We start from the raw sequence: 126,873 nt of genomic DNA on the forward strand, positions 1-126,873 counted from the left end.
GAGCTGGGAGCAGCTCTGTCAGTGTCACCCCCATGTGGCCTCTCATCATGCTGATGCTGTGGGATCGGACTACAAGTACCAGCATGAGCTGACATATCTATCTATCTATCTATCTATCTATCTATCTATCTATCTATCTATCTATCTTTAGGGCGTGTGTTGATTAAGAAATAGACAGTAAAAAGCTAGACAATGTCTAGATAGACACCAGATGTTAGACAGTCAATAGGTCGACTGGGACAAAAGGTCGACACACTAAAGGTCGATATATAAGACGGTTGACAGGTACAAATGGTCGACAGTGTCAAAAGGTAGACAAAAAAATGGTCGACACATGATTTTTGTTTTGTTTTCTAGCCCTAATCTTAATCCTAACCTTCCCCCTTGGGAGCTCCGTCGTGCGCATGCGCGAGACCCGGCGAGCGACTAGAAATACGTCGCTCGGGGTCTCGCACCAAAGGGGGCGTGCTGTCGATGGTGACTGACAGCACGCCCCCTTTGGTGGGCATGCCGGGGGCGTGGCTGCCAGACGGAGGCATTCCCATGGGAACGCCTACCGTCTGAGTCCGGCCCCACTGACATCAGTAATGATGTCAGTGGGAGTGACTTTGGCTCTGATAGAGCCAAAATCACTCCTGGGCTTGCGGCAGCGAGACCCTACCGCAGGGTCTCGTCACAAGCCCGATGGTCGCGATACCATCATCATGGACGCTCGCATAAGCTGTGGGTGGTAACCCACAGCTATGCGAGCGTCCAAAAGGCCACTCCACATTTAAATAGGACGGCCCTGATTCAGAGCGAGCGTTCTGCTCAGAGCGTTCAGCTCTGAATCAGGCCCTATGTGTGGAGTTTGTACGTTCTCCCAATGCTTGTGTGGGTTTCCTCTGTGCATTTCATCTTCCTCTCACAACGCTGACAAAACAAAAAAAAAACGCTAATGTCTGTGTGTGTCCATCAGTGGCGTAAGTTCATCCCAGATGCCCGGAGGCAAGTTATAATTTAGTGCCCCCGCGTCACAGCCGCTGACACTGTAATGTAGCAGTTCGCATGCAGACAGGCTATAGATAGATGAAGGCAGCAGCTGATGGTCTGACATGGAGATCTCCACTAGTGTATGGCGGCTTCTCAGGTGCCAGGAAGGGGTGTCATGTATTGGCCGTGATGGTACACTCCGGGTACATAGTTACAGCCCTAAGTGGGGTGAATATGTTGTGGACAATGGAGGAGGTGCCCCTTCAGAGCTGGAGCCCGGCGGCAGGTGCCTCCATTGTCTCCCATAGTTCTGCCCCTGGTGTCCATGTGATAGGGAATGCAGGGACTGATTCACAGCTGAACGCTATTCTGATGTTCACTCAGTTGAGTGATTATCGGTGGTCTGCGCATGCATCACAGCCCAAAACAAGGGGCTTTCGGGGCCGTTTCCTGGGTGTATACTAGCCAGCGACTGCGATCGCACATGCAGAGAACAAACTCCATCCAGCATCTCAATTACCGAGGCCATTCTGAGTGACCATAGACTCACTCGAGTCGATGTTATGAGGATATGCGTCCAATGCTGCGTTTGTGTACGCAGTTGCGGCCAGATGCAAGGGCTCTGGTGGAGATGTTGCCCATAGCAACCAATCAGATTCTAGCTATTATCCTCTAGAAGGTGATAGTTAAATGTTAAGTAGAATCTGAATGGTTGCTATGGGCAACATCTCCATTTCTAAAAACTCTCACTTTAGTAAATATACCCTCGATCAGCGGTGGCCAACCTGTGGCTCTTCCGTTGTTCTGATGCGGCTCCCCTGCCGGCTCCTCTGACTGGCACTGACTGCCTCCTCTGATAGGCTCGCAGCTGTTCAGAAGAGGCTCCTCCTTTTTTGCAGCAGTCTGCTCTGTTCTGGAAGCATGTATGGGCGATGTGGTGATGTCATACCGCAAATAGGCGGCAGAGCTCAACTTGTGACTGAACCTGCAGCCACAAAGAGGACGCGGTCTCAGACACCGGAGCTTACCTACGTGGCACAGACATTTTGGGGGGGGCTGAAGTGGCCCGTGGAGTGGGAGGGAGTTTGGGGGAAGGTGGCTGGACTGGAGTGGCCCAGGAAGAGAGGGGGTGGCTGGAGTGGCACATGAGGGTCTGCTGGAGTGACATATAGGGGGCTGGAGTGACACATGAGAGGCTGCTGGAGTGACACATGTGGGGTTGCTGAAGTGACTGCTGTGGTGACACATGAGGGCTGCTGGAGTGACAATTGGGAGGCTGAAGTGACACATGAGGGGGACTGGAGTGACACATGGAGGGCTGGAGTGACACATGGAGGGGCCAAGGGGGGTTGGATTGTATTATGTGAATTTTTTTTTTTATGTATTTTTTTGTGGATGTGGCTTTTTCAGTGTATTGTTCTGGCTTTTTCTTTCCCTTTAATAGTTACCTCCACGGTGATTGTGTGCATGCGCTTTTACATGCTCCTACAAGTATCATACCAGGGCGTTTTTGCATGTGCGCCTTTGGCGTGCGCATCATCTCGGCTCTTTGACACACCTATAGATATTTTTTTCGCTCTTTGCCTGTGGGTGGTTGGCCACCCCTGCCCTAGATAGTAAGAACTGTACCTAAGAGGTAGGAAAAACACAAAACCAAAACATTTTACTGTGCAGTTGGCCGATGACATAGAAGCGAACTGTACTGTAATATCCTCTCACTGTTTACTCTTGCTAGATAGCCTGATAATTACTACCTTGTGCTATATAAATACACACCCACTCCATTCCTTTCCAGCACTTACCATACAAAACACTTTCACAAATCATACTGTACACACCATACTGATGATATAACTCACAATCGCAGTGTACATATATATAACAGAGTATATTTTACACACAATACAACTACAAACAATAGAACTTCAGTAACAGATAAACTCTATGCAGTGGCGTCACAAGGGGGGTGCGGGTCGCAGCAGATGTCACCCTCCAAGGGGGTGACACCAAAATCCGCACACTCATGCCCGCACCCCCACTACCACACTTCTGCCTGCACCCCCCCTTCAGTTCCGCCTCCAGCACACCTTACCCAGCCGCCGCAGGGAGGCTCCATTTGCCCAGCGCCCGGCTCCTTCCCCGCAGCGGCAGCCGGAGGCTGGAGCTCACTCCTGAGCTCCGGCTTCCGCAGTGAGCACTATGGGAGAGACGTCATGACGTAATGACGTCTCTCCCATAGATCTGAAGAGCAGTCGGACCGGATGGCAGCGGACGCAGGAGTGGGGCTTAAGGTAAGTATTGTGTTTGTATTTTTTTTGTGAAAGGGGCACTACCACTGGGGGCATACTACTGGAGGCACTGCTAATAGAGCATTACTGCTGGGGGCATACTACTGGAGGCACTACTGATAGAGCATTACTGCTGGGGGCATACTACTGGGGGCATACCACTGGGGGCATACTACTGGGGCCACTACAAATAGAGCATTACTGCTGGGGGCATACTAATGGAGCATTACTACTAATGGGGCACTACTAATGGGGCATTACTACTGGGGGCACTACTAATGGGGCATTACTACTGGGGGCACTACTAATGGGGGCATACTACTGGGGGCACTACTAATGAGGCATTACTACTAGGGGCACTACTACTAGGGGCACTACTAATGGGGCATTACTACTGGGGGCACTACTAATAGAGCATTAGTGCTGGGGGCATACTACTGGAGCACTACTAATGGGACATTACTACTGGGGGCCCTACTAATGGTGCATTACTACTGGGGGCACTACTAATGGGACATTACTACTGGGGGCACTACTAATGGGGCATTACTACTGGGGGCATACTACTGGGGGCACTACTAATGGGGCATTACTACTAGGGGCACTACTAATGGGGAATTACTACTAGGGGCACTACTAATGGGGCATTACTACTGGGGGCACTACTAATAGAGCATTACTGCTGGGGGCATACTACTGTAGCACTACTAATGGGACATTACTACTGGAGGCACTACTAATGGGAGAATTACTACTGGGGGTACTACTATAGGGTGCATTACTACTAGGGGCACTACTAATGGGGCCATTACTACTGGGGGCACTACTAATAGAGCATTACTGCTGGGGGCATACTACTGGAGCACTACTAATGGGACATTACTACTGGAGGCACTACTATAGGGTGCATTACCACTGGGGGCATTACTAATGGGGCCATTACTACTGTGGGCACTACTAATGGGAGAATTACTACTGGGGGCACTACTAATAGAACATTACTGCTGGGGGCATACTACTGGAGCACTACTAATGGGACATTACTACTGTGGGCACTACTATAGGGTGCATTACCACTGGGGGCACTACTAATGGGGCCATTAGTAATGGGGCAATACTAATGGAGCATTACTACTAGGGGCACTACTAATGGAGCATTACTACTAGGGGCACTACTAATGGGGCATTACTACTGGGGGCACTACTAATGGGGCATTACTACTGGGGGCACTACTAATGGGGGCATACTACTGGGGGCACTACTAATGGGGCATTACTACTAGGGGCACTACTAATGGGGCATTACTACTAGGGGCACTACTAATGGGGCACTACTAATAGAGCATTACTGCTGGGGGCATACTACTGGAGCACTACTAATGGGACATTACTACTGGAGGCACTACTATAGGGTGCATTACCACTGGGGGCACTACTAATGGGGCCATTACTACTGGGGCACTACTAATGGAGCATTACTACTAGGGGCACTACTAATGGGGCATTACAACTGGGGGCACTACTAATGGGGCATTACTACTGGGGGCACTACTAATGAGGGCATACTACTGGGGGCACTACTAATGGGGCATTTCTACTAGGGGCACTACTAATGGAGCATTACTACTAGGGTCACTACTACTGGGGGTACTACTAATGGGGCATTACTACTGGGGCACTAACTAATGGGGCATTACTACTGGGACACTACTAATGGAGCATTACTCCTGGGGCACTACTAATGGAGCATTACTACTAGGGGCACTACTAATACTAATGGAGCATTACTACTAGGGGCACTACTACTGGGGGCACTAATGGGGGCATACTACTGGGGCACTGCTAATAGAGCATTACTGCTGGGGGCATACTACTTGAGCACTACTAATGGGACATTACTACTGGAGGCACTACTATAAGGGCATTACCACTGGGGGCACTACTAATGGGGCCATTACTACTGGAGGCACTACTAATTGAGCATTACTACTAGTGGCACTACTAATGGGGCATTACTACTGGGGGCACTAATGGGGGCATACTACTGGGGCACTGCTAATAGAGCATTACTGCTGGGGGCATACTACTGGAGCACTACTAATGGGACATTATTACTGGAGGCACTACTATAGGGGCATTACCACTGGGGGCACTACTAATGGGGCCATTACTACTGGAGGCACTACTAATTGAGCATTACTACTAGGGGCACTACTAATGGGACATTACTACTGGAGGCACTACTATAGGGGCATTACCACTGGGGGCACTACTAATAGAGCATTACTGCTGGGGGCATACTACTGGAGCACTACTAATGGGACATTACTACCGGAGGCACTACTAATGGGACATTACTACTGGAGGCACTACTAGTGGGAGAATTACTACTGGAGGCACTACTAATGGGAGAATTACTACTGGGGGTACTACTAATGGAGCATTACTACTAGGGGCACTACTAATGGAGCATTACTACTAGGGGCACTACTACTGGGGGCACTAATGGGGGCATACTACTGGGGCACTGCTAATAGAGCATTACTGCTGGGGGCATACTACTTGAGCACTACTAATGGGACATTACTACTGGAGGCACTACTATAGGGGCATTACCACTGGGGGCACTACTAATGGGGCCATTACTACTGGAGGCACTACTAATTGAGCATTACTACTAGGGGCACTACTAATGGGGCATTACTACTGGGGGCACTAATGGGGGCATACTACTGGGGCACTGCTAATAGAGCATTACTGCTGGGGGCATACTACTGGAGCACTACTAATGGGACATTATTACTGGAGGCACTACTATAGGGGCATTACCACTGGGGGCACTACTAATGGGTCCATTACTACTGGAGGCACTACTAATTGAGCATTACTACTAGGGGCACTACTAATGGGACATTACTACTGGAGGCACTACTATAGGGGCATTACCACTGGGGGCACTACTAATAGAGCATTACTACTGGAGCACTACTAATGGGACATTACTACCGGAGGCACTACTAATGGGACATTACTACTGGAGGCACTACTAATGGGAGAATTACTACTGGAGGCACTACTAATGGGAGAATTACTACTGGGGGTACTACTATAGGGGCATTACCACTGGGGCCATTACTACTGGGGGCACTACTAATGGGAGAATTACTACTGGGGGTACTACTATAGGGAGCATTACCACTGAGGGCACTACTAATGGGGCCATTACTACTGGGGCACTACTAATGGGAGCATTACTGCTGGGGGTACTACTATAGGTACTACTAGGGGCACTACTAATGGGAGCATTACTGCTGGGGGTACTACTATAGGTACTACTAGGGGCACTACTAATGGGAGAATTACTACTGCGGGTACTACTATAGGGTGCATTACTACTAGGGGCACTACTAATGGGGCCATTACTATTGGGGGCACTACTAATAGAGCATTACTGCTGTGGGCACTACTATAGGGGCATTACCACTGAGGGCACTACTAATGGGGCCATTACTACTGGGGCACTACTAATGGGAGCATTACTACTGGGGGTACTACTATAGGGTGTATTACCACTGGGGGCACTACTAATGGGGGCATTACTACTGAGGGCATTACAACTGGGGGCATTACTACTGGGGTACTACTATACGGTGCACTACTACAGGGTGCATTTCTAATGGGGGGATTGCATAAGGGGCACTGCTACTGGGGGCATTGTGTAAGGGGCACCACTGCTGGGAGCATAGTGTAAGGGGCACTATTGCTGTGGGCATTGTATAAGGGCACTACTACTGTAGGCATTGTATAAGGGGCACTACTACTGTGGGCATTTTATAAGGGGAACTATTACTGTGGGCATTGTGTATAAGGGTCACTAATGTGGGCATTGTGTAAACGGAGCACTACTGTGTGTCATAACATGAATAAGGGACACTACTATATGGTGTAAAGTGAATCAGGGGCACTATGGACCTGATTCAGACCCGCTCACTAGATGTGTACGCTCGCACCCAGCGTAGGCAAATTTGGGTAGGCAGGCGATCGCACAGCAAGGCATAAGCACGCCCACTATGTCTTTATGTCTTGGCGTGCGATCGCTTTGTGTATGCTAATGCCCACCAGCCTGTCTTAAGACGCTCACTTGCGCACGTCATCTCCAGGAAGTGTATGCAACCATCTGTACATCGAGTACTATCGGATGTGAATGCAGCGCTTGAGGCTGACCATACCCTACCGCAAGCACTGCGAGCACTTCAGTGTAAAATCCAGCCAAGTGACGTGTACTATGACGCTATCTATAAAATATGCACGCCTCTGAAACGGTGTTAAGACGCCCAGGCACGTCTGCGTTCACACCTCCACTCCCCCGTTTCTAGCAGCCAGCCCGTCACCGCCCACAAACGCCTTCTCCTGTCACTCACTCTGCAGGGCTGTCTATGCGCAGCGAGCGAACAGTTCCCGATCTCTAGCAGCGGGTCGCCCATGCGCACTGCGATGCGTACACATGCAAACATCGGCCAGCTCGAGCGAATGCATCCTAGCGAGCGGGTCTGAATCAGGTCCTATGTGCGGCGTAATGTGAATTAGATTGTGCTACTGTGTGGCGTAATTTGAATTGGGGGTAGTATTGTGTGGCCATGCCCCTTTCCTTCGAGACCACGCCCCTTTTTGCGCAGCGCGCCTTAGGCACACACTGTCCTTTTTTTGAAAAATCGCTGAGGAAGGGGAGGGTGTTCCACCACGTCTCTAGGACCACTTTAAGCACTGCTACCAAGAATACCGGGTGTTACGTCATCACGACCGTCGGGTGCGCCCGGCATTCTGGGAGCAGCACAGTGTGACTGCTGGACTGGTAAGGGGGAAGAGTTTGCAGAGCTGCGCACCTTGGTCACAATTTTATTTTAATTGTTTTGGTGGTGGAAGGGGGGGGGGGTCACCAAGCTTTACAGCATCGGGTGACACCAAGCCTAGTGCCGCCTCTGACTGTATGTATAATGTCTCGCACTCTTATAGGGCCTGATTCTGAGGTGGGAGTAAAGCAAAAAAGAGCACGTAGATTTGCACCTGGGTAAAACCATTTTGCACTGCAGGTGGGGCAGATATAAGGCGGTATGTATTAAGCATTTCATTTTGGATGTGATACATCCCACCATTTACCACATGCACACTGGCGTTAAAAACACCGGTATGCACGTACAATTGCGATTACAATAGCAGTAGAATGAGAACCACTTTTCGTCAAACTTAATTTGACAGGTACAACGCCCACAACCACGCCCCCTGACACTCCCTGCTTTACGCCCCTTTTGATCGTGTTTGATATAAACTTTATATCAACTTTATATAAAATTTATATAAAGTTGATATCAAATACTATCAAAAGGGGCGTGTCAGGGGGCGTGGTTGTCGGCGTTGTACCTGTCAAATTAAGTTTAACAAAAAGTGGTTCTCTTTCTATTAATTGCAAAGAACAGCTCTGCCGGAAAGAGATGTCCTTTGCAAATAGAGTGACCCGGGAGCACTTCTGCACGTGAGGCCGTCGGCCTATTGGATCCATCTCTGGGAATGATGCGGTGAGAAGCACATAGGCTTCTATTAGGCAGCTTCATCTATAGATGGCGTATGGGAAATGTGGTCAAACCTCAGAAAACTGCAGTGTTCTGAGTTTTGACAGGATTTTAGTGGGATGCGGTCAACTTACCGCCGCACGGAATGCTGGCCGTCGGAATCCCAAAGCTGGAAGTCCGACCTGGTACTAAAGACAGGCGCCTAAATCCCGACAGCCAGCATCCCGAACGAAGGTAAGCAGGGACTGAGCCGCGGGGGGGGCGGAGGGTTAGTTTTAGGGCGCAGAAAGGGGGGGTTAGGCACAAGCGGGTGAAGGTTAGGGATATGGCACCACTAAGGGAGGGTTAGGGGGGGAGAGGGGAGGGTTAGGGTACTTTCCAGCCCCAGTCGGTATCTCCACTGTCCGGGCGTCGGTATTACATCCCCCGGGAACACATCCGGCGGAATTACATACTGATTCCCATTTTAGTGTTAGTACATCCTGCCCATAAAATGTGCAGATATTTAGATGAGAGAGAGGTGTGTCCAGACTCAAATCTAAATCGCAGTGTAATAATAAAGCTGCCCAGCAGCAATTAAGCCCCTGTGATTGTATACGCTGGCAGAGGTCTAGATGGCTACAGGAAGTTTAGCAGTTTGTGAGGTAGGGTCAGGTCAGCCATTACTGTGCGAATGGTTCTGATGTTACCCGATGTTTTCGCTGACTTACGGATGCATGTCATGGGCAGTGGCGGCTTTATACAGTGATGGGCGTCTTGGTATAGTGCTGCGGTTGCTATGTGATTGCATTCATTAGCATATTTTCGCAGCTAGCGGGGGCGTGCGAACGCAGACGTGCGTTCCGTGCTGAATCAGGCCCTAAGAGAGGAGGGGGCCCGTGGGCAGTCTATGTGCGGGCACCCCGTTCTCTAGCTGGTGGCGCAGATCAGTAGAGTCTGGCACGGGAACATGGCGCCCACACTATATTACCTGTGAATTTTCCACTACGCATGTGCGGTTCGCCAGGCAGTGCAGTGCTATATCGGATGCCGGCGGTCAGAATCCAGATGCCAACATACGGACAGGGTTAGAATACCGACACTTCACTTCACTTTCTAACCCTCCCCTTCTCCCTACCCTAACCCTTCCTCCCCGGTACCTGACCCTAACCTCATCCCTAGTGTCTAACAGTAACCCTTCCTCCCCGGTGCCTGACCCTAACCTCATCCCTAGTGTCTACCCCTAACCTCATCCCTAGTGTCTAACCCTAACCCTTCCTCCCCGGTGCCTGACCCTAACCTCATCCCTAGTGTCTAACCGTAACCCTTCCTCCCCGGTGCCTGACCCTAACCTCATCCCTAGTGTCTAACCCTAACCCTTCCTCCCCGGTGCCTGACCCTAACCTCATCCCTAGTGTCTAACCCTAACCCTTCCTCCCCGGTGCCTGACCCTAACCTCATCCCTAGTGTCTAACCCTAACCCTTCCTCCCCGGTGCCTGACCCTAACCTCATCCCTAGTGTCTAACCGTAACCCTTCCTCCTCGGTGCCTGACCCTAACCTCATCCCTAGTGTCTAACCCTAACCCTTCCTCCCCGGTGCCTGACCCTAACCTCATCCGTAGTGTCTAACCCTAACCCTTCCTCCCCGGTGCCTGACCCTAACCTCATCCCTAGTGTCTAACCCTAACCCTTCCTCCCCGGTGCCTGACCCTAACCTCATCCCTAGTGTCTAAGCATAACCCTTCCTCCCCACTGCCTGACCCTAACCTCATCCCTAGTGTCTAACCCTAACCCTTCCTCCCCGATGCCTGACCCTAACCTCCCCATAGTGTCTAAACCTAACCTCCCGCTCCAGCACCCCAAACCTAACCCTCTCCCCCTAGTGCCTAACCCTAACCCTCCCCCTAGTGCCTAACCCTAACCGCCTCCTAGTGCCAAACCCTAACCCTCCCCCTAGTGCCTAAACCTAACCCTCCCCCCTAGTGCCTAACCCTTCCCCTAGTGCCTAACCCTAACACTTCCCCCTAGTGCCTAACCATAACCCCCCCATTGTCTAACCCTAACACTTCCCCCTAGTGCCTAACCCTAACCCCCCCTAGTGCCTAACCCTAACCCCCCTTAGTTCCTAGTGCCTAACCCTCCCCCTAACCCTCCCCCTACCCTAACCCCCCCTAGTGCCTAACCCTCCCCCTACAGCCTAACTCTAACCCCCCCTAGTGTCTAACCCTAACCCTCCCCCTAGTGCCTAACCCTAACCCCCCCCAGTGCCTAACCCTCCCCTAGAGCCTAACCCTAACCCCCCTAGTGCCTAACCCTCCCCTTAGTGCCTAACCCCAACCCTCCCCCTAGTGCCTAAAGCTAACCCTTCCCCTAGTGCCTAACCCTAACCCCCCCTAGTGCCTAACCCTAACCCTTCCCCTAGTGCCTAACCCTAACCCCCCCCAGTGCCTAACCCTAACCCTCCCCTAGAGCCTAACCATAACCCCCCTAGTGCCTAACCCTCCCCCTAGTGCCTAATCCTAACCCCCCCTAGTGCCTAAAGCTAACCCTTCCCCTAGTGCCTAACCCTTACCCCCCCTAGTGCCTAACCCTAACCCTCCCCCTAGTGCCTAAAGCTAACCCTTCCCCTAGTGCCTAACCCTAACCCTCCCTAGTGCCTAACCCTAACCCTCGTGCCTAAAGCTAACCCTAACCCTCCCCCTAGTGCCTAAAGCTACCCCTTCCCCTAGCGCCTAACCCTAACCCCCCCTAGTGCCTAACCCTCCCCCTAGTGCCTAAAGCTAACCCTTCCCCTAGTGCCTAACCCTAACCCTCCCTAGTGCCTAACCCTAACCCTCGTGCCTAAAGCTAACCCTCCCCCTAGTGCCTAACCCTAACCCCCCCTAGTGCCTAACCCTAACCCTCCCCCTAGTGCCTAAAGCTAACCCTTACCCCCCCTAGTGCCTAACCCTAACCCTCCCCTAGAGCCTAACCCTAACCCCCCTAGTGCCTAACCCTCCCCCTAGTGCCTAACCCTAACCCTCCCCCTAGTGCCTAAAGCTAACCCTTCCCCTAGTGCCTAACCCTTACCCCCCCTAGTGCCTAACCCTAACCCCCCCTAGTGCCTAACCCTAACCCTCCCCCTAATGCCTAACCCTAACCCCCCCTAGTGCCTAACCCTAACCCTCCCCCTAGTGCCTAAAGCTAACCCTTCCCCTAGTGCCTAACCCTAACCCTCCCTAGTGCCTAACCCTCGTGCCTAAAGCTAACCCTCCCCCTAGTGCCTAACCCTAACCCTCCCCCTAGTGCCTAACCCTCCCTAGTGCCTAACCCTAACCCTCCCCCTAGTGCCTAACCCTCCCTAGTGCCTAACCCTAACCCTCCCCCTAGTGCCTAACCCTAACCCTCCCCCTAGTGCCTAACCCTCCCTAGTGCCTAACCCTAACCCTAGTGCCTAACCCTAACCCTCCCCCTAGTGCCTAACCCTAACCCTCCCTAGTGCCTAACCCTCGTGCCTAAAGCTAACCCTCCCCCTAGTGCCTAACCCTAACCCTCCCCCTAGTGCCTAACCCTAACCCTCGTGCCTAAAGCTAACCCTCCCCCTAGTGCCTAACCCTAACCCTAGTGCCTAGCCCTCCCTAGTGCCTAACCCTAACCCTCCCCCTAGTGCCTAACCCTCCCTAGTGCCTAACCCTCGTGCCTAAAGCTAACCCTCCCCCTAGTGCCTAACCCTAACCCTCCCCCTAGTGCCTAACCCTCCCTAGTGCCTAACCCTAACCCTCCCCCTAGTGCCTAACCCTCCCTAGTGCCTAACCCTAACCGTCCCCCTAGTGCTTAACCCTCCCTAGTGCCTAACCCTCCCCCTAGTGCCTAACCCTAACCCTCCCCCTAGTGCCTAACCCTCCCTAGTGCCTAACCCTAACCCTAGTGCCTAACCCTAACCCTCCCCCTAGTGCCTAACCCTCCGCCTAGTCCCATGTGCACCACACACCCTGGGGCTCATTATAGGTACACAAATGGACACATTACATGGATTACAGTGTGCGAGTTAAGCAATACATGGAAATAATAGATATAAAGCTAAAAATGAAAAGTGACTAACATGATACCCACTGAATAAATAGTTCCACACGTTGTTCATCCTGCTCATGAAAGTCCCGGGTAAGGCAGCCATCTTGGGCACACTACATAGATTACAGTGGGAAGGACGAGCAATTAGCAGAAGTGTAATATGCAGGGGGAAATTACAAAGCAATGAAAAAAAAAAGGGTAAAAGAACAGAGACGCGACCTTCTTGGGTGTCACCGCGGTAACTGAGGTGGGACTGCGGCCTGGGGTAATAGAGTAGAATAATAACAGTAGAATTATATTTTCCCATTAAAGAGTCTGTAAGACCCAGGGGTCTATTTACTAAGCAGTGAGACAAAGTGAAATGAGATAAGGTACCAGCCAATCAGCTCCTGTCATGTCACAGGCTGTGTTTGAAAAATGACAGTTGGGAGCTGATTGGCTGGTACCTTATCACTTTTCACTTTGTCACCTAACACTGCTTAGTAAATAGACCCCCCACTAGTCTTCTCACTTCTTTAACTTTGCAATTTGTTTTTATGTATAAAGAGCAGCTTTCAAATTAGTACATAATAGGAAAGTAATACATATACTATTAAATATAATATAGTAAATGTTTTCTTTTATACAAAAAAAAGTTATAAATTATTTAAAGCGATACTATCAATAATATGTAATAACGTTGGTGTGTGATATCCACTACAAAATATTTAGTTTGAATTCAGGGTCTGATTCAGAGCCGAACGCTATTTGCGCTCGCTCGTTCAGAAAAAGGGGGTGGCTATTTAAATTAACAGTTCGCTCTTTGCGGTCTGAACGAGCGAACAAAACATGCGGACGTTTTTTTGTAAAAAAAGCCCCCTGGCCGCTCGCATCATACGTCATGTCCGCTATTTATTAGATTAATCGAGTACATCGAACAGCGTATGAACTGCTCGCTATTCTTGTGGTTGGTTTTTCCTACCGCAATCTTGCGAGCAGTTCTGGCTAAAATATAACCAATTGACGTGGTCGATGACGCTGCTTTGTTAATTATGCACACCCTTAAAACGCCCGTTTTGACCTTTAAGCACGCCTGCGTTCTGATCTCCACTCCCCGTTTTCAAGCACCTTCCCCTGTTACCACCCACATACGCCTCCTCCTGTCACTCAAAATAGCAGGCACTCACTATATTGCGAGCACACGATTTCTGACCGCACTGACTGGTTCGCGCATGCGTACTAATACCCATACGCATGCGCAGATGTGCGAACATCGCTCGGAGCGAACGAGCTGCCGCTTACGAGCGGCTCTGAATGAGACCCTCAATGTGTGATAATTACCCTAAACATCATTGGGTCAGTCTTGTTAATTAGTATATATACATAATGAAGTTAAGAGATGACATTTTGAAAAGTTTGGAAATTCAATGTTATTAATTAACCCATTCATTAACGGAGCCAGGGGGCGGGAAATAATGTATCTTCATCTGTATCTTCTCTAAAGCAAATGTTTGTACATGGAAAGCTGGGTCTGTAACGCTGATTATCATAGAATAGCGGAGGTTGATAGTTATGGCTGGTTAATGTATCATACTATCTCACATTGTAGTGTATTACTGGTTAGTTGGGATAATACATCTAACTCAATTGTCACTGTCCTATCAATGTTGTCAGTCCTCTCCTGGCTGGTGTAGGAGCAGACACAATATAGGGGGAAGGGGGGGGGGGGAGGAGGTTTAAATTGTGTCCATTATAAAAACACAATTTGCGCAATCTGCATATTTACCGGTGTCTTATATTGTCTGTGACGGTGTATATTACATACCAAGCGCATTATACTAACATTTACAGCTCCCAAGTAGGTAATGTTCAGCGATAACGGGCCGATGGGCCGTGGAGAAATGTATGCGAGCGTAAATACACTCGTTTCAGGCGTATTGTTTGCACCAAGTAAATATATAATTGCACGCAAAGTAAAAGCACATCTGCAGCTGATTTGCGTTCCACTTCAGCATCAGGACCACAGTACGGATTCTGTGTAATAATATCGGTCTATACAGAGCATTCCCCGGTCTTATATTATGAGATCAATATTTACATACAGTGATCCGCCGGTATTAAGCTGTTCTATTCAGGAGCGGCTCTAAAATGGTTGCAGGGTCTGTGGTGCACATGGACCAGGGGGCCTTCACCGCACACCCATATATTATACTCACCTCTCCGGAGTCCCGTGTCGGCACTGCAGAAATCAATGGGAAAATGGCGTGGCGGGTATTTTCTCAGAAATTTGCGCATGCGTAGAGTAAAAGTTGCCGGGGAACATTGCGTGGGCACCGTGGCCCTGATTCAGAGCCGGTCGCTCTGACAGAGCGCTCGCTCTGAATCAGGGCCGGTCTTTTTTTTTTTTGAACGGCCTCCTGGCCGCTCGCAAAGCTGTGGGTGACCACCCACAGCTATAGCGAGCGGCCATGATGATGGTCGCGATGATCAAGACCATCGCGACCATCGGGCTTGCAACGAGACCCTTGTGGTAGGGTCTCGTTGCTGCAAGCGCCAGAGAGATTTCGGCTCTAACAGAGCCGGAATCTCTCCACTGACATCACTTGTGATGTCAGTGGGGCCGGCCCCAAACGGTAGGCGTACTCATGGGAACGCCTCCGTTTGGGCAGCCACCCCCCAGCCCGCCCACCAAAGGGGGCGTGCTGTCACTCAACATCGTCAGCACGCCCCCTTTGGTGAGAGACCCGAAGCGACGGATTGCCCGTCGCTATCCGGGTCTCGCGCATGCGCATGACGGAGCCGGCTCCGTCGTGCGCATGCGCTCTGGGCCACCATCGACCCGGATGCGAGCGATCAGCGCTTGTGACCGGGTCTGAATCAGGCACTGTGTTCCTAGAGACCTGCGTATGCAAAGTAGACTCTGGCACAATGCGGCAAACCCCCAATGATGTGTGGCCACACCCCCTTTCCCATGTGATGGCGTGCGCAAAGAATGCTGGGGCCAATTCTTGCCCCCAGTCTGTCCCTGCACATGGCATTCCATCAACTGCCATTTAAACTCTATGTAACATACTGTATAGCAACTCACAGTAAGCGTGGAGAAGGGACATGTGTATAGCAATGATATGGGGAAGTGAAGTTGGGCACAGTTCAGTAGGTGAATGTTATATGGTGCCACAAAGTTCTGCAGCATCACACAAAGCAGTCATACAGACAGCACCAAGCACATACATATTGGCATGAATATGTAGAATACATTGTGATATATTTTATGCTGAGTGCCGCAACTGTTTTTCTATTGCGTATCCACCTGTTTATCCACCAGCGTTTATCATGTGTACATTGTATGGTGTGCTGGATCCTTGAATATATATATGAAATACAAAAGGTGAGAATACAGGAGCCTTCTGGTGTATTATGAGGCGTAAATGTGGTAACTGAAAGTAATCAAAATATGCGTACGTACCGCAAGGAAATAGTTAATTAGGCGTGTAGTTTATGTCTTTGATTAGTCCAAGGAGCACCACCCTCTATTCATGGAACATCATCCTCAGGCACAGACATCCAAGCTTTGTCAGTAATGGAGAGAAGAGAGTACTCTCTTAGGCCCTGATCCAGACCCGCTCGCTGCCGCAGGCAGCTCGCAGGGTCTGTGGGCATTTTTTTTTTCTCCTGCCGCTCGCAAAGCTGTGGGAGACCTCCCACAGCTTGTGCGAGCGGCCTGGAGACCGTCGCGATTATCGCGACCATTGGCCTTGCGCCTAGATCCTATGGCAAGGTCTAGGCTGCCGCAAGGCCGAATGGACTTCCTGCACTAATAGAGCAGGAAGTCCACTACTGACATCAGTAGTGATGTCAGTAGGTCCTCCCACAAACGCCAGGCGTTCCTACAAAACGGGGCGAGCTGTCACTCACCATCGACAACCGCCCCGTCTTTTAGCGAGCCCCGTAGCGACTGAACTTCAGTTGCTCGGCAGGGCTCGCGCATGCGCACGCCGGACACGGCGCATGCGCAGTGGCCAAACATCGAGCCGCTTGCGAGCGCTGAATCAGGCCCTTAGTTTAGTATATTTTTTAAAATATTATTACATACACAAGACACACAAAAAGCAAATGGGTAATTACATTTAAAATATTTTAAAAAGGGCTTATCTGAATCACAAAGTGCTGGCTCAGGATATCGGAATCGCTATCAAACTCAACGCGTTTCGTCGCTCACACAGCAGAATATACTACACTACGAGATTGCGCTCTTCTCTCCCTTACTGACAAAGCTTGGATGTCTGTGCCTGAGGATGATGTCCGGTGAATAGAGGGGGAGCTCCTTGGACTAATCAAGGACATCAACTGCACCAGAAGGCGCCTGTATTCTCACCTTTTGTATTTCATAACTTTTGGGGACCATACAACGATGGTTCTAGTGGGGAATTGAGTGCTTCCACCCTGACGGCCTGATTCAGACCCACTCACAAGCGCTTGAGCGCTTGCGAGCGGGTCGATGCGCACGCGCAGCGGCCACACTGCGCGTGCGCAAGCCCCGGAGCGAGAGAGAAATTCTCTCGCTCCGTGGCTCACTACAAAAGGGGCGGATGTCGATGTTGATCGACAGCTCGCCCCGTTTTGTAGGCGTGGCGGGTGGCTTCACAAACGGAGGCGTTCCCATGCGAACGCCTGCCGTTTGTGGGCGGCCCCACTGACATCACCAGTGGCTCTATTAGAGCCAGAAGCTCTCTGGGGCTTGCGGCCACGAGACCCTACCACAAGGGTCTCGTCGCAAGCCCCGATGGTCGCGATGGTCTTGACCATTGCGACCATCATCCTGGCCGCTCGCAATAGCTGTACGTGGTCCCCCACAGCTATGCGAGCAATCAGGAGGCCGCACACAAAAAAAAAACGCCCTGATTCAGAGCGAGCTCTTTCAGAGCTCTTTCAGAGCGTCCGTCTCTGAATCAGGCCCTGAGTTCGGGAGGTGTATGAGGGAAACTATCTGCGGAGACTAAAAATACGACAGAACATACTGGGTTGGGGTGTAACGCACGATATGAGCACCTGTCTTATATATATATATTTACAGACTGTCTCTGCACATGAACGCGCATCAACCCAGGATTTTAGTCGGTGTAAATGGATCAACCCAGGTCCAGTGACCCGGGGATCCGACCCGGCTAGCTTGCAGGGTTGAGCACGGGTCGCACCCGCGTCACCCTGCAATGTAAACGGCGCGGCCCAGGTCACGATGACCCGGGTCGTGCCGCATGCCGCCTGATTGGCTGGCTTCAGTGGCGCTTGGAGATTACATCATCTCCAAGCGTTCACTGCCGGGCCGACCAGAGCGGAGCAGCGCATCCCACCCGCCCTTCCTGCCTCCGGACTGCTATGGGGTAAGGTAAGGGGGTCACGGAGGGGGAGGTAGGGGAAGAAGCGCCGATTAACTGCGCTAGAGAGCAGGGTCAGTGGTGACCCGGGTCCAGTGTGAACGGCACCGAGGTATAAAAGGGGGGCTGTGCCGGGTCTGATCAGGGTTGGAAACATGATCCAAATCCTGGGTCAGACCCGGGACTTTGGTGTAAGAGCGATATTACTATCAATTGTCATTTCTACTTTTATGCTGTAAAGCTGTTAAATACATGATATCACTGTAAACCTGCCATAACCAGGATTGTTGTGCTGGAACAAAGGAATAATAATCAGGGACAGACAGAAGTACGGTGTCACTAATCTTGTTCCCTCTTTGTCTTGTAAATCGTCTGTCTAAATAAATACTCTGAAAACATGCGGATTGAAGGTTATTGACGGACACAGCAGGAACATCTCAGCCTAGAATGTCTGGTAATAGAGGACAAAAGCACTAACAGTAACCAGATAACACAGCATTCCATGCCCAGTATGACTGATGTCATCTGCAGCACAATGAGAGACAGTCACACCTGGACAGTGCATTGCAGATTAGTGCATGGTCGCTTTTGTGCACTTCATGCAGTTTGTTATTAGTATTACGCCTGATTCAGAGTATACGCTATGCCGATGTTTTCACAGTTGAGCGGTTATCACCTATCGGCTTATATGCATCAAAGTACATCACCGAAGATGCAAGCAGCAATATTTCATTTGCAGAGTGATTGATAGTTAAGGGCAGCTTTGGGAGGTAATGGGGTGTGCCGCCAAAACCGCAGTCGTGTCGAGACCATTTACAGACCTCGTCGCTGCCTGCTCCTGCAATCCCGTATGCCAAAACTGCAGGAGTGCCTCAGGTTGGTGGTTCAGCACCAAATCAAATTATTTATGGTCAATGTAATGTAAATATGTGGACAAACAGAAGCGCAAACCTGTCCAACCATATAACTGAGCCTAAAGATGACAGGTCAGCACAATTTACTGCACTTTACTACATGTTTTTCTAAATTTCTCAATAACAAACCTGCCTTAGGGGTGCTGTGAAATCGATGTTAATACTCTAGGGCACCGAGATTCAAAAAGGTTTGGGAACCACTGGCGAATGCACAAAACATGGCTCTAGCGTCTCAGTTCAGACGGCCAGGGAGTCGCTCAGGAGGCCGATTATTATCTGCGCACGTGGCCGCCTATTAGTACGGAGTTGCTTGGATTTGCGATGGCGTCTGTGGACGTCTCCATACAAATCCTGGCATCTGTGACATTAGCATATTTTTTTGCATAGCCTGTGTGTACTCATACGCAGCGTAGGCGGCATTAGCCTGAAACTCTTAATTCGGTCTACTATCCTTTGTTTATATAGCACCACAAAGGTTCTGTGTGTAGTACACAGTACATGGAAAATACAGCAATGTACTTAGGTGCTCATTCAGACCCGCTCGCAAGTTGCGCTCGCAGGCAAAAAGGGGCCAGATATTTAAATTAAGTGCTCGCACTGCGTCACCTAAGGACGCCCACTATGTTTAGCGAGCTACGACAAAGTGCACTCGCAAGTGTCTAAAGACGCCCCCTTGCCACTCGCAACACACGTCATCTCCGGGAAATGTAGGATTAATCGGGACCTTCGAGAGCCATCGGAGCTGCTCGCAGCCCTTGGGGTTGCCTTAAGCCGACGCAAGCACAGCGATCAGTGCGGGCAGAAATACATGCAGGTGACGTGTACAATGAGGCTACATTGCTAATTATGCACGCCCTTTAAACGCCGTTTTGGCGGCCAGACACGCCTGCGTTCGCACATCCACTCCCCCGTTCACAAGCACCTTCCCCTGTTACCACCCACAAACGGCGCTATCTGTCACTCAAAGCAGCGACCTGATAGTGGCTTACGAGCAACCAAAATCAGATCGCAACGAATGGCTTGCGCACGCGCACTGCGAATTATATGCATGTGCTGATGGGCGAAAATCGCTCAGAGCGAGCGATCGCGCCTTAGGGAGCGGGTCTGAATAAGGTCATTAGTACATTGCTGATCAATCAGGACAGTTACAGATAAGTTACCAAGTTTACAAGTACACATAATTATAATTATTAGAACGCATACACACATATACTCTATGTACCCTACAGTCTGAAATGCTTCGTCATTATAATTACACACACAAGAGTAGATTATACAACTTTATTTTGCAACGCATGCAAATTACTGCAAATATATGGATATATACTGTATGTATAAGCTTATCACACTTTTAGGTCTCTCGGTTTTGTGGCAATAAATTGATTGCTGGTATCTGACACAAATCTGAACAATTCAGGAGAAATTGTGACTTATTCTGAAACGTCTATCGGTGCTGTCGGGATGCTGATAACCGGGATTGCTGTGAGATGCGCTGGGATGGGAGAGCGTGTTCTTTCTCGATCATTGGAGTCATTCTTGGGGCTTTTCGTGTTTGGTGGCTCCGTGACCATCGGTGTAGCGGATGTACTTCTGACGTGATCTAACCCTACAACACTCTCACAACCTCCCTTCTCTGTTTCTTCTCCCGTACATCCTGTTGTTCTCTGACCCCCCAAATCTGTCCCTAGTGTGCCTACTTCAGCTGGCACAGACCCCCGCCTCCCGTTCCTGGATTCCAATGCCAAAGGCCTTGTTCTCAAGGGCACAGTACAATGTTGACAGTCCATTCCCGAAACTGGTCTCACCGTGACCTTCATGATCTCAGAAGTTATTGAGGCCGAACTGTTACTCTGTAGAGAACTAAGTTGACTTTCAGGCGACGATAACGGCTTTGAGATGGATATATACCTCCATTTTCGGATTTCCCCCACACTATTCAGCCTGGGGCTGTGTGATCTTGGGGCTCTCGGGCTGCCTGGACAAAATGACCTCGAAGCATGGTGTGACCTTGAATGTGTCGATTGCTCCTGGTCTCCTGCTTTCTTAGGATTCATTCCATTTATGATCGGCCCAACATGACTTGGCTCATCCTTCATCTCACCGGTAGGAATAGATCTCGCAGTTGGTTTCGCTTCCTGCAAAGAAGTTTTCCCATAACTTTGACATTTTACTTGTTCCTTGTTTGAAACTTTACTATCTGTGGCAAAGTCCACCTTCTGCTTTGTTCCATCCGCTGATAAAAAGTGAATAATGACTTTCACATTGTCAGACAATAAACCGTCATTGGCTTTGCTCTTCATTAAATTTGAAGTTTGTAATACGGGACGAATAGGTTTTATCGCGTGCTTGCCGTAGTCCATGTTGTTGTGCGGCACTGAACTTGTTCCCGTCTGACCCCTTGTATTACCTGCTGACCTTTGGCACCCGGAGGAGCGGTGTGAATTTGTTGTGAGCTTCCTCTGCACGCTGGGTGATGAGTTAAAGACAATAAACCTATTGTGACAGTTGCCGTAAGTCACCGGTCGTGCGTCACCCAATCTCTGCAAAACACAACAATCATTTGTTATGTGTTTAAATAATCATTAAGAAGCTTTTTTTTATTTAAAGTAGCCTATTTGAATAATATATATAAAAATAAAATCATGTAATTAATTCAGAAGTTATTCCTTTACCCCCTCCCCAAATGTATTGAAGATGTAAATTGCAATATAATAATTTTCTATATAAATTTATATTTAATATTGACAGCGCTGTAATAGGGTTTTTCAGCACTCTGTGCCGGGCACGCCCCCTGGAGCGCATGACATCATATGGAGGGGGCGGGGCCAGCAGCGTCAGGATTTACAGCACTGACCAGAGCATCCTCAGGGTCCTCCAGGGGGATGTAACAGCTGCAGTGTGCACGTCTGGAGTCCTCAGGATGCTCCAGGTGGCACTGCAGCTAGATTGTGACAGGAGGGTGCAGCTCAAGGCACCCTGCTAGCCAGATGCAGGGACCAGCACGTCAGCGCACACTCCTAGTTACGTCCCTATATATTGAAGTATTTTATATTGTGCAATCATCTTACCATACAGTTATATCGGTGATAAATAAACATTGCCATTCGCCGTAGGCGATACTCAAGTAATACGCCTCCACGTCACATAGATTCTTGCGACAGGGTCTGATTTTGCTAAAGTTAATAATTTTTTTTTAAATTTTTGCATTGGGATTTAAAGCAGCAATTTTATATTGCATTCACCCCTTAGAAATCTTTAATTTTGAACACTTCTGATTTTAAAGGAGTTATAAAACAAAAAGTGTAAAAATCGTATTTGCTGTTTTTCGGATCTGCCGATAGTCTCCGACAGCTGTAAAAGTCCCACAATGCTCTGGTTTCCACTTGGCCTGCAGAGCATTTGTCAGTGACATCAAGACCCACTTGGATTGTCAGAGACAGTGTTAGGGGCAGCGTCGCGCTGTGTGACCTATAGACATCAGGGCCCCGGTGGAATCGCCTTGATGGCAGATATAAGGAAAAATAAACTTTATTTCTTATTTCATTTCCTTAAACTCCACCCAAAGCTAATAAAATAATTCTTATTTACATTGCCACTAAAGCACACAGTGAGCTCCTCATACCCAAGAGGCTTAACATGCACAGCACACCTCCTAGTGCAAACACTGCAATAAACAGTAATAGCAACTTCCTAGAGTCTATAGGAGTGCCAAGGCCAGCGTCTGCGTTGGAAGATGGACGCGGTGGCGTTACGATGTTGCTTCTACAGACGCAGCACTCGGAGGCTGCCAGGAGGCGTCTTTTCTCCTCACAGTCCTCCTGCAGCATTAGCGCATTTTCACATCGCTGCTGCGTCCATGGACGCATCGGTGATGTGAACTGGGTCCATCTTTGATTCCAGACCACAGTCTGAAACGCAGTACCACTTATTGCCAGTGGGTGGACACAGAACTGTCTCATTCAAACCTCATATACTGTATGTATTATTTAAGTTTGTCTCTATTCCGTCACGCAGTGCAATTCATATATTAGTATATAAATGGACAGGTGTTTCTGTGTCAGAGGGCCTAATTCAGAGATGGATGTATTTGCAGAGCCGCGCACAAGCCGCTGTGCAAATCCATCCATTTCTGATGCAAATGCAGAAAGAGGTACCAGACGCCTCCTTGCTACATTTGCAATCCCAGCGCTGCGATCGTCGTCACGGGCTGTGATCACCATCGCTCCTTTGGTCAGGCTGTGGGAACTGAAGCTCTCCGCAGCCTGGCCGGTGCCTGGTCACGCAAAAAAACAGGAATCTGCGACCGCCGATGCAGACCCTGGCCTCGCCCCCCCATCCCCTGAAAACGGAGGCGCCATGTCCCTATTTACTGGAACGACGACCAGGCATGCCCTCGCTCCGCCCCCCAAACGCAGCAGCATGTCAATCATGCTGCGGGTAGGGGTCCTGCACGGACGCAGACCCCAAACCACTGGAGATGTGCATTCTTCCTCGGATGAACATACATCTCTGGATCAGGCCCCCGGAAGCGTGCAGCTTAGCTATATATTGAAGATGTACATTGACACATCGCTTAGAAGGCTTCCAGTAATGCGCTTCCGCAACAAGGCGCAACATTGGTCATAATGAAGAGTGTAAGGTGAGAGCAATAGAAGCCAGATTTCAGCTGGCGCAATGTGTAAGTCTTATACTTTTGTTGGGATGCACTTCGCAGCTTTAATTCAAATAGTATTTTAGCAGAAACAAATGACAGGTTTTATGGAAGTGCTCGGAGCTTGGGCTTCTCACGCGACCTTCATACTTCTGCACACAGAGGGTCTGAGACGGACGGATCCCTGCGCACGGACTCCAGCATGTTTGCGTCACTCTGTCCTACTCTAAGTCGGACGGATCTCCTCTGCTGCATCTGTCGTTCCGTGAAATGCAATGTCAACATCGGGGGGATCCGATATAATCAGAGCAGCTCCCCAACCCATCTACTTAACTAAACAATACGTGTATGCTGCGAAAAAAATCCCATTTTAGTGACAAGTAAATGCACCATTCATTCATGTGTAAAAGCCTCAGGCGAGGGAACACAGTATTACCCCGGGACGCGACGCCTCTGTCTTCTGTCTAACGGTTATTATTCTAACGTCAGATTTTTTCATCTCGTCCTCGATGCTCAAAGACACCATGGCCACTTTCTGGATCTGTTCTCTGTTAGGAAATAGGAGAGAATTGCACAATCCACCCATCGCTCTGACACAGGAGGAATAGGGCTCTATGCTGCAGATATTAAATACATTGCAGTTTTATCATTTATTTCTTAGATAGGTTCAAACAAAGTGAATGTGAAATAGAAACATTTAAATCAGGGAATATTTGATCTATGATGGTTACAGATCTGCTGACATCCCCCAGCGCCGACTGACTGCTCTCGTTTCCAATTGGGCCACTGACCTGGGTGATCACCCTATAGGATCACTGACTGATCACAGAGGGGCCCTTTGGTGCAATCAGCCGATTTATCAGCCCGCACCAGATCTGCATGTATGAATGGAAATGATCCAATCAATTCTGGGCATAATAATACGACACATGCACTGAAATGATTTCTGCTTCCAACACATCAACCTCAAGAACTGACTGTTCACTTGCTGCCTAATATATCCTAGCCCGTGACAGGTGCCATTGTAACGAGATGATCCATGTTATTCGCTTCGCCTGTCGGTGCTTTTAATGTGATGGGTGATGGATGTAGCAGGCAGAAGTCTCCAACAGGGCAGTTATTAGGGACGTGCGAGCGCAGTGGCGGTTCTAGACACGGGCTAGTAGGACTGTCATCCAGAACGCAGCCCTGCCTGAACTTACAGCCGGCTCTGGCGGAAAACTCCGCCCCCCAACCTATCGCTGGCGTTATTGGGTAACTGCTATGGGGTAGAGAAGGGGCGTGGCAGTGCTATACGGCGCTGGGCACAGGGAAGCCTAGCGCCGGAACTGTGTGAGCGTTACAGTCACGAAGAGCTCAGGGCTCTGTGGGCAGCACCGTCTCTGCCCCGCGGCCCCTACATCAGGCTAGCAGGGTATCCGGACCGGCACCCAAAGCGTCCTTTGGATGTTCCAGGCATGCACCATGCAGCCTCTACAGTTGCCTGGGGCATCCTGAGGCAGCTCTGAGCAGCACTGTACTTCCCGGAGCTAGTGGCCCTGCCTCCTTGGCGTGACATCATGGTGTCATGTGATCAGGAGGCAGGGCTGGCGCAGGGCGCACTGCCACCATGTTATGGCACTGGTCTCTGGTAGCAGGATTTGGAGGGCAGAAGAATGCCGGAAATGGATTAATAAGTAACATATATCTTTTTATAGAATCATTTACTGCTCTCTATTCCAGGCAGATGATAGTGCGGAAATATTTATGATGCGGTTATTTTGCTTGGCAACAAACAACGAACGAACTACAGGGATGATGGCCTCCTCCTAACTGAACGAGTGCATCAAAATGTACAGGCACGCCCCCTGCTGGATCTGGCTGGGATTTATTTCATTGATGATGCTGATAATCATTATTCTGTTCGTTTGACACAAACCTCCCTTGTTTTCAGGGCCATGGTTTAGAGAGAAATGCCGGGAGGTAGTCACATACAACCATATTACCTGGAGGGATTTTTATCCTCTGTGATGCTGTTGTCACCGCCACATTTAGATTTATTGGACAACGTCGGAGTCCCACCAGCTCTTATATCATCCTGTCTTGGGGGTTGATGTGAATTGTCTGTTGAAGTCAAATGAAACTGATAATAAGAATGAATCAAAAAGTAAGATAAAGTTATTGACAAGTCCGAGGCTACATGCAAAATAAAAATATGAGATATGGTAAGAACTTACCCTTGTTATCTCTATTTCTACGAAGTCCATAGGGTTCCACAGGATACCTTGGGGTATAGGTGTAACGTCAGTCATCGGGCAAGAAAGAGTTAAGCTTTCAGCCTCCCAGGATGCACTAGGTCCCCCTCCTATACCCCGCCCCCGAGCCAAGGCATCTCAGTTAGTTACCAAGCCATAGGCCGGAGGAGGAGAAGGAAGAGAGAGAACAAAGATCTGGACACATACAAGAATCACATTCTCACCAGAGGGAGACGGAAAACCGGTGACCAGAGCAAAGCCCATCTGCAGCACAGGTGCAACAGGGCGGGAGTCCTGTGGAACCCTATGGACTTCGTAGAAATAGAGATAACAAGGGTAAGTTCTTACCATATCTCATATTTTCTACTTCAGGGTCCATAGGGTATCCACAGGATACCTTGGGGATGTCCCAAAGCAGTATCCTTTAAGGGTGGGGACGCTCCTGTGCAGAAAGGAGAATCCGCCGCCCGAAGGAAGCATCCTGAGAGGCGAAGGTGTCAAACCTGTAATACCTCACGAAGGTATGGACAGAGGACCACGCAGCAGCCTTGCAGATCTGGACTGCAGAGGCACCACGTCGAGCTGCCCACGAAGGACCCACAGACCTAGTGGAATGAGCCTTCACAGAAGCAGGAACCGGCAGGCCTTCATGAAGATAAGCTTCAGAAATAGCCATACGGATCCAGGCTGCCAAAGTTTGCTTTGAAGCAGGCCAACCCTTTTTACGGAAGCCATAGAGGACAAACAAAGCGTCCGACTTCCTAAACGAAGAAGTGCGGTCAACATAAGTCCTTAAGGCCCGCACAACATCCAAAGAGGCCTCACCCACGGAAAGACCCGGTGAGTTAAAGGCCGGAACAACGATTTCCTCGTTAACATGAAACTGGGAAACAACTTTGGGAAGAAACTCGGGCCGAGTGCGGAGCACTGCTCTGTTCCCATGAAAAACCAAGAAAGGGGGTCTACAAGAAAGAGCCCCTAACTCAGAAACACGTCTGGCCGAAGCAATAGCCAGAAGGAAAACAGTCTTAGCTGTTAGCCATTTAAGATCCACTGAGCCCAGTGGTTCAAACGGCGGTCCTTGGAGAGCCCTCAGGACCACAGCCAAATCCCAAGGCGCCACAGGTGGAACAAAGGGCGGCTGAATGTGGACAACACCTTGCATAAAGGTGCGCACATCCGGGATTGTAGCAATCCTACGGTGAAACCAGACAGACAGGGCCGAAACCTGTACCTTCAAAGAAGCAAGGCGAAGCCCATGATCTAGTCCCGCTTGTAGGAAGGCGAGAATCCGAGACAGACGAAACTCCCGCGGTGCATAACCTCTCGGTCGACACCACTGGAAGAACGTATGCCACACGCGATGGTATATCCTCGCGGAAGACGGTTTCCGAGCTCGCAACATGGTACGCACCACAGAGCTGGACAACCCCCGGGACCTCAGCATGGCCGTCTCAACAGCCACGCCGTCAAAGACAGCCGAGTCAGGTCCGGGTGAAGACAAGGACCCTGAGACAGAAGGTCCGGTCGTAGCGGCAACCGCAGAGGACTGACCACGGACAGACCCTGAAGGTCTGAGAACCAGTGCCGTCTGGGCCACGCGGGAGCTATCAACAGGAGCGTCCCTCCTTCCTGTTTGAATTTCCGGATTACCCGTGGAAGAAGGGAGACCGGAGGGAACAGGTATGCGAACCGGAACGTCCACCGGACGGACAGAGCATCCACCAGAGACGCCCCTTCGTCTCTTGTGCGAGACCCGTACACCGGCAACTTGTTGTTGTGCCGGGACGCCATGAGGTTGATCTCTGGAAGACCCCACCTGTCCACCAGCAGTTGAAAAACGTCCGGGTGCAGGGACCATTCCCCCGGATGAACGTCCTGGCGACTTAGAAAGTCCGCCTCCCAATTTAGCACTCCCGGGACGAAGACCGCTGATATGGCCGGAAGATTGCGCTCCGCCCAAACCAGGATCCGAGAGACCTCTACGAGAGCCGCCCGACTGCGGGTTCCTCCTTGCCTGTTTATGTAGGCCACGGTGGTAGCGTTGTCCGACTGGACCTGTACCGGGTGACCCTGGAGAAACCGATGTGCCTGCTGGAGAGCATTGAAGACCGCACGGATTTCCAAGATATTTATGGGAAGCTCCGCTTCTGTCGGCGTCCACCTGCCCTGGAACAAGTGTGGACCCAAAACCGCTCCCCAGCCCCGAAGACTGGCGTCCGTTGTCAACAGGACCCAATTTGGAACCCAGAACGGACGTCCCTTGTTGAGGTGGGTCGTCTGTAACCGCCAAGCAAGGGACAGGCGAACTTCCGGGGTGAGCACAATCGTCTGGGACTTCAGAGACTGAGGCAGCCCTTTCCACTTGGACATGATCAGGTGCTGCAGAGGTCTGGAGTGAAACTGGGCGTATTCCACCATGTCGAACACCGACACCATGGAGCCCAGTAACCTCATCGCCGAGTGTAGGGACACCCGGCGGCTGTGCAGATAACTGCGCACCCTTGACTGTAAAGCAGAGATCTTGTCCTCCGTCACGAAGATCCTTTGCTGTCCCGAGTCCAATAAGGCTCCAAGATGCAGAATCCTCCGAGACGGGATTAGAGTGGACGTCTGCCAGTTGATTAGCCAGCCGTGCCGTTGCAGCAGTGCAATGGTCAGGTCCAAGTGGCGTAACAGGAGCTCTGGAGATCCTGCCACCAATAACAGGTCGTCCAAGTACGGCAACATGCGGACTCCCTGCAGCCGCAGAGAAGCCGCCATGACCACCATCACCTTGGTGAAAACCCGTGGTGCTGTCGCCAGGCCAAAAGGTAACGCCCATAACTGGAAGTGGTCGCTTCGGATTACAAACCTGAGGAACTGTTGATGGCGCAAAAGAATAGGGACATGCAGGTAAGCGTCCTGTATGTCCAATGACACCATGTAGTCCCCAGGTTCCAGCGCCAGAATGATGGACTGTAGGGTCTCCATCCGAAACTTCGGTACCCGCAAAGACCTGTTGAGTGCTTTGAGGTTGAGAATCGGACGATACGACCCATTGGGTTTCTGTACCAAAAAAAGATTTGAATAGAAACCCTGGCCCCTCTGGGAGAATGGAACAGGCACTATAACTCCAGCCTGGAGCATAGTGTGCAATACCTTCCGCAGCTCCGTAGCCTTGTTCCGGTCTGATGGTAGACCCGTGGTGAAGAATCGAGCCGGGGGTCTGTGCCGGAAGGAGAGGGCGTACCCGTGGGAGACCACCTCCAGAACCCAAGTGTCTGTCGTAGTGGTCGACCAACACTGGGCGAACTGCAGCAGGCGGCCTCCCACCCTGGGATCCCCCAAAGGGAGGCCCGGACCGTCAGGCCGCAGGCTTGTCATCTGGCTTGGGGGCCGGACGTCTGGTACTCCATGTCTGCTTCCGGGGCTTGACCGATTTAATAGGGCCAGCCTGTCGAGGAAACGACTGTGGTTTGGGCCTGCCCTGGGCCCTAGATGACCGAAAGGACGATGGTCCAGAACCAGAAGGAGCAGCGGCCGACGGGAGACAAGCCGATTTGGCTGCCGCCAGCGTGGCCACAATCTTATCCAGATCCGGACCGAAGAGAACTTCTCCAGTAAACGGCAACGCCTCCAGACCCTTTTTGGAATCTGCGTCCGCCTTCCAGGATCGACGGTGGTGCGACGAGCAGCTACCGCTGCTGAAGAAATCCTAGACACCAGAGTACTAATGTCTGGGGCCGCCTCGTTGATGTAGGTGGCCGAATCACGGAGATTGCCAATCAACTCTGCCTGTTCGGCCGGACAGTCGGAATCAAAAGAAGCCTCTAATGAATCCGCCAAGCGCTCAATCGCTCTGGCAACCCAGCAAATGGCCATAGCCGGCTGTGCTGCCCCCCCCGCAAGGGAATAAGCGGACTTCAGGCAGATCTCCACCTTGCGGTCCGTAGCATCCTTAAGGGAGGACATGGATGGCATCGGCAATGTGGCACTACGGACAAGACGGGTCACATGAGAATCCACCTGTGGAGGGGATTCCCACTTTGCAAAATAATTATCCGCGAACGGATAAGCCACCGCCAGACGTCTCTGCGGCTGGTATCTTTTGCCAGGCTGTTTCCACGCCTCCTCTAAATGGTCCACCAACTGACCCGAAAGAGGAAAGACTGTGGCATCGCCCTTCACATCTTTGAAAAAGGCATACTTAGACTTAGCCGCTGGGGGAACTTCGTCCTCAATCACCAAGGCTGTGCGGACCGCCCGAATAAGTCCAAGAATATATACTTTGGACTTAGCATCAGCGTCCTTAGCATGGAGAGGTTCCTGATCGTAAGAATCCAGAATCTCCCCATCATCAGACGTCCCCTCGTCATCCTCATAAGGAGCCGACAGAGACGCCACCGGCCGTTTATGCGGCCGCATCACAGACTCCCCTTGCAACACATCCGACAAGTGCTGTACAGAACTCGTCAGGGAGTTAACGCACGCTGGCTCCTGAGAAACCGGGAGCGGGGAAATAGGGAGACTGTGGGGTACCACCAATTGTCGTGGGAAACCCTGCATGGGTGACGACACCACTGACTGCTGGGACAAACCCATCGGTGTTAACGCGGGCTGCGGAGCTAACTGGCCCACTAAGGCTGTAAGCGCTTGAGATAAACAAGCCCAGGGCGGCTCCTGTACCGATGCAGTAACCGTAAGAGGCCGCGCCATAGAAAAACACTGCCGGCAGAGGCCCTCCGCGCTACCCTCCCCCTCCACTAACGGTACTTTACACGTAGTACACTGTAGCCGGAGGGGAAAATCACTTTCAGACATGATGGCACCACGTATGTGACCCCTCTCACCAATTATATATTTAAGAGGCGAGAGACCACCCTGCAGCACCGCACCGCAAGGGCTTAGCAGAAAAAACAGGGACAGTATAAAGCTGACAGTTTAGAAAAAAAGTTACAGGCAGCAGCGCTAGCACAGTCACATACAATGCAGAGAAATAACAATTCCTGCACTAACAGCGCTGATCACTCAACTACACAGACACAAGGCCTGGTAGGACACAGCGCTGCATACACAGACCTGACCACAGCGGAGGAGAGGTATGCGGGGGGACCCAGACCATGATGCTTCCAATGCAGGCTTCCAGCAGCGTTCACCATGCTTCAGAAAAGATGGCCACCGAGGAGCAGAGAGAAGGCTGGCCTGGGGGAGGAGCGCTGACACAGGGCCAGTCAGCACAGTGCAGAGAGGGCTGTGTGCAGCGGGGGAGGCGCCGGCTGTGAGACAGGGAAGGCGCGCTCCCCTGGCATGCATTTAACCCCTGGGACGCCGCAGCGCTACCGCTCTGCTGCGGTCCGCTGTCCCAGGGGGTAGTGGAAGCGCAGGTTGGTCGCCTGGCTCCACGCTGCAGCCAGTCCCCAGGGAGCCCCCTGCCTGGGGACTTAGGACCGTGTGATCAGCGGGGACCCCCCGCGGGACCCCGCTGCTTACCTCTGTCCCCCTTGAATCCGGCCATGGTCCGGAACATCTGGGGTCACCGCTATCTGTGACCCCAGATGTCCACCAGCATCCCCGGATCAGTACCGGCGTTCTGGTACCGGCGGGGTGTAGGGAAGACAACATGGACGTCAGGACTGACTGTCCATGCTGTTCATCCAGATGTGCAGCCACAGCTGCATGAAGAAAAAGCTTCAGGGGCTCTTCTAAGCCCCCCTCTAGCAGGTGCCTCCGACTACGGCCGGGCACCAAACGAAACTGAGATGCCTTGGCTCGGGGGCGGGGTATAGGAGGGGGACCTAGTGCATCCTGGGAGGCTGAAAGCTTAACTCTTTGGTGCCCGATGACTGACGTCACACCTATACCCCAAGGTATCCTGTGGATACCCTATGGACCCTGAAGTAGAAAAGTTATTTTTTTCTCGCTGTAATACCCATTTGTCATATAAACATTGCAACATAAATGCATGAAAACACACCACATAAATATAATATGCACATAGAATTATACATTGTTACTTTATTAGAGGGTCAGTGTCTGGGTCTCTAATGGCTGTCCAAGCCCTTGTGGGGGTGTGGTCTCCCCCGTGTGATAACTGGCCACACCCCTGAAGCATGTGCCTCTACCACTGTATTGCTGTCTCATGAGTGTTTGCAGGGGGCAGACAATGCTTGCAGCTTGTCGTTGCTTGAATGCTGCAGCCTGAAAACTACATGGAGGTTCCATATGCAAACGCTCGTCACCAGGCTGCCTGTCCCAGCTTCTTGCTCCTCTTAAGGGAGCCTCAGTTGTAAAGAGGAAGTCAGGTGCAGAACAGCAAAGCGCCCAGAAGCAATGTAATGTCATTCATATGCGCATAGACCGAACTGTCACGCTGGGAGGTGGGTCTTTGAAAGCTGAGGCCTGAGGCTGCGGGAGGAAACTAAGGCGAGGGGCCTGGATGTACGATCTCCGCATCCATGGGTCTTGGTCGTTGGCGAGACCTAGTCAAAGGTGCGGAAGCTAACCCACAAGGTGGTGTTCGCCAGTGATCCCTCCAATCGGGATGTGAGCTTGAGCTGCACCCCGTGAGAAGGTCGCGGTCCTTTGACTAGGTGACCAAAGCCCGCGGGAAAAGGAGAGACGAACACTCGTGGCCCAATGGGTCGGTGCCAGTAAGAGGCACGTAGGGACTGGGGTGGAACCCCGATTTCGGGATACTGTACTTGAGGTACAAGAGAGTGTGCACTGCGGACACACTCTACCACGTTGCCGGTCAGAAGGAGTGCACCATGGTGTAATACTGTAAAACGTAGGTAGGAACCACGGGGTCCAGTAACAAGGAGGGTAGTGGTATTGGGATCGGCCAGAGATGATAACACTGGAGAGGTGGATACATTTAAGTATACTCAGGCTGTGATGGTAAAGCACTGGTGAAATAGATAGTATACTGCACACAGGCGAGGGTAGTAACGCACTGGTGAAATGGAGGTATACTGCACACAGGCGAGGTGGTAACGCACTGATGAGATGAATGATATAGCTGCACACAGGCTGAGATGGTAAGCACTGGTGAGATGGATGATATAGCTGCACACAGGCTGAGGTGGTAAAGCACTGATGAGATGAATGATATAGCTGCACACAGGCTGAGATGGTAAAGCACTGGTGAGATGGACGATATAGCTGCACACAGGCTGAGGTGGTAAAGCACTGGTGAGATGGACGATATAGCTGCACACAGGCTGAGGTGGTAAAGCACTGGTGAGAAGGATGATATAGCTGCACACAGGCTGAGGTGGTAAAGCACTGATGAGATGAATGATATAGCTGCACACAGGCTGAGGTGGTAAAGCATTGATGAGATGAATGATATAACTGCACACAGGCTGAGGTGGTAAAGCACTGATGAGATGGATGATATAGCTGCACACACGCTGAGATGGTAAAGCACTGGTGAGATGGATGATATAGCTGCACACAGGCTGAGGTGGTAAAGCACTGATGAGATGAATGATATAGCTGCACACAGGCTGAGGTGGTAAAGCACTGATGAGATGGATGATATAGCTGCACACAGGCTGAGGTGGTAAAGCACTGGTGAGATGGATGATATAGCTGCACACAGGCTGAGGTGGTAAAGCACTGGTGAGATGGACGATATAGCTGCACACAGGCTGAGGTGGTAAAGCACTGGTGAGATGGACGATATAGCTGCACACAGGCTGAGATGGTAAAGCACTGGTGAGATGGATGATATAACTGCACACAGGCTGAGGTGGTAAAGCACTGATGAGATGAATGATATAGCTGCACACAGGCTGAGGTGGTAAAGCACTGATGAGATGAATGATATAGCTGCACACAGGCTGAGATGGTAAAGCACTGATGAGATGAATGATATAGCTGTACACAGGCTGAGATGGTAAAGCACTGATGAGATGAATGGTATAGCTGCACACAGGCTGAGGTGGTAAAGCACTGATGAGATGAATGATATAGCTGCACACAGGCTGAGGTGGTAAAGCACTGATGAGATGGACGATATAGCTGCACACAGACTGAGGTGGTAAAGCACTGGTGAGATGGATGATATAGCTGCACACAGACTGAGGTGGTAAAGCACTGGTGAGATGGACGATATAGCTGCACACAGGCTAAGGTGGTAAAGCACTGATGAGATGGACGATATAGCTGCACACAGGCTGAGGTGGTAAAGCACTGGTGAGATGAATGATATAGCTGCACACAGGCTGAGGTGGTAACGTACTGGTGAGATGAATGATATAGCTGCACACAGGCTGAGATGGTAAAGCACTGATGAGATGAATGATATAGCTGCACACAGGCTGAGATGGTAAAGCACTGATGAGATGAATGATATAGCTGCACACAGGCTGAGGTGGTAAAGCACTGGTGAGATGAATGCTATAGCTGTACACAGGCTGAGGTGGTAAAGCACTGATGAGATGAACGATATAGCTGCACACAGGCTGAGATGGTAAAGCACTGGTGAGATGAACGATATAGCTGCACACAGGCTGAGATGGTAAAGCACTGGTGAGATGAATGATATAGCTGCACACAGGCTGAGATGGTAAAGCACTGATGAGATGAATGATATAGCTGCACACAGGCTGAGATGGTAAAGCACTGATGAGATGAATGATATAGCTGCACACAGGCTGAGATGGTAAAGCACTGATGAGATGAATGATATAGCTGCACACAGGCTGAGGTGGTAAAGCACTGGTGAGATGAATGCTATAGCTGTACACAGGCTGAGGTGGTAAAGCACTGATGAGATGAACGATATAGCTGCACACAGGCTGAGATGGTAAAGCACTGGTGAGATGAACGATATAGCTGCACACAGGCTGAGATGGTAAAGCACTGGTGAGATGGATGATATAGCTGCACACAGGCTGAGGTGGTAAAGCACTGGTGAGATGAATGATATAGCTGCACACAGGCTGAGGTGGTAAAGCACTGGTGAGATGAATGATATAGCTGTACACAGGCTGAGGTGTGGGATCCAATATTACCACTCTGTGAAGTTTTCATCCAAATCCATCCAATGGAAGGTTCAGAACAGGCTCCTCGAGTCAAACTTCTGCCCAGCGTACACCAAGAGGGTGACGTTTTCATCCAAATTATGAGATGTCGTCCAAATCCATCCAGTGGAAGTCCCAGAACAGGCTCCCTGGGACAAAGTTCTGCCTGGTGCACTATGCCATAAGGTCGAACAGGGACCCCCACCACTCCATTAGGCATCCCAGACCAACTGCCACCCCTCTGTGATTCATCCAGTGTTAGGTTAAAAATAGGCTCCCAGGGTCAAAGTTCTGAACAGGGTACACCAATGAGAGATCCGACCGGGAACCATCCTTTATGCTAGATGACAACGCAGTAGATTAAGGAAGGTGTGGAACTTTGAGTCTATCCCCCCCTTCCACAGAAGTGTAACAATTAAAGAAGGACTATTAGTCATTAATCATTATAAGGCAGAATTAGTCATTTGTCATCATTATTATTATTCACCAGTTGATCAAAGTTATTAATCAGCATTATTATATGTCACTCGTCAGTATAAGACATTAGTCAGTATTATTATAAGTCACTAGTCAGCCAGACAATAATAGTCATTAGTCAGTATTAGTCATTAGACAGTGTTATTGACTAGTCAATATTAGTCATAAGACAGTATAAGTCATTAGTCAGTATTAGTCATTAGACAGTTAGTATTAGTCAGTAGTCCGTATTAGGGCGGGATGTACTAAGGGCAAAAAATCCAATTTTCGAGGGTCTTACTGCATTTCTCATATGTACTAAGCACCAGAATGCGCTTCTTCCCGGTGGGTAACTCCATCTTTAGATATTATCGCCGGTATGAGAATGGGCAGTATGTACGGAATTGCGGATGCGATGCTTAGTACATCCCACTCTAAGTCATTAGCAGTGCTTTTCTTAAGCAGGAACAAGCAGGAACTCAGTTACTGAACCTCTCATTAACTATGGCGTAATGTCCTGGGCCAATTATAAAATTGTTTTCTATAGGTCCACTCCACTCCAGTAGCTCCACCCACAGTTCCTGGACCTATTTTTCCAGAAAAATAGTCATTAGATGATATCAGTATTAGTCACTAGTCAGTATTAGTCTTTTAGACAGTATTAGTATTAGTCACTAGTCAGTATTAGTATTAGTCACTTGTCAGTATTAGTCATCAGATGCTATTAGTATTAGTCACTAGTCAGTATTAGTCATTAGATGATAGTATTAGTCACTAGTCAGTATTAGTCTTTTACACAGTATTAGTCACTAGTCAGTATTAGTCATCAGATGCTATTAGTATTAGTCACTAGTCAGTATTAGTCATTAGATAACATAAGTTTTAGTCATTAGTCAGTATTAGTCATTAGATGATAGTATTAGTCACTAGTCTGTATTAGTTATTTAGACAGTATTAGTATTAGTCACTAGTCAGTATTAGTCATTAGATAACATAAGTTTTAGTCATTAGTCAGTATTAGTCATTAGATGATAGTATTAGTCACTAGTCAGTATTAGTCATTAGATGATAGTATTAGTCACTAGTCAGTATTAGCCATCAGATGCTATTAGTATTAGTCACTAGTCAGTATTAGACTTTTACACAGTATTAGTCACTAGTCAGTATTAGTCATCAGATGCTATTAGTATTAGTCACTAGTCAGTATTAGTCATTAGATGATAGTATTAGTCATTAGATGATAGTATTAGTCACTAGTCAGTATTAGTCATCACATGCTATTAGTATTAGTCACTAGTCAGTATTAGTCATTAGATAACATAAGTTTTAGTCACTAGTCAGTATTAGTCATTAGATGATAGTATTAGTCACTAGTCTGTATTAGTTATTTAGACAGTATTAGTATTAGTCACTAGTCAGTATTAGTCATTAGATGGTAATAGTATTAGTCAGTATTAGTCATTAGATAGTATTAGTCACTAGTCAGTATTAGTCATTAGATGATAGTATTAGTCACTAGTCAGTATTAGCCATCAGATGCTATTAGTATTAGTCACTAGTCAGTATTAGTCATTAGATAACATACGTATTAGTCACTAGTCAGGATTAGTCATTAGATGATAGTATTAGTCACTAGTCGGTATTAGTTATTTAGACAGTATTAGTATTAGTCACTAGTCAGTATTAGTCATTAGATGGTAATAGTATTTGTCCGTATTAGTCATTAGATGATATTATGAAGGAAAAGATGCATAAAACTTTAGCGCTCTCTACAAAGCAGCCTGGGTCTAATCACCCAGGGTAACCCAAATATCCCAGAAATATAGTGTAGACAAAAAAGAAGATGACCAAAACCTAGGCGCTAAGTAACTTTCTATGAGAAGGTGAAAAAGAAACAAAAAGGTAATACTTCCCTTCAATGGTGAGATGTTCAGTGCCTCAAAATATTTTCATCATAAAAAGAGACAAAACATACACAACACAGCATCACACAGCCTTGATAAAGAGCCCATCATGAAACGCGTTGGGTAACCCTGCATGCCACCTGATTGGAACCATTTGGAGGATCTTTGACTGAGTTCACCTGAAGGAAACCGGCCCAGTTAGACACACAGGGTAAGTTCCGAAATTACCCTCTGTGCAAATCTATGCTGAAAATCATCTGCAATCTGGTACGGGTGCCTATCAGGCCATTACTTTTTGTTATAATTGAACTCTCCAGCATTTGCTCTATATTTATGCATCTATGCACTTTATTACTATCTACTTGGTTTGCATTACCATTGAACTCTGAACTGCATATTAGACTCTAATTCATAGATCTTCTGCACTTTATCTTGTGAACATATTCATATTACTATGCACTTTATCTTGTGAACATATTCATATTACTATGCACTTTATCTTGTGAACATATTTATATTACTATGCACTTTATCTTGTGAACATATTCATATTACTATGCACTTTATCTTGTGAACATATTCATATTACTATGCACTTTATCTTGTGAACATATTCATATTACTATGCACTTTATCTTGTGAACATATTCATATTACTATGCACTTTATCTTGTGAACATATTCATATTACTATGCACTTTATCTTGTGAACATATTCATATTACTATGCACTTTATCTTGTGAACATTGCTAAGCTTGTAATAATATTGAATTGTCGACTCCATACCAGAGCCCAATTTCATGTGCCTCATGCACCTTATGTGCTGAACATTATATATATATATTTTCCAATTGTGCAATAGAATGTTTGTGCTTTTATCTGACCTATTTTAAATTCTGCATGAATAAAACATATTTTAGATAAACATTTTTTTTTAGTAAACTATCATCTTTGCCGAACACGATCTCTCAAACAGAATTATACTATATTGTGTATGTTTTGTCTCTTTTTATGATAAAAATATTTTGAGACCCTGAACATCTCACCACTGAAGGGAAGTATTAGCTTTTTGTTTCTTTTTCACCTTCTCATAGAAAGTTACTTAGCGCCTAGGTTTTGGTCACCAACTTCTTTTTTTTCTACATTAGATGATATTAATATTAGTCACTAGTCAGTATTAGTCTTTAGATGATATTAGTATTAGTCACTAGTCAGTATAAGTCTTTTAGACAGTATTAGTCACTAGTCGGTATTAGTCATAAGATTGTATTAGTATTAGTCACTAGTCAGTATTAGTCATTTAGACAGTATTAGTCACTAGTCAGTATTAGTCATTAGATGATATTAGTATTAGTCACTAGTCTGTATTAGTCATTTAGACAGTATTAATATTAGTCACTAGTCAGTATTAGTCGTTAGATGATATTATTATTAGTCACTAGTCAGTATAAGTCTTTTGGACAGTATTAGTCACTAGTCGGTATTAGTCATTAGATTATATTAGTATTAGTCACTAGTCAGTATTAGTCATTAGATGATATTCGTATTAGTCACTAGTCAGTATTAGTCAATTAGACAGTATTAATATTAGTCACTAGTCGGTATTAGCCATTAGATGGTAATAGTATTAGTCATTTGATATTAGTATTAGTCATTTGATATTAGTATTAGTCACTAGTCATTATTAGTCATTAGCTGATATTAGTATTAGTCATTTGATGAGATTAGTATTAGTCACTAGTCAGTATTAGTCATTAGCTGATATTAGGTTTAGTCATTTGATGAGATTAGTATTAGTCACTAGTCATTATTAGTCATTAGCTGATATTAGTATTAGTCATTTGATGAGATTAGTATTAGTCACTAGTCAGTATTAGTCATTAGATTATATTAGTATTAGTCACTAGTCAGTATTAGTCTTTTAGACAGTATTAGTCACTAGTCCGTATTAGTCATTATATTATTTTAGTATTAGTCATTTGATATTAGTATTAGTCACTAGTCATTATTAGTCATTAGCTGATATTAGTATTAGTCATTTGATGAGATTAGTATTAGTCACTAGTCAGTATTAGTCATTAGATGATATTAGTATTAGTCACTAGTCAGTATTAGCCTTTTAGACAGTATTAGTCACTAGTCAGTATTCGTCATTAGATGATATTAGTATTAGTCATTTGATGATATTAGTATTAGTTAGTATTCGTCACAATATACTATTAGCATTAGTCCCTAATCAGCATTAGTTGGTGGTCAGTATTAGTATTATCCATTAGTCAGCATTAATGAATGAATTTTAAACTGACCAATGCTCAGGGAATCGTGCTGCGGTTCTCTAGGAGATAGGAATGAGCTCCGTCTATGGCTGTATGGAATGCTCAGGATGCTACAGATGGGACCGCTACTTTGCTCCTGACATAGGGTATCAATGTTTGGAATACATTCCACCTACAGAAATAAGACATCAAGGTCAATGAAAGCTATTGAGCAAGGTTAAGAGGGATTTCACATATAGATAATTGACATACCTTTGGTTTCCACTGTAAATATTTACTAATCAGATTGCTTTGTCTAGCTATCTCCTGCCCGCTGCACCCAGCTGGCCAGCCCAGCTCACACCCAGGTTTACGCTGACTCTCCACGCTGAGGAGACACCTCTGCAAACCTAGAAGTGAATGCCTGAAAAGTGCAAGCATCATATCACTCCAGCGTGGAACACCCCTAAAAACGCCCCACTCTCTGCTCCTTTTGTCTTATTTCAATAATCTTGCCAAGTGTTGACCATCAACAGCTCCGCCATTGATAGTCAATGGGATTAAGCCACCAGGCAGAAGCCATCAATGGTGAGTCATCGATGGTTTGGGTTTGCACGTGTGCTCCGAAGCCCATGCATGCACAAAATGCAGCTGTGATTCACCATCGGGCTCGGCCATTGATATTATACCATCAGAGGCGGGCCATCAATGGCAAAACCACTCACCATCGGCATCAGACCATTGATGGTTGCTAAACCATCAATGGTTGATGGCCAACCCTAATCTTGCTTAGCTAAATGAAATCTAATTTTTGCACTGCGCCACAAAATTGGGCACTATGGTGCACCTATTCCGTACTTAGCAAGGATCCATCCTCCCTCTACCCAAGTTCTCTAATTTCTCGTGCCACCATCTTGCGCCATAAACGTATGCGCCTTTAAGGAGAACTCACACAAGGTGGACATCGGGTTAATTATACAATACACCTCAGTCGTTTCCCACTACATAAATTACCCAAAAGTCTTCAATTGTTGAATTATACACAGGGCCTCATTCAGAGATGGGCGCTAATGCGATCGCAGCTACGATTTCATACGCAACGCAGCAGCGAAAATATGCTAATGGTTCCAAAGATCACCTCAGCATAAGGACGTCAGCGGCTGCCTTCTTGCCTACGTGCGACAACGCTTACCTGCGTAAATATCGGTAACATCGCCGCCGCATCGGCAGCCATCTTGGCCTTGGGAGCTCTTCAGACTCGTATGCACTCTCAGTGGCTAATTTATGCACGTCCAGGTAACGGCGTTTAAACGGACAGACACGCCTGCGTTTCTCAGACCACTCCCCGTCAACACCCCCAAACGCTGACAACTTGTCACTCACTCTGCAATGGATTCCTATGTGCGTCCGCGAACACAGCGCGATCGATGCGCACACGCAGTGTGGCTTATATGCTTACGCAATAGCAAACAATTGCTCGATCTGCGTGAGAATCTACACTGCTTAGATGATAGAAAACTTTGATGAAACACACAGAAGGAAACTAAAAACCCATCAAATCATTTTGTTAGTAGAGGTCGCTGGAGGACACGTTTAAACCCATTCATTCAAGTTTTCCGAAAGTGGATAACTCTTTATCAACTAATCGCAACACCTGGGGCCTGATTCACTACGGATCGCTATTGCGATCGCAGTTGCGATTACGCACACAGACCCACTGCGAAAATATGCTAATGTCTGCGATCGCTATGCCGTCCTAGCACAACATAAGGATTCTCATTTCCCCTTAATCACATCCATAATCATCCTGTGCAAGTCTGCAAAACCATCGGTACCATCGAGTAACATCGGAGCCTCACGCACAATTACACCAGGTCAGACCTTACTCAGAAATTGCTAACCTTCCTGTATACAGTGAGAGCTCAAGCTACGTATGGCATCGCAACGGCTAATTTATGCACGCCCCTGTAACGGCGTTCAAACGCAATGGCATGCCTGTGTTTCGCCGCCCCTGTCACCACCTACAAACGCTCACTTTCTGCAAATCATTCTTTGATGGGTTTGCGTGATGTCTGCAATCGCATTGCAATGGAAGTGGTACCCTCGCGCTCGCACACTGCGATGCATACGCATGCACGGTACACAACAATCGGCCGTCTGCATGCGGAATCGCACTTGCGATCCTTGCTGAATCAGGCCCTTGGTTCTATAGAATTGTGCTGCGCTGCTAAAAAAATAACAATGAGGTTTTATTACAGTAAACAGAGGTTGCAACAAAAAAAAACCCGACAGGTAATCAGAAATGAGAAATGCTGGACAGGAACCTATTGCTTTGTTATTCAGTGTATTTTCCATCATATCAGAAATACAATCTTTAAAATCCTGGAAAATGATAACAATAATTTATTTTAAAAAGTATATATATTTATATATGTCATCAGTAACAGACATCACATTGCTGCTAGCAGGACATTTTACTTAAAGGAATGTAAGGCCCCCATATTGGGCCAATTCCCCTATCCCCAGATGCCGGGTCGGGGCATCTGTGGAATCCAACATGTTGAATTTCACTGACTTGCCAATTCTGACCAAAATATGATCATGATCAGCAAATCGGGGATTTTTAACATGAATAAATTCATCGATTCTCAGACGGATTGACTTACATTCATGAGGACTGACTAACATTCATTAGGCCTGACTAATAGTCATAAGGACTGACTTACATTTATGAGGACTGACTAATATTCATGAGGACTGACTAATATTCATTAGGCCTGACTAAGTCATAAGGACTGACTTACATTCATGAGGACTGACTAATATTCATTAGGCCTGACTAAGTCATAAGAACTGACTTACATTCATGAGGACTGACTAATATTCATTAGGCCTGACTAATATTCATAAGAACTGACTTACATTCATGAAGCCTGACTAATATTCATTAGGCCTGACTAATATTCATAAGAACTGACTTACATTCATGAGGACTGACTAATATTCATTAGGCCTGACTAATAGTCATAATAAGGACTGACTTACATTCATGAGGCCTGACTAATATTCATAACAACTGACTTACATTCATGAGGACTGACTAATATTCATTAGGCCTGACTAATAGTCATAAGGACTGACTTACATTCATGAGGACTGACTAATAGTCATAAGGACTGACTTACATTCATGAGGACTGACTAATATTTATTAAGCCTGACTTACATTCATGAGGACTGACTAACAGTCATAAGGACTGACTTACATTCATTAGGCCTGACTAATATTCATGAAAACTGACTTACATTCATGAGGACTGACTAATATTCATAAGGATTGACTTACATTCATGAGGACTGACTAATATTCATGAGGCCTGACTTACATTCATGAGGACTGACTAATATTCATTAGGCCTGACTAATATTCATAAGGACTGACTAATATTCATGAGGACTGACTTACATTCATAAGGATTGACTAATATTCATAAGGACTGACTTACATTCATGAGGACTGACTAATATTCATTAGGTCTGACTAATAGTCATAAGGATTGACTTACATTCATGAGGACTGACTAATATTCATTAGGCCTAACTAATATTCATAAGGACTGACTAATATTCATTAGGCCTGACTAATATTCATGAGGACTGACTAATATTCATGAGGACTGACTTACATTCATGAGGATTGACTATATTGATTAGCCCTGACTAATATTCATAAGGACTGACTAATATTCATTAGGCCTGACTAATATTCATAAGGACTGATTTACATTAATGAGGACTGACTAATATTGATTAGGCCTGACTAATATTCATAAGGACTGACTAAAATTTACTAGGCCTGACTAATATTCATAAGGACTGACTAATATTCATTAGGCCTGTCTAATATTCATGAGGACTGACTAATATTCATAAGGACTGACTTACATTCATGAGGACTGACTAATATTAATTAGGCCTGACTAATATTCATTAGGTCTGACTAATATTCATAAGGGCTGACTAATATTCACGAGGACTGACTAATATTCATTAGGCCTGACTAATATTCATGAGGACTGACTAATATTCATTAGGCCCGACTAATATTTATGAGCACTGACTAATATTCATGAGCACTGACTTACATTCATGAGGTACTGGCTATTTTTCTAGGCTTACTTGATCACCCCTACTATGCGGGTCTGATTCACAGTTGCACGCAATTCAGCTGCTGCATTGAGTGATTGGAAATAAATGTGAATATTAATGTGTATTTAGGGCTGGCTGCATCTATGAGGCCGCTTGGGTCAGTAATCATCATCACTATCGGCTCTATACCTTTTGCAAGAGATCCATCTGAAAAAGCCAGATCTATGCTCGGCCTCACCACTGGTTCCAGCACCTGGTGTACAGCGCTGTAAGGTCAGCCGCAAACAATGGGCAAGTACAGTCCTTGTGTTGCAGGTCTTAAATAAAGAAAGACAGAGGAACGCTGGCCGGAATCCTCACCTCACTACTCCAAGGCCTCCGCTGCCGCGCAGAAACACTTCTCAGCTTCGTACGTTTCATAGATTCTCTCCCTGTGGCAGGGACAGAGGAAGTCATTGTGTCAGACACACAATACACACTGACCAGAGTTATATACCAGTCTCATCATCAAAAGTTCTATGTATGTGTATATATGTGCGAGTATATGTTATATGTGTGTGTGCCAGGTCGCTCGACCTGATTTATTTCAACTGAGTCCTATCACACTGCGCAGTAACCCGGGTTCCTGCACGTTCAAATGAGAAAGGGGTATAAAAGGAGACTATGGGCCATATTCAATTCCAGGCGAAAAGTCCTGTACTTTTGGCGAGCAGCACTTTTCGACCACTTCGCTAGTTTTCAATGCGGAAAAGTATGGCGCGCGTACCCGCTTTTCCCCGTATTCAATTAGGAATCGGCCAAAACAGGAGCCGGCGAAACTGTAACATGCGAAAAGTGCTGTCAGAATTGGGGAAATCAGCCTAACACCCCCCAAAAGATGCACTGACATTGGGGATCACTATAGATACCCCAGAATAGCCCTGCTGAAGGTATTTGGGGTACTTAAATGTTCTCAATAGCTGCTATTTAGCGTCTTTGCATAAGTGGTGAAGAAGAGCATTTAGCAGTGTTTTTTGGTGACAATAACCAGTCCCAGCAAATTTGGGGTACCTGAAAATGGGTGCAAGTATATTTAAAGTTTCTAAAGTGAACTTTTAAAAAACTTAAAAAATCCACCTGCCGCAAGCACCTGCAAACTAAAAAACACCTGGAGCATACTTGGGGACCCCCCTGGAGTCTATTTTGCTAGTTTTTCCATTTGTCCCCCAACTTTGGACTTTTTCGCCCCACAATAAAAGTACTTTTTTGGGGCGATCGAAAGTATTTTTTAAACTTTTTTTGACGCACTTTACCTTTGGGGGACTGTCTCAAGGGTGCAGGGTTTTTTTCTGAAGTTTGCACCCCAAAACCCCAATTCTGCACTTTTTTTTTCAACTCCTATTCATAGGCGAATCTTTTTCGCCAATTCCAAAGCATTGGCTTCCCGCACCGGCGAAAAGTTTTTGGAATTAAATACGGGGATAAGTTTCCGCTGGCGAGATTAAGTCATCCGCGATACTTTTCCGTGGATTCTGACTTATCGCAGCTAATTGAATACGGCCCTTAGGCTTCTGGGGAAAGTGAGGAAGACTCTGGATATAATGATATGCATCGCTAAAGGCCGCCCAGTGGTGCTGTAGCACGATGTAAAGTTTTAATAGTAAGTTACTTGGGGGAGATGTATGATGCGCCCGGCCTTGAGAGTTATATGTATGGAACCGCTTCGCTGCCGGATCGCTGTGAAGTGGGTCCTGCTGTCGGCCATATGTTTTCATGTTGCTGGTTTCAAAGTTGGAGAGTGCTAAATCACCTGTCTGGTGATCTGCGCCCTCCCATGGTCGGCTTTCCTTTCCAGCGTTTGTGTTATTACCGAGCATGCGCCTCCTGTCTTTATCCCAGCGGCCCCCTGTGCTTGTGGTCTACTCTGCAGCCATACACAATAGACAGCTGTTCACTACTGTCGAAGCCGGATGATTGGCTAAGACAGAATCTGTTAAAATCAACATCTGCAAGACGCCATTTTAGCTACAACTAAAAAAAATCCTTACATTAAATATTCAGTGATGACAAGACAGGTTTTGTAGAGTTGTCTGTAATAAATAATTAAGAATACACAAAGACACTAATATACTCAGACAGAGTGAATTTGGAAACAATTGTTAGGCATTTAAGCTATCATTAGCCATTGTAGGCATGGTATCTGATGGGGTTAGGCTAAATAAACCATTGTATTTAAGTCTGAGCTTAAACAAATTAGCCTTACCTGTGTGATCTCATCAAGCCTCGTTTCATCACATGTGTAAACACATTGCCTGTCATTGTAGTAGTCCAGACAAGTAATACCAAAATATGTCAAGTAAAGCATAGAGAAATATATATATATATATATATATATATATAAATTCATGATAAATACATGCATGCACATAGACAAGCGCATGTGTATTCACAATGCGTGCAAATATACACACAATTACATTAAAAGGTTCCGCAGTATTTTAGGTTAATATTCAGGGTTTTATTTATATCAGCAATGTTGTGAAGTGCATGTTATATGATATCTATGGTTTAGTACATAAGCAGACCATGTTTGGTGCCATTCTGATTCGCTGTTTATTTGCAGATCTCCGGTTCTATCGGTGGGGGGATTGCTACATGCATCTGCGATTTATGAAATATAGAGAGATAGCCATTGAAATGCTGTAATGAAATAGCTAGATTAGATTTGTTTACAGGACACAAAGAGCCGTTGGGAGGCTGAACTACTCAAGTACAAACAGACCAATGAACTATCGTAACAGAAGATTCAAGAAGAAGAACCAATGAAATTATGCCAGCTCATGTCCATTGTATTGCTTATCTCTATTCGGGTATATAGTCAGGCTCTCTGAAACCAGCTAGGCTTTCATCTTCTTTTCTTGACGGAGGTTTCATCTTTGATGCCGGGATCTGGATCCAGAGCGCCTGCGTAGGTATCGTCTGTACCTATATTGAATGTAACCTTTGCACGTATTGTCTAGATCAGGGGTAGCCAACCTCGGTCCTCGTGAGCTACCAACAGTTCACGTTTTCCAGACCACCTAGCAGGTGCACAGGTGTATTCATTACTAACTAACACATTTGAAAGATCCACAGGTGGAGCTAATTATATCACTTGTGATTCTATGAGGAGACCTACAAAACATGCACCGTTGGTAGCTCTTGAGGACCAGGGTTGGCTACCACTGGTCTAGATCATGTGTGTTTAAGTACCTTTTTCTTTTATGCTGAATAATAACTTTTTGTGCGTTGGAACCAAAACCAAAGTCTGAAAGTGTTTATTGCGACTATTCATAACGCTATTTAGCGTCATCTAAGGTTTAGAGGTTATAGGCAGGATTCTATAGAGGTTTAAATAGGATTCCATACTATACAGCAAACTTTATTAACCAAACAAACAAAGATGGCTGCCAGACGGGGAAATGAACAGAAGACTACAGCTACACCACTCAGAAATCATTAATGGTAAGAATCGGACCCCTGACTGTTCTAACATTCACTGTCCACATCTCCCCTATGATACAAACAGAGGTGCCGATACTGACAGGGGTGCAATGTGTAGCTGTCATTTAAAGATGTTAACTCCATTAATACATGAGGACAACCGGTAACTGCGGCACTTCATGTGTGCAGTTACCGTTTTCTCCTAACCTACACCTAACAACACTTCATACATCTCCCCCACGGTCACATTGGAAAAACAGCCATCTTGTGGTCACTTTAAGAACTTCCCACAACGCCTCATCTGGATGGCTGGATCACTGACAAACTTCCATCAGTGCGGCTGCCGCCAACATGGGATGTATGAGGTCTTAATTTTATTCCCGAAATATGTGGTTGATCAGCCACTGTGTATGTTTGTGCATATGTATATATGTGTATGTGGGACTGCGTGTTTGTGTTTATGCTCGTGTGTGTATGTATATATGTGTGTATTCACTACAGGAGGTTACATTAAAATGTAATCATTATACATGTTCCAAATAAGTCACCCAGTTGGATGTATATATGTTTGAGAGTGCTGAACTTTTCTGAATGTATATATACTGTATGTATTTTAATAAAATGGAGTAGTATATTGAGAGTGATACCACCACCATGATTGAACACACTAGATCACATGGCTGCACATTATTTCCCAACCACAGAACACCTCATGCCTGATCTACTTCCTACTTTTATCTGAACCTCACCACAAAGCCACAGCTGTATCACTCCACAAGTGTAGACAATAACATATCTCACAGAGACCCTGCTCAGAGAAAAGCAGCTCATCACTGCCTCACTGGCAGACATACACATCACTACCTCAATGACAGCAGCACATCACTGTCTCACTGAATCACTGCCATACTGACAGACATACACATCACTGCCTCACTGACATACACATCACTGCCTCACTGGCACACATATACATCACTGCCTCTCTGACATACACATCACTGCCTCACTGACATATACACATCACTGCCTCACTGGCACATACATACATCACTGCCTCATTGACATACGCCTCACTGGCACACATACACATCACTGCCTCACTGACATATACACATCACTGCCTCACTGACATATAAACATCACTGCCTCACTGACAGACATATACATCACTGCCTCACTGACATATACACATCACTGCCTCACTGACATATACACATCACTGACTCACTGACAGACATATACATCACAGCCTCACTGACATACACAAGTCTGCCTCACTGACAGACATACACATCACTGTCTCACTGACAGACATATACATCACTGCCTCACTGACAGTAATACACATCACTGTCTCACTGACAGACATACACATCACTGCCTCACTGATATATACACATCACTGCCATACTGTCAGACAAACACCGCACTGACAGACATACACATCACTACCTCACTGACAGCAGCACATAACTGCCTCACTGATATATACACATCACTGCCATACTGACAGACATACACCTCACTGACAGACATACACATCACTACCTCACTGATATATACACATCACTGCCATACTGTCAGACAAACACCGCACTGACAGACATACACATCACTACCTCACTGACAGCAGCACATAACTGCCTCACTGACATATACACATCACTGCCATACTGACAGACATACACATTACTGCCTCACTGACAGACATGCACATCACTGCCTCACTGACATATACACATCCCTGCCATAATGACAGACATACACATCACTGCCTCACTGACAGACATAGACATCACTACCTCACTGACAGCAGCACATGCCTGCCTCACTGATATATACACATCACTGCCTTACTGATATATACACATCAATGCTAAACTGTCAGACATTCAGCTCACTGACAAACATACACACCACTGACAGGAGCAGATAACTGCCTCACTGACTTATACACATCACTGCCTCACTGATATATACACATTACTGCCTCACTGACATATACACATCACTGTCATACTGACGGACATACAAATCACTGCCTCACTGACAGACATACACATCAGTGTCTCACTGACAGACATACACATCAGTGTCTCACTGACAGACATACACATCACTGTCTCACTGACAGACATATACATCACTGCCTCACTGACAGTAATACACATCACTGCCTCACTAACAGACATACACATCACTGACTCACTGACAGACATACACATCAGTGTCTCACTGACAGTAATACACATCACTGCCTCACTGGCAGACATACACATCACTACCTCAATGACAGCAGCACATCACTGTCTCACTGAATCACTGCCATACTGACAGACATACACATCACTGCCTCACTGACATACACATCACTGCCTCACTGGCACACATATACATCACTGCCTCTCTGACATACACATCGCTGCCTCACTGACATATACACATCACTGCCTCACTGGCACATACATACATCACTGCCTCATTGACATACGCCTCACTGGCACACATACACATCACTGCCTCACTGACATATACACATCACTGCCTCACTGACATATAAACATCACTGCCTCACTGACAGACATATACATCACTGCCTCACTGACATATACACATCACTGCCTCACTGACATATACACATCACTGACTCACTGACAGACATATGCATCACAGCCTCACTGACATACACAAGTCTGCCTCACTGACAGACATACACATCACTGTCTCACTGACAGACATATACATCACTGCCTCACTGACAGTAATACACATCACTGTCTCACTGACAGACATACACATCACTGCCTCACTGATATATACACATCACTGCCATACTGTCAGACAAACACCGCACTGACAGACATACACATCACTACCTCACTGACAGCAGCACATAACTGCCTCACTGATATATACACATCACTGCCATACTGACAGACATACACCTCACTGACAGACATACACATCACTACCTCACTGATATATACACATCACTGCCATACTGTCAGACAAACACCGCACTGACAGACATACACATCACTACCTCACTGACAGCAGCACATAACTACCTCACTGACATATACACATCACTGCCATACTGACAGACATACACATTACTGCCTCACTGACAGACATGCACATCACTGCCTCACTGACATATACACATCCCTGCCATAATGACAGACATACACATCACTGCCTCACTGACAGACATAGACATCACTACCTCACTGACAGCAGCACATGCCTGCCTCACTGATATATACACATCACTGCCTTACTGATATATACACATCAATGCTAAACTGTCAGACATTCAGCTCACTGACAAACATACACACCACTGACAGGAGCAGATAACTGCCTCACTGACTTATACACATCACTGCCTCACTGATATATACACATTACTGCCTCACTGACATATACACATCACTGTCATACTGACGGACATACAAATCACTGCCTCACTGACAGACATACACATCAGTGTCTCACTGACAGACATACACATCAGTGTCTCACTGACAGACATACACATCACTGTCTCACTGACAGACATATACATCACTGCCTCACTGACAGTAATACACATCACTGCCTCACTAACAGACATACACATCACTGACTCACTGACAGACATACACATCAGTGTCTAACTGACAGTAATACACATCACTGCCTCACTGACAGACATACACATCACTGCCATACTGGCACATATATACATCACTGCCTCACTGACATACACATCACTGCCTCACTGGCACACATACACATCACTGCCTCACTGACATACACATCACTGCCTCACTGACATATACACATCACTGCCTCACTGACATATACACATCACTGCCTCACTGACATATACACATCACTGCCTCACTGACATATACACATCACTGCCTCACTGACATACGCCTCACTGGCACACATACACATCACTGCCTCACTGACATATACACATCACTGCCTCACTGACATATACACATCACTGCCTCACTGACAGACATATACATCACAGCCTCACTGACATACACAAGTCTGCCTCACTGACAGACATACACATCACTGTCTCACTGACAGACATATACATCACTGCCTCACTGACAGTAATACACATCACTGTCTCACTGACAGACATACACATCACTGCCTCACTGATATATACACATCACTGCCATACTGTCAGACAAACACCGCACTGACAGACATACACATCACTACCTCACTGACAGCAGCACATAACTGCCTCACTGATATATACACATCACTGCCATACCGACAGACATACACCTCACTGACAGACATACACATCACTACCTCACTGATATATACACATCACTGCCATACTGTCAGACAAACACCGCACTGACAGACATACACATCACTACCTCACTGACAGCAGCACATAACTGCCTCACTGACATATACACATCACTGCCATACTGACAGACATACACATTACTGCCTCACTGACAGACATGCACATCACTGCCTCACTGACATATACACATCCCTGCCATAATGACAGACATACACATCACTACCTCACTGACAGCAGCACATAACTGCCTCACTGACATATACACATCACTGCCTCACTGACAGACATAGACATCACTACCTCACTGACAGCAGCACATGCCTGCCTCACTGATATATACACATCACTGCCTCACTGATATATACACATCAATGCTAAACTGTCAGACATTCAGCTCACTGACAAACATACACACCACTGACAGGAGCAGATAACTGCCTCACTGACTTATACACATCACTGCCTCACTGATATATACACATTGCTGCCTCACTGACATATACACATCACTGTCATACTGACGGACATACAAATCACTGCCTCACTGACAGACATACACATCAGTGTCTCACTGACAGACATACACATCAGTGTCTCACTGACAGACATACACATCACTGTCTCACTGACAGACATATACATCACTGCCTCACTGACAGTAATACACATCACTGCCTCACTGACAGACATACACATCAGTGTCTCACTGACAGTAATACACATCACTGCCTCACTGACAGACATACACATCACTGCCATACTGGCACATATATACATCACTGCCTCACTGGCACACATACACATCACTGCCTCACTGACATACACATCACTGCATCACTGACATATACACATCACTGCCTCACTGACATATACACATCACTGCCTCACTGACATATACACATCACTGCCTCACTGACATATACACATCACTGCCTCACTGACATATACACATCACTGCCTCACTGACAGACATATACATCACAGCCTCACTGACATACACAAGTCTGCCTCACTGACAGACATACACATCACTGTCTCACTGACAGACATATACATCACTGCCTCACTGACAGTAATACACATCACTGCCTCACTGACAGACATACACATCACTGCCTCACTGACAGAAATACACATCACTGTCTCACTGACAGACATATACATCACTGCCTCACTGACAGTAATACACATCACTGTCTCACTGACAGACATACACATCACTGCCTCACTGATATATACACATCACTGCCATACTGTCAGACAAACACCGCACTGACAGACATACACATCACTACCTCACTGACAGCAGCACATAACTGCCTCACTGATATATACACATCACTGCCATACTGACAGACATACACCTCACTGACAGACATACACATCACTACCTCACTGATATATACACATCACTGCCATACTGTCAGACAAACACCGCACTGACAGACATACACATCACTACCTCACTGACAGCAGCACATAACTGCCTCACTGACATATACACATCACTGCCATACTGACAGACATACACATTACTGCCTCACTGACAGACATGCACATCACTGCCTCACTGACATATACACATCCCTGCCATAATGACAGACATACACATCACTGCCTCACTGACAGACATAGACATCACTACCTCACTGACAGCAGCACATGCCTGCCTCACTGATATATACACATCACTGCCTCACTGATATATACACATCAATGCTAAACTGTCAGACATTCAGCTCACTGACAAACATACACACCACTGACAGGAGCAGATAACTGCCTCACTGACTTATACACATCACTGCCTCACTGATATATACACATTACTGCCTCACTGACATATACACATCACTGTCATACTGACGGACATACAAATCACTGCCTCACTGACAGACATACACATCAGTGTCTCACTGACAGACATACACATCAGTGTCTCACTGACAGACATACACATCACTGTCTCACTGACAGACATATACATCACTGCCTCACTGACAGTAATACACATCACTGCCTCACTAACAGACATACACATCACTGACTCACTGACAGACATACACATCAGTGTCTCACTGACAGACATACACATCACTGCCATACTGGCACATATATACATCACTGCCTCACTGACATACACATCACTGCCTCACTGGCACACATACACATCACTGCCTCACTGACATACACATCACTGCCTCACTGACATATACACATCACTGCCTCACTGACATATACACATCACTGCCTCACTGACATATACACATCACTGCCTCACTGACATATACACATCACTGCCTCACTGACAGACATATACATCACAGCCTCACTGACATACACAAGTCTGCCTCACTGACAGACATACACATCACTGTCTCACTGACAGACATATACATCACTGCCTCACTGACAGTAATACACATCACTGTCTCACTGACATACACATCACTGCCTCACTGATATATACACATCACTGCCATACTGTCAGACATACATATCACTACCTCACTCACAGCAGCACATAACTGCCTCACTGATATATACACATCACTGCCATACTGACAGACATACACCTCACTGACAGACATACACATCACTACCTCACTGACAGCAGTACATAACTGCCTCACTGACATATACACATCACTGCCATACTGACAGACATACACATTACTGCCTCACTGACAGACATGCACATCACTGCCTCACTGACATATACACATCCCTGCCATAATGACAGACATACACATCACTGCCTCACTGACAGACATAGACATCACTACCTCACTGACAGCAGCACATGCCTGCCTCACTGATATATACACATCACTGCCTCACTGATATATACACATCAATGCTAAACTGTCAGACATTCAGCTCACTGACAAACATACACACCACTGACAGGAGCAGATAACTGCCTCACTGACATATACACATCACTGCCATACTGACATATACACATTACTGCCTCACTGACATATACACATCACTGCCATACTGACGGACATACAAATCACTGCCTCACTGACAGACATACACATCAGTGTCTCACTGACAGACATACACATCAGTGTCTCACTGACAGACATACACATCACTGTCTCACTGACAGACATACACATCACTGTCTCACTGACAGACATATACATCACTGCCTCACTGACAGTAATACACATCACTGCCTCACTGACAGACATACACATCAGTGTCTCACTGACAGACATACACATCAGTGTCTCACTGACAGACATACACATCACTGCCTCACTGACAGACATACACATCACTGCCTCACTGACAGAAATACACATCACTGTCTCACTGACAGACATATACATCACTGCCTCACTGACAGTAATACACATCACTGCCTCACTGACAGACATACACATCACTGCCTCACTGACAGAAATACACATCACTGTCTCACTGACAGACATATACATCACTGCCTCACTGACAGACATACACATCACTGCCTCACTGACATACATACACATCACTGCCTCACTGACATACATACACATCACTGCCTTACTGACAGACATACACATCACTGTCTCACTGACATACACATCACTGCCTCACTGACAGAAATACACATCACTGTCTCACTGACAGACATACACATCACTGCCTTACTGACATACACATCACTGCCTCACTGACATACACATCACTGCCTCACTGACATACACATCACTGTCTCACTGACAGACATACACATCACTGCCTTACTGACATACACATCACTGCCTCACTGACAGACACATCACTGCCTCACTGACAGACACATCACTGCCTCACTGACAGGCATACACATCACTGCCTCACTGACATACACATCACTGCCTCACTGACATATACACATCTCTGCCTCACTGACAGACATATACATCACTACCTTACTGACATACACAAGTCTGCCTCACTGACAAACACATCACTGCCTCACTGACATATACACATCACTGCCTCACTGACATATACACATAAATGCCTCACTGACATATACACATCACTGCCTCACTGAAATATACACATCACTGCCTCACTGACATATACACAGCACTGCCTCACTGACATATACACATCACTGCCTCACTGACAGACACATCACTGCCTCACTGACATATACACATCACTGCCTCACTGACATATACACATCACTGCCTCACTGACATATACACATCACTGCCTCACTGACAGACATACACATCACTACATCACTGACAGACATACACATCACTACCTCACTGACAGACATACACATCACTGCCTCACTGACATATACACATCACTGACTCACTGACATATACACATCACTGCCTCACTGAAATATACACATCACTGCCTCACTGACATATACACATCACTGACTCACTGACATATACGCATCACTGACTCACTGACATATACGCATTACTGACTCACTGACATACACACATCACTGCCTCACTGATATATATGCATCACTCACTGACAGACATACACATCACTACCTCACTGACAGACATACACATCACTGCCTCACTGACATATACACATCACTGCCTCACTGACATATACACATCACTGACATATACGCATCACTGACTCACTGATATATACGCATCACTGACTCACTGACATACACACATCACTGCCTCACTGACATACACACATCACTGCCTCACTGACATATACACATCACTAACTCACTGACAGACATACACATCACTGCCTCACTGACATACACACATCCCTGCTTCACTGAAATACACATCACTGACTCACTGATAGACATACACATCACTGCCTCACTGACATATACACTGCACTGCCTCACTGACATATACACATCAGTGCCTCACTGACATAAACACATCACTGCCTCACTGACATATACACATCACTGACTCACTGACATATACACATCACTGACTCACTGACATATACACATCACTGACTCACTGACATATACACATCACTGACTCACTGACATATACACATCACTGACTCACTGACAGACATACACATCACTGACACACTGACATATACACTGCACTGCCTCACTGACATATACACATCACTGACTCACTGACAGACATACACATCACTGCCTCACTGACATATACACATCACTGACAGACATACACATCACTGCCTCACTGACATATACACATCACTGACTCACTGACAGACATACACATCACTGCCTCACTGACATATACACATCACTGCCTCACTGACATATACACATCACTGACAGACATACACATCACTGCCTCACTGACATATACACATCACTGACTCACTGACAGACATACACATCACTGCCTCACTGACATATACACATCACTGACTCACTGACAGACATACACATCACTGCCTCACTGACATATACACATCACTGACTCACTGACAGACATACACATCACTGCCTCACTGACATATACACATCACTGTCTCACTGACATACATATCACTGCCTCACTGATATACACATATTTTAACCTCTTTTTGAACACTTATTAACTACTCACACACATCTATACTTTACACTGCACTGTCACTCTTTTTCCATTTTCGTGTGATGCCCTGGGGTGTCCTGGGCTGGACGTTATTTTGGGGTGCTCTGCGCCCCGGACGTGAACCCCTTAGTGTTAGGGACTGCTAGTGACAGAGAAGCTGTGACGTGGCCTAGCAGCTTCCCATGTATTTGCAAATACATGCAACTAATATCTCTGAAGTTCTATTACTATATAATGTTCATATATTGTTGCAAGTATAATTCAGTGTGCTGAGGAACAATAGGGGGTTTAACCCCCTCCCTTTTCTACTTGATTGTAGGAAATTGTCTTACATACTGTCATTATTTCATGTGACATAGGAGGTACAGTATATCTATAAAATAACGTGACTGTGATTCCACCTAGTAAACAAAGCAGTCAGAACCGGTACTAACTGCATACGTAGTAACCTTGAGCTTGTCTGAACCTGCATGAGAAGCAGCGACACTCTATGACGTTCAGTTGATTGTGAGTCGCCATTTAATTTAGTTGTGTTTTCTGTAGAGTGCCGAAAAAATGCTAAGTGTAAAAGTTGAACGTGTCAATTTGAAAGTTTTAGTAAAATTCCACAAAACACCAACAGAATGTTTTCAAATGCTTACTACGGCCTATGGGAATGACCGCCTGTCTCGTGCGCGTGTGTTTAGAGTGTCACAAAAGATTCAGCGACAAAAGACAGTCAATGCGCTGGAAAACACCGTCATCACCAAGAATGAAAAAGCTCCTCAAAGCGACTCAAAATTCAAAGCAATGCTCATTGTTTTTTTTCGACATCAAGGGTGTAATTTGCAAGAATGGGTTCCGGAAGGCACAACAGTAACCAGCATTATTATAAGGAAGTTTTGAAAAAGTTGAGAGAGTCAGAAAGAAACAGACGCAACTGTGTCAAAATGGTTTCATTCTTCACCAGGACAATGCGCCTGCGCACTAAGCACTTTCTGTGACGCAGTTTTTGACCGACAATCATATTACTACACTTGAACATCCTCCATACTCGCCCGATATAGCACCTTGCGACTTTTATCTTTTCCCAAAAGTTAAATCAGTGCTTAAAGGGACACATTTTGAATCAGTTGATGCTGTAAAGAAGAAACCGGCAGATATGTTGAAACAACTAAAAGAAATGGATTTGCTCCAATGCCTCCGACCAGTGCAAAACAAGACTACAGCCATGTATTATTGCAAATGGGGAGTATATTGAAGGGGACAAACATTACATTTGTAATACCAATAAATAAAGATGAGTTATTTAATCAGTCTCGTTATTTAATAGACAAACCTCGGATCTGTAGCTTTTAATGTTTTCACTAAACTGCTGGAACTACTCCTATAAACGTTCTGTCCAGCAATGTAGAGGTACGTTGCCCTTAGGTGGCCCATAATGTGTGACCTGCTGACCGATAACTGGCAAACTGGATCCTTTTTTGGGTGGAAGCAGCCACCGGCTAACCCAGCAACATACCCCTAGTTTGCAATCTCTAATTCCTGATGTTCATTTAAATAGTTCATCCAACAGCATCCTTGGTACCTAGTACGCCCCATCTATCATGAGCAGACTTTCTAATCTCCAACTACCATCTATTTCCTGTGCTCCTCATATAAATGGGCGCTATCGTACAACAGCAGGCGCAGAACGTAATATAAAGGCATCAGCGCTATGGAGCCATCATATTGTAGCCTTGGAAATTACTTTCTATGCCCTGAGCTGTGGCCCTGATTCAGAGCCGGACGCTCTGATAGAGCGCTCGCTCTGAATCAGGGCTGGTCTCCTGGCCGTTCGCATAGCTGTGGGTGACCACCCACAGCTATAGCGAGCGGCCAGGAAGATGGTCGCGATGGTCAAGACCATCGCGACCATCGGGCTTGCGACGAGACCCTTGTGGTAGGGTCTCGTTGCCGCAAGCCCCAGAGAGATTTCGGCTCTAACAGAGCCGGAATCTCTCCACTGACATCACTTGTGATGTCAGTGGGGCCGGCCCCAAACGGTAGGCGTTCACATGGGAACGCCTCCGTTTGGGCAGCCACCCCCCCGGGCCGCCCACCAAAGGGGGCGTGCTGTCACTCAACATCGACAGCACGCCCCCTTTGGAGTGAGACCCGTAGCAATGGTTTGCCCGGCGCTAGCCGGGTCTCGCGCATGCGCACGACGGAGCCGGCTTCATCATGCGCATGCGCTCTGGGCCACCATCGACACGGTTGCGGGCGCTCAGCGCTTGCGACCGGGTCTGAATCAGGCCCTGTGTTCTGACCAGCAGCCCAAGTGTCCATAATAATTTTTACTTCATATTGTTCAAGCTGTACGAGCATGAAGATTATGGATGATAAAAGCACCGCTGCCCCAGGAATTGGTTTCCCCCGCCCCGTGCGCGTTTGACCTTCCTTTGAAAAACAAATTATTATAAGATACAAAACGTACCGGAAACCACAAGATTTCAAAATGTATATTTCTTAGTTATCACGTTACCGAGCGACCCAAGACTGAACAGAGGATGCGTGACTGATACCGTATCTATAGAGCGCACAGACTATGCTCTTATCTCAGCCTGAGAAAGGAAGTATCATCTTATGCCAGGAAATCTGCCCTATAACTAAACTGCACAAATAATTAATCCCCTAAAAGCTGCTCCTCGTGTTAATTTACACCTGCGTGCTGATCCGCCTCCCACCGTGCGTGGCAGAGATTTTGGTTTGCAGCATTATAGATCTATAACCTGAACCAAGTGGCACTGAAAGGGTTAACGGTCATATTCATAGATGGGACAAGGAGAAGATATTAGTTCTGTGCCTATCGTTATCAATAGACATATTAGAATATTTGCACTAATATCTTACTCAAGACATTAATAAAATGTAATCTTACTTAAATAGCGCATTAATAACGCTAGCGATGAGTTCCATCATTCCAGCATATGTTCCGGTTTCCACGATGGATCTCATTACTTCTAGACTGTGGCGACATCGGGGGTTGCCCATCCACTAGGCGATTATACCTAGCGATGGAGCGATAATGATGGTCGTTATCGCTCCATCGCTTGGTAATCGCCTGCAAATTGGGCAGTAAAAGGTTAAAAACGACCAGCGATGCGCGCGTCCGCTGGTCGTTTTTAACATCAATCATCGCTTGAATATGACGGTCGACCTGATGACCGCCGTCAGGTTGCCATGTTCGGGGATGACTGATCTGCATACACTGAACGTCTGAACGTTCAGTGTATGCAGGTCACCCCGAGGGAGATGACGGCGTCATAATCGTGCCGTCGTCCCCGCGCATCGTTAAATGGATGGGAAGCTTAAGGGGCCCATTTATCAATAATCATAGACTAAATGCGATCGGTGCGCCATACTCCGGCCGCCATATCTAAAAGGAGCCCATTCCTGCAATGTACTCGGAGTGAAGTGACTGCATCAGTGGTCTCTTCCTTATCGGGACTCCTACGTGGTCTATTGACCACGGATGTGTGGTGGCCATTGCCCCTGCGAAGCGTAGCCCATAGGCCAAACTCCGGAATGCATTGCAGCCCTAATAGAAACCTATGGGGGTTGCGGCAGCTGTCGGAAATGGTGGGACCGCGGCATATAACGGAGATATCTGCCGCAATCCATCTATACTACATCTGGGGGATAGTTAATATTTGTGGGTATCCATCAAAAACGGGTGTTTTCGGGGAATATGGCGCAAATATTTAATGATAAATGGGCCGCATAATGTTTCGTTCGCTGGACGCACTCTTCTCGCTAGCTCGTGTAATAATGTGTGCGCAATTACTGCCAGTATGTAGATGTATGTACTGTAATACATTGTATATATTCTTACATGATGCCAAGCAGGGTGGCCTATGCTGCTACTGCAATGTTCCTTTGTTCCGTAGCGGTTGCATCCGTACGCATTCCGAGACCATCCCGCTATGTTGTATCCCATCAGGACAGAGAGGTGGGGACCAGGTTGCATGTGGCGACCATGATGAGCTAAGAGCTGCGCAGTCACTATGAGACCAGGAGGGATTAAAGCGGGGAAGTGGCACTCCAGATGGGTCACATGCTGGGCGTAACGTGGTCAGTGCCGCCACGGGGTAACGCCTCTGGTTGGACTACATGTGGGGCTACAGAAAAGCTCTGTGAACTTTGTGCACCTGCCAAAACAAGACATTAAGGGGAAGATTTATCAAAGCTTGGAGAGAGATAAAGTACCAACCAATCAGCTCCCAATTGTCACATTAAAGGTTTGAAAAATGTCAATTAAAATGTGATTGGTACTTTATCTCTCTTCACTTTCTCTCTAACTGGATAAATCTCCCCCTAAGTTTAGTTCCTACCATATGAGAGGGAAGAGCACAGCAGCCGTCCCCGGGACAAAGATGCCAGTTTTAGGAGTGTGTAGTCAGAGCCGTAGAGAGCCCGGCCGGGCCCTGGTAAAGGAGGGGGCATGGCCTAATCGCAGGATAAGTGGCGCTAAGCAGGGGGGGGCGCAATCAGTGTGATCGCCCCCCCCCACAGCCATAGGACACTGCTTCGGCTGCTGCAGCAGCCGCGAGCAGTCTCGCACTGCAGCCCAGCACAAGCTGTGTGCTGAGCTGCTGTGGGGGTGGGGGGGCGACGCCGGACAAACTGTACCCGCCCCCCCCCCTCTCTGCGCCCATTTGTGTAGTTTGCAGCGTAGTGAACTCCTGGTACTGTCGGATTTATGTCACGGTTTTGTGCTTTTATAGAATACATAGGTGCCCCTTTCTCCCACTAGCTGCCTGGGAGATTTATGTAACCTACGTTGAAGTACCAGGATGCCAGGAGCAATGCAAGGTCTGACCTACGGGCTGATGGGTCGGCTGGCAAGGGCTCGAGAACTAAACATTCCTCCAGTAGCCACAAACATTTACTCAGTAAGAAATATAAATAACATTTGTTGGAGCTATACTGAGAGTATATCCAAAGCTCTGCCTCCAGCAGCCTCAGGGTTTATTGAGCCTCTCGCTTGGCTTTTGTCAGGTGTAAATTACAGATGGTAGAAATAGGGATTTACCTTCCCCGTCAGAATCCGGAACAGGGCAGAGGAGGGCGGCAGTGGACGGCCGTATACCTGACTGGGCACTGGCATCGCTGCTTGGTTTTCTGAAAGAATTATTGAAGGCAAAGGTAAATGGAAGACATATGGCAGTACCCATACCAGGCTAAGGGCAGACCTATCTCTAACCTCCCCCCCCCCAGAGGTAATGCTTGGCCACCATCCACCCTGGCATACACATGGGCACAATCAGCTGTGTAGTCAACACTGCATTAGGCTCTGTTTGATCTAATGATATCACAGAGGCTCCATCACTGCTGACGTGGTATAGTAATGTGTGTGTGTGTGTGGGGTGGGGGGGCTCAACACCTTCCATTAATACTATTAACTTCTCTGTCTCCTAACGAAATAAAAAATGAGTGTATGATAAATATGTTTCTGACCTTTGTGAGAAGGAGAATCCAGTCACATGTATAAAGTGTATGTATAGAATTCTGGGCTCTCGCACCCCCTCTCTCCCCTGTATAACAAGGCATACAGCCAGGATTGCTGTAAGTTTTAAACTTTTTTTACTTTGTTTAAACAAAGTTGCTACTCTCTGCAAAACAGTTACACTTTAGGGGGCCTATTTATCAAGAGGCTCCTTTCCCCAGCGAGAGGGCTACAATGATATTGTCACTTATCGTGGTTATTAAAAAAAAACCCTGTATCGCCACAATGTATCAAAACAATGTAGCTGAGGCAGCCGGAGGATACATTTGCTCTAATAGAGAGGCCTTGCCACTGTGACATGTGAATGCATCATAGCGATGTACAGTATGTAATGATTAGCGCGGCCAGTCCTGATCGTCACTACAAAACTGGCTGGCCAGGGCCGGATTAAGTGCCACATGGCCCCCGGAAGCTGAAAATGATCAAGGGCTTATTGTGAGAAGTGGAGGAGGTGTTAATGGTGCTGTGTGGGTGTGGCCAGTGCTGTGTGGGTGTAGCCAGTGCTGTCTGGGTGTGGCCAGTGCCGTGTGGGCGTGGCCACCTCCCCACACACTATCAGCCCCATTGTCTCCCTAAATACATTAAAGTAGAAAAAATGTAAACATTTTGTGAGGAAAATTGAAATACAAATGTAATATTAATGATTTATGGCCCTTCATTCACCCCCAAATTATCCCAGCCCCGTGAGGGAAAGTGCAGTGAAATATACATGTACTTTCCAATACCGTTAGACATAATATGAATTGGGGGCACTGCTGTCTGGCATAATATGGTCGTAGTAAGTGAGGCGACAGAGTTGGGGGTATTAGTCGGGATATGGGAGGAGCTTGAGGGGCGGATGATGATGGCACTGTGGATTGATGGCATGAAAATAGTGCTTGAAACGGCCGTCGTTGAAGAATATAAGTTACTGTTAATAAATAAATACAATTATACACTACATATTTGCAGACTGTTTCCCTGTCACCAAGTTAACCCCTTCACGACTATCACTAACGTCTCCTACCCTTGGCACTGGCCTGCACCCGCTAACAGCGAGAGACACTTTGCTATGCCTCAATAGGGTGAATGGAATCTACAAACCGAACATGATGTGAGACGTGTTACCACAGGGCCGCAACTAGGTGGGGGCTAGAGGTGCACGTGCACCGGGTGCCGCAATGCAGGGGGTGAAAAAGGGCTGACTCACGTTGGCTTGGGGGCTGCAAATTCAGAAAACAGCCATCCAAAAATGGCCACCGCCAAGGAGGAGACAGATGCTAGAGGTCCTTACTGAACCTCTAGTGTCTGTCTCCTCCTTGGCGACGGCCATTTTTGGATGGCCATTTTCAGCAGATTCCATGCGGACTAGCCGTCCGCATGGACTCTGCTGGAAACGGCCATCCAAAAATGGCCACCGCCAAGGAGGAGACAGACACTAGAGGTCCTACTGGACCTCTAGTGTCTGTTAGGCCAGTGCAAGTGCCGGGAGAAGATGCTGAAAGCTGCATCTTAGTCCCGTCAAACCCCCTGGCAACGAGCATAAACCCCATGGCAACAAGCATAAACCCCATAGCAACGAGCATAAACGTCATAGTAACGAGCATGAAACCCCCTGGCAATGAGTATAAAACCCCCTGGCAGAGAGCATGAAACTCCCCGGCAACGAGCATGGGACCCCCTGGCAACGAGCATAAAACCCCTAATAATGAGCAGGTAATTTTAAAGTAATTAGAAGCCTTACTGTGGGGTATAAAATGGTGTCGGGCAAATATGTAATTGCCACTTTGGTAATAGGCATTACAGTGTGTGGAACAATGTGTAATAGGCATTACGGTGTGTGGAATAATCTAAGTCACTATACCAGGGTCGTCTGACTAGTACACTGCCTTATGGAGGAGCAAGGACAAAATCCAGGTACAGGAAGGGAGGGGGTGCAAAATTGCTGTCTTGCACCGGGTGACAGATATCCTAGTTTCGGCCCTGGTTACCATGACATCTCTATAACGTGTGTAATATGTGTATTATCTGCCTCCTACGGTGATTATAATATCACTGATACACATCCTGCAGGAAGACGCTTCACCTTGAGGACAAATGCGAATTCCTCTGCCTTTCAAAAAGTTTTCCGCCGCTGCCCTGACGAGTCTCCGGTTCAAAATCGAAGGAGAGGGGGACGCTCAGGGCCGGGATCCTCTGCATGTAGCTCAGGTGACATTTCTAGAACAAAACAAACATTCACGCGTCAGACCTGCCCTGTGGTTGGATTCTTTGGTCGGGCGGAACAATAGCGACTCGTACAACAGCTTGTGTGTAATGCACAAAGTCAATAAGGGCTCGTGGACCCACTCCAGGTGTGTTTATAGAAATGTTTTATTACAGACTTATCAAACATGACAAGGTTTAGTGGGGTAAGGATTAGTACATACAGGAGAAAGCGGAGGGAGGGGGACATCTCAAATTGCGATTACAAGCGGAAGCTGTGACCTCGGCACTTCTATAAAGTGTAACATAAGAACATTCGGACAAATAACATGCAGTCGCTTATTACCCCTTGTACGCACTTCACAACTTTGCGCCGACTTAATCGCCATGACCTGATCATGTCAAGATCTACGCCCAATTTCCTGCCCTTGGGACGGCCGCCAGAAAATCAAACTGCGCCAAGTTTTACAGATGCCCAGTAAAATGTGCACGGTAAATATTTGGGGACCCCCCTGTTCATTTACTTAAATACCCAATTAATTATGACCCCCATCGACGCTACCACAGAGGTGGATTTGACGTATAGCCTGCGCCCTGCGCTCCCTCTTACAAAGGAGGGAACTCAGATCCTGTAAAACTACATCTTGTATTTGCATGTTAGTGCAAAAGTATACACACCCGTGCGCGAAATCCGTGCGCAGCAACAAGTAACTCTGACCTGCCCAAACCCATCCCACTGTATGGTGCAAACTTTTGCACACCACAGATGCCACCATCTTGGCTGGAAAATCCTCGCACGTAGCTGTAAACTTCGGATCATTTTTTGCAAAAGTATTCACATCACATGACAAAATGGCTGATGACTCTGACACCCAGGTACATGATGGGCAGCATCCTGGTGATGGTCGTCTGCACTGGGTGCAGGTGACAAGCACAGTGCATTTGGGGGGAGACGTATCCGGCCCTCTGAGAGTGGAGAAATTAAAAAGTTTCCATAGCAACCAATCAGCTTTCAGCTAGCATTTCATATTCCATAAAATGATAGGTGGAAGCTAATTGGTTGCTATGGGCAACTTCTTCACTCTTTAGAAGGCTTAATCCATGCTCTGATTTGTCCACACTACTATACCTCTGCGCACACCTACATCCTGCTTTTGGGAGCTGTCAAATATTGTGCTTGATTTATCTGTAATATAATGAGCAGACATGGAACACACAACATCAACTTTAGGACAGCGCCTTCACTAATTTTAGCTTATTCATTTCCCACCGACATTATTAACCTGGTACATTTGTCCTGGCTGCCAGGAAGTGGGACATAAATCCCGCACAATGCCAGGAGGTACAGCCGAGCAGAGGGTGCCAGCGGCAGTACACAGGTGTGTTTATGGAGAGTGCTTGGGGAGCTGGGAGTTCCTGTAAGAACTTATTCGCAGCAATAGATCCTTAAAGAATAGCACATGTGCAGAAGCTAAGAGGTGGAAAAGATTAATTTTGGGGCTTTTCTGCAGTCTACAGCTGGGATAATATAGGGTGGGACAGAACAGGGCAGTGACTTACAGCTGGGATAACATAGGGTGGGACAGAACAGGGCAGTGACTTACAGCTGGGATAATATAGGGTGGGACAGAACAGGACAGTGACTTACAGCTGGGATAACATAGGGTGGGACAGAACAGGACAGTGACTTACAGCTGGGATAACATAGGGTGGGACAGAACAGGGCAGTGACTTACAGCTGGGATAGTATAGGGTGGGACAGAACAGGGCAGTGACTTACAGCTGGGATAGTATAGGGTGGGATAGAACAGGGCAGTGACTTACAGCTGGGATAATATAGGGTGGGACAGAACAGGGCAGTGACTTACAGCTGGGATAATATAGGGTGGGACAGAACAGGGCAGTGACTTACAGCTGGGATAATATAGGGTGGGACAGAACAGGGCAGTGACTTACAGCTGGGATACTATAGGGTGGGACAGAACAGGGCAGTGACTTACAGCTGGGATAATATAGGGTGGGACAGAACAGGGCAGTGACTTACAGCTGGGATAATATAGGGAGGGACAGAACAGGGCAGTGACTTACAGCTGGGATAATATAGGGTGGGACAGAACAGGGCAGTGACTTACAGCTGGAATAATATAGGTTGGGACAGAACAGGGCAGTGACTTACAGCTGGGATAATATAGGGTGGGACAGAACAGGGCAGTGACTTACAGCTGGGATAATATAGGGTGGGACAGAACAGGGCAGTACTTACAGCTGGGATAATATAGGGTGGGACAGAACAGGGCAGTGACTTACAGCTGGGATAATATAGGATGGGACAGGACAGGGCAGTGACTTACAGCTGGGATACTATAGGGTGGGACAGAATAGGCAAGTGACTTACAGCTGGGATAATATAGGGTGGGACAGAACAGGGCAGTGACTTACAGCTGGGATAATATAGGGTTGGACAGAACAGGGCAGTGACTTACAGCTGGGATAATATAGGGTGGGACAGAACAGGGCAGTACTTACGGCTGGGATAATATAGGGTGGGACAGAACAGGGCAGTGACTTACAGCTGGGATAATATAGGGTGGGACAGGACAGGGCAGTGACTTACAGCTGGGATAATATAGGGTGGGACAGAACAGGGCAGTAACTTACAGCTGGGATAACATAGGGTGGGACAGAACAGGGCAGTGACTTACAGCTGGGATAACATAGGGTGGGACAGAACAGGACAGTGACTTACAGCTGGGATAATATAGGTTGGGACAGAACAGGGTAGTGACTTACAGCTGGGATAATATAGGGTGGGACAGAACAGGACAGTACTTACAGCTGGGATAATATAGGGTGGGACAGAACAGGGCAGTGACTTACAGCTGGGATAATATAGGGTGGGACAGAACAGGGCAGTACTTACGGCTGGGATAATATAGGGTGGGACAGAACAGGGCAGTGACTTACAGCTGGGATAATATAGGGTGGGACAGGACAGGGCAGTGACTTACAGCTGGGATACTATAGGGTGGGACAGAATAGGCAAGTGACTTACAGCTGGGATAATATAGGGTGGGACAGAACAGGGCAGTGACTTACAGCTGGGATAATATAGGGTGGGACAGAACAGGGCAGTGACTTACAGCTGGGATAATATAGGGTGGGACAGAACAGGGCAGTACTTACGGCTGGGATAATATAGGGTGGGACAGAACAGGGCAGTGACTTACAGCTGGGATAATATAGGGTGGGACAGAACAGGGCAGTGACTTACAGCTGGGATAATATAGGGTGGGACAGGACAGGGCAGTGACTTACAGCTGGGATAATATAGGGTGGGACAGAGCAGGGCAGTAACTTACAGCTGGGATAACATAGGGTGGGACAGAACAGGGCAGTGACTTACAGCTGGGATAATATAGGGTGGGACAGAACAGGGTAGTGACTTACAGCTGGGATAATATAGGGTGGGACAGAACAGGACAGTACTTACAGCTGGGATAATATAGGGTGGGACAGAACAGGGCAGTGACTTACAGCTGGGATAATATAGGGTGGGACAGAACAGGGTAGTGACTTACAGCTGGGATAATATAGGGTGGGACAGAACAGGACAGTACTTACAGCTGGGATAATATAGGGTGGGACAGAACAGGGCAGTGACTTACAGCTGGGATAATATAGGGTGGGACAGAACAGGACAGTGACTTACAGCTGGGATAATATAGGGTGGGACAGAACAGGGTAGTGACTTACAGCTGGGATAATATAGGGTGGGACAGAACAGGACAGTACTTACAGCTGGGATAATATAGGGTGGGACAGAACAGGGCAGTGACTTACAGCTGGGATAATATAGGGTGGGACAGAACAGGGCAGTGACTTACAGCTGGGATAACATAGGGTGGGACAGAACAGGGCAGTGACTTACAGCTGGGATAATATAGGGTGGGACAGAACAGGGCAGTGACTTACAGCTGGGATAATATAGGGTGGGACAGAACAGGACAGTACTTACAGCTGGGATAACATAGGGTGGGACAGAACAGGGCAGTAACTTACAGCTGGGATAACATAGGGTGGGACAGAACAGGGCAGTGACTTACAGCTGGGATAACATAGGGTGGGACAGAACAGGACAGTGACTTACAGCTGGGATAACATAGGGTGGGACAGAACAGGACAGTGACTTACAGCTGGGATACTATAGGGTGGGACAGAACAGGACAGTACTTACAGCTGGGATAATATAGGGTGGGACAGAACAGGACAGTACTTACAGCTGTCTAATAAGGTTTGCAAACAAAGAACTTTTGATTTATTAGAATCAAAGGAACATAATTATTCTGCAATAGAGGAATAGTACTGTATATCTCTGGATACAACACGTTTAGAGGTTGATTAAGAAATAGTAATAGCTTCTGTCTCAGAGCCTGATTCATTAACGGTCGCTATTGTGATTACGCACACAGATGGCCGATTATTGCGCAGTGCCACATGCATCGCAATGTGCGCGCAAAGGCATCGCTGTGATCTCAAGGCCTGATTCAGACCCGCTTCCTAGATGCATTCGCACGCAGCCAAAGTATGCAAATCCCGCGCTCGCAAGGCAAGGCATAAGCACGCTCACACTGTCTTGCCGTGCAATCGCGGTATGTATCTAGACGCCCACCAGCCTGACACAAGACGCCCATTTTCCCTTAGTAACACACGTCATCTCCAGGAAGTGTATGAAACAATCGGTAACATCGCGTAACATCGGACATACGCAGCACTTGTGGCTGACCATACCCTACCGCAAGCACTGCGAGTGCTTCAGTGTGTAAGTCAGCCATGTGACGTGTACTATGACGCTGCGTCTAAATTATGCACGCCTCTGAAACTGCGTTATGACGCTCAGGCACGCTTGCGTTCACACCACCACACCCGTTTCCATCGACCATTCCGTCACCACCCACAAAAGGCTCGTCCTGTCCCTCATTCTAGCGTGGCGGCTATGCGCTGCGAGCGAACGCTTCGCAATCGCACGGACTAGTTTGCGCACGCGTACTGCGTCTTATACACATGTGCACATTGCCAATATCGGCTGGCTACGTGCGAATGCAGCCTAGCGAACGGGTCTGAATCAGGCCCTCAATGCGATCTCAGAGACCACACAGAACCATCGCAGAGTGATTGACAGGAAGTGAGCATTTGGGGGTGTTAATGGGTGGGGTCGTCGAAATGCAGGCATGCCGGTGCATTTCAACGCCATTGCATTTTTGGTACCCAGCGTATGGCGGTTATAAGTGTCAATAATAAAGATGGCGGCTGTGGATGGAAAATCAGTGGGCGGCAGGCCGGCCATCTGCAAGAATCCGGGCGGATATCTGGCATAGATGGGTGGATGCCCGCTTTGGCATCAGTCAGTGAGGAGGCTGGTACGGAAAAGTCTCCGCAGACGCATCCTATGCAGGCGGCCCTGAGTGTGTAATTACACTGGATAAGTGTGTAATATTCCACAGCCGGGTGTAAAGTACGGCGAATGTGAGACAGAGCAATTTCCAGGTGACAGACACAACCATTTCCTCATGGTCTGCGCAGGGGGATAACATAAGCGATGTCTGACATGGGGATTCCCCTGTGCTAGGCACAATTAGGCAAACTATAGTGTTACCAGCACTGTACATTCAATCAGTGACACATGGGGGCCTGATACAGAGGTGCACGCAATGCGCACGACTTGCCGATGTTTACGTAAATGAGCAACTATCTGCCACTACCCAAGCACGTAAAGTCCTGAAAGCTCCTACGATGCACGCCGTACACAGAGACGGTATCTCAGGGGCGTATCATGAGAGTGTCGCGGGCGCGTTCTCAGACGCACAGCTGCAGTCACAGAGGCCACTTTCAGAGGGAGACACCGCGCCTCCTATAGGACTGATGCAAGTGTCGATGATGTAGCCGATGGCGGCTTGTTCCGGCTCACTGGTTGTGTTACAGACGGTGAAAGTGGGCGTTTCGGTGCTCGCACACTCATATAATGGCTACTACACCGGGGGGGGGGGGGGGCTGATATCAGCACTTGCATATTATCGCAGCCGCGACTCCGGCAACAGACGCAAGAATGGACGCAGCAGCCTCCACCTCTGAATCATATTGCTGCGTAGTTTAGAAGCTACCATTGTATACGTGTGTGTGTAATTCATCAGCAGATCTGGCAACCGTGTCACAGACATCATACAACCGACCTTGGCGCGTTTCACCAGTAAGTCCTGCGAATATTTATCTAGAGCATCAAATCCGGACAAGAGTCTCTGCGCCATTTCTCCCTTTGAACTAAAGGACATGAAATAAAGTCTGTTACCTTCTCGCAATAAGAACCGAACAATGGGTTTAAAAAATCTATAGTATAAATGCAATGTAATTACTAATGACACAACAGTCACAGTGCCACCCACCTATAAATCAAATTACTGTCTATAGTTGTTACTCAACTCTTAACTTCCCCCTTGTTCCATGACTAGATGTATTTATCAACTAAAAGATGAGATGTGTAGCACATGGGGTCTCTGTATGAGCCTTGGAGAGAGATAAAGTGGACGAAGATAAAGTACCAACCAATTAGCTCCTAACTGTCATTTTTCCAAAAACAGCCTGTAAAGTGACAGTTAGGAGCTGTTTGGTTGGTAATTTATCTCTCTCCACTCGCTCTCTCTCTACAAGCTTTGATACATCTCACCCACAGCGTGAAGGTGATGCCCCGACACTCTAGACATCCGCATCTAGGAAATTCGAAGCCTCGTTAGTTCACCCGGTTTCTATGGTAACGGACGGCCTCATATATTTCAGCCAGATTCCCAGACCTTCCGGCACGTCATTGCTTTCTCTTTTTTGTCCCATATCCCAAATCCTTCTTTCTGTTCTCTTTGTGTGGCTGATGTACAGACCTGTACGGATGATCTCTTCCAAAATTGTTTGGCTGGGTCCAAAGTGTATATTGGCATGTCCCTTGTATATATTACTACATGTTTTAAAGTATTGTGGGGTCTATAGCTGATAATAACCATTTTATGCTTTATAACATGGGAGAATGCAATAGCCTGGAGATGCAGGCAGCGGTAAGATCCCAGCGAGTCTGCCCGATTTTGTTAAACCGCCCTTAAACTATTGCCGCTGTAAAAAAATAAAGCCGTCGGAATCGCTGGGGTCTCACATCTCATCTATATCAGTGGTTCTCAACCCCAGTCCTCAAGTACTCCCAACAGGTAATGTTTTCAGGATTTATCTCTGTTTAAACAGGTGAGATAATTACTGATCCAGTAAAAAAAGATTAGCTCATATGTGCATGATAAAATAAATCAGTAATTTGCAGAGTGTTTTACAATATGCCCCAAAGTTGCATAATCCGGAATTCTCCCCATACACTGAGCCTGGCGTTATCCGGTATTATCCCCATACACTGAGCCTGGCGTTATCCGGTATTATCCACATACACTGAGCCCGGCGTTATCCTATCATTATCCCCATACACTGAGCCCGGTGTTATCCTATCATTTTCCCCATACACTGAGCCTGGCGTTATCCGGCATAATCCCCATACACTGAGCCTGGCGTTATCCGGCATTATCCCAATACACTGAGCCTGGCGTTATCCGGTATTATCCCCATACACTGAGCCTGGCGTTATCCAGTATTATCCCCACACATTGAGCCTGGCGTTATCCGGTATTATCCCCACACACTGAGCCCAGCGTTATCCGGTATTATCCCCATACACTGAGCCTGGCGTTATCCTGTATTATCCCCATACATTGAGCCTGGCGTTATCCGGTATTATCCCCATACACTGAGCCTGGCGTTATCTGGTATTATCCCCATACACTGAGCCTGGCGTTATCCGGGATTATCCCCATACACTTAGCCTGGCGTTATCCGGTATTATCCCCATACACTGAGCCCGGCGTTATCCGGTATTATCCCCATACACTTAGCCCAGCGTTATCCGGTATTATCCCCACACACTGAGCCCGGCGTTATCCAGTATTATCCCCATACACTGAGCCCGGCGTTATCCGGTATTATCCCCATACACTGAGCCTGGCGTTATCCGGTATTATCCCCATACACTGAGCCTAGCGTTATCCCCATACACTGAGCCTGGCATTATCCTATCATTATCCCCATACACTGAGCCCGGCGTTATCCGGTATTATCCCCATACACTGAGCCCGGCGTTATCCGGTATTATCCCCATACACTGAGCCCAGCGTTATCCGGTATTATCCCCATACACTGAGCCCGGCGTTATCCGGTATTAGCCCCATACACTGAGCCCGGCGTTATCCGGCATTATCCCCATACACTGAGCCTGGCGTTATCCGGTATTATCCCCATACATACACTGAGCCTGGCGTTATCCGGCATTATCCCCATACACTGAGCCTGGCGTTATCCGGTATTATCCCCATACACTGAGCCTGGCGTTATCCGGTATTATCCCCATACATTGAGCCTGGCGTTATCCGGTATTATCCCCATACACTTAGCCTGGCGTTATCCGGTATTATCCCCATACACTGAGCCTGGCGTTATCCGGTATTATCCCCATACACTGAGCCTGGCGTTATCCGGTATTATCCCCATACACTGAGCCTGGCGTTATCCGGTATTATCCCCATACACTGAGCCTGGCGTTATCCGGTATTATCCCCATACACTGAGCCTGGCGTTATCCTGTATTATCCCCATACACTGAGCCTGGCGTTATCCGGTATTATCCCCATACACTGAGCCTGGCGTTATCCTGTATTATCCCCATACACTGAGCCTGGCGTTATCCGGTATTATCCCCATACACTGAGCCTGGCGTTATCGGGTATTATCCCAAAACACTGAGCCTGGCGTTATCGGGTATTATCCCCATACACTGAGCCTGGCGTTATCCTGTATTATCCCCATACACTGAGCCTGGCGTTATCCGGCATTATCCCCATACACTGAGCCTGGCGTTATCCGGCTTTATCCCCATACACAGAGCATGGCGTTATCCGGCATTATCCCCATACACTGAGCCTGGCGTTATCCTGTATTATCCCCATACACTGAGCCTGGCGTTATCCGGTATTATCCCCATACACTGAGCCTGGCGTTATCCGGCATTATCCCCATACACTGAGCCTGGCGTTATCCGGTTTTATCCCCATACACTGAGCCCGGCGTTATCCCCATACATTGAGCCTGGCGTTATCCTATCATTATCCCCATACACTGAGCCCGGCGTTATCCGGTATTATCTCCATACACTGAGCCTGGCGTTATCCGGCATTATCCCCATACACTGAGCCTGGCGTTATCCGGTATTATCCCCATACACTGAGCCTGGCGTTATCCGGCATTATTGCCATACACTGAGCCTGGCGTTATCCGGCATTATTGCCATACACTGAGCCTGGCGTTATCCTGTATTATCCCCATACACTGAGCCTGGCGTTAGCCGGTATTATCCCCATACACTGAGCCTGGCGTTATCCTGTATTATCCCCATACACTGAGCCCGGCGTTATCCGGTATTATCCCCATACACTGAGCCCGGCGTTATCCTGTATTATCCCCATACACTGAGCCCGGCGTTATCCTGTATTATCCCCATACACTGAGCCCGGCGTTATCCGGTATTATCCCCATACACTGAGCCCGGCGTTATCCGGTATTATCCCCATACACTGAGCCCGGCGTTATCCTGCATTATCCTCATACACTGAGCCTGGCGTTATCCGGCATTATCCCCATACACTGAGCCTGGCGTTATCCGGCTTTATCCCCATACACTGAGCCTGGCGTTATCCGGCTTTATCCCCATACACTGAGCCTGGCGTTATCCCCATACACTGAGCCTGGCGTGATCCTATCATTATCCCCATACACTGAGCCTGGCGTGATCCTATCATTATCCCCATACACTGAGCCCGGCGTTATCCGGTATTATCCCCATACACTGAGCCTGGCGTTATCCTGTATTATCCCCATACACTGAGCTTGGCGTTATCCGGCATTATCCCCATACACTGAGCCCGGCGTTATCCGGTATTATCCCCATACACTGAGCCTGGCGTTATCCGGCATTATCCCCATACACTGAGCCTGGCGTTATCCGGCATTATCCCCATATACTGAGCCTGGCGTTATCCGGTATTATCCCCAAACACTGAGCCTGGCGTTATCCGGTATTATCCCCAAACACTGAGCCTGGCGTTATCCGGTATTATCCCCATACACTGAGCCTGGCGTTATCCGGCATTATCCCCATACACTGAGCCTGGAGTTATCCGGCATTATCCCCATACACTGAGCCTGGCGTTATCCTGTATTATCCCCATACACTGAGCCTGGCGTTATCCGGCATTATCCCCATACACTGAGCCTGGCGTTATCCGGCATTATCCCCATACACTGAGCCTGGCGTTATCCGGTATTATCCCCATACACTGAGCCCGGCGTTATCCTGTGTGCTGGTACCAGGAATTATGATGTGCTGCGGATCATTAGTGCTGAGTATGTGTGTGGTAGATCATGCCCAGTGCTGAGTATGTGTGTGGTAGATCATGCCCAGTGCTGAGTATGTGTGCGGTAGATCATGCCCAGTGCTGAGTATGTCTGTGGTGATCATGCCCAGTGCTGAGTATGTGTGTGGCAGATCATGCCCAGTGCTGAGTATGTGTGTGGTAGATCATGCCCAGTGCTGAGTATGTGTGCGGTAGATCATGCCCAGTGCTGAGTATGTGTGCGGTAGATCATGCCCAGTGCTGAGTATGTGTGTGTGATTATGCCCAGTGCTGAGTATGTGTGCGGTAAATCATGCCCAGTGCTGAGTATGTGTGCGGTAGATCATGCCCAGTGCTGAGTATGTGTGCTGTAGATCATGCCCAGTGCTGAGTATGTGTGTGGCAGGTCATGCCCAGTGCTGAGTATGTGTGTGGTGATCATGCCCCAGTGCTGAGTATGTGTGTGGTGATCATGCCCAGTGCTGAGTATGTGTGTGGCAGATCATGCCCAGTGCTGAGTATGTGTGTGGCAGATCATGCCCAGTGCTGAGTATGTGTGTGGCAAATCATGCCCAGTGCTGAGTATGTGTGTGGCAGATCATGCCCAGTGCTGAGTATATGTGTGGTGATTATGCCCAGTGCTGAGTATGTGTGTGGTGATTATGCCCAGTGCTGAGTATGTGTGTGCGGTAGATCATGCCCAGTGCTGAGTATGTGTGCGGTAGATCATGCCCAGTGCTGAGTATGTGTGTGGCAGATCATGCCCATTGCTGAGTATGTGTGTGGTGATCATGCCCAGTGCTGAGTATGTGTGTGGCAGGTCATGCCCAGTGCTGAGTATGTGTGTGGTAGGTCATGCCCAGTGCTGAGTATGTGTGTGGTGATTATGCACAGTGCTGAGAATGTGTGCGGTAGATCATGCCCAGTGCTGAGTATGTGTGCGGTAGATCATGCCCAGTGCTGAGTATGTGTGTGGTGATCATGCCCAGTGCTGAGTATGTGTGTGGTAGGTCATGCCCAGTGCTGAGTATGTGTGCGGTAGATCATGCCCAGTGCTGAGTATGTGTGCGGTAGATCATGCCCAGTGCAGAGTATGTGTGCGGTGATCATGCCCAGTGCTGAGTATGTGTGTGGTGATCATGCCCAGTGCTGAGTATGTGTGTGGTGATCATGCCCAGTGCTGAGTATGTGTGTGGCAGATCATGCCCAGTGCTGAGTATGTGTGTGGTGATTATGCACAGAGCTGAGTATGTGTGCGGTAGATTATGCACAGTGCTGAGTATGTGTGTGGTGATCATGCCCAGTGCTGAGTATGTGTGCGGTAGATCATGCCCAGTGCTGAGAATGTGTGCGGTAGATCATGCCCAGTGCTGAGTATGTGTGTGGTGATTATGCCCAGTGCTGAGTATGTGTGTGGTGATTATGCCCAGTGCTGAGTATGTGTGCAGTAGATCATGCCCAGTGCTGAGTATGTGTGTGGCAGATCATCCCCAGTTCTGAGTATGTGTGTGGCAGATCATGCCCAGTGCTGAGTATATGTGTGCGGTAGATCATGCCCAGTGCTGAGTATGTGTGCGGTAGATCATGCCCAGTGCTGAGTATGTGTGTGGTGATTATGCCCAGTGCTGAGTATGTGTGTGGCAGATCATGCCCAGTGCTGAGTATGTGTGCGGCAGATCATGCCCAGTGCTGAGTATGTGTGCGGTAGGTCATGCCCAGTGCTGAGTATGTGTGCGGTAGATCATGCCCAGTGCTGAGTATGTGTGTGTTGATTATGCACAGTGCTGAGTATGTGTGTGGTAGATCATGCCCAGTGCTGAGTATGTGTGTGGCAGATCATGCCCAGTGCTGAGTATGTGTGTGGTGATCATGCTCAGTGCTGAGTATGTGTGTGGTAGATCATGCCCAGTGCTGAGTATGTGTGTGGCAGATCATGCCCAGTGCTGAGTATGTGTGTGGTGATCATGCCCAGTGCTGAGTATGTGTGCGGTAGATCATGCCCAGTGCTGAGTATGTGTGTGGTGATCATGCCCAGTGCTGAGTATGTGTGTGGTGATCATGCCCAGTGCTGCGTATGTGTGTGGTGATTATGCCCAGTGCTGAGTATGTGTGTGGCAGATCATGCCCAGTGCTGAGTATGTGTGTGGCAGATCATGCCCAGTGCTGAGTATGTGTGTGGTGATCATGCCCAGTGCTGAGTATGTGTGTGGTGATCATGCCCAGTGCTGCGTATGTGTGTGGTGATTATGCCCAGTGCTGAGTATGTGTGTGGCAGATCATGCCCAGTGCTGAGTATGTGTGTGGTGATCATGCCCAGTGCTGAGTATGTGTGTGGCAGATCATGCCCAGTGCTGAGTATGTGTGTGGCAGATCATGCCCAGTGCTGAGTATGTGTGTGGTGATCATGCCCAGTGCTGAGTATGTGTGTGGTGATCATGCCCAGTGCTGAGTATGTGTGTGGTGATCATGCCCAGTGCTGAGTATGTGTGTGGTGATCATGCCCAGTGCTGAGTATGTGTGCGGTAGATCATGCCCAGTGCTGAGTATGTGTGTGGCAGATCATGCCCAGTGCTGAGTATGTGTGGTAGATCATGCCCAGTGCTGAGTATGTGTGTGGTGATCATGCCCAGTGCTGAGTATGTGTGTGGTGATCATGCCCAGTGCTGAGTATGTGTGTGGTGATCATGCCCAGTGCTGAGTATGTGTGCGGTAGATCATGCCCAGTGCTGAGAATGTGTGCGGTAGATCATGCCCAGTGCTGAGTATGTGTGTGGTGATTATGCCCAGTGCTGAGTATGTGTGTGGTGATTATGCCCAGTGCTGAGTATGTGTGCGGTAGATCATGCCCAGTGCTGAGTATGTGTGTGGTGATTATGCCCAGTGCTGAGTATGTGTGCGGTAGATCATGCCCAGTGCTGAGTATGTGTGCGGTAGATCATGCCCAGTGCTGAGTATGTGTGTGGCAGATCATGCCCAGTGCTGAGTATGTGTGTGCCAGATCATGCCCAGTGCTGAGTATGTGTGTGTTGATTATGCCCAGTGCTGAGTATGTGTGTGGTGATCATGCCCAGTGCTGAGTATGTGTGTGGTGATCATGCCCAGTGCTGAGTATGTGTGTGGCAGGTCATGCCCAGTGCTGAGTATGTGTGTGGTGATAATGCCCAGTGCTGAGTATGTGTGTGGCAGATCATGCCCAGTGCTGAGTATGTGTGTGGCAGATCATGCCCAGTGCTGAGTATGTGTGTGGTGATTATGCCCAGTGCTGAGTATGTGTGTGCTGAGTATGTGTGTGGCAGGTCATGCCCAGTGCTGAGTATGTGTGTGGCAGATCATGCCCAGTGCTGAGTATGTGTGTGGTGATCATGCCCAGTGCTGAGTATGTGTGTGGTGATCATGCCCAGTGCTGAGTATGTGTGTGGCAGATCATGCCCAATGCTGAGTATGTGTGTGGCAGATCATGCCCAGTGCTGAGTATGTGTGTGGCAGATCATGCCCAGTGCTGAGTATGTGTGTGGTGATTATGCCCAGTGCTGAGTATGTGTGTGGTGATCAAGCCCAGTGCTGAGTATGTGTGTGGCAGATCATGCCCAGTGCTGAGTATGTGTGCGGCAGATCATGCCCAGTGCTGAGTATGTGTGCGGTAGATCATGCCCAGTGCTGAGTATGTGTGCGGCAGATCATGCCCAGTGCTGAGTATGTGTGTGGCAGATCATGCCCAGTGCTGCGTATGTGTGTGGTGATCATGCCCAGTGCTGAGTATGTGTGTGGTGATTATACCCAGTGCTGAGTATGTGTGTGGCAGATCATGCCCAGTGCTGAGTATGTGTGTGGCAGATCATGCCCAGTGCTGAGTATGTGTGTGGTGATCATGCCCAGTGCTGAGTATGTGTGTGGTAGATCATGCCCAGTGCTGAGTATGTGTGTGGTGATCATGCCCAGTGCTGAGTATGTGTGTGGTAGATCATGCCCAGTGCTGAGTATGTGTGTGGTGATCATGCCCAGTGCTGAGTATGTGTGCGGTAGATCATGCCCAGTGCTGAGTATGTGTGCGGTAGATCATGCCCAGTGCTGAGTATGTGTGTGGTAGATCATGCCCAGTGCTGAGTATGTGTGTGGTAGATCATGCCCAGTGCTGAGTATGTGTGTGGTAGATCATGCCCAGTGCTGAGTATGTGTGCGGTAGATCATGCCCAGTGCTGAGTATGTGTGTGGTGATTATGCCCAGTGCTGAGTATGTGTGTGGTGATTATGCCCAGTGCTGAGTATGTGTGCGGCAGATCATGCCCAGTGCTGAGTATGTGTGCGGCAGATCATGCCCAGTGCTGAGTATGTGTGTGGCAGATCATGCCCAGTGCTGAGTATGTGTGCCGTAGATCATGCCCAGTGCTGAGTATGTGTGCGGTAGATGATGCCCAGTGCTGAGTATGTGTGCGGTAGATCATGCCCAGTGCTGAGTATGTGTGCGGTAGATCATGCCCAGTGCTGAGTATGTGTGTGGTGATTATCCCCAGTGCTGAGTATGTGTGCGGTAGATCATGCCCAGTGCTGAGTATGTGTGTGGTGATCATGCACAGTGCTGAGTATGTGTGTGGTGATTATGCCCAGTGCGCCCAGTGCTGAGTATGTGTGCGGTAGATCATGCCTAGTGCTGAGTATGTGTGTGGTGATTATGCCCAGTGCTGAGTATGTGTGTGGTGATTATGCCCAGTGCTGAGTATGTGTGTGGCAAATCATGCCCAGTGCTGAGTATGTGTGTGGCAGATCATGCCCAGTGCTGAGTATGTGTGCGGTAGATCATGCCCAGTGCTGAGTATGTGTGCGTTAGATCATGCCCAGTGCTGAGTATATGTGTGGTGATTATGCACAGTGCTGAGTATGTGTGCGGTAGATCATGCCCAGTGCTGAGTATGTGTGCGGTAGATCATGCCCAGTGCTGAGTATGTGTGTGGTGATTATACCCAGTGCTGAGTATGTGTGCGGTAGATCATGCCCAGTGCTGAGTATGTGTGAGGTGATCATGCACTGTGCTGAGTATGTGTGTGGTGATTATGCCCAGTGCGCCCAGTGCTGAGTATGTGTGCGGTAGATCATGCCCAGTGCTGAGTATGTGTGTGGTGATTATGCCCAGTGCTGAGTATGTGTGCGGTAGATCATGCCCAGTGCTGAGTATGTGTGCGGTAGATCATGCCCAGTGCTGAGTATGTGTGTGGCAGATCATGCCCAGTGCTGAGTATGTGTGTGCCAGATCATGCCCAGTGCTGAGTATGTGTGTGTTGATTATGCCCAGTGCTGAGTATGTGTGTGGTGATCATGCCCAGTGCTGAGTATGTGTGTGGTGATCATGCCCAGTGCTGAGTATGTGTGTGGCAGGTCATGCCCAGTGCTGAGTATGTGTGTGGTGATAATGCCCAGTGCTGAGTATGTGTGTGGCAGATCATGCCCAGTGCTGAGTATGTGTGTGGCAGATCATGCCCAGTGCTGAGTATGTGTGTGGTGATTATGCCCAGTGCTGAGTATGTGTGTGCTGAGTATGTGTGTGGCAGGTCATGCCCAGTGCTGAGTATGTGTGTGGTGATCATGCCCAGTGCTGAGTATGTGTGTGGCAGATCATGCCCAGTGCTGAGTATGTGTGTGGCAGATATTGCCCAGTGCTGAGTATGTGTGTGGCAGATCATGCCCAGTGCTGAGTATGTGTGTGGCAGATCATGTCCAGTGCTGAGTATGTGTGTGGCAGATCATGCCCAGTGCTGAGTATGTGTGTGGCAGATCATGCCCAGTGCTGAGTATGTGTGTGGTGATTATCCCCAGTGCTGAGTATGTGTGCGGTAGATCATGCCCAGTGCTGAGTATGTGTGTGGTGATCATGCACAGTGCTGAGTATGTGTGTGGTTATTATGCCCAGTGCGCCCAGTGCTGAGTATGTGTGCGGTAGATCATGCCTAGTGCTGAGTATGTGTGTGGTGATTATGCCCAGTGCTGAGTATGTGTGTGGTGATTATGCCCAGTGCTGAGTATGTGTGTGGCAAATCATGCCCAGTGCTGAGTATGTGTGTGGCAGATCATGCCCAGTGCTGAGTATGTGTGCGGTAGATCATGCCCAGTGCTGAGTATGTGTGCGTTAGATCATGCCCAGTGCTGAGTATATGTGTGGTGATTATGCACAGTGCTGAGTATGTGTGCGGTAGATCATGCCCAGTGCTGAGTATGTGTGCGGTAGATCATGCCCAGTGCTGAGTATGTGTGTGGTGATTATACCCAGTGCTGAGTATGTGTGCGGTAGATCATGCCCAGTGCTGAGTATGTGTGAGGTGATCATGCACAGTGCTGAGTATGTGTGTGGTGATTATGCCCAGTGCGCCCAGTGCTGAGTATGTGTGCGGTAGATCATGCCCAGTGCTGAGTATGTGTGTGGTGATTATGCCCAGTGCTGAGTATGTGTGCGGTAGATCATGCCCAGTGCTGAGTATGTGTACGGTAGATCATGCCCAGTGCTGAGTATGTGTGTGGCAGATCATGCCCAGTGCTGAGTATGTGTGTGCCAGATCATGCCCAGTGCTGAGTATGTGTGTGTTGATTATGCCCAGTGCTGAGTATGTGTGTGGTGATCATGCCCAGTGCTGAGTATGTGTGTGGTGATCATGCCCAGTGCTGAGTATGTGTGTGGCAGGTCATGCCCAGTGCTGAGTATGTGTGTGGTGATAATGCCCAGTGCTGAGTATGTGTGTGGCAGATCATGCCCAGTGCTGAGTATGTGTGTGGCAGATCATGCCCAGTGCTGAGTATGTGTGTGGTGATTATGCCCAGTGCTGAGTATGTGTGTGCTGAGTATGTGTGTGGCAGGTCATGCCCAGTGCTGAGTATGTGTGTGGTGATCATGCCCAGTGCTGAGTATGTGTGTGGCAGATCATGCCCAGTGCTGAGTATGTGTGTGGCAGATATTGCCCAGTGCTGAGTATGTGTGTGGCAGATCATGCCCAGTGCTGAGTATGTGTGTGGCAGATCATGTCCAGTGCTGAGTATGTGTGTGGCAGATCATGCCCAGTGCTGAGTATGTGTGTGGCAGATCATGCCCAGTGCTGAGTATGTGTGTGGCAGATCATGCCCAGTGCTGAGTATATGTGTGCGGTAGATCATGCCCAGTGCTGAGTATGTGTGTGGCAGATCATCCCCAGTGCTGAGTATGTGTGTGGCAGATCATGCCCAGTGCTGAGTATATGTGTGCGGTAGATCATGCCCAGTGCTGAGTATGTGTGCGGTAGATCATGCCCAGTGCTGAGTATGTGTGTGGTGATTATGCCCAGTGCTGAGTATGTGTGTGGCAGATCATGCCCAGTGCTGAGTATGTGTGTGGCAGATCATGCCCAGTGCTGAGTATGTGTGTGGCAGGTCATGCCCAGTGCTGAGTATGTGTGCGGTAGGTCATGCCCAGTGCTGAGTATGTGTGCGGTAGATCATGCCCAGTGCTGAGTATATGTGTGTTGATTATGCACAGTGCTGAGTATGTGTGTGGTAGATCATGCCCAGTGCTGAGTATGTGTGCGGTAGATCATGCCCAGTGCTGAGTATGTGTGTGGCAGATCATGCCCAGTGCTGAGTATGTGTGTGGCAGATCATGCCCAGTGCTGAGTATGTGTGTGGTGATTATGCCCAGTGCTGAGTATGTGTGTGGTGATCAAGCCCAGTGCTGAGTATGTGTGTGGCAGATCATGCCCAGTGCTGAGTATGTGTGCGGCAGATCATGCCCAGTGCTGAGTATGTGTGCGGTAGATCATGCCCAGTGCTGAGTATGTGTGCGGCAGATCATGCCCAGTGCTGAGTATGTGTGTGGCAGATCATGCCCAGTGCTGCGTATGTGTGTGTTGATCATGCCCAGTGCTGAGTATGTGTGTGGTGATTATACCCAGTGCTGAGTATGTGTGTGGCAGATCATGCCCAGTGCTGAGTATGTGTGTGGCAGATCATGCCCAGTGCTGAGTATGTGTGTGGTGATCATGCCCAGTGCTGAGTATGTGTGTGGTAGATCATGCCCAGTGCTGAGTATGTGTGTGGTGATCATGCCCAGTGCTGAGTATGTGTGTGGTAGATCATGCCCAGTGCTGAGTATGTGTGTGGTGATCATGCCCAGTGCTGAGTATGTGTGCGGTAGATCATGCCCAGTGCTGAGTATGTGTGCGGTAGATCATGCCCAGTGCTGAGTATGTGTGCGGTAGATCATGCCCAGTGCTGAGTATGTGTGTGGTAGATCATGCCCAGTGCTGAGTATGTGTGCGGTAGATCATGCCCAGTGCTGAGTATGTGTGCGGCAGATCATGCCCAGTGCTGAGTATGTGTGCGGTAGATCATGCCCAGTGCGGAGTATGTGTGCGGTAGATCATGCCCAGTGCTGAGTATGTGTGTGGTGATCATGCCCAGTGCTGAGTATGTGTGCGGCAGATCATGCCCAGTGCTGAGTATGTGTGCGGTAGATCATGCCCAGTGCTGAGTATGTGTGTGGTGATTATGCCCAGTGCTGAGTATGTGTGCGGCAGATCATGCCCAGTGCTGAGTATGTGTGCGGCAGATCATGCCCAGTGCTGAGTATGTGTGTGGCAGATCATGCCCAGTGCTGAGTATGTGTGCGGTAGATCATGCCCAGTGCTGAGTATGTGTGCGGTAGATGATGCCCAGTGCTGAGTATGTGTGCGGTAGATCATGCCCAGTGCTGAGTATGTGTGCGGTAGATCATGCCCAGTGCTGAGTATGTGTGTGGTGATTATGCCCAGTGCTGAGTATGTGTGCGGTAGATCATGCCCAGTGCTGAGTATGTGTGTGGTGATCATGCACAGTGCTGAGTATGTGTGTGGTGATTATGCCCAGTGCGCCCAGTGCTGAGTATGTGTGCGGTAGATCATGCCTAGTGCTGAGTATGTGTGTGGTGATTATGCCCAGTGCTGAGTATGTGTGTGGTGATTATGCCCAGTGCTGAGTATGTGTGTGGCAAATCATGCCCAGTGCTGAGTATGTGTGTGGCAGATCATGCCCAGTGCTGAGTATGTGTGCGGTAGATCATGCCCAGTGCTGAGTATGTGTGCGTTAGATCATGCCCAGTGCTGAGTATATGTGTGGTGATTATGCACAGTGCTGAGTATGTGTGCGGTAGATCATGCACAGTGCTGAGTATGTGTGCGGTAGATCATGCCCAGTGCTGTGTATGTGTGTGGTGATTATACCCAGTGCTGAGTATGTGTGCGGTAGATCATGCCCAGTGCTGAGTATGTGTGAGGTGATCATGCACAGTGCTGAGTATGTGTGTGGTGATTATGCCCAGTGCGCCCAGTGCTGAGTATGTGTGCGGTAGATCATGCCCAGTGCTGAGTATGTGTGTGGTGATTATGCCCAGTGCTGAGTATGTGTGTGGTGATTATGCCCAGTGCTGAGTATGTGTGTGGCAAATCATGCCCAGTGCTGAGTATGTGTGTGGCAGATCATGCCCAGTGCTGAGTATGTGTGCGGTAGATCATGCCCAGTGCTGAGTATGTGTGCGGTAGATCATGCCCAGTGCTGAGTATGTGTGCGGCAGATCATGCCCAGTGCTGAGTATGTGTGCGGTAGATCATGCCCAGTGCTGAGTATATGTGTGGTGATTATGCACAGTGCTGAGTATGTGTGTGGTGATCATGCCCAGTGCTGAGTATGTGTGTGGCAGGTCATGCCCAGTGCTGAGTATGTGTGTGGTGATAATGCCCAGTGCTGAGTATGTGTGTGGCAGATCATGCCCAGTGCTGAGTATGTGTGTGGCAGATCATGCCCAGTGCTGAGTATGTGTGTGGTGATTATGCCCAGTGCTGAGTATGTGTGTGCTGAGTATGTGTGTGGCAGGTCATGCCCAGTGCTGACTATGTGTGTGGTGATCATGCCCAGTGCTGAGTATGTGTGTGGCAGATCATGCCCAGTGCTGAGTATGTGTGTGGCAGATATTGCCCAGTGCTGAGTATGTGTGTGGCAGATCATGCCCAGTGCTGAGTATGTGTGTGGCAGATCATGTCCAGTGCTGAGTATGTGTGTGGCAGATCATGCCCAGTGCTGAGTATGTGTGTGGCAGATCATGCCCAGTGCTGAGTATGTGTGTGGCAGATCATGCCCAGTGCTGAGTATATGTGTGCGGTAGATCATGCCCAGTGCTGAGTATGTGTGTGGCAGATCATCCCCAGTGCTGAGTGTGTGTGTGGCAGATCATGCCCAGTGCTGAGTATATGTGTGCGGTAGATCATGCCCAGTGCTGAGTATGTGTGCGGTAGATCATGCCCAGTGCTGAGTATGTGTGTGGTGATTATGCCCAGTGCTGAGTATGTGTGTGGCAGATCATGCCCAGTGCTGAGTATGTATGTGGCAGATCATGCCCAGTGCTGAGTATGTGTGTGGCAGGTCATGCCCAGTGCTGAGTATGTGTGCGGTAGGTCATGCCCAGTGCTGAGTATGTGTGCGGTAGATCATGCCCAGTGCTGAGTATATGTGTGTTGATTATGCACAGTGCTGAGTATGTGTGCGGTAGATCATGCCCAGTGCTGAGTATGTGTGCGGTAGATCATGCCCAGTGCTGAGTATGTGTGTGGCAGATCATGCCCAGTGCTGAGTATGTGTGTGGCAGATCATGCCCAGTGCTGAGTATGTGTGTGGTGATTATGCCCAGTGCTGAGTATGTGTGTGGTGATCAAGCCCAGTGCTGAGTATGTGTGTGGCAGATCATGCCCAGTGCTGAGTATGTGTGCGGCAGATCATGCCCAGTGCTGAGTATGTGTGCGGCAGATCATGCCCAGTGCTGAGTATGTGTGCGGCAGATCATGCCCAGTGCTGAGTATGTGTGTGGCAGATCATGCCCAGTGCTGCGTATGTGTGTGGCAGATCATGCCCAGTGCTGCGTATGTGTGTGGTGATCATGCCCAGTGCTGAGTATGTGTGTGGTGATTATACCCAGTGCTGAGTATGTGTGTGGCAGATCATGCCCAGTGCTGAGTATGTGTGTGGCAGATCATGCCCAGTGCTGAGTATGTGTGTGGTGATCATGCCCAGTGCTGAGTATGTGTGTGGTAGATCATGCCCAGTGCTGAGTATGTGTGTGGTGATCATGCCCAGTGCTGAGTATGTGTGTGGTGATCATGCCCAGTGCTGAGTATGTGTGCGGTAGATCATGCCCAGTGCTGAGTATGTGTGCGGTAGATCATGCCCAGTGCTGAGTATGTGTGCGGTAGATCATGCCCAGTGCTGAGTATGTGTGTGGTAGATCATGCCCAGTGCTGAGTATGTGTGTGGTAGATCATGCCCAGTGCTGAGTATGTGTGCGGTAGATCATGCCCAGTGCTGAGTATGTGTGCGGTAGATCATGCCCAGTGCTGAGTATGTGTGCGGTAGATCATGCCCAGTGCTGAGTATGTGTGCGGCAGATCATGCCCAGTGCTGCGTATGTGTGCGGTAGATCATGCCCAGTGCTGAGTATGAGTGCGGTAGATCATGCCCAGTGCTGAGTATGTGTGTGGTGATTATGCCCAGTGCTGAGTATGTGTGTGGTGATTATGCCCAGTGCTGAGTATGTGTGCGGCAGATCATGCCCAGTGCTGAGTATGTGTGTGGCAGATCATGCCCAGTGATGAGTATGTGTGTGGCAGATCATGCCCAGTGCTGAGTATGTGTGGTAGATCATGCCCAGTGCTGAGTATGTGTGTGGTGATCATGCCCAGTGCTGAGTATGTGTGTGGTAGATCATGCCCAGTGCTGAGTATGTGTGGTAGATCATGCCCAGTGCTGAGTATGTGTGTGGTGATTATGCCCAGTGCTGAGTATGTGTGTGGTGATTATGCCCAGTGCTGAGTATGTGTGTGGTGATTATGCCCAGTGCTGAGTATGTGTGCGGCAGATCATGCCCAGTGCTGAGTATGTGTGCGGCAGATCATGCCCAGTGCTGAGTATGTGTGTGGCAGATCATGCCCAGTGCTGAGTATGTGTGCGGTAGATCATGCCCAGTGCTGAGTATGTGTGCGGTAGATGATGCCCAGTGCTGAGTATGTGTGCGGTAGATCATGCCCAGTGCTGAGTATGTGTGCGGTAGATCATGCCCAGTGCTGAGTATGTGTGTGGTGATTATGCCCAGTGCTGAGTATGTGTGCGGTAGATCATGCCCAGTGCTGAGTATGTGTGTGGTGATCATGCACAGTGCTGAGTATGTGTGTGGTGATTATGCCCAGTGCGCCCAGTGCTGAGTATGTGTGCGGTAGATCATGCCTAGTGCTGAGTATGTGTGTGGTGATTATGCCCAGTGCTGAGTATGTGTGTGGTGATTATGCCCAGTGCTGAGTATGTGTGTGGCAAATCATGCCCAGTGCTGAGTATGTGTGTGGCAGATCATGCCCAGTGCTGAGTATGTGTGCGGTAGATCATGCCCAGTGCTGAGTATGTGTGCGTTAGATCATGCCCAGTGCTGAGTATGTGTGGTGATTATGCACAGTGCTGAGTATGTGTGCGGTAGATCATGCCCAGTGCTGAGTATGTGTGCGGTAGATCATGCCCAGTGCTGAGTATGTGTGTGGTGATTATACCCAGTGCTGAGTATGTGTGCGGTAGATCATGCCCAGTGCTGAGTATGTGTGAGGTGATCATGCACAGTGCTGAGTATGTGTGTGGTGATTATGACCAGTGCGCCCAGTGCTGAGTATGTGTGCGGTAGATCATGCCCAGTGCTGAGTATGTGTGTGGTGATTATGCCCAGTGCTGAGTATGTGTGTGGTGATTATGCCCAATGCTGAGTATGTGTGTGGCAAATCATGCCCAGTGCTGAGTATGTGTGTGGCAGATCATGCCCAGTGCTGAGTATGTGTGCGGTAGATCATGCCCAGTGCTGAGTATGTGTGCGGTAGATCATGCCCAGTGCTGAGTATGTGTGCGGTAGATCATGCCCAGTGCTGAGTATGTGTGCGGTAGATCATGCCCAGTGCTGAGTATATGTGTGGTGATTATGCACAGTGCTGAGTATGTGTGTGGTAGATCATGCCCAGTGCTGAGTATGTGTGTGGCAGATCATGCCCAGTGCTGAGTATGTGTGTGGTGATCATGCTCAGTGCTGAGTATGTGTGTGGTAAATCATGCCCAGTGCTGAGTATGTGTGTGGCAGATCATGCCCAGTGCTGAGTATGTGTGTGGTGATCATGCCCAGTGCTGAGTATGTGTGTGGTGATCATGCCCAGTGCTGAGTATGTGTGTGGTGATCATGCCCAGTGCTGAGTATGTGTGTGGTGATCATGCCCAGTGCTGAGTATGTGTGTGGCAGATCATGCCCAGTGCTGAGTATGTGTGTGGCAGATCATGCCCAGTGCTTAGTATGTGTGTGGCAGATCATGCCCAGTGCTGAGTATGTGTGTGGTGACTATGCCCAGTGCTGAGTATGTGTGTGGTGATCATGCCCAGTGCTGAGTATGTGTGTGGTGATCATGCCCAGTGCTGAGTATGTGTGCGGTAGATCATGCCCAGTGCTGAGTATGTGTGTGGCAGATCATGCCCAGTGCTGAGTATGTGTGTGGCAGATCATGCCCAGTGCTGAGTATGTGTGTGGCAGATCATGCCCAGTGATGAGTATGTGTGTGGCAGATCATGCCCAGTGCTGAGTATGTGTGGTAGATCATGCCCAGTGCTGAGTATGTGTGTGGTGATCATGCCCAGTGCTGAGTATGTGTGTGGTAGATCATGCCCAGTGCTGAGTATGTGTGGTAGATCATGCCCAGTGCTGAGTATGTGTGTGGTGATTATGCCCAGTGCTGAGTATGTGTGTGGTAGATCATGCCCAGTGCTGAGTATGTGTGTGGTAGATCATGCCCAGTGCTGAGTATGTGTGTGGTAGATCATGCCCAGTGCTGAGTATGTGTGTGGTAGATCATGCCCAGTGCTGAGTATGTGTGCGGTAGATCATGCCCAGTGCTGAGTATGTGTGTGGTGATCATGCACAGTGCTGAGTATGTGTGTGGTGATTATGCCCAGTGCGCCCAGTGCTGAGTATGTGTGCGGTAGATCATGCCTAGTGCTGAGTATGTGTGTGGTGATTATGCCCAGTGCTGAGTATGTGTGTGGTGATTATGCCCAGTGCTGAGTATGTGTGTGGCAAATCATGCCCAGTGCTGAGTATGTGTGTGGCAGATCATGCCCAGTGCTGAGTATGTGTGCGGTAGATCATGCCCAGTGCTGAGTATGTGTGCGTTAGATCATGCCCAGTGCTGAGTATATGTGTGGTGATTATGCACAGTGCTGAGTATGTGTGCGGTAGATCATGCACAGTGCTGAGTATGTGTGCGGTAGATCATGCCCAGTGCTGTGTATGTGTGTGGTGATTATACCCAGTGCTGAGTATGTGTGCGGTAGATCATGCCCAGTGCTGAGTATGTGTGAGGTGATCATGCACAGTGCTGAGTATGTGTGTGGTGATTATGCCCAGTGCGCCCAGTGCTGAGTATGTGTGCGGTAGATCATGCCCAGTGCTGAGTATGTGTGTGGTGATTATGCCCAGTGCTGAGTATGTGTGTGGTGATTATGCCCAGTGCTGAGTATGTGTGTGGCAAATCATGCCCAGTGCTGAGTATGTGTGTGGCAGATCATGCCCAGTGCTGAGTATGTGTGCGGTAGATCATGCCCAGTGCTGAGTATGTGTGCGGTAGATCATGCCCAGTGCTGAGTATGTGTGCGGCAGATCATGCCCAGTGCTGAGTATGTGTGCGGTAGATCATGCCCAGTGCTGAGTATATGTGTGGTGATTATGCACAGTGCTGAGTATGTGTGTGGTGATCATGCCCAGTGCTGAGTATGTGTGTGGCAGGTCATGCCCAGTGCTGAGTATGTGTGTGGTGATAATGCCCAGTGCTGAGTATGTGTGTGGCAGATCATGCCCAGTGCTGAGTATGTGTGTGGCAGATCATGCCCAGTGCTGAGTATGTGTGTGGTGATTATGCCCAGTGCTGAGTATGTGTGTGCTGAGTATGTGTGTGGCAGGTCATGCCCAGTGCTGACTATGTGTGTGGTGATCATGCCCAGTGCTGAGTATGTGTGTGGCAGATCATGCCCAGTGCTGAGTATGTGTGTGGCAGATATTGCCCAGTGCTGAGTATGTGTGTGGCAGATCATGCCCAGTGCTGAGTATGTGTGTGGCAGATCATGTCCAGTGCTGAGTATGTGTGTGGCAGATCATGCCCAGTGCTGAGTATGTGTGTGGCAGATCATGCCCAGTGCTGAGTATGTGTGTGGCAGATCATGCCCAGTGCTGAGTATATGTGTGCGGTAGATCATGCCCAGTGCTGAGTATGTGTGTGGCAGATCATCCCCAGTGCTGAGTGTGTGTGTGGCAGATCATGCCCAGTGCTGAGTATATGTGTGCGGTAGATCATGCCCAGTGCTGAGTATGTGTGCGGTAGATCATGCCCAGTGCTGAGTATGTGTGTGGTGATTATGCCCAGTGCTGAGTATGTGTGTGGCAGATCATGCCCAGTGCTGAGTATGTATGTGGCAGATCATGCCCAGTGCTGAGTATGTGTGTGGCAGGTCATGCCCAGTGCTGAGTATGTGTGCGGTAGGTCATGCCCAGTGCTGAGTATGTGTGCGGTAGATCATGCCCAGTGCTGAGTATATGTGTGTTGATTATGCACAGTGCTGAGTATGTGTGCGGTAGATCATGCCCAGTGCTGAGTATGTGTGCGGTAGATCATGCCCAGTGCTGAGTATGTGTGTGGCAGATCATGCCCAGTGCTGAGTATGTGTGTGGCAGATCATGCCCAGTGCTGAGTATGTGTGTGGTGATTATGCCCAGTGCTGAGTATGTGTGTGGTGATCAAGCCCAGTGCTGAGTATGTGTGTGGCAGATCATGCCCAGTGCTGAGTATGTGTGCGGCAGATCATGCCCAGTGCTGAGTATGTGTGCGGCAGATCATGCCCAGTGCTGAGTATGTGTGCGGCAGATCATGCCCAGTGCTGAGTATGTGTGTGGCAGATCATGCCCAGTGCTGCGTATGTGTGTGGCAGATCATGCCCAGTGCTGCGTATGTGTGTGGTGATCATGCCCAGTGCTGAGTATGTGTGTGGTGATTATACCCAGTGCTGAGTATGTGTGTGGCAGATCATGCCCAGTGCTGAGTATGTGTGTGGCAGATCATGCCCAGTGCTGAGTATGTGTGTGGTGATCATGCCCAGTGCTGAGTATGTGTGTGGTAGATCATGCCCAGTGCTGAGTATGTGTGTGGTGATCATGCCCAGTGCTGAGTATGTGTGTGGTGATCATGCCCAGTGCTGAGTATGTGTGCGGTAGATCATGCCCAGTGCTGAGTATGTGTGCGGTAGATCATGCCCAGTGCTGAGTATGTGTGCGGTAGATCATGCCCAGTGCTGAGTATGTGTGTGGTAGATCATGCCCAGTGCTGAGTATGTGTGTGGTAGATCATGCCCAGTGCTGAGTATGTGTGCGGTAGATCATGCCCAGTGCTGAGTATGTGTGCGGTAGATCATGCCCAGTGCTGAGTATGTGTGCGGTAGATCATGCCCAGTGCTGAGTATGTGTGCGGCAGATCATGCCCAGTGCTGCGTATGTGTGCGGTAGATCATGCCCAGTGCTGAGTATGAGTGCGGTAGATCATGCCCAGTGCTGAGTATGTGTGTGGTGATTATGCCCAGTGCTGAGTATGTGTGTGGTGATTATGCCCAGTGCTGAGTATGTGTGCGGCAGATCATGCCCAGTGCTGAGTATGTGTGTGGAAGATCATGCCCAGTGATGAGTATGTGTGTGGCAGATCATGCCCAGTGCTGAGTATGTGTGGTAGATCATGCCCAGTGCTGAGTATGTGTGTGGTGATCATGCCCAGTGCTGAGTATGTGTGTGGTAGATCATGCCCAGTGCTGAGTATGTGTGGTAGATCATGCCCAGTGCTGAGTATGTGTGTGGTGATTATGCCCAGTGCTGAGTATGTGTGTGGTGATTATGCCCAGTGCTGAGTATGTGTGTGGTGATTATGCCCAGTGCTGAGTATGTGTGCGGCAGATCATGCCCAGTGCTGAGTATGTGTGCGGCAGATCATGCCCAGTGCTGAGTATGTGTGTGGCAGATCATGCCCAGTGCTGAGTATGTGTGCGGTAGATCATGCCCAGTGCTGAGTATGTGTGCGGTAGATGATGCCCAGTGCTGAGTATGTGTGCGGTAGATCATGCCCAGTGCTGAGTATGTGTGCGGTAGATCATGCCCAGTGCTGAGTATGTGTGTGGTGATTATGCCCAGTGCTGAGTATGTGTGCGGTAGATCATGCCCAGTGCTGAGTATGTGTGTGGTGATCATGCACAGTGCTGAGTATGTGTGTGGTGATTATGCCCAGTGCGCCCAGTGCTGAGTATGTGTGCGGTAGATCATGCCTAGTGCTGAGTATGTGTGTGGTGATTATGCCCAGTGCTGAGTATGTGTGTGGTGATTATGCCCAGTGCTGAGTATGTGTGTGGCAAATCATGCCCAGTGCTGAGTATGTGTGTGGCAGATCATGCCCAGTGCTGAGTATGTGTGCGGTAGATCATGCCCAGTGCTGAGTATGTGTGCGTTAGATCATGCCCAGTGCTGAGTATGTGTGGTGATTATGCACAGTGCTGAGTATGTGTGCGGTAGATCATGCCCAGTGCTGAGTATGTGTGCGGTAGATCATGCCCAGTGCTGAGTATGTGTGTGGTGATTATACCCAGTGCTGAGTATGTGTGCGGTAGATCATGCCCAGTGCTGAGTATGTGTGAGGTGATCATGCACAGTGCTGAGTATGTGTGTGGTGATTATGACCAGTGCGCCCAGTGCTGAGTATGTGTGCGGTAGATCATGCCCAGTGCTGAGTATGTGTGTGGTGATTATGCCCAGTGCTGAGTATGTGTGTGGTGATTATGCCCAATGCTGAGTATGTGTGTGGCAAATCATGCCCAGTGCTGAGTATGTGTGTGGCAGATCATGCCCAGTGCTGAGTATGTGTGCGGTAGATCATGCCCAGTGCTGAGTATGTGTGCGGTAGATCATGCCCAGTGCTGAGTATGTGTGCGGTAGATCATGCCCAGTGCTGAGTATGTGTGCGGTAGATCATGCCCAGTGCTGAGTATATGTGTGGTGATTATGCACAGTGCTGAGTATGTGTGTGGTAGATCATGCCCAGTGCTGAGTATGTGTGTGGCAGATCATGCCCAGTGCTGAGTATGTGTGTGGTGATCATGCTCAGTGCTGAGTATGTGTGTGGTAAATCATGCCCAGTGCTGAGTATGTGTGTGGCAGATCATGCCCAGTGCTGAGTATGTGTGTGGTGATCATGCCCAGTGCTGAGTATGTGTGTGGTGATCATGCCCAGTGCTGAGTATGTGTGTGGTGATCATGCCCAGTGCTGAGTATGTGTGTGGTGATCATGCCCAGTGCTGAGTATGTGTGTGGCAGATCATGCCCAGTGCTGAGTATGTGTGTGGCAGATCATGCCCAGTGCTTAGTATGTGTGTGGCAGATCATGCCCAGTGCTGAGTATGTGTGTGGTGACTATGCCCAGTGCTGAGTATGTGTGTGGTGATCATGCCCAGTGCTGAGTATGTGTGTGGTGATCATGCCCAGTGCTGAGTATGTGTGCGGTAGATCATGCCCAGTGCTGAGTATGTGTGTGGCAGATCATGCCCAGTGCTGAGTATGTGTGTGGCAGATCATGCCCAGTGCTGAGTATGTGTGTGGCAGATCATGCCCAGTGATGAGTATGTGTGTGGCAGATCATGCCCAGTGCTGAGTATGTGTGGTAGATCATGCCCAGTGCTGAGTATGTGTGTGGTGATCATGCCCAGTGCTGAGTATGTGTGTGGTAGATCATGCCCAGTGCTGAGTATGTGTGGTAGATCATGCCCAGTGCTGAGTATGTGTGTGGTGATTATGCCCAGTGCTGAGTATGTGTGTGGTAGATCATGCCCAGTGCTGAGTATGTGTGTGGTAGATCATGCCCAGTGCTGAGTATGTGTGTGGTAGATCATGCCCAGTGCTGAGTATGTGTGTGGTAGATCATGCCCAGTGCTGAGTATGTGTGTGGTGATTATGCCCAGTGCTGAGTATGTGTGTGGTGATCATGCCCAGTGCTGACTATGTGTGTGGTGATTATGCCCAGTGCTGAGTATGTGTGTGGCAGATCATGCCCAGTGCTGAGTATGTGTGTGGCAGATCATGCCCAGTGCTGAGTATGTGTGTGGTGATCATGCCCAGTGCTGAGTATGTGTGTGGTAGATCATGCCCAGTGCTGTGTATGTGTGTGGTGATTATGCCCAGTGCTGAGTATGTGTGTGGTGATTATGCCCAGTGCTGAGTATGTGTGTGGTGATTATGCCCAGTGCGGAGTATGTGTGTGGTGATTATGCCCAGTGCGGAGTATGTGTGTGGCAGATCATGCCCTGTGCTGAGTATGTGTGTGGCAGATCATGCCCAGTGCTGAGTATGTGTGTGGTAGATCATGCCCAGTGCTGAGTATGTGTGTGGTGATCATGCCCAGTGCTGAGTATGTGTGTGGCAGATCATGCCCAGTGCTGAGTATGTGTGTGGCAGATCATGCCCAGTGCTGAGTATGTGTGTGGCAGGTCATGCCCAGTGCTGAGTATGTGTGTGGTGATCATGCCCAGTGCTGAGTATGTGTGTGGTGATCATGCCCAGTGCTGAGTATGTGTGTGGTTATCATGCCCAGTGCTGAGTATGTGTGTGGTGATTATGCCCAGTGCTGAGTATGTGTGTGGTGATCATGCCCAGTGCTGAGTATGTGTGTGGTGATCATGCCCAGTGCTGAGTATGTGTGTGGTGATTATGCCCAGTGCTGAGTATGTGTGTGGCAGATCATGCCCAGTGCTGAGTATGTGTGTGGTGATCATGCCCAGTGCTGAGTATGTGTGTGGTGATTATGCCCAGTGCTGAGTATGTGTGTGGTGATTATGCCCAGTGCTGAGTATGTGTGCGGCAGATCATGCCCAGTGCTGAGTATGTGTGTGATTATGCCCAGTGCTGAGTATGTGTGTGGTGATTATGCCCAGTGCTGAGTATGTGTGTGGTGATTATGCCCAGTGCTGAGTATGTGTGCGGTAGATCATGCCCAGTGCTGAGTATATGTGTGGTGATCATGCCCAGTGCTGAGTATGTGTTTGGTGATCATGCCCAGTGCTGAGTATATGTGTGGTGATCATGCCCAGTGCTGAGTATGTGTGTGGTGATCATGCCCAGTGCTGAGTATGTGTGTGGTGATTATGCCCAGTGCTGAGTATGTGTGTGGCAGATCATGCCCAGTGCTGAGTATATGTGTGGTGATTATGCCCAGTGCTGAGTATGTGTGTGGTGATCATGCCCAGTGCTGAGTATGTGTGTGGTGATTATGCCCAGTGCTGAGTATGTGTGTGGCAGATCATGCCCAGTGCTGAGTATATGTGTGGTGATTATGCCCAGTGCTGAGTATGTGTGTGTTGATTATGCCCAGTGCTGAGTATGTGTGCGGCAGGTCATGCCCAGTGCTGAGTATGTGTGCGGCAGATCATGCCCAGTGCTGAGAATGTGTTGGCTGTGGCACCTGTACAGCTTCTGTCTTCATATTATTGCGACACTGGATGAGTCTCTCAGCCTCCACCAACGTGGCCGCTCCAGGAAGCGTCTGTCTGGTCGCTTTGGATACTGAATGCAGTCACTTCCACTAGAGGGCGCTGCTGTGACTGTCAGCTGTAACCTGTCTGCGGTCACTTCCACTAGAGGGCGCTGCTGTGACTGTCAGCTGTAACCTGTCTGCGGTCACTTCCACTAGAGGGCGCTGCTGTGACTGTCAGCTGTAACCTGTCTGCGGTCACTTCCACTAGAGGGCGCTGCTGTGACTGTCAGCTGTAACCTGTCTGCGGTCACTTCCACTAGAGGGCGTTGCTGTGACTGTCAGCTGTAACCTGTCTGCGGTCACTTCCACTAGAGGGCGCTGCTGTGACTGTCAGCTGTAACCTGTCTGCGGTCACTTCCACTAGAGGGCGCTGCTGTGACTGTCAGCTGTAACCTCTCTGCGGTCACTTCCACTAGAGGGCGCTGCTGTGACTGTCAGCTGTAACCTGTCTGCGGTCACTTCCACTAGAGGGCGCTGCTGTGACTGTCAGCTGTAACCTGTCTGCGGTCACTTCCACTAGAGGGCGCTGCTGTGACTGTCAGCTGTAACCTGTCTGCGGTCACTTCCACTAGAGGGCGCTGCTGTGGCTGTCAGCTGTAACCTGTCTGCGGTCACTTCCACTAGAGGGCGTTGCTGTGGCTGTCAGCTGTAACCTGTCTGCGGTCACTTCCACTAGAGGGCGTTGCTGTGACTGTCAGCTGTAACCTGTCTGCGGTCACTTCCACTAGAGGGCGCTGCTGTGACTGTCAGCTGTAACCTGTCTGCGGTCACTTCCACTAGAGGACGCTGCTGTGACTGTCAGCTGTAACCTGTCTGCGGTCACTTCCACTAGAGGGCGCTGCTGTGACTGTCAGCTGTAACCTGTCTGCGGTCACTTCCACTAGAGGGCGCTGCTGTGACTGTCAGCTGTAACCTGTCTGCGGTCACTTCCACTAGAGGGCGCTGCTGTGACTGTCAGCTGTAACCTGTCTGCGGTCACTTCCACTAGAGGGCGTTGCTGTGACTGTCAGCTGTAACCTGTCTGCGGTCACTTCCACTAGAGGGCGCTGCTGTGACTGTCAGCTGTAACCTGTCTGCGGTCACTTCCACTAGAGGGCGCTGCTGTGACTGTCAGCTGTAACCTGTCTGCGGTCACTTCCACTAGAGGGCGCTGCTGTGACTGTCAGCTGTAACCTCTCTGCGGTCACTTCCACTAGAGGGCGCTGCTGTGACTGTCAGCTGTAACCTGTCTGCGGTCACTTCCACTAGAGGGCGCTGCTGTGACTGTCAGCTGTAACCTGTCTGCGGTCACTTCCACTAGAGGGCGCTGCTGTGACTGTCAGCTGTAACCTGTCTGCGGTCACTTCCACTAGAGGGCGCTGCTGTGACTGTCAGCTGTAACCTGTCTGCGGTCACTTCCACTAGAGGGCGCTGCTGTGACTGTCAGCTGTAACCTGTCTGCGGTCACTTCCACTAGAGGGCGTTGCTGTGGCTGTCAGCTGTAACCTGTCTGCGGTCACTTCCACTAGAGGGCGCTGCTGTGACTGTCAGCTGTAACCTGTCTGCGGTCACTTCCACTAGAGGGCGTTGCTGTGGCTGTCAGCTGTAACCTGTCTGCGGTCACTTCCACTAGAGGACGCTGCTGTGACTGTCAGCTGTAACCTGTCTGCGGTCACTTCCACTAGAGGGCGTTGCTGTGACTGTCAGCTGTAACCTGTCTGCGGTCACTTCCACTAGAGGACGCTGCTGTGACTGTCAGCTGTAACCTGTCTGCGGTCACTTCCACTAGAGGGCGCTGCTGTGACTGTCAGCTGTAACCTGTCTGCGGTCTCTTCCACTAGAGGGCGCTGCTGTGACTGTCAGCTGTAACCTGTCTGCGGTCTCTTCCACTAGAGGGCGCTGCTGTGGCTGTCAGATGTAACCTGTCTGCGGTCACTTCCACTAGAGGGCGCCGCTCTGACTGTCAGCTGTAACCTGTCTGCGGTCTCTTCCACTAGAGGGCGTTGCTGTGGCTGTCAGATGTAACCTGTCTGCGGTCACTTCCACTAGAGGACGCTGCTGTGACTGTCAGCTGTAACCTGTCTGCGGTCACTTCCACTAGAGGGCGCTGCTGTGGCTGTCAGATGTAACCTGTCTGCGGTCACTTCCACTAGAGGGCGCTGCTGTGACTGTCAGCTGTAACCTGTCTGCGGTCACTTCCACTAGAGGGCGCTGCTGTGACTGTCAGCTGTAACCTGTCTGCGGTCACTTCCACTAGAGGGCGCCGCTCTGACTGCCAGACATTGTGGATTCAGATGGAAGGTAATGTGTGGAACTGCAAGTACCAGCAGCATGCCGAGGCATAATGGGACCTTGCTCCCAGCCTTACTTAAGTAATGTCAGAGATTAATACAGAGTATATACATGCAGCAGATATACAGTGAGAGGAGGGGAGAGATTATTATAATTGTGTACAGGTTATGGTCAGGACTATAGTGCTGTTCACACCATACATAAAACACTCAGCCAAATGGTAGATTCCCATGGAAGCCCTGATTCGAAGCTGTACGCCAACCCGATGGTTTATGGACAAATCCGATGTTTTGGGTTCTGCGACTGGGCAGAACAGGTCCTGGGCGATCGCTCGCAGTCCCCCCTTAGCGGCAGCATGAATGAGGGCGGAGACCAGGGCTGTTGTACAATATGGAGCGCGTCGCCCCCGTTTTGCAGTAGTGCCAATCCCAGGGTCCGCATCAGCGGACGCAGACCAACTGTAACCAGTTGCGATGGCCAGTCTGAGTAAGTTTCAGCTTACGCACACTGGCTGAGGGCTATGGCCGGTCGGGATGGTGATCCAATTCTGTGTCTTCGGACGCCTCCTGCTGTATTTGCATCTTAGTTGTACGGTATCACACAGCCGCTTTCCTGCTGTGCAAGTGCTGAAAATCTAAATGTAAAGCTGGGTACACACTGACAGATATATTGGGCCACAGGTTCTCAAACTCGGTCCCCAGGACCCCAAACAGTGCATGTTTTCCAGGTCTCCCCACAGAATCACAAGTGAAATGATTAGCTCCACCTTTGGATCTTTTAAAATGTGTCAGTGAGTAATGACTACACCTGTGCACCTGCTGGGTGACCTGGAAAATGTGACCTGTGTGGGGTCCTGAGGACTGAGTTTGAGAACCTCTGTATTAGGCGATCAATTGATCAGCCAGTGTGTACCAGCAATATGTCTGTGAACGATGTCGTTCACAGACATACCGCATTGGCTGTGCTGCACAGCCGATGGACATATATCTGCAAATATATCTGTCCATCAGCAAGTGTGGACGGGCGGTCTGCAGGGGCGTATCTATAATGGGTGCAGGGTGTGCGGGGAACACGGGCCCCTGGGTCCAGGGGGGCCCCGCACCGCACACCCTGCACCCATAATAATACCTCTCCGGAGTCCCACGTCGGTGCGGGCGTCCAGCGCTGTAAAACGGTGACCATTTTCCCATCGTTCGCGCAGTGCAGGGAAAATGGCCGCCGCTGCCATTTTCCCGGTGACCTGTGCATTCACCGACATATCGCATTGGCTGTGCTGCAGACACATCTGTCCATCGGCAGGTGTGTACGGGTGATCGGCAGTCGCAAGGAGGGGGGCGGGACACGCCCCCTGGTCGCCGGGACCTGCGGGCAGACACAGATGATGGTTGTTCAGTGTGTACGAACATCCATCATCTGCAGATATATCTGTATAGTGTGTACCCAGCTTTAGTACGTACTGGCCTCAGGGTCCTGAGTAAATGAGCTGTTACTGACTGCTAAGTGCTTTAATAGATCTACAGACTGATAGTCCAGGACCCTTGTATGGGTGATGTGATCCTGAATTAATGCTGCAGCCAGACTGGAAATCTGGGATGGGAAAACCCTGGTATAATCCGTATTCTTAAAGGATAATGAAGCAGGTCCTGACCTAAATGGAAACACTCCACGTAGTACTACCTCACCATACTATACTGGGCTCAATTAGCAGCGTCACCTCGCAATCAAACATCCTATAGAAATCATTAAAAAGGTGCGCAGATTGGTGCACGCACCATGCAGGAGCGCCGAGGTGGGGCAGGGGCAAAGGCAGGATTTCTAGAGGGGGGTTTCCAAATGCATGATTTTAATGTGAGTGTGGACAGTCCATGAGGGCATAATGGGCATTAAGTCTGCCTCATACAAAGAGCAGTGAATGTAATATTTCAGACGCACACAGGCTAGCGATCACGGGAAGCCGTTAGATGTGGCGATAGGGCCAGCCTGCCTGAGCAGAAAAGGTTAAACATCCTGTAATAGTAATTTTCCCACCTCATGTTAGGATGCCTGTCTCTTCTTGCTGGCAGCTGCTCTTTGGTACGGTATGCTGATTGAGCGCTCAGATCCACACTCTCAGCAGACCAGGAGCTGTATGCAATTTGAGCCGAGCCGTGATACTTTTTCGAGGCCCGGACTTTTCTCCTACTTCGCCTTTTTTGCAGGCGGAAAAGTATCGCGCGCGTGCCCGCTTATCCCCGTATTCAATTTGAAAGTACGCGAAAACGGGACCCGCCGAAACTTAAGCAGGCGAAAATTACTGTCAGAAATGGGGAAATCAGCCTCACACCCCCCCAAAAGATGTTCTGACAAGGGGGTTCACTATGGTACCCCCCGATCCCGATTTGGCTTGCTGAAGGTATTTGGTGTTTTTAAACGGGCTCAATAGCTGCTAAATAGCGTTTTTGTACAAGTGGTGATGAATAGTATTCAGGAGCTTTTTTGCAGAAAATAACTTATCCCAGCAAATTTGGGGAACTTGAAAATGGGGGTCAGCCCTATTTAAAAGTTGCTAAAGTGAAGTTGGAAAAATCGTGAAAAATCCACCTGCCGCAAGCACCTGCAATCAAAAAAACACTTAGGCATAATTGGAGGACCCCCCCAAAGTCAAGTTCGCTAGTTTTTAACTTGTACCCCAACATTTTTTTTTTGCACCCCTTTTTCAAGTCTTTTTTTGGGGTGATCTCAAGTGTTTTTTAAAACTTTTTGACCCAGTTTACCTTTGGGGACTATCTGAAGGCTGCAGGGGGGGGTTCCTGCAACGTTGCACCCCAAAACCCAATTCTGCACTTTTTTCCGCCTGCTATTCATAGGCGAAACTTTTCCGCCTATTACATTGCATTGACTCCGCCTAGGCGGAAAGTCTTTCAAATCGAATACGGAGTAAAACCAAAAAGGCAAAAATGACGTCATCAGCGAAAAAGTTTTCAACAAAATCACGCGAAACGCTTTTCGCTCCAAATTGAATACGGCCTTAGTAGGAGCAAGCTGCTGCGGGCTGGGTATGATGTACCAGTGTATGAGATGCCGGTGGCTGAAATACCGACGTCGGCAATCTCGATCGTCCAGAATTCCAACAGAATAAAGTACCCTAACTCTTCCCCCCTAACCCTCCTTTGGTGGTGCCTAACTCTAACCTCCCCTTCCCGCACCCTAAACCTAACCCTTCTTGGGGGGTGCTAACCCCACCCTCCCCGCAGCCTAAGCCACCCGGGTGAGGTTCCTAAACCTAACCCCTTAAATACGGATGTTGCGTGGCCGGGATGCCGGACGTCGGTATCTGTATATGTTCGGCATTTCGGTGTCTGCATTGTGCCTGGTGTCGGGATTCTGTCGTCGTATATTGACGTTTGGGATCCCGTCCGCCGGCATCTTAAACGTATCCGCTGCTGCCGTTGGCCCTTATGCTGTATGTTGTGGCCGTAGCTCTATTAAAATCATATTATATACTACGGCTAATGTCATGATTTGAGGCTGGAAGGTCGGGGTTTCTGGCTTCTGGACCCCCCCGCATTGTCTATGGGTACTAGCTACCCAGGCCTGGGCCTGTTGCAGGTCTCAGGCCAGTTGCTGAGGGGGACACAGCGCTGCTTCCCGACAAAGTATATTCCATTATTATTTTTTTCTGGAGAGAACGTGACCAGGCCTCCGAAATTTGGCCATAACTTCAGTACCCAGGCCCCGTGCCTGTCTCAACGGCCCTGTAGCTGCATACTCCTCTTTGCAAAAGCTAAGTATGAGAAGAGAAATGTGGATAGGAAGTATTAATTTGGACAGAGAAGGTTAGCAGAGTCCAGAATTGGGTTCGATGCCACAGGCAACCATGAGAAGGAGACAGGAGAGGAGGTAGAAAGGCGATTTGTTAGTGTGAGATTTCTTATTGTGTGAGCGGGATGGTAAGTGTGGTGGGTCAGCAAGCAGCTCCCGAGTGCAGATGGTGAGTGTGTGTGGGTCAGGAAGCAGCTCTGAGTGCAGGATGGTGAGTTCTGGTGGGTCAGGAAGCAGCTCCTGAGTGTGGGATGGTGAGTTTGGTGGATTATGAAACAGCTCCTGAGTGCGGATGGTGAGTGTGGTAGATCAGGAAGCAGCTCCTGAGTGTGGGTTGGTGAGTGTGGTGGGTCAGGAAACAGCTCCTAAGTGCGGATGGTGAGTGTGGTGGGTCAGGAAACAGCTCCTGAGTGTGGATGGTGAGTGTGGTGGGTCAGGAAGCAGCTCCTGAGTGTGGGTTGGTGAGTGTGGTGGGTCAGGAAACAGCTCCTGAGTGTGGATGGTGAGTGTGGTAAATCAGGAAGCAGCTCCTGAGTGCGGGATGGTGAGTGTGGTGGGTCAGCAAGCAGCTCCTAAGTGCAGGTGGTTAGTGTGGTGGGTCAGCAAGCAGCTCCTGAGTGTGGGTTGGTGAGTGTGGTGGGTCAGGAAACAGCTCCTGAGTGTGGATGGTGAGTGTGGTAAATCAGGAAGCAGCTCCTGAGTGCGGGATGGTGAGTGTGGTGGGTCAGCAAGCAGCTCCCGAGTGCGATGGTTAGTGTGGTGGGTCAGCAAGCAGCTCCTAAGTGCAGGTGGTTAGTGTGGTGGGTCAGCAAACAGCTCCTGAGTGTGGATGGTGAGTGTGGTGGGTCAGGAAGCAGCTCCTAAGTGCAGGATGGTGAGTGTGGTGGGTCAGGAAGCAGCTCCAGAGTACGTGGATGTTGAGTGTTGTGAATCTTGAAGCAGCTCATGAGTGAGGGGTGGTTAGTGTGGTGGGTCAGGAAGCAGCTCCTGAGTGCAGATGGCGAGTTTGGTGGATTATGAAACTGCTACTGAGTGTGGATGGTGAGTGTGGGGGGTCAGTAAGCAGCTCATGAGTTCAGGGTGGTAAGTGTGGTGGGTTAGGAAGCCGTTAATGAATGTGGATGGTGAGTGTGGGTGTTCCAGGGAGCTGCTTCTGAGTGCAGATGGTGAGAATGTGTGGGGAGGTCAGCAAGCAGCTCATGAGTGTGATTGGTGAGTGTGGTGGTCAGGAAGCTGCTCCTGAGTGTGGATGGTGAGTGTTATGGATTATGAAGCTGCTCCTGAGTGCGGTTGGTGAGTGTGGGGTGGGTCAGCAAGCAGCTCCTGAGTGCAGTTGCTGAGTATGGTGGTCAGGAACCTGCTCCTGAGTGTGGATGGTGAGTGTGGGGGTTCAGGAAGCTGCTGCTGAGTGCAGATAGTGAGTGTGGTGGATTATGAAGCTGCTGCTGAGTGTAGTTGATTAGTGTGGTGGATCAGGAAGCAGCTTTTGAGTGCGGATGGTGAGGGTGGTGGGTCAGCAAGCAGCTCGCGAGTGTGGTGGGTCAGGAAGCTGCTCCTGAGTGTGGTTGGTGAGTGTGGTGGGTCAGGAAGCTGCTCCTGAGTGTGGTTGGTGAGTGTGGTGGGTCAGGAAGCTGTTCCTGAGAGCGGATGGTGAGTGTGGTGGGTCAGGAAGCTGATCCTGAGTACTGTTGGTCAGTGTGGTGGGTCAGGAAGCTGTTCCTGAGTGCGGATGGTGAGTGTGGTGGGTCAGGAAGTTGCTCCTGAGTGCAGATGGTGGGTGTGGTGGATTATGAAGCTGCTCCTGAGTGTGGTGGGTCAGAAGCAGTTCTTGAGTGTGAGTGCGGATGGTGAGTGTGGTTTGTCAGAAAGCTGAGTGGATGAGTGAAGCAGGAAGTGAGGGTGAGACAGTGATAGAAGATAGAGATTGGGTGATGAAGGCAGGAGAATAGTCTGGAGAGGAGGGTGGCGGAAGTGAGTAAGAGAAGCATATTCAGTAGGTGCAGAGAGTGTGAAACCTGAATATCAGGAAGTTGAGGTAAATAGCCAGGAGGAGAGGAGCAGGTGCGGCAGTTCAAGAGTTTGTTAGTGCCTCAGCAGTAGCGGAGCTTAGGCCAGAGTCCACTCCAGCCCAACTTCAGGGCAAACTTTAGTTATTACTCCATACTCTAGACCACAGGTTCTCAAACTCGGTCCTCAGGACCCCACACAGTGTATGTTTTCCAGGTCTCACCATAGAATCACAAGTGAAATAATTAGCTCCACCTGTGGATCTTTACAATGTGTCAGTGAGTAATGAGTACACCTGTGCACCTGATAGGTGACCTGGAAAACGTGACCTGTGTGGGGTCCTGAGGACCGAGTTTGAGAACCACTGCTCTAGACACCACATGTGTGGAGTGTGTATGTTTTCCCTAGGTCACTGCGGGGTTTCGTCCTTGTTCTCTGATTACCTCCCGCAGACTGTTGAATGGCGGAGCATTCTGTAAGCGCTGTGTGATATTCTGGCGCTATATACATTACATAAAGGTTAATAAAGTAACTTGATAATGCAGCAGGTGAGAAGTAAGTTGGAAATCCCTGAGGAAGGGAGGTGAGAGCTCACCTATGGGTCTATTTACTAATCTTTGGATGGCGGTAAAGTACCAGCCCACCAGCTCCTGTCACTTTTCAAACGAACCTCGTTGAGTGTGGGTGTCGGACCACACGAATACTGAACGAGAGGTTCCTGGAACACAGGAGAAATACCCTGAGCAACAATGGTCATAGGCCCTGATTCAGAGCCGGACGCTCTGACCAGAGCGCTCGCTCTGAATCAGGGCCCACCTCCATTAATATGGAGCGTCCTCCTGGACGCTCGTATAGCTGTGGGTCACCACCCACAGCATATACGAGCGTGCAGGATGATGGTCGCGATGGTCTTGACCATCGCGACCATCGAAACTGCGAGCAAAAGCCTGCGGTTGAGTTTTTCAACCGCAAGGCCAGGAGTGATTTTGGCTCTATCAGAGCCAAAATCACTCCCACTGACATCACTAGTGATGTCAGTGGGGCTGGCTTCAGACGGTAGGCGTGGGGGCGGGGATCGATTCACCACCGTCTGCAGAAGGGAAGCCTATTTTGATATTTAAGATGAAGAAAGTCCATGTGGTATAAATGAATCTGTAGAACTAAATAACTTTTCATTGGGTCTCAGTTTTGGTTCATTCCACTAATCCATCCCTTCCTACCAATCGCCTTATCCCCCTTCCCCCTCCTTTCATTTCCACCCTCTAACACCTTGCGGGCTCTGTCATCGGATTGGGCGATCACAAGTATGTACACGCTGACCGGCACGACGCACTTGTGCTCTCCCTTTCTGATGATGAGTATATGTTAGATGTAGTTCAGCCAAATAAATATTATATCAACTGTATGCCTCCATTCACATTATTCAATATTACGAATATGTTTCTTTGTTGCATCTCCCGTCATCGTATTGGAATAGAGAAGTTAGAAGTTATATTGCATTACTAGGTGGATAATTATTTTTTTATTTTATTATCTATTTATTATATTAATTTAGAGTATATTTATATTTTATAAGAGGATTGCATACCATCATTATTTATCTGTATTGTTTTTTTTTGTTTTTTTTCTGATTGAATCAATGGACATTTGCGTGATATTAAGTGCAAATGTACAGAAAGGTATTTGAAGGATTATTGCTATATTGTTGCTTATAATGATTTTCTTGTTGCTTATTATGACGTATTTTATTATGTTTTTACTTTCATGATAACATGGTGAATTTAAATGAAAATTACTATTCTGTATATGCAGCTTTTCCCTAAAGGCCAACAAAGAAAGAGTTAAAACATATTGAAACTCCTACAGGAGTACAATTGTCACAAATAGTACACTGGGGAACGAGGACGCTCACTCTCTGATGAAACTGCTACCAATAGGGTGGAGAAACGCGTCAGGTGACCTTGCTCACAGTGACACGCACTGTGGAACGCACACCGGCAGAGGAACACGTGGGAGTTTGCAACCGAGCACACACTGATGCGGCTAACCAGTGGAGGATCGCTAAGGGTGCCGGAGCCTTAGAGCCTGGGGGGCCGCAGCCGGGGATTTCCAAGACCAGGCGCTTTGGAGTATAAGATATACAGGTGACGGACACATCGGAAGACTGGCCGCCTATCCTCGGGGCCATACACCTCCGGAAGCCGGCTCTATGAGGGCAACAGCACAGGGGAGAGGACACAGCCAGCACTGCACAACACGCTGCCATCGGGCGGCTGCGGCCCGCTGGGGGCGCAGCTCCCAGTACTACAGTAAGCTCATCAACAGATTGAATTAACATACCAGTTGAAACATATACCTATCCGCCTACAGGAATATACCAATTCCAGGAAATCTTCCCCTGATATTCCATATCCAGGAGGGGATGTAGTTAGCAGCCCAGCAGCCAGGATGCCGCCGGTCTAAATCCCGACGTGGGAAGCCGGACACGGGACTTAAGATAGGCATCAAAATACCAACGCCTATCTTAATCCCGATGCCATCATCCAGAAGGACGCCATCCCGAACTAGATAAGTCCAGGGTGCCTTAGCTGTTAACCACGGGGCGTGTGTTTGTTAGGTTTAGGCAGCGTAGCGGGGTTAGGTTTTGGGGAGGGGGATTAGGGTTAGGCACACCTAGGGGGGAGGGTTAGGGTTAGGCACCACCCGGCGGGGGGGTAGTCTTAGGCACGAAGTGGGGAGCCTTAGGTATAGGCACTAATGGGGAGGGTTAGGGGTGGTGAGATTTAGGGTTAGGCTACAAGAAGGGAGGGTTAGGGGGAGTAGGGGGGAGGGTTAGTATACTTACCCGACCCTTGTCGAGATATCAATCATTGGGACGCCTCTGTCGGCATTTTGACAGGAGGCATCCCGAGCCGGCATATCATACCGATTCCCCTAGGAGGTGTGAGTAACAGATACTGCTTATTACATTAAAGTGTAACATCTGGAAGGGGAGCTGTGCTATTAAGCTGACCTTACAACTGACTTGTTTGCATACTAACACTAATCATTTGGCTCTCATATATGACTAATTCTGTCGCTGGATGACTGCTGATATTACTAACCACCTTTCCTGAGAAATGCTGCTTATCTTCATTTGCTTCTACATCTAATTAACTTTTTATTTGGTTACAAAATACTAAAGGCTGCTTCCCCCAGAGGGAACTCTATTGGCTTATCACCTAAAGCTGAAATATTGTCTTTTCACACATGAAGATCAATATAATTTGCTTACCCTGTGGCCACAGGTTCTAAAAATATCCTAGTAGAGTATATATATATATGTATATATATATATATATATATACATATACATATACATATATACATATATACATATATACCATAGCATATCTTGGTGATGTCTTAAAAATGCAGTTTTTTTATTGTATGTATTATGCATGGATTTATTAGATACAGTATTATTAGAATTACATTGTTTATATATAAAATATATATACAGCAACATATATTATTATTTTTTGGTGATTAGTGATATGAACAGGAGACCGGTCCTATTATATAAGCGCAGCGGCAGGTTGCTGTTAAATTACTATAACAATATATGGAATTAGCGCCAACGTTTTTTTCTCTAACATTTTTCAAACACCTGTGATGTGGCAATTAGGAGCTGATTGGCTGGTACTTTATCTCCGTTCACTGCATCGTGGTGTCTGGCTATAACGCCATACACTGGATACGTAGGGCCGTGATACTGTGTCACATGTAATGCGGTCGCAATGCCGGACGCCTACAGTGATCGTAAAGAAGCGACTGAGATGCGTCTGAATCAAAATGGCTCCCAGCTGCTGTAAGTTGCGTACGTCGGTCGCGGTGCATGTGCAGTGTGCTAAGAATCGCAAGACATGGCCGACTTGCGTGAGACTGAGAATTAGGGCTGTGTGTGCGGCTGCACAGGAGGGAGGGTCCCCACAATACAGGTCAGGTTATGGTCTGTGTGTATCTGGTGCAGAGACTCCTCTGATGGTTACATTTGGAGAATTCAGGTCACCTTTTGCAACTACATCCGTGTCCCAGATACAAGCTACGAGACACGGGTAGGCGGGTTATAGAGATGACTAGATAAAAAGGAACCTTCGCTCCATCAGTGTTACTCTACGTGCTGACAGAGGATCAGGTAAGTCTGACAGCAGTTACAGAGTCTCTGCATTCACAGAACATTGTGTTCCAATATTATCATAGAATAGACGCAAGCACAGAGCGCATTGTGGTCTATTTATAGAGTCCAAGGAAGCTTTGTATTAATCTCAGTGTATTTTCTGGTTCAGACATGGAAATTTCCATAGATTAACAAACAAGGTTAAATTAGTTCCCTGTGATTTGGCTTTACACCATGAATTACAGTAACGTGCAAGTCTGTATCTCTGCAACAAATAATAATATATATATTTCCTTTATAATGATGAGACTGAGGTGCAAGCACTGACCACAGGCAGCTCAGCAAAACTAGGAGAGATTACTTTATATATAAAACTAGGAGAGATTACTTTATATATAAAACTAGGAGAGATTACTTTATATATAAAACTAGGAGAGATTACTTTATATATAAAACTAAGAGAGATTACTTTATATATAAAACTAGGAGAGATTACTTTATATATAAAACTAGGAGAGATTACTTTATATATAAAACTAAGAGAGATTACTTTATATATAAAACTAGGAGAGATTACTTTATATATAAAACTAAGAGAGATTACTTTATATATAAAACTAAGAGAGATTACTTTATATATAAAACTAGGAGAGATTACTTTATATATAAAACTAAGAGAGATTACTTGATATATCAAACTAAGGCCCTCATTCAGAGCCGGACGCTCTGAGCAGAGCGCTCGCTCTGAATGAGGGCCGTCCTCCATAAAAATGGAGCGTCCTCCTGGACACTCGTATAGCTGTGGGTCACCACCCACAGCACATACGAGCGTGCAAGATGATGGTCGCGATGGTCTTGACCATCGCGACCATCGCCAGTGCGACCAGAAGCCTGTGGTCGGGGTTTTCGACCACAAGCCCTGGAGTGATTTTGGCTCTATCAGAGCCAAAATCACTCCCACTGACATCACTAGTGATGTCAGTGGGCCGGCTTCTGACGGTAGGCGTTCCCTTGGGAACGCCCCCGTCTGGGAGGCACGCCCCCGGCACGCCCACCAAAGGGGGCGTGCTGTCAATCAACATCGACAGCACGCCCCCTTTGATCAGACACAACGAGCGAAGGAAAGTCCTTTGCTCGTCGCGTCTGGCGCACGACGGAGCTCCCTCCGTCGTGCGCATGCGCAGTGCACACCATCGACCCACTTGCGAGCGGACAGCCGCTTGCGAGTGGGTCTGAATGAGGCCCTAAGAGAGATTACTTGATATATAAAACTAAGAGAGATTACTTGATATATAAAACTAAGAGAGATTACTTGATATATAAAACTAGGAGAGGTTACTTTATATATAAAACTAGGAGAGATTACTTTATATGTAAAACTAAGAGAGATTACTTTATATATAAAACTAAGAGAGATTACTTGATATATAAAACTAGGAGAGATTACTTTATACAGTCAGGTCCATAAATATTGGGACATTGACAGAATTTTCATATTTTGGCCTCTATTCACCACCACAATGGCTTTGAAATGAAACAAACAAGATGTGATTTAACTGCAGACTTTTAGATTTAATTTGAGGGTAATTACATCCAAATCAGGTGAACGGTGTAGGAATTACAAAGGTTTCTATATGTGCCTCCCACTTTTTAAGGGGCCAAAAGTAATGGGACAAACTAAACAATCCTAAATCTAACTTTCACTTTTTAATACTCTGTTGCAAATCCTTTGCAGACAATTACAGCCTGAAGCCTGGAACGCATAGACATCACCAGACGCTGGGTTTCATCCCTGGTGATGCTCTGCCAGGCCTCTACTGTAAATGTCTTCAGTTCCTGCTTGTTCTTGGGTTATTTTCCCTTCAGTTTTGTCTTCATCAAGTGAAATGCATGCTCAATCGGATTCAGGTCAGGGGATTGACTTGGCCATTGCATAACATTCCACTTTTTAGCCTTAAAAAACTCTTTGGTTGCTTTTGCAGTATGCTTCGGGTCATTGTCCATCTGCACTGTGAAGCACCGTCCAATGAGTTCTGAAGCATTTGACTGAATATGAGCATATAATATTGCCCGAAACACTTCAGAATTCATTCTGCTGCTTTTGTCAGCAGTCACATCATCAATAAATACAAGGGAACCGGTTCCATTGGCAGCCATACATGCCCACGTCATGACACTACCACCACCATGCTTCACTGATGAGGTGGTATGTTTTGGATCATGAGCAGTTCCTTTCCTTCTCTTCTCTTCCCATCACTCTGGTACAAGTTGATCTTTGTCTCATCTGTCAATAGGATGTTGTTCCAGAACTGTAAAGGCTTTTTTAGATGTTATTTAGCAAACTCTAATCTGGTCTTCCTGTTTTTGTGGCTCACCAATGGTTTGCATCTTGTGGTGAACCCTCTATATTCACTATTGTGAAGTCTTCTCTTGATTGTTGACTTTGACACATATACATCTACCTCCTGGAGAGTGTTCTTGATTTGGCCAACTGTTGTGAAGGGGTTTTTCTTCACCAGGGAAATAATTATTTTGTCATCCACCACAGTTGTTTTCCGTGGTCTTCCGGGTCTTTTGGTGTTGCTGAGCTCTCTGGAACATTCTTAAAAAGAAAGAACGCACCAAACAGTTGATTTGGCCACACCTAATGTTTTTGCTATCTCTCTGATGGGATTGTTTTGATTTTTCAGCCTAATGATGGCTTGCTTCACTGATAGTGACAGCTCTTTGGATCTCATATTGAGAGTCGACAGCAACTGATTCCAAATACAAATGTCACACCTAGAATCAACTCCAGACCTTTTACCTGCTTAATGGATAATGAAATAATGAGGGAATAGCCCACACCTGTCCATGAAATAGCATTTGAGTTGATAGTCCCATTACTTTTGGCCCCTTAAAAAGTGGGAGGCACATATTGAAACTGTTGTAATTCCTACACCGTTCACCCGATTTGGATGTAATTACCCTCAAATTAAATCTGAAAGTCTGCAGTTAAAGCACATCTTGTTTGTTTCATTTCAAAACCATTGTGGTGGTGAATAGAGGCCAAAATCTGATAATTCTGTCAATGTCCCAATATTTATGGACCTGACTGTATATAAAACTAGGAGAGATTACTTGATATATAAAACTAAGAGAGATTACTTGATATATAAAATCAAACCTTTTATGTCTGCTGCTGATCAGTGGGCCTGATTCAGAGCTGGACGCTCTGAAAGAGCGCTCGCTCCGAATCAGGGTTTTTTTTTTTTTGTGCGGCCTCCTGGCCGCTCGCATAGCTGTGGGTGACCACCCACAGCTATTGCGTGTGGCCAGGTGATGGTCTCGACCATCGGGGCTTGCAACGAGACCCTTGCAGTAGGGTCTCGTTCCCGCAAGCCCCAGTGAGCTTCTGGCTCTTAATAAAGCCGGAAGCTCACCACTGACATCACTCGTGAGCTTGTGTCCAAGTGTCTTTGATAATGCATTGAGTGCCAACATAGCAGGCCCGATTCAGTGGCGGACACAGTGTCGGCACTGCACGCATTTGGCAGATGTGGTAAGTCTGTGAGTCTTCCTGCATTGCTCTATAAGCCTCTCTCTATAGCTAGATGCAAGGATTACATGTATGCTGTACTGTACCTTTAAATGAAATGATCACATGAATCTTTATTTACTTAGTTATGTTATGGGGCCCATACATCTACGATGAATCGCCCCAATCCCTTGTTCTGCCGATGTCGGGGAATCGGGGGAAATCCAGCATGTTGGACAATCTCGATTCCTTAATTTCATACTTCGAGCTGCAGGAACTGACATGATTGCAGGGATTAAAGGCCCCCATACATCAAAGATTGATTGCAGCAATCGAGCAATTTGAAATCGATTGTGTATAAAAATCATTTCCTTTTTCAATCGATTGCAGAGTTGCCACAATCGATTGAAAAAGGGAAAATTGCACGATTGCTGCAAACAATCTCTGATGTATGGGGGCCTTTAGCCCGTACGTTTAAGCCGGCAGTAATTTAAATGGCAAAATAAACCTGTTTTTGCCTTTTTAAATTATTGCTGCTATAAATTACAGAATTGTGTCGGTTCCTACAACCTATATTGTGTTAGTAAATAAGCCACCTTAGTTCTCTCTGCGGCTTTACTTAAAAACAAAGGGCCTGATTCAGACCCACTCGCGAGCGGCTGTCCGTTCGCAAGTGGGTCGATGTTATGCACTGAGCATGTGCACGACGGAGGGAGCTCCGTCGTGCGCATGCGCCAGACGCGACGAGCGAAGGAAAGTCCTTCGCTCGTTGTGTCTGATTAAAGGGGGCGTGCTGTCGATGTTGACTGACAGCACGCCCCCTTTGGTGGGCGTGCCGGGGGCGTGGCGTTCCCACGGGAACGCCTCCCGTCTGAAGCTGGCCCACTGACATCACTAGTGATGTCAGTGGGAGTGATTTTGGCTCTGATAGAGCCAAAATCACTCCGGAGCTTGCGGTTGAAAATCTCAACCGCAGGCTCCGGCTCGCAGTTTCGATGGTCGCGGTCGCGATGGTCACGACCATCGCGGCCATCAAAATGCACGCTCGTATAGGCTGTGGGTGGTGACCCACAGCTATACGAGCGTCCAGGAGGACGCTCCATTTTCATGGAGGGCGGCCCTCATTCAGAGCGTGCGCTCTGCTCAGAGCGTACGGCTCTGAATGAGGGCCAAAGTTTCCACTTAAATTACACATATTATACAGGGATATGACCTTTTAGCAGATTATTATTTCTTTCTATATATCTCTTTTCTGCTATAGAATCAGAAACCATTTTTCGGTCACTGAATCTATACCCATCTCCTACTCACGGATATTTCCAGTTTGAGGGCTGAACGTGTATATATTTTTTGTTTGTTTGTTTCCGCAATCAGCGATCGATGTCCGTATCCACGGGTAGTGTTGTGTTGATACAAACAGACAACCACAAAAAGAAAGATATCAAACACAACCAGCATAAATAATTAAATCACAAAACATGCAGAACAAAGAAAACATTTAAGGGAGGGGAGGCGGGGGATGGTTTGGAAAATACCGACACGGCATTGCCGGCAAAAAGCTTGCATTAAAGGTGTTATATTACAGATAAATGGAAGCTAAGCTATGTTAATACCGCATCAAACCCAAGTTACCTACCTACATCATCCTGCAAATGGTGCAGTGGTCCAGGAAGTCAGTGTGGTCTATAACCGCAACACAGGAAAAAGAGACGGATAAGGCCAAAGAGTCTCATAGTTATTTATAATTGTGGTAATCTGAAATACTTTTTAGTTTTTTTTGGATCTTTGCTACACCGACATCTGTCCGTACTGTGGGGCTGATTCAGAGCCGCTCGCAAGCGATGTTACCCCTCTGCGCATGCGTGAGCCCCGACATGCGACTGAGCTTCAGTCGCTGCGGGGCTCGCTACAAGACGGGGCGGCTGTCGATGGTGAGTGACAGCTCGCCCCGTTTTGTAGGCGGGGAGGAGGGGGGGGTGGTTGGGCCAACGCAGGCATTCCCAAAGGAACGCCTGGTGTTTGTGGGCGGACCTACTGACATCACTAGTGATGTCAGTAGTGGAGTTCATGCTCTTTTAGAGCAGGAAGTCCACTCGGGCTTGCGAGAGCCGAGACCCTGCCACAGGGTCTCGTAGCAAGCCCGATGGTCACGATAATCGCGACGGACTCTAGGCCGCAAGCACAAGCTGTGGGTGGTCACCCACAGCTTTGTGAGCGGGCTGGATAAAATAAAAAAAAATAACGCCCTGATTCAGAGCGAGCGGCTCTGAATCAGGCCCCATGTATCTTCACGTCTGTGCCCTGGTGGGTGACGCAGCATAATAGGTGCAGAGAAATGAAGCTCAGGACCCTTTGCAAAGGTTGCAGTAGAGCTGGGTCTGTGAATCATAGGGGTCTATTTACTAAGCTGTGTTAAAGTGACAAGGTGCCAGCCAATCAGCTCCCAACTGCCATTTTTCAAACACAGCTGTGACATGACAGTTGGGAGCTGATTGGCTGGTACCTTATCACCGTTCACTTTATCTCCTAACACAGCTTAGTAAATAGACCCCATAGTGACATGCAGTAATGTATAGTAATTTGGTATGGCTCACTGGCAGCTACAACACTATGTAGACAAAAGTGATTGGACACTGACAGCAACGTCAGTACTTTGTAGGTCACCACGTACAGTAATTACTGCAGACGCCCTTCTTGGCAAACTGTTCACAAGTTCCTGGGCAGCAGCAGGCGGTACGTTTTGCCATTCCGTCCTAAGTACAGTGACCAACTGTGACACTAAAGGAGGACGAGTCGGCCTTGAATGCACCCGTCGCTCCAATTCGTCCCAGAGGTTCTCAATGGAGTTAAGCTCTGGACTCTGAGCTGGCCAGTCCATCCGGGGTACCGAATATTCTGTGTACCAGTCCAGCGTTGCCCTGGAAACATGACAGGTGGCATTGTTGCCCTGATAAAAACATTAGTTGTTTCCATAGAACTGCCACAATGTAGGGAGCACAGAGTTATCAGGAACATCTCTATACTTCTCGTTTTATACCTTCACGAACACGCGACTGCTGCAGGAGCGCACCATTTCACTTGTGCTGGGGCGTCCAGTCACTTTTCTCTACATAGTGTATGTGTGAGTGGCAGTTGGCAACTCTGAAAGAGGGGGAGATGTATCAAAACTTAGAGATAAAGTGAAGTTGCCCATAGCCACCAATCAGCTTCTACCTTTCATTTTATAGACTGTGCTAGATAAATGATAGCTAGCAGCTTATTGGTTGCTGTGAGCAACGACTCGACTTTATCTCTCTCTAAGGTTCGATACATCTCCCCGAGAATCATTTACGAATATGCAATAATGGGGACTTGTGGAGTAAATTAAATGTTGTGCTTGTTTGTGGGCAAATACACCAGTTTCTAAGGAAATTGCATGGATTAGCGCGTCAGGATTGTGGGGGGAGACTGACAGCAACATTTGCATCTTCTCTTTGGGGTAACTGGGTGACACTGGTTGGATTTGGGTGTTCTGTGCTGAATTCCGCCTAGTCCACACATTACATACCGATTTCTTTCATTATACTCTTTGCTAGAGCTTCATGAAAGAGGAGCGAAACGCGTTAGTGGGATACTATACAACGCTGAAGTCTGTTGCTCAGACTGCCGGACATTGGCATTTTCTCTTCTGGGAATCAGGAGTTATTGGGTGTGTACACCCATTCATCTGCGGGACCGGGTCTGTCACGGAGGAAGATAAAGAGAGAAAGGCGTTTAACAGCAGCCATAGACACATCTCCTTCTCCACCTTATTCTCTACTTACCCGTCCCTGCCCCGTATGGGGTTCTCCCCAGTACGGCACCTGTCACTTGAATTACGGAGCAGCGAAGCTGCAGTTTGTAAAGACCTGGAGGTCATCATTGCAGCAGCTCATTCGGAGAGACGAGATTCAAGCCGTGTATACGGAGCTAAGTAAGACCCTCATTCAGAGCCGCTCACTATTTGCGGTCGTTCGTTCTAAAACAAGGGGTGGCTATTCAAATGAACCGTTCGCTAATTGCGGTCTGTTCACGCCTCTAAGTCTGAACGAGCGAGCAAAACTTGCGGTTGTAATTTTGAAAAATACGCCCCCTTGCCGCTCGCACCATCCATCATGTCTGCTATTTATTAGATTAATCGAGTACATCGAACAGCGTATGAACTGCTCGCTATTCTTGTGGCTGGTTTTTTCAACCGCTATTTTGCGAGCAGTTCTGAGTAAAAAAAAACCAAGTGACGTGGTCAATGACGCTGCTGTATTAATTATGCACTCCCTTAATACGCCCATTTTGACCTTTAAGCACGCCTGCGTTAGAATTCCACACCCCCGTTTTCAAGCACCTTCCCCTGTTACCACCCACATACGCCTCCTTCTGTCACTCAAAATAGCAGGCATTCGCTATATAGCGAACAAACGATTTTCGGCCGCATTGACTGGCTCGCACATGCGTATTACAATCCGTACGCATGCGCAGATGTGCGAACATCGGTCAGAACGAACGAGCGGCCGCTTACGAGCGGCTCTGAACCAGGCCCCAAGTGCTTACATGAGACTTGGACTGTAGCACACTACTAGCACTCACTTCCGTATGGAGATCTATTTCAGTCTCCTAAGCGTCAATTGTGGATATAGGACTCTTTAGACCTTATTCAGAGTCAGTTGCAAGCGCCGATGTGCTCGTAACAGACTCGATGGTAAGGCCTGCGCATGCGCAGTGGCCACACTGTGCGTGCGCAAGCCCCGGAGCAACAGAAACTCTGAGGCCCCGGAGCTCGCTACCAAAGGGGCGGCTGTCGATGTTGATCGACAACTCGCCCCGTTTGGTAGGCGGGCCGGGGGGGTGGTTTCCAAAATGGAGGCGTTCCTTAAGGAACGCCTACCGTTTTGTGGGCAGCCGCACTGACATAATCAGTGATGTCAGTGGGGAGCTTCCTGCTCGATCAGAGCAGGAAGCTCCCTGGGGCTTACGAGTGCCCAGACCCAACCTTAGGGTCTGGTCGTAAGCCCCGATGGTCGCAATGGTGATCACCATCGCGACCATCAACCTGGTTGGTCATTAAGCTGTGGGTGGTAACCCACAGCTTAACGATCGACAAGGAGGCGGCTGTTCAGGATGCAAGCGGCCGCCCTGATTCTGTGCGACCGCTTGCATCTAACTACGTCCTATGGGCCTGATTCAGAGCCACTCGTAAGCGGCAGCTCATTCGCTCCGAGCGATGTTTGCCCAACTGCGCATGCGTACAGATCGTTATACGCATGCGCGAACCAGTCAGTGTGGCCGAAATTCATGTGCTCGCTATATAGCGAATGCCTGCTAATTTGAGTGACAGAATGAGGCGTATGTGGGTGGTAACAGGGGAAGGTGCTTGAAAACGGGGAGTGGAGATCCGATCGCAGGCGTGCTTAAAGGTCAAAACGGGCGTTTTATGGGTGTGCATATTTAAAACAGCAGCGTCATTGACCACGTCACTGGGTTTTTTTTAAGCCAGAACTGCTCGCAAAATTGTGGTAGCAAAAACCAACCACAAGAATAGCGAGCAGTTCATACCCTGTTCGATGTACTCGATTAATCTAATAAATAGCGGACATGACGTAGGATGCGAGCGGCCAGGGGGCGTAGTTTCCCAATAAACGACCACAAGTTTTGTACGCTCGTTCAGACTTAGAGGCGTGAACAGACCGCAAACAGCGAACGGTTCATTTGAATAGCCACCCCTATTTTCAGGACGAGCGAGCGCTAATTGCGTCCGGCTCTGAATCAGGCCCTATGTCTTTTCTATATTTCAGGACTACCATCCGGTGAGACATCTATAGCATTTGATTAGCCAATCCACGTAGTGGCTATTATAGATATTTATGTGTACACACTGCTTGATTCCTATTCAGAAGTATACAGTATATATTTTTTATCTATTGTGTCAATTTCTTTGCAGATTGATTGTAATATTTTAGTACATGTTATATTGTATTCAGGGTTATTATCTGTATAAAGAATGATGATTCTTTTATTATCTTTGGTGTCTTGAATATGTTTTTTTGAGTTTCTGCCATATTTAGTTTTTTTTATATATATATAATTTTTATAATACTAGCGCAACACCGTATCTCTTTTTACATACCGATTTCTGCCCATGGCGGTGCGATCGCATCATCGCTGGCCTGCCCCCTGCTATACAGAGATTAGAGAGCAATTACAGCCTCTATTATAATCTCTGCTTTCTTTTATATTGTTCCCCTTGTACAGTCACATACTGCAGCTGTGGTTACAGTCTGTATACTCTAGGGAACTGCATGGAAACACTGTTGCTAATTGTGGGGATAATATAATCTCAAAGTTCCTTCATGCCTACACATTCGAGTGCATGATAGATTTCATAATGCTTTCTTGCTTCAGAGTTCCATAGGGGTTTGCTTATGGTGCATACAGACGTAGCGATTTAAATTATAGATTTGAACGATAACATTATCGTTCAAACTGGTAATTTAAATGGTCCCTACCAACTTACTATGGACCAGCAATGTGCGGCCACGTATAGACGATAGCGATATCATCCATCGGCCGCGCATGCCGGTCAACTTGCTCGATATTGAGCAGGTTACTATAGGGACCCGCGATCGTTGATCAGGGGTCGCTATAGTCATCGGTAAGTATGTGGTGTGCTAGGTGATCGATATCGATCATCCAGCACACCAGGGAGGGTGCATGACGATCAGCCAGCGATATTGTATCGCTGGCTGATCGCTACGTATGTATGCACCATTAGAGTGCATACAGCTCTCCCTAGTCTTGTAATTACAGCTACGGTCTTTTGTATCAGAGCGTTATTTAGACACAAAGGCATTGATTCAGACCCACTCGCGAGCGGCTGTCCGCTCGCAAGTGGGTCGATGGTCTGCACAGCGCATGCGCACGACGGCGGGAGCTCCGTCGTGCGCATGCGCGAGACGCGAAGAGCGAAGGACTTTCCTTCGCTCGTAGTGTCTGATCAAAGGGGGCGTGCTGTCGATGTTGATTGACAGCACGCCCCCTTTGGTAGGCGTGCCGGGGGCGTGCCTGCCAGACGGGGGCGTTCCCAAGAGAACGCCTACCGTCAGAAGCCGGCCCCACTGACATCACTAGTGATGTCAGTGGGAGTGATTTTGGCTCTGATAGAGCCAAAATCACTCCTGGCCTTGCGGTTGAGAAACTCAACCGCAAGCTTCTGCTCGCAGTGGCGATGGTCGCGATGGTCAAGACCATCGCGACCATCATCCTGCACGCTCGTATATGCTGTGGGTGGTGACCCACAGCTATACGAGCGTCCAGGAGGACGCTCCATATTTATGGAGGTGGGCCCTGATTCAGAGCGAGCGCTCTGGTCAGAGCGTCCGGCTCTGAATCAGGGCCAATGTTGCTATGTTAGGAGATCGTATTACATCAGAGCTCCTTCACATCTGCGCGTCCCAGGGCGGGACGAGTAACACAATACAATCCTATCACTTCATATTTATCAGTTATATTACATCATGAGGGTTTGTATGCATGAGGTACACACAGCGGGCGTGCCGACACGTTGATAAGCTTTTCAAGGCGTTGCCGTATTGACTCCGCCCCCACTTCGGCATGTGCACTAGAGGTGGGGGCCCCAGGATGACCGCCCCTGTTGTCCCCCCCTTAATCTGGCCCTGCTACGATCCATTAATGAGCCGCATTAAATTAACATCGTAAAGACATTAACATATGATGTGAGAGACGGTTGACTAATTTTTAACTGAACCCAGTGACACAATAAGTCTGAGTCAGTGTGAAAGTGATATATCACAGTATTGACTAAATGTGAATTATAACATTTCACAACAATTATCCCCACACTGAGGGCTCTATTCAGCAATGATTTAAAAAAAAAAAAATAATATATATATATATATATATATACTGCATATATGGAAACTATGATTTCCGTATGTTTTATGTAAATCTCCTATTCCGCAATGGGATAATGGAGAAGATAACGCAGTTATCTCCAGTACCGTACTGTAGGGATCGGCCATTGATCTCTTGCTGTTCAGCAAAGCAAAAAGTGTTAAATCACTTGAAAAATATTTACTTTATATAACGCCGTCTCAGAATGGTGTTATATGAAGAAAATACTTAAATATCTTGAAAACTGCAGGGACAGAGGGAAATTTTCCCATAAGTTCCTGCAGCGTCTTGTAAGCCCGCCCAGTCGCCGTACCTGCTTCACGGTGACCGCCGACAGGTAAGAGCACGTCAGACCTGCCTAAATTGATTGACATGTGTATACAGGCTTTATACTAGCCTGTATACATTTATATTTATGTACGATTATATTTAACATTTTATATATAAATGTTAAATATAAAAGCACATAAATATACATGTATACAGACTAATATAAAGCCTGTATACACATGTCAATCAATTTGGACAGGCTGGAGATGTACTTACCCTGTCGGTGGTCACCGTATGCAGGGGCGGAGACTATACCCGAACGCATGACTCCGTGGCGGCCCTCCCCACGGTGTCACCTGGTGCGGGGGGTGATGCTGTGTTTGCCGCATGCCTCCGAAAAAAGGGGCGTGTCCTATTGGAAAGGGGCGTGTCCATGCAGGAATGGGCGTGGCCTTGCAGCCCGAACCCCATAGACCCAACTACCGTGCTTTTTACCCTCAGGGCCAGGGCGGTGAGGGAGGTGCAGGCTCCCTCACAGTGTCAGGAGCCGAGTGCTGCACTTAATGCTACAATGCAGCACCCGGCTCCTGTCACTGAGGGGGAGTCGGCACCTTGGTGTCACCCCTCAGCGCGTGTGAAACTGGGGTGCGGCCCACACCCCCTGCAACCCCTTGTGACGCCACTGGCATGACTGAGCATGCACAGAAGAACATACAGAAGGTATTGTTGTCGAATTCCCGAAAACAATGCCTTCTGTAACATCGCAGGGACAGCGTGTTACCACAGCTGCTGTCCCTGCAGAAAATAATGCTGAATAGCAGCAATAAATTATCATAATTGATAAAAACTTGTGACGATATTGCCCGATAATATTCTGGGCAACATCGCCACTCTTGCTGAATAGACCCCTGACAGTGTTGAATATAGGGAAAATCTTGGTTCATATAATCATTATAGTGATTAAGGGAAAATGCATGACAATATCCCCATAGTTGAATAACGAGGGGAATGCATTACATATGAACACTAATTAATATCCATGCCGTCATTATTAATTGGTCAGGAACTAGATCTTCAGTTTGTATAAACAGATTGTATCTCAAAATAAGGAATTATAACCTTTTTGTTACCTATTAAGCTACCCTTATGGGAGAGGTCTTTCAAACAAGATTTAGGGGCCTATTCATCAACACTAAAATAACGTTTTTAAGGACATTTTCCTTAAATAACGTTATTTTGGTATTCATGAACAGACTTAGCACAGGAGATATCACAGATATCTCCTTGCTAAGTTCTGCGTTAATTTTCACACTCCCCATACATTAGTACATTAGTACATTAGTACATTAGTATGGGGATGTGGAAATTGTGGTATTCATCAAATTCCGAAAATTATGAATTTTCGGAATTTGATGCAGTTACTATTCGCCACTGTGAGGTGGCGAATAGCAGAATCGACTTACCTGTATCCGCGTGTGCAGGTCCCTCGACGAGTCCCTCCGGCGCTCTGCTCTGTCCTCAGGCTCCGGAGGCTGGTCTGTCATGTGTGCTCCCCAGCAGAGCACAAGAAAGTTTAGAAAAAGAAAAAAAAAGTTTTTTTTTTTTTTTTCTAATCTGTCATGTGCTCTGCTGGGGAGCACACATGACAGACCAGCAGGACGGAGCCTGAGGACGGAGCAGAGCGCCGGAGGGACTCGTCGGGGTACCTGCACACGCGGATACAGGTAAGTCGATTCTGCTATTCGCCACCTCACAGTGGCGAATAGTAACTGCATCAAATTCCGAAAATTCATAATTTTCGGAATTTGATGAATACCACAATTTCCACATCCCCCAACACCTGCGTTCTGCCGACCACCCCCCCGGTCACCTCCCACAACCGGCACTTCCTGTCAATCACTCTGCGATGAGTCTGCGTAGTCACTGCGAGGCATGTGCAGAAAGCAACAATCATCCGATTGCATGCGTAGTTGCGATCTGTAATGAATCAGGCGCAGGGTTCCACAAAGTTGCTGAAGTGGCCGATAATCAGTCAAATTTAATTCTAAACTCGCAATGGGCGGAATTCACTTGTCTTAGCGAGCCCGATCTCCCATCTAAAGTGACGGGAGATCGTGGGGCGCTATTGAATTGATGCCAATTATTGCGCTGATCATGCCCATAGAGGTCGAGTTTAACTACGTAAAACAGCTAAACCCGCCCAAAGTGCTGGGCGCGATCGTGAAAAGTCACTTTTTCGCACACTTCAGCTTGCCACCCGCGAACTGAAATGCTGGCGCCGACTGCTTACCGTGCCCGGCAGGAGCAACAACTGAATAGCTCTGTCGGGCGCTAAAGACTCGTTGCGTATGATAAATGGTGCTCCAGCCAATCAGCTCTCAACTGTCATTTTTCAAACAGATGACAGATGGGAGCTGATTGGCTGGAGCACCGTTATCATACGCAACAAGTTGCATCACTCGTTGTGAATGATAAAACTCGTTGATAAATAATGCCCTCGTTGTGATACAAAAAGGCTCCCAGAGTACAGTATGTAAGCATTCAAGAAGAATAGTAGTGAATTGCCTGTTGCGTCATAAATGCCACAAACAGACCAATATTATGCTGGCATGAAAAATAGAATGATTAGGCTGTGGTCTGTAATCCAAATGTACCAGGATATCTTATTACTCACCATTTATTACTTATTTAACTCATATCAGAATAACCGTAAATATCGTAACTTTTGTTTTTTAAAAAATACAGAGGACTCATCAATATTGTTGTGATACAGAAAAACTCCCAAACTGTGTCATCGATCAAAAGTTAATATACATGTATCAGAGTTTAGGAGGATTACAGTAAATTACTATTGTCAAAGTTCCATCATTGCAAACAAAAAATTGTTACCAGCATAAAAAATGGTTAAGATGTGTAATCAATATCCTCCCCACTGCAGGTGTCATTAAGTGCATATGTCTCCTTAAGATATTACGGCTGTGACGGCAACTGTTCTGCTTCTACTGCTTCTGTGTGTGCAGTATGCAATGAACACATTGGGGTATATCATACTTGCCTACCCTCCCGATCTGGCCGGGAGCCTCCCGAAAATCGGGTGCCACTCCTGGCACCCCTGGAAAGGCAAGCAAGCCTCCCCCCCCAAACCGCGGTTGTAAGTATAAACCCAGGCAGCGGGGGGCCGGTGACACGCTGAATTGGTATTGTAAAGAGGGCGGAGCCACGATGAAGCGAACGTGCTGTCACACCCCCATGCTCCGCCCCCAACGATGCCGGGCCCCGCTCCCTTTTACAGCGTCACGTCCCTAGCCGTGTAATCCCGACAGCTCCCTCCCGGAAGGAGGGAGCTAAATGTCGGCAAGCCTGGGGTATATTTACTATAGTGCAGGTTTTTAGAAGTGGAGATGTTGCCCATAGCAACCAATCAGATTCTAGATATTGGCCCTGATTCAGACCCACTCGCGAGCGGCTGTCCGCTCGCAAGTGGGTCGATGTTCTGCACTGAGCATGCGCACGACGGAGGGAGCTCCGTCGTGCGCATGCGCCAGACGCGACGAGCGAAGGACTTTCCTTCGCTCGTTGTGTCTGATCAAAGGGGGTGTGCTGTCGATGTTGATTGACAGCACGCCCCCTTTGGTGGGCGTGCCGGGGGCGTGCCTCCCTGCCGGGGGCGTTCCTAAGGGAACGCCTCCCGTCAGAAGCCAGCCCACTGACATCACTAGTGATGTCAGTGGGAGTGATTTTGGCTCTGATAGAGCCAAAATCACTCCGGGCCTTGCGGTTGAAAACCTCAACCGCAGGCTCCGGCTCGCAGTTTCGATGGTCGCGATGGTCAAGACCATCGCAGCCATCAAACTGCATGCTCGTATAGGCTGTGGGTGGTAACCCACAGCTATACGAGCGACCAGGAGGACGCTCCATAGTTATGGAGGCCGGCCCTCATTCAGAGCGTGCGCTCTGCTCAGTAAACCAATTACCAATTATACCTCAATAAACCAATTATCCTTCATGGAGAAGTTTTTAGCATATCACCGTATTTAAAGATAAATATACGACCTGGAGAAGCCAAATTAGGACATGTACAGTACCAGCAGAGTCAGTGGTCCGGGCCGGGCACTGCCCGGGACCGCAGGTCAGACGCCCTTTTCACCGCTGGTGGCTTGATCACTGCTCAGTATTAGCATGCCCTAACAGCTAAACTGTGAAAGGTCTGCACTACACAGTAAAACAAACACACCGCCGCCGGAGCCGGGTCGTACAGTCACTAACAGTGAGCCGGGTCGTACAGTCACTAACAGTGAGCCGGGTCGTACAGTCACTAACAGTGAGCCGGGTAGTACAGTCACTAACACTGAGCCGGGTAGTACACTCACTAACAGTGAGCCGGGTAGTACAGTCACTAACACTGAGCCGGGTAGTACAGTCACTAACAGAGAGCCGGGTAGTACAGTCACTAACAGTGAGCCGGGTAGTACAGTCACTAACACTGAGCCGGGTAGTACAGTCACTAACACTGAGCCGGGTAGTACACTCACTAACAGTGAGCCGGGTAGTACAGTCACCAACAGTGAGCCGGTTAGTACACTCACTAACAGTGAGCCGGGTAGTACAGTCGCTAACAGTGAGTGTACTACCCGGCAGTGGTGTGTTTGTTTAAGCAGCCAATAAGAGTCAGCCAGACTCTTATTGGCTGCTGCACCCACAGCCGCGGCCGGGCTGGAGCTCACGCAGTTGGTGATTGGAGAGACGTCATGACGTCTCTCCCATAGTGCCGAGCAGACGGCAGCGGGTGCAGGAGCGGGGATTTGGGTATGTATAGTTTTGAGTTGTGTGTGTCTGTGTGTTTTATATGTAAGGGGCACTACTGGGGGTACTGTATAAGGGGCACTACTGGGGGTACTGTATAAGGGGCACTACTGGGGCACTGTATAAAGGACACTACTGGAGGCACTGCATAATTGGCACTACGGGGGGCACTGCATAAGGGGCACTACTACTGGGGGCACTGCATAAGGGGCACTACTACTGGGGGCACTGCATAAGGGGCACTACTACTGGGGGCACTGCATAAAGGTAATATTACTTAAGGCACTGCATAAGGGGCACTACTACTGGGGGCATTGCATAAAGGGCACTGCTACTGGGGGTATTAAGGACGGTGCATATGTAATGGAAAGGAATGTTCCCAGAGTGATGAGAAATGGTGGCCTGTCATGTTTCAGTGACTACGCCGCATGTGGCCATGGCCACAGGGGCGTATCTATAATGGGTGCAAGGTGTGCGGTGCACACGGGCCCCTGGGTCCAGGGGGGCCCACACTGCACACCCTGCACTTATATAGTTTCATACTTACCCGTCCGTTGCCACCAGTGTGCTACTCCGCAGCGCCGGGCAAGCGCTGCAGGGCAGCAAAAATCACAGAGAAAATTACGATGGCCATTTTTCCGGTGACACTGCGCACGCGTGGTACTGCTGTCCCCGGGAAAACGGCACAGGTGCCATTTTCCTGGAGCCCTGCGCTTGCACAGTAGATTCTGGCACTAAGCCATAATCTACTGCTGCACCACCCGCCGTGGCACCGCACGAGAGGAGGGGGCCCACATTGAGCCTGCACATGGGCCCCCTCCACTCTTAAAACGCCCCTGCATGGCCACTTATATTCCATGCGCACCTTCAGCGCCTGCACAAATTGTGGGGGCGGGGGGGGGTTGTACCAATTTTCATCTTGCCCTGGGCTCCAAAGACCCTATCTCCAGTCCAGAAAAACATCAGGAATAGATATCCCGCTTTTATAATTAGCACTAAAGGCAAAAAGTAATGGAAAACACGTAATCTCTCCAAGTAATTTTTTCCTTGTTGCTAATTACTTTTTATATTTTCATTCAAATCTTGTAAATGTTACGGATGCTAAAAAAAAATAAAAAAAAAATTCTCTGGCTGTACATATTATAATTTATAATAATAATATTTCGTTATGGTGAATTAGCAAAGACTAGCATTCCAATGCACACCTATTGATAGGCATAATCTACTTTCACACTATTGGGTGTTATTTCAGGGAATAATATCTGTGCCATAGGGGAGAGGAGTCCGTGATCGGCTACGCACACTCCTGAACGCGTTCACTCACTATCTATCCAACTTTACGATTTTCTGAGCAATGAAACGATCTTGAGAACCTCCGATTTGGAGTGTACGCTAACGCCATTGCTAATTTAGCATTCCTTTCCGCTCCGTTATCTGTCTTAAGATCGGCACAGAGGTGACATTTATAAATAAGCTATGCGCAGAAGTGAGAGATGATCGGAAAATTCATACACACTACAATACGTGCGCAAAATCAGATCATCATTTTGGACAAATGCCGTGCAGCAAGTCAGATCCAATCCGACAGCTTCTGGAACGCTATCCCTGCAGCAGGTTCTGCACTTATCCTCTGAGATTATCCGACCGAGCAGCCGCAAATTGGCTAAAATTGTAAGATATAATAATGAACGTAAGGCAATCGGCACAGTACCAAAGCAAGCATTAGGCAATGAGCAAAACTGCAGAAAAGTCATATGCCAGATAGAATAATGTTTATTCCGGCATTCATAAAAACATTAAATGGATTTAAAAAAAATAAAAAAAATTGAGATCTGAATTTCCGATGATCACACGTTGTTCTTAAAAAGTTAAATTCCCCTTTCTGATAACAATCATGTTATCGTTTCCTCTCAAAAGATGTAACTGGCATGCCATTTTTTTTTCTTTACGCATTTAGAGATAAGGTTACTACAACTTTGGAGTTCGTCATGAACCTTTTGCCCTGTTTTTTTTAAATTATTATTATTTTTTTAACGGTTGTGGTAAACTGATTGCCATCTGACGTACAAACTTTGCTTTCAGCACAGAAGATGTTCAAATAAGATGCAAAAAAAAACAAAAACATGTAGGGGCTTATTCAA

The 126,873-nt window shown here is 48.2% G+C and overlaps 1 protein-coding gene across 2 annotated transcripts; it reads right to left on the minus strand.

The window, feature by feature from the left end:
- Window positions 1–20,437: 20,437 nt before the first annotated feature.
- On the minus strand, window positions 20,438–96,002 carry CUNH1orf141 (chromosome unknown C1orf141 homolog). 2 transcript variants are annotated; one of them, XM_088466551.1, is made up of 9 exons: window positions 95,910–95,995; window positions 71,038–71,125; window positions 64,692–64,825; window positions 62,153–62,241; window positions 44,146–44,216; window positions 39,689–39,830; window positions 25,762–25,879; window positions 24,213–24,324; window positions 20,438–21,665 (listed from the first exon to the last, which is right to left on the minus strand). In XM_088466551.1, the coding sequence occupies exons 2-9, from the start codon at window positions 71,110–71,112 to the stop codon at window positions 20,556–20,558; spliced, it is 1,851 nt and encodes a 616-aa protein (XP_088322677.1). In that variant the 5' UTR covers window positions 71,113–71,125; window positions 95,910–95,995; the 3' UTR covers window positions 20,438–20,555. The 2 variants fall into 2 exon arrangements, with proteins under 2 accessions (XP_088322677.1, XP_088322679.1); XM_088466553.1 differs by lacking the exon at window positions 71,038–71,125 and having other exon boundaries at window positions 95,910–96,002.
- Between the last annotated feature and the right edge of the window lie 30,871 nt (window positions 96,003–126,873).

This window comes from Taudactylus pleione, unplaced genomic scaffold (assembly GCF_031769625.1).
Source record: "Taudactylus pleione unplaced genomic scaffold, aTauple2 ptg003505l, whole genome shotgun sequence".
In the NCBI taxonomy this organism is placed as follows: domain Eukaryota; kingdom Metazoa; phylum Chordata; class Amphibia; order Anura; family Myobatrachidae; genus Taudactylus; species Taudactylus pleione.

Bases quoted from the DNA above. Each gene is read 5' to 3' on its own strand.
- CUNH1orf141 (XM_088466551.1), bottom strand. From the start codon at position 71,112: ATGGCGCAGAGACTCTTGTCCGGATTTGATGCTCTAGATAAATATTCG. The intron at 64,826-71,037 runs GTCGGTTGTATG...GTTTTGTTCTAG, and splicing joins TACTGGTGAAACGCGCCAAG to AAATGTCACCTGAGCTACAT. The intron at 24,325-25,761 runs GTAATATGGTTG...ATTTCCTAACAG, and splicing joins GAGGATAAAAATCCCTCCAG to AGAACAGATCCAGAAAGTGG.